The 144179-nt window shown below is 44.8% G+C and overlaps 1 protein-coding gene across 1 annotated transcript; it reads right to left on the reverse strand.

Moving 5' to 3' along the window:
• Positions 1–19799: 19799 nt before the first annotated feature.
• C9H14orf132 (chromosome 9 C14orf132 homolog) lies at positions 19800–65561 on the reverse strand. The gene is made up of 2 exons (XM_030215506.1): positions 65504–65561; positions 19800–20035 (listed from the first exon to the last, which is right to left on the reverse strand). Exons 1-2 carry the CDS (start codon positions 65528–65530, stop codon positions 19814–19816), a joined length of 249 nt encoding a protein of 82 aa, XP_030071366.1. The 5' UTR covers positions 65531–65561; the 3' UTR covers positions 19800–19813.
• Between the last annotated feature and the right edge of the window lie 78618 nt (positions 65562–144179).

A 144179-nucleotide genomic window follows, 5' to 3' on the forward strand; every position in this document is an offset into this window, starting at 1 on the left:
CTGTATTAAGTTTCAAATGGAATGCATCTGCCCATGAATTCATTATTTGGAAGCTATGGTTGATTTTATTTGTAACTAGTAAAAAAGCCCCGTTTCTGATGCAAATGAAACGGGGGCTAGCAATGTTTTCTTCTGTGTGCATGTGGGAGTGTGTGTGTCCCTGCCCTCTGGCCTCTCTCCCCTCCCCCCTCTGAGTCCTTCACTGTTACAGAGCCAGCGATTTGATTTCGTGCTCTAAAAAGCCCCGTTTCTGATGCAAATGAAACGGGGGGCTAGCAATGTTTTCTTCTGTGTGCATGTGGGAGTGTGTGTGTCCCTGCCCTCTGGCCTCTCTCCCCTCCCCCCTCTGAGTCCTTCACTGTTACAGAGCCAGCGATTTGATTTCGTGCTCTGCTGTTTTCCTTCACTGACTGTGTTACAGAGAGGGCGGGGCAGACACTCATAGGGAAACCGGATATCTCGCCCCCTTCACACTTCCGGCTGGAGGCTTCATAGAACGTTGGTGTTGCCTTTTATATAGAGAGATTTCTGATAAGTCATTTTTAAACGGGATGTATATCGTAACATCATCAGCATAAATGTATGGGTTTAAGCCTTGGTCGGACAGTGATTTGGCCAATGGTAACATCATCAAATTAAAGAGGATTGGTGAAAGCGGCGATCCCTGAGGCACTCCACATTCAGGTTTCCATGGTGATGATATAATCAATTTTGACATTACTTGGTAAGTTCTTGCAGTTAGGAAGCAACGGAACCAATTCAAAACATTTCCTCCGATTCCGAAGTATTCCAGAATGTTCAGCAGAATATCATGGCTAACCATATCGAACGCGCTAGACATGTCGAATTGTAGGAGAAGAACATTACAGCCAACTGCAATTGTTTGTTTAAATTTAGTTAGAAGTGTTATAAGTACTGTTTCAGTACTGTGGTTAGCACGGAATCCAGATTGAGATGCATGTAAAACTGAAAATTCGTTTAAATAATCGGTAAGTTGCTTAGTAACTAGGCTTTCCATTAGCTTGACTACAAGAGGGATAGAAGCAACTGGGCGGTAATTAGTTATATCGTTTAATTTTTTTCTTCAGGTCTTTGGGGATAGGTTTTAGTATATATTACCTTTGTCCATAGGAAAAAATCCATGTTGAAGCATGTAATTTAGGTAGGAAGTAAGGTCCCTGAATTGCATAAATCACAGATAAGAATAATGACACAAGTAAATAATTACATGATAAATCAATTCATAAATAGATACAATAAATAACTGTAAAACTGAATACAAAAATGGAAATTAAAAGAATACCGGCAGGTCCATTTCCATATTCAATCCCCCAGGGGTGATTGTCTGATTCTTGAAGATGAGTTTTTGTTCTGTCCTTAGCAGACATTTGTCTACATTATCTCCTGTCCGTGATATCTGTGGGACAGCTAGAACACAGAGGGTCCCTTCTACTAAGCCGCGTTAGGTTCTACATGCGCCCAACGCACGCCAAAATGAACTTACCGCCCGACTACCGTGTGCCTCTTGCGGTCATTTCATTTTTGGCGCACGTCCGCTACGTACGTCTGGAAAATATGTTTTTATTTTCGGGCTCATGTAGCGGATGCGCGCCAAGTAGCATCTGACGTGCGTAGGTCTTTATCATGCAGATTCCTTACCGCTAGATCTATGGCTGGCGGTAAGGTCAGACACCCAAAATGGGCACGTGGCAATTTTGACTTTGCCGCACGTCCATTTTTGGTGCGTGCTCTGAAAAATATTTCTGCGCACGCCCAAAACCTGCGCCTACACTATCGCAAGCCACTTTTTACCGCGGCTTAGTAAAAGGACCCCAGAATTTGTACTCCTCAAAGATATGGCTGGCATGAACGGAATGCTCTGCCAGTGGTGTCTCCTTAATCTATCTCTTGATGGCACGTTTGCGTTCCATAAGCCTCGCGTTAAATTTCTTTTCGTTCTACCAACATAAATCAGATTGCAGGGACATATTGCAGCACGGACAGTTCCTACAGTCTTACAATTACAGAACTGTCTCAGTTTAAATTATTCTCCAGTAGTGGGATGAATGAATGTTTTAATCTCCATATTAACCATGCAAATAGTGCAGGAGCCGCATTTGAAATGTCCAAAAGGTAATTTGTTCCTTATTGTAGTGACAGATGGGCAATGCAGCAGGCACAAGCTTGTCCCTTGAGTTTCTCTCTCTCTCTCTCTTGTAAGCAATCATCAAACCTTTTTCTGAAAAACAATCTATGCTTTGAATCACAATCCAGTGTTTTCTCACCTACTAAATCACTAGACATATATTTAAAATGTAATGAACACACAGTTCTGTCTTCTTTCTCTTTGGACTACACCTTCTAGGTAGGTCAGCTTTTTATTTCACCTCCTCTTAACTATATATATGTCTTATATTAGGTGCACTTTTTACAGTTGCTTATTATGATTTTGTAATTTTTTTTAGTAGTTGGTTTTATGATTTTGTAATTTTTTTTAGTAGTTGGTTTTATGATTTTTTTTTAACACTGTCTTTTATATATGTGGTTTTGGCTAAGTACATAAGAACATAAGCATTGCTATTCTGGGACAGACTGATGGTCCATCAAGCCCAGCACCCTGTTTCCAACAGTGGCCAATCCAGGTCACAAATACCTGGCAAGGTCCCAAAAAAGTACAATACATTTTATGCTGCTTATCCTAGAAATAAATACAAAATAGCAGAGAATATTAAACGGGATAGCTTAATTGACTACGTGAGGTAGAGTCTCATATAGCTAACACGGCTGTTTTCATTTCACTCAACGGTGAATCGATGCTCGTGTGTATATTTCAATCATTGACTCTTCCCCCACCTGCCTATATCTTTTTCAAATTTCTCATGGACATGCATATACTTAAATACTTTCTAATAACACAGCACTTATCTAATATAATAATTTGTTTCTCCAACGTTCCAATGTGTGTCACTGGGATCGTAACCACCTGCTGACGTCACTCCTCCAACGTTCTCCGTCCCCCCTCCCTCCCAGTTCCATGGGACCCTGGAACTGGTAGGGAGGGACGAAGGGACAGAGGGAGGGGGACCCTGGAAATGGGAAGGAGGGAGGGGGACACTGGAACTCAGAGGGGGGAGGGAGGGAGGGAGGGGGCCTGGAACTCGGAGGGAGGTGGAGGGGGCAGGGGAAAGATGCTGCACATGGATGGATGGAGGGGGCAGGGCACCGATGACGTTGCCTGTATATGGATGAATGCAGGGGAGAGAGCATAATGCAGGGTTGGGAAGGGACCCTGAAACTCAGAGGGAGGCAGGGAGGGGACGACCCTGGAACTCGGAGGGAGGGAGGGGGACAACAACCCTGGAACTGGGGGGGGGGGGGGGAGGGGGGACGACCCTGGAACTCAGAGGGAGGGAGGGGGGACCCTGGAACTGGGAGGGAGGGGGGACCCTGGCACACACTCTCATGCTCACACACACACTCTCTCTCTCACAGACACACTCGCACCCAGTCTCACTCTCTCTCTGTCACACACACACACACTGGTGAAGTATGATGTCAATGAAGTTGGTCTTTAAAAAGAACTTTGGGTGAAAATAGAGACTTGATTGTCAATGGGTTACGTTACCAGCATGCTTCACCAGTTCTTTTTCTTCAACATCTACGCATCAGATGCTCTTCGTTCATTGTGACTCCTGATGCAGGCCTAGTGTCGAGTCTTTTTACCTAATAAACATTTTGCTTTTAGAAGAATTTATTTCTGCAGTCTTTGGTTTCCGTGGTCAAACATCCCACTTTTTCCCATAACTAAATCTGTGGGGGCCATGCCCCCTTGGCCCCACCTAGCTACGCCCCTGCTATAATGGCATGTGAACACTAGTGTAAACTGGTATCGGCATACCTAACATTTATGGTCCACCCATGTGCACACCCCCTTGCAATTTAAATGCTACATCACTCACCGTTCCCTCTAAGCTGAGCAGGAGTCCTCCAACTGTGTTGTTGCCAGTAGGGGGTGCTGTTTCAATATTGTGTTTTCAATCACTAGGGACAGGCAGGTTCCCTGGAGTCCTGCAGAGGCTGCCTATTCTCTTCACTGTTGAAAATGTGATAGTGTGAAACAGCGCCCCCCGCTGGCAGGAATGTAGGTGGAGGACTCCTGCTCAGCTTAGAGGAAATAGTAACTCCACTTACACATGCTCTTCTAGAATAGTGCTTAGGTGCCCTGCTGGCACTTTCACAGGTACATATTCACTTATGTGCTTAAGTGCTAGTATTCTGTGAATTTGCATGTACAAGGAGTGTGGAAATGCAGGCGCCCAGTTGTAGAACTGCCCTTTTATCTCTTGGTCTTTGCATCTGATCCTCTATTGATTTTCCCTTTTGTCTGCTGGAAGATGTGACTTCCCTTCACCTTGTCACATTACTGGTGTCCTTGATAAACGCTCTGCATTTTAATGCTATTTCTGCTCTAAATGTTACAGAGACAAGCTGATTGGGCTCTGCTTTGAAATGCTCGTCCAGCTCTCTGCATTTTCACGTCCCCTGATCTTTATATAGCATGAAATTGTGACGATGCTCTGATATAGTCTGATAGCATCCTAGCATTGCTCAGATCATGAGAATCACCGTGGGGGCAATTCGTGATTTCACTGCCCCAATGCCATGCACTTGGGGGTAAATTCTAAAAGTAGTACCTAAAAATCGGTTCCAACGTGACACACTTAGCGTGACTCTATAATGAATATGCTTCCGTTTTAAATTCTCGTTTAGCACTAAATTAGTTGCACTTGGCCGTGATTCTCCATCAATGTGCGTAAGATCTGGGAGCGCTCCCTCAGGAACGCCGCTAACCACATCCCCAAATTGCTATTTGCAATAGATTTAGGCGCAATCCGTTATAGAATCGGATATGTGCCTAAATCCTAATTATTGCCAATTAGTGCTGATAATTAATTATCTCCCAGTTATCAGCACTGATTAGCTTGTTGTTCAGTTACATTGTACTCACTCATTATAGAATCAGGCTAAGCGCGTCTTTAATCAGCGCCGATTTTTTGTGCTCAATATATAGAACTAGTAAAAAAGGCCCGTTTCTGTTAGAAATGAAACGGGCGCTAGCAAGGTTTTCCTTGGAGTGTATGTTTCAGAAAGAGCGTGTGTGAGAGATGGAGCGGTGTGTCAGAGAGAGAATGTGTGAGAGAGAGAGAGACAGAGTGTATGTGTTTGTGCGAGAGAGAGAGAGAGTGTGTGAGAGACAGTGTTTGTGTTTCTGTGTGACACTGTGTGAGAGAGAGGACAAAGACAGTGAGTGTGTGAGTGAGAGTGTATGTGGCAGACAGAGAATGAGTGACTGCATGTGTGGTGTGAGGAACCCCCTCACCCCCTCCCTCTCCCCTGCCCCCCTGCAGCCACCCATGCCCATCAACCCTCCTCTCCCCATGCTGCGTCCTTCCTGTCTCCCCTGTCCCCCCCTGCAGCCAGCCATATCCAGCGACCCTTCTGTCCCCCTGCCCCCCCTGCAGCTACCCATGTCCAGCGACCCTCCTCTCCTGTGCAGCCACCCATGTCTCAGGACACTCCTCTCCTTTTTCCCTGTTCCTCCCCTGTGGCCAGCCATGTCCACTGACCCATCTGTCCCCTCTGATGACCACCAACCCTTCTGTCCCCCCTACCCGCCCTGCAGTGTCCGTCCTGTATCCCCTGCCCCCCTTGCAGGCACCCATGTGGTGTGTGGAGCCCCATCCCTATCTCCCTGTTCCCTGCCCCCCCTGCAGCCACCCATGTGCAGCAACCCTCCCCTCCCCCTACTTCCTTCCAGCCACCCATGTCCAGCGAGACCCCCCTTCCCCCCCCAGCCGGCGCAGCACCCAAAGAAAGCCCCTTGTCCCCCCCCTTCGTGCATCACCCGACCCCCCCACCGTAGCACATCACCAAGCCCCTCCCCCCCTCATCAACCCCCCTCGCCACCCGCAACCGCTAATACAAACTGTCTCCGGCGGCTGCTGCTTCTGCTATTCAGCAGCAGCAGCCCGTACATAAAGAAAACCAAAAAAAAAAATCCTCCTAAAACGCACCTCCGTTGAGAAGCATCTCACATTGGCTGAAGTCTCAGCATGCGCTCCTCCTCTCCCCTCTGACGTCTCGGCATTTCTCCAGGGTCTTCCGGCAGGGGCACTGATGTTGAGGGGAGAGGAGGAGCGGCTGCAGAGACGTCAGCCAATGTGAGATGGTTCTCCACGGAGGTGCATTTTAGGAGGTTGTTTTTTGTTTGTTTGTTTTCTTTATGTACGGGCTGCTGCTGCTGAATAGAAGTAGCAGCAGCCGTCGGACAGAGTTTGTATTAGCGGTCGCGGGTGGCGAGGCAGTCGATGTGGGGGGGAGGAGCTTGGTAAAGCAGCAGGGGAGGGGTTGGGTGATGCGGCGAGGAGGGAAGGGGGGTAAGGGCTTTCTGATGCCCCGTTGCATGGGTTGTTGTGGCAATGCGGCGGGGGCCACTTAGAGGTGCACCGTCGAGGCTGTTTGTGTGTGTGTTTGTATGTGTTTGTGTTTGTGTGTTTGTATGTATGTGTGTGTGTGTGTTTGTTTGTGTGTGATTGTGTGTTTGTTTGTGTGTGTTTGTTTGTGTGTGTGTGTGTGTGTTTGTATGTGTTTGTGTTTGTGTGTTTGTATGTATGTGTGTGTGTGTTTGTTTGTGTGTGATTGTGTGTTTGTTTGTGTGTGTTTGTTTGTGTGTGTGTTTGTGTGTGTGTGTGTGTGTGTTTGATTGTGTGTGTGTGTGCGTGTGTTTGTTTGTGTGTGTGTGCGTGTGTTTGTTTGTGTGTTTGTGTGTTTGTTTGTGTCTGTGTGTGTGTGTGTGTTTGTGTGTGTGTTTTTGTGTGTATGTGTGTGTGTTTGTGTATATGTTTGTGTGTGTGTGTTTGTGTGTACGTTTGCGTGTGTGTTTATGTGTGTGTGTGTGTTTGCGTTTGTGTGTGTGTGTTTGTGTGCATTTGTGAGCATTTGTGTGTGTTTGTGTGTGTGTTTGCGTTTGTTTGTGTGTTTGTGTGTGTGTGCATTTGTTTGTGTGTTTGTGTGTGTGTTTGTGTGTTTATGTGTGTGTGTTTGCGTTTGTGTGTGTGTATGTGTTTGTTTGTGTGTGTATGTGTGTTTGTGTGTGTGTCTGTGTGTTTATGTGTGTGTGTGCATTTGTTTGTGTGTTTGCGTGTGTGTGTGTTTGTGTGTGTGCATTTGTGTGTGTTTGCGTTTGTGTGTGTGTTTATGTGTGTGTGTGTTTGTGTGTGTGTTTGTGTGTGTGTGTTTGTGTGTGTTTATGTGTGTGTTTGCGTTTGCGTTTGTGTGTGTGTTTATGTGTGTGTATGTGTGTGTGTGTGTTTATGTGTGTGTATGTGTTTGTGTGTGTTTGTGTGTGTGTGTGTGGGGGGGGGGGGGGGTTGCGGGTGGCTTTTGTGGTCGTGTGGTTGGGGAGTTTGCCAGCAGTCTGTAGCGATTCCTAGGCAGGGGGAGGAGTACGGAAACACTCCCACTGCCTGGGTCGTTGTTTGTTGGAGGGGGTTGCCAGTTGGCAGGGGTGCCTTTATGGATCCCTTTACTCTCTGTGTTCCGCCCTCGAGGGCGGGGCAGAGAGACATGGTGAGTTGGATGGCTTCACCACCATGAACTTACGAACTGTTTAGGGATTTTGCAGATGGATTCAGCAGGTTGTCTTCAGAATGTTGAGGTAGCGTTTTATGTACAGATGGGGCGTGGCTGAGGGCGGGTCTATGAGTGAGGGTGAGTGGTCCTAGCCTATGAAGACTACAGGATTTTTGTGCTTCTCTGCCTTAGAGTGAGCTTCAGAACGTTCAAGGTGGGATTTATTAATATAGATTTGGTCCTCAATGTCGCTTCTATAACAGCATCTTGGCACCAAGATTCCATTACAAAATACTAACACAAGTTAGTATTGGAGCATCTAAAATTAGGCGCCAACAGTTATGCCAAGTCAATGGCAGTTGTAGCTGTTGGCGCCTAATTGTGCCCTGAAGTGCACGTAAATTGTAGCATTCTATATTATGCATGTATCTCAGAGGCATGCCCATGGCTGGCCCAGTGGCGTAGCTACGTGGGGCCAGAGGGGGCCTGGGCCCCCGTAGATTTGGCCCTGGGCCCCCTGCCGACGACCCTCTCGACCTCCCCTCCCGCCACCAACCCTCCCCCGCCGTCGCCATGGGCTACCTTTGCTGGCGGGGGACCCCAATCCCCGCCAGCCGAGGAGGTCCTCTTCTTCCTCCAAAGGCTTCGTTCTGTTTCTGATGTCCTGCACGTTGTACGTGCAGGACGTCAGACTCACAGAAACAGAACGAAGCCTTGCAGGTCAGCCAGACCTTCCTTTCAATTGAGAGTTGCCTCCTGTGAATTTATGCTGCGTAGATAATTAAGGGTCTCTATCATATCCCCCCTCTCCCGCCTTTCTTCCAAAGTATACTTATTGAGATCTTTAAGTTTGTCCCCATATGCTTTATAATGAAGACCACTGACCATTTATATGCATATGTGGAAACATAGGTGTGGAAATGACCATTCTTTTGGTTACAAACCTGTAAGTACACTCCATTATTCGATGGCATATACTTTGTAGGTGGCTGTTTACATAGGCTGAATTTGGGTGGGGCATGGGAGGGACATACATTTACTTACACTCCCCGGATTCTCTATATGGTGCCCAGATTTCTGCATTCAACTGAGATCTGCAGACAAATTAATTGAGTAATGAGCCCTTAACTACCAATAATCGGGTGCTAACAACCAATTATTGATGATAACTAACACTCATTAAAATTTGCATGCAGATTTTGCTGTGCACTATTCTATAAGGCATGGTTCCTAACTCTACTCAAAAGGGGGTGTAGCCAAGGGCGTGTCGGGGTATTCCGAAAAGTTACTCACGTAGCTACAGAATACTGCCTCAGCAAGCCTAACTTGGGTGCACTGTTCCCTCTAAGCTGAGCGGGAGTCCTCCAGCTATAGTCCTGCCAATGGATGGCGCTGTTTCACTATCACATTTTCAATAGTGAGGGACAGGCAAGCTCTGCAAGACTCCAGAGAACCTGCCTGTCCCTAGAGATTGAAAACACAGTATTGAAGAACCACCCCCTACTGGTTGCAATGCCGTTGGAGGACTTCCACTCAGCTTAGAGGGAACAGAGCTTGGGCACCAGCATTTACACCAGCAGGCGTAAGTCCGGCACCTAAAGTTAAGCACGGAAATCGGCACTACACACCATTTTACAAAGGCCATTATTTTTGATGCACAATTTTGAGCACCATTCATAGAATTTCTCCCATAGATTATAAAATATGATCTGGCTGATATTCAGTGATTTTTAACTGGCCAGAAACAGCTTCTGGCTGGTTACATAGCACTTAGCCAGCTAAGCACTAATATCCAGCGTGAGATAGCCGGTTATCTCTGCTTCATATTAGCACTTAGCGCATAGTGGCTAACTTGCTATATCGCATGATAGCTGTGAATATTCAAATGCTGGCCGGTTAAGTTTAGCAGCCAAATCGGACCACCTAAATAGCAGTCCTATCTTTGGCCGATATAAACATAACCAGCCAGCATTGAATATTGACTTAGCCAGTTAAGTTTGAGCTCGCCAACTCCCCCCCCCCCCCCCCCCCCAAAAAAAAAAAAAAAAAACAACTCCGGATATTTAATGCTGGTCACTGGAAATGGCCCAGCATTGAATATCCAGGGTTAGTTCCCATCACGGCACTTAGTCAGGCTGCCTCCAGGGCTGGATATCGGTCTCCATAATCCAGAACTGGGGTAAGTAGGCCGCATAGGAGCCAGTTCTGTGGGTACCAGTGAGTACCAAGCATACAATCTTGAGCCAGCTCCTTCATTATGTCCTGGGAGAGATAGTTTGTATTTTTAGCACTTCCAACGATGGGTTCGGTTTCGGAAGGAACCTTGGTGAATATGAGATGGACAACTGTCATAAGAAAGTCATAGCTGTGTATTTTTCTGCAGATGGCGTTTATAGACTCATAGACCACAGCACAGGACAACAGATAAAGGCTTCCAAGTCTCAGAAATGTTCATTTTGACCTCATCTCTACAAATAACATGCCCCCTCACCCCTTTAGATTGAGATGGGGTTCATAATGAGTTTACTGAATTCTGGGTCAACTTTATGCTGCTTCATCCAGAAGTCCTCTACTGCTGTCCAAATTCCTAGATGAAATAATAATATTTTTTTTGTTACATTTGTACCCCGCACTTTCCCACTCGTAGCAGGTTCAATGAGGCTTACATGGGGCAATGGAGGGTTAAGTGACTTGCCCAGAGTCACAAGGAGCTGTCTGTGACTGAAGTGGGAATTGAACTCAGTTCCTCAGGACCAATGTCCACCACCCTAACCACTAGGCCACTCCTCCACTGTTGCTACTATTTGAGATTCTACATGGAATGTTGCTATTCCACTAGCAACATTCCATGTAGAAGTCGGCCCTTGCAGATCACCAATGTGGCCGTGCAGGCTTCTGCTTCTGTGAGTCTGACTCACAGAAACAGAAGCCTGCGCAGCCTTCTACATGGAATGTTGCTAGTGGAATAGCAACATTCCATGTAGAATCTCCAATAGTATCTATTTTATTTTTGTTACATTTGTACCCTGCGCTTTCCCACTCATGGCAGGCTCAATGCGGCTTACATGGGGCAATGGAGGATTAAGTGACTTGCCCAGAGACACAAGGAGCTGCCTGTGCCTGAAGAGGGAATCAAACTCAGTTCCTCAGTTCCCCAGGACTAGGGTTACCATATGGCTCCAGAAAAAGGACGGATTGAGCCAGCCGGGTTTTACTTCCATTGCTTTCAAGTAAAACCCGGCTGGCTCAATTACTTCCATTTGAAAGCAATGGAAGTAAAACCCGGCTGGCTCAATCCGTCCTCCTTTTTCTGGAGCCATATGGTAACCCTACCCAGGACCAAAGTCCACCACCCTAACCACTAGGCCACTCCTCCACTGTTTCATAGTATAATATATAATATGATACAATATAATAATAATAATATGAAACAGCAAGCTTGTTAACTCACATTTATTAAAAAAACACCATGCGCAGAATGAGTTTGAGATTCACCACATTTTAATGCTAAACACGGCAGAAGAATAAAGCAGAAGAACATTTAGAAAGAAGATACTAGATCACAAATAGAACAACGAGAAGAAATCTCTCTTAGTGTCTTTGAACAAAAACTGGAAATTAGAGAATCACAGATAACAAACCCTAACACAGAAAAATTCCTTCAATGTTTAACAGCTCCAGGATGCACATCCTTTGCACAAAACGTCCATGAGCAATTCATTAGAAGAATAGAGTTTTTCTTTCTGCAAAACAGTCCATCTGATATAAAAGAGGGACGTCTGAAGCCCTTGAAAAGCGCTACTTTGGGAGTAAGAAATTCCAGGAATGTATTTCTCAGGTTTTTACATCAACATTAGGCAGGAGTTCCCCTTGAAGGGCCCTTTGCCCTTTGAAACACTGCGTGCCCTGAAGAAGCCCTAGTGCAGAGCTTCTCAGCCCTGTCCTGAGGACCTCTCAGCCCATGGAGGTTTCAGGAAATCCATCACGAATGTGCACGAGAGAAATCTCCATGAAGTGGAGCTTGGCATATGCAAATGTTTCTCATGCATATGCATTGTGGATATCCTGAAAACCTGACTAGCTGTAGGGTTCCTAAGACAGAATTGGAAAGCCCTGACCTAGCGTTTAGCAAAAGAAAGCAACAACCACTTCAGTGACGCAGCAGGCACCATTGTACAAAACTTACAGAAGCAACACAGAGATTAAAAAACCTACAAACATTAGGAAAATCACATACCTGTAAGATTTTACTTGCTTATTCATAAAAAAAAGCTGATGGGTCTTACTGGTTAATGGGTTAGAGATCTTATAGGCCTCTTCTTCATGGAGGTCATACATTGTAAGTTAGTATGAAAGCTAAGGCAGAGTTTCTTACTTATCTCATCCAGTCTTCCCTCTCCCCCTTTCTATTTAATATCTTTTCATAGCCCTTGGGTCGCATTGCTTGAGCTTTTGGCTGTTCTTGCTTTTTTATATTGGTGGTGACACCTGCAGTAGACTACTTGGAGATCTCAATTGCCAAGTTAAACTCTTGCATTGAAGTTGTGGTATCAAGTGTTAAATAAACTTGAACTTGAACTAGGTCACCTGGTTAAGATTTATTGAATTGGTGATTAGTAGTACTCAACAAAACTGAATTGCTATGCCTTGGGGAGGTTGGTTGGTCCTGGGTTTCTGGAAGGCCTTTGGTTGAAGAGATCTCAGACTCTGTCAGAAGTCTGGGAATGAACTTGGATGCACGAGTCTCCTTTGAGCCTCAGATATTTGCTACTTGTCAAAACATCTATTTCAACCTATTTTTGATGAGACAGTTAAAATCTTTGGTAGAACCAGCAGTTCTGTGAACTGTGATGGAGGCTTTAGTGCTGAGCACAATGGACTATAGTAAATGTTTTATACATAGATCTTCCAGGAAAGTCTTTTTGAATATTTCAGATAGCCTGGAATACTGTAGCCTGGGTCGTCGCTGGCTGTAGTAAAAGGGAAAGTGCTCCCCCTTCCTTATTCGGTCTATACTGGCTGCCAGTAAAAGAACAGATCATGGTGTTGGCGTTCAAAGTCCTCCTGATGAGTATTTAAACGATAGCGTTAGATAAAGCTTTTAGATCAAGCCAAAGATGTCGGCTACTGGTGCCTTCTAGACTGTTGATTTGTAGGGTATAATGAAGGTCCCAGAGTTTTTGACAGTTTCTCTGCAGTTGTGAATGGAAACCAACTTGCTGCCCTTTAGGAAAAAACGGAAGGCTTCTTAATGATTTTCTATTCACTTATATCTGGAATTAGGTATGAATATTTAGTTTTACATTTTTATGTTTTTTGTACATTGTTAAGCTTTTATTTTAATGTTAGTTTTTATATTATTACATTATTTTGTGTGATTTATTTATTTTTGGTGTATACTGCTTTGAATTAGCTTTGGTTATAAATTTTCTTACTATTGCCATGCCAACTGACTTTGTTTGTTATGGGTGGGCTGATGTAGTCCTGTGCGCATGAATTTGAAATACCAGCTTTCTGAATAAAAGCAGAGCTACTCATCTCTCCATCTAGTGTGGTAAAACCAATACTGGGGTTAGCTTACCCTGAAAGACAGAGCTAGTTGTAGTCCATAGCCTTCCTCTTTCTCCTCCTCCTCTCCCCTCTCCACCCTCACCCACTCCAGCCTCCTGGTTTGCACCTCACTGTAGTCTTTAATAGGATTACCAGGAAAAACACAATTACAGGTCCCAGAATATGCTGGGGATGGGAATTTAAAAAGTCAGGCTAGCTTAGCAGGTCAAGAATAGCTTGGGTCACTTGAGCATCTTATAATTTTCTTCTGTTATTTCATGGAAAAATAATCTTTTCTAAACATTGCAGGTCTGCTCTAATTACCTCCTGATACAACAGGAAATCTGACTTCCTACTTGCTGTATCGACTACAAAATATAATGAGGCTTTAATGAAGGGACGTTAGCTCATGCCTAGCGCAGTCTTGATTGTGCTGCTGCTTCTATGTGTTATACTTTGTCTTTACCATGTTTCTGCCCTTCCTTAAATCGTTTATTTCCATCTTCTGTGGGCTTCAATATATCCTGATGTGTGTACGAGGGGAAAAGGTATTTTTTTTATTTTGAATAACTTGTTTCTCAGGAGGTCCTTAGGTAAGGGAAGCAATCTCCTTTGCAGGCCTGCTTCTTCTTCTTCTTTCCCAGTTCTTTTTTTGACCTAACAGTTTCCTTGCACTTCTTTGTATTTTGAGCTCAATTGCAACCAGAACTTCCAGCCTTCATTCAGAATCACACCCCTTTCCCTCGCCATACCTAGTGTGACCATTGCAGTGTCAGTCTTTCAGTTTGGAGCCGTGTATCAGGAATCCCTCCAGCGTACTACATTCTTGGGTCCTGGATCTGGTCACTAGGTAACACCCTTAAGCAATGGCCACAACTCTCCTCTCCTGTGAACGCAACATCCCCAGCCTCATTCGACCTGGCTAGTGGAAAACCCAACTCACAGATCAAACCAGGGTCTTAACACTGAGCCACCAGGTCAATCCTGCAGTTCTGTTTCTGTCAAATGACTGTACGTTTTGCCAGTACCCTACTAGTCCTTCTGGCCCTGGCTAGATGTAGAGGGTCTGTATCAAGATTCTGTGATTTGGGGGGGGGGGGGGATTCCCTAACCAAAAGAGAAACATGTGGGTACAGGTCTGCGCACTATGGGAAAAGTTACATACTTTTCATAGGAGCCGGCTCTGGGGATGCCAGTGAGTGCCGAGCACCCCAATACTGAGCAAGCTCCTTCACTGTGTCCAGGAAGGGGTAACTTGTATTGTGTTAGGCACCCAAATGATTTTGAAATATTAGCTCCTATGCATATTTTTTATCTACCTACAGGATGAACAATTTTCACAAAGCCCTTCTACTTGGGTACATAGACATTGATTTCTCCAAATGGCTTTTGAAAACTGCCCTCTTTATATGGAGGTCCTGCCTCTGCTGTAAGGAACAGGATGTCTTGGAGGTCATATCTCATTAAAGACATAAAACTATGAAGCAGTTCGGAGGAAGGTGATGAAAATGGTAAAAGATTTGTGCCAAAAGATGTATGAGAAGAGACTTCAAAACCTGAATACATATACCCTAGAGAAAAGGAAGGGCAGGGAAGACACAATACAGACGTTTAAATACTTGAAAGGTATTAATATAGAAACAAACATTTTCAGTAGAATAAGAGGATATGGAATGAGGTTGCAGGGTGGTAGACTAACAATGGGAATTCGATCAGGAAATCCTTTTTAACAGAGATGTCTGGAATACCCTCCTGGGGGAGGAGGTGGGGACGAAAATAGTCATGGAATTCAAAATGCGTGGGATAAACAAAAAGGATCCCTATTTAGGAAGAGGTGGGAATCAAAGCAAACCTTAAATGACCACACTTTAAACAGGGTATAGAGAGGTGTAACCTGCAAAGAGCAGCAGTTACAACCCTGGTTGTCTTGTTGGGCAGACTGATGGATCATGCAGGTCTTTATCCGCCATCATTTATGATGTCACTATGGGAGTCTTTTACTAAGCCATGGTAGCATTTTTAGCTCGCGGTAGAAATCAGCTGGCGGTAAATGCCGAGATGCCCATACCGCGGTTTATTATTTATTTATTAGTTACATTTGTATCCCGCATTTTCCCACCTAATTGCAGGCTCAATGTGGCTTACATGGTACCGTAAAGGCGATCGCCAATTCCGGTATGATATTATTTATTTATTAGTTACATTTGTATCCCGCATTTTCCCACCTAATTGCAGGCTCAATGTGGCTTACATGGTACCGTAAAGGCGATCGCCAATTCCGGTATGAACAAATACAGTGATGTAATGGTAGAATAAAGTTCATGTGTGACAGACACATTAGGGATTCAGAAAGGGGAAGAGTTAATTTATGTCCAGTACTAGCTTTGGTTTCGTTGTGTTGTTCAAGCATTTAAATTGGGTCGGTGGGGTATGCCTTTTTGAAAAGGTTGGTTTTTAGTAATTTCCGGAAGTTTAGGTGGTCATACGTTGTTTTCACAGCTTTTGGTAGTGTGTTCCATAGTTGAGTGCTTATGTAGGAGAAGCTGGATGCATACGTTGATTTGTATTTGAGTCCTTTCAAGCTTGGGTAGAGGAGATTTAGGTATTTTCGTGTTGATCCTATTGTGTTTCTAGGTGGTAGGTCTATGAGGTCTGTCATGTATCCCAGGGCTGCGCCGTAGATAATTTTATGAACCATAGTGCAGATTTTGAACGCGATTCGTTCTTTGATTGGGAGCCAGTGCAGTTGTTCTCGGAGGGGTTTGGCACTTTCGAACCGCGTTTTTCCAAATATAAGCCTAGCTGCCGTATTTTGGGCGGTTTGAAGTTTCTTTATGGTTTGTTCTTTGCATCCCGCATAGATTCCAGTGCAGTAGTCTACATGGCTTAGTACCATAGTTTGTACCAGGTTACGAAATGTTTCCCTCCGGAAGAAAGGTTTCACACGTTTGAGTTTCCACATTGAGTGGAACATTTTCTTTCTTGTAGATTTCACTTGGCTCTCTAGTAAATGACCCCCTACGTTACTATGATCTGCTCTACCATACCATAAGTTACAGGCTTTCTCAATCTACATGAGTTCAGCTCATAACTTGTAGACTGGTTTCTCTACATGTTGTACGATGGCTGCCATCAGCTTTCTCAAAAGTGCTTTTTTTCTTGGTCACTGCAGAATTAGCCAACAAAAAGTCAACTATTTTCTGGCCTCCTTTATTTTACATGTCATATGCTGGGAAACCTATTATGGCTGTGAAAATATATTCTTCCTAAACTGACAAGCAAGGAAAGATACACATAAAGTAGAGATACGTAGAAATGGCTTTTGCAGGCTTCATGTAGATTTTTTTTTTAAAGAAGGGCATTACTTTGCAAGGCACAATAATAACCAACAAACACGGGCCCCTAACTTTTTCATTTGGTCAACAAAATTGGTTATCTTAGCACCTTTATTCTTTCAAAAATTGTCCTCTTCTTTCATTCCCTCTCACCTGTCCTTCTACTGGAGGTTCAAACGCTGCCAGGGGTGCAAACCCACTACAAAACTGGAATCATAATTCAGTTGACTCACCAAACCAATCTATTCTGATTGAAAACATTTGTACATACAACGAGAGTAAAGCATTCTACCTTGAAACCTTTTGAAAATAGGCGCCTAAGGGATTAAGAGCCTTTGAAGGAATGATTGTCCACTGCAGTAAGAACACCAGCAACAGAACATCAAAAAAAGAAAGCATCAAACGTTTTCAGCAGTTCATCTGCTTCTTTTCTGGTAGTAGTTGGACCACGTAAATATTCAGTGTGAAAGGTGTCTGTCCATAAACATAAATATTTAAGGACCCCATAGAAACTGAACATAAAGATACGATCCTGTATTTTCCTCCATCTCAAGAAGCAACTCATGCCTGCAAATCCTTGTTTCTCCTAATTAATCCATCACCGATTGATTATATTACTTTGGACAAATTGAATTATTGTGTATTTCCCACAAAAAGGCTTGCTTTGACATTGTGTCTGGTAACATGGCTGCTGTTATTAACATGTGAATTAACTGGATGAGCAACAATACCCTAGGTCAGGGGCAGGGCCGTGCCTAGGGTCTCCGGCGCCCCCCTGCAGTTGGCCCTGCCCCGCCCCCCGAAAACGATCGCTACACTACCCGCCCTCTTCTCCCAAGATCCTTTTCCTTTTTTTTTGTTTAAATTTACCTCTGTCCGGTGGCAGCGTAGCGTTAGCGAGAAGGAGGCGGCGCTCCCCCGCCCCAACGTGTCAGTCTTCCCTTCGCTCAGTGTCCCGCCTTCTTCTGACGTTATTTCTGATGTCAGAAGAAGGCGGAACTGAGCGAAGGGAAGACTGACACGTCGGGGCGGGGGAGCGCCGCCTCCTTCTCACTAACGCTACGCTGCCACCGGACAGAGGTAAATTTAAACAAAAAAAAAGGAAAAGGATCTGGGGAGAAGAGGGCGAGGTAAGCATGGTGCAGCGGGGCGCCCCCCAGAGGATGGCGCCCTCCTGCCATGCTTACCTCGCTTACCGTGTTGGCACGGCCCTGGTCAGGGGAATCCAACCTCAGCCCTCGTCCAGACCGGTATTCAGGATTTCCACAATGAATATACATGAGATTGATTTGCATACAACAGAGGCAGCGCTTGCAAATACATCTCAGGCATATTCATTAGGAAAATCCTGAAAAAACCAGCTGGACGACGACTGAGGTTTGAGACCCCTGTCCTAGGTAGATTGCTCTTCATCTCATTCTGGAGGACAGATTTTGTTCTCATGCAACCACTAATTAAAACAGTCACAGAGAGGACAATTCTTTATCAGGGCGTCTAGTAGGATCCTATTCCATAAAAGGAGGCGGAAAGGGCTTTCCCAGGAAATAGCCGCACGGAAAATGTTTAACTTACCGCATGTGAGTGTATTATGGCCATCTTTGTTAAGAAAAACCCTTGATTGAACTAATCAATACTAATCAATACTGGTATACCAGTTCTGTTTCCTGTTTGTATAAATAGGTCAGCGTTCTCGAGCTACCGAACGCCATCTTTGAAAGGAATGCAGTCATCGAGATGAGTGAGTGAAACTTTTCATGGTGTGATGATGAATCTCTTTGTTTGAACTGAGTTTAAAAAGGTTTGGACGGCTTTCTAAAGGAAGAGTCCATAGACCACTATTAAATTGGACTTGGGGAAAATCCACTGTTTCTGGGATAAGCAGCATAAAATGTTTTGTACTTTTTTGGGATCTTGCCAGGTACTTGTGACCTGGATTGGCCACTGTTGGAAACAGGATGCTGGGCTTGATGGACCTTTGGTCTTTCCCAGTATGGCAATGCTTATGTACTTATGAGTGATTATACAACTTTTCGTTACAGGCTACAGAAGCACTTAGTCCCCGAGGAGCTCTTGAATGAGTGAAACGGAGAGCCCCGTTGGTTGAAATACTGAGCTAAGTACCTCCAGTACTTTGTTGTTAATCACAGAATATTAGAATTAAGAACATACGACAAAGTGCAAGGATACGCATATATTAAAAATCACAAAAAAAATCGAATCACAGATAGAAAATTCACGGAGGTTTTTGGACCAATGATATTACCGGAGTCTGCCGAATGCCGGCATTGAAATGAGATATTTGCTGCCGTGCCCAGACTTATGAGGTCTTTTCCTCCATTCCAAAGACGCGGTGTTGTTCTGCATAAATATACAGACATCACGGCATGTAAGATAATACACTCACATTAGGACTTCAGCTTTATATATCATAAACTGAATTACTTTTGCTGAAATGTTGTCAAATTTAATTTGAACGTAACTTACCGCATGGCCATTTCCTTCCTTTAAAAAAAACAAACAAAAACCCTTTTACAAGTGGTGGTAAAAGAGGGCTTCAGCGTGCGCAATGACCCCATCTCAGGGCAAAAAGGGTGTCTTAACTTGAGTTAGCGGTCCGAATATCACCAATAATTGACCAGCACTGCCAGTCAGAGCAGCTGATTCCCAGTTATTCAGAGGCAGCAGTAGTTGGTGTTTAAAAAAAAAATAAAAAACCACTGACTGCAATGGGCTTAAAATTTGCCCCAAAAACACTATAATAAAAAAAATATCGATTCTTTTTTAATGACCAGGGCAAAGACTCATAAATTTTCTGGGTGTCCTGATTGTGTCAAACACATTTCCAGCAAGTCTGAAAGATCTGCTAATTACAAGTGGGAAATTTTTTCTAGTTTGTACAGATGGATTCGTCAGCTTTCTGGGGGTTGTAACAAGTCTAACAAGTCAACATTTTCAAAATATTCATCCACAAATAAACAGATAGAGAGGAACGCTAATCCTAAGCAAAGGTGGGAGAAACTAAGAACTGTACTTTCCTGGTAGGCTTTATTTTTCTATATATGAGTTTTTAGATATCTAAAATTTGTGGATAGAAAACATTATCTAAAACTTTCACTTCTTTTTGTTAAATTTTTAAATTTTAGAAATTATAGTTAACTAGTTATCAGGTTATTAATAACTGACACCTTTAAACATTTTTGCATTATCAGCAAACTAAACAGGCACGAAGTATATACAGAAATACAGAACACAGGCTCATCTTTTCACATGTGCAGTTCCTAAAGCTTCTGAACCTCTTAGAATGTAAAGGCATATACAACTCCGACCACCACGATGTTTCCGATTGTTGCTATAATGGCAATCCATAGCAATATGGCATCGTTTGAGGAACGGGGTGGTTCTTCGGGTGGACTCTGAGTAGAGGCTGCGTGCACATTGCCGGAAGAGTTAAATAAGGAGTATTCTGCACCAAAGTCCTCACTGGGTGAATCCATAAAGGCCCCTCCCATAACAGGAAGCTGCAAGGAAGGATAGGAGACTATTAGGAAACCAAGACTTTTGTATAAATTGATTTGCAAACATTTATTTGCTCATTATTCATTTTTGATATCCCACATTGTCTTAAAATCCGAGGTGAGTAATACATAAAACATACATAATTTAAAACATAAAATTAAAGCATACATAGTTTAAAACACTCACAAATACAACAATTACCATGACCTGCTTAAAACAAACCAAACCAAACATTACTAAAAACAGTTCACATAGGACATCTTAACTGGCAGCATAACAACTCTTATTCTGTGTCTAGGGTTACCATATGGCTCCAGGAAAAAGAGGACGGATTGAGCCAGCCGGGTTTTACTTCCATTGCTTTCAGTGGAAGTAATTGAGCAAGCCGGGTTTTACTTCCATTGCTTTCAATGGAAAGCAATGGAAGTAAAACCCGGCTGGCTCAATCCGTCCTCCTTTTTCTGGAGCCATATGGTAACCCTATCTGTGTCAGACTGCAGAATTGCAAATACTTCAACTGGATAATAGACCATCATAAGCCTTCCTAAACAGGTAGGCCTTTAAAGATTTCCGGGCAAATATATGTCTGGGCATTAACCACAAATCAGCTGGTAGAGAAGTCCATAAGATAAGGCCAACGACATAAAATACAGATGAGCAATATCCATCGAGACACATCTTTAAATGAAACATTGGCTAGCATTTAAGTAGACTGCTGCTTATTGATGCCGAGAGACACAGCTGGGCCCGGGGTAGAACTGGCAGACTGCCGTGTGCTGCCCCCCCCCCCCCCCCCCTTACCTTTCTGTCTCTGCCTCCAAGGAAGGCCTGGACCCCGGCAAGCCTCTTCCTGCCTGCCTGCTCCCATGGTCTGTCCTCTCCTGCTCCTATCCATGTTGGGAGTTGAGACTTGGATGATTGCATTAACCTGAGATTGCGCTAATGCAATCATCAGGTCCTGGGCGGCACACACGAGCAGGAGAGGACGGACCCGGAAGCAGGCAGGCAGGAAGAAGCTTGTTGGCGCCAGGCCTGTGGAAGTTTGCCCCTCCCCTCCTGGCGATTCCATTTAGATAGATTATGGTACTGTACTAAGCAATACCACTCAAGGAGTGGAGGAGTGGCCTAGTGATTAGAGCACCAGTCTTGCAATCCAGAGGTGGCCAGTTCAAATCCCACTGCTGCTCTTTGTGATCTTGGGCAAGTCACTTAACCCTCCATTGCCTCAGGTACAAGATTGTGAGCCCTCCTGGGACAGAGAAATATCCAGTGTGCCTGAATGTAACTCACCTTGAGGTACTACTGAAAAAGGTGTGAGCAAGATCTAAATAAATAAGGTAGCAATTAATCTCAGATGAATGGGATCTCTCAGTAAAGTAGATATCATTTTTGGAAGACCATCTTGACAACAGCGGTTAGCTTGGCAGAGTTTAAAAAGGGGTTAGACGGTTTCCTAAAGGACAAGTCCATAAACCACTACTAAATGGACTTGGGAAAAATCCACAATTCCAGGAATAACATGTATAGAATGTTTGTACGTTTGGGAAGCTTGCCAGGTGCCCTTGACCTGGATTGGCCGTTGTCGTGGACAGGATGCTGGGCTCGATGGACCCTTGGTCTTTTCTCAGTGTGGCATTCCTTATGTACTTATGTAACACAATGAGACCTTCCAAAGTGTCAACTAAGATTCAACTAAGTTGAATGCACCATGAATGTACAGGCGATGCTATTAATATTCACATTTCACAGACACAGTGTGGTAAAGATTTGGTCGTCTACTTGGTGAACTTAGTAGCCAGGTGCCCATACTTTACCTATAGTGCTACATATTTCAAACAACACATGCCAAGTTTAGCATTGACATTTGCCCCCTCAATCTATAACTTCAGGGGCCCTTTTACTTAGGGTTACCATATTTTGTCCCCCCCAAAAAAGGACACATGCCCCGCCCCTGTCACGCCCCACCCTGTTCTCTTTCATGCCCTTGCTCCGCCCCCTGTCACATTTTCCCAGTGCATTTTTTGTAGAAAAAAAGGTGCCAGTACTCATTATGGGCGGGGTCACTACATATGGCCCCACCCCTATGATAGCCACACCCACATTAGCCACACCCCTTATACCAGCTATGGCACATATAAACAGACATCATCTCTCTACCCTTTTCTGTTCAGTGTCCCTTCTCTCTCCACATCCTTCCAGTCTCTCCCCTTTCTCTCTGCATCCATTCATCATCTCCCCCTTTCTCTCCCCAACCTTCCATCCAGTGTCTTTCTCTCCCCATCCTTCCATCTGTATTCCGTTTCTCTCCCCATCCTTCCATCTGTTTTCCCTCTCTCTCCCCCCATCCTTCCATCTGTTTTCCCTCTCTCTCTCTCCCCGTCCTTCCATCTGTTTTCCCTCTCTCTCTCTCTCTCCCCATCCTTCCATCTGTTTTCCCTCTCTCTCCCCCCATCCTTCCATCTGTTTCCCTCTCTCTCCTCCCATCCTTCCATCTGTTTTCCCTCTTTCTCTCCCCATCCTTCCATCTGTTTTTCCCTCTTTCTCTCCCCATCCTTCCATCTGTTTTTCCTCTCTCTCTCCCCGTCCTTCCATCTGTTTCCCTCTCTCTCTCTCTCCCCCCATCCTTCCATCTGTTTTCCCTCTCTCTCTCTCCCCGTCCTTCCATCTGTTTTCCCTCTCTCTCTCTCTCCCCCATCCTTCCATCTGTTTTCCCTCTCTCTCCCCCCATCCTTCCATCTGTATTCCGTTTCTCTCCCCATCCTTCCATCTGTTTTCCCTCTTTCTCTCCCTCCATCCTTCCATCTGTTTTCCCTCTTTCTCTCCCCATCCTTCCATCTGTTTTTCCCTCTTTCTCTCCCCATCCTTCCATCTGTTTTTCCCTCTTTCTCTCCCCATCCTTCCATCTGTTTTCCCTCTCTCTCTCTCCCCGTCCTTCCATCTGTTTTCCCTCTCTCTCTCTCTCCCCATCCTTCCATCTGTTTTTCCCTCTCTCTCCCCCATCCTTCCATCTGTTTTCCCTCTCTCTCTCCCCGTCCTTCCATCTGTTTTCCCTCTCTCTCTCTCTCTCTCTCCCCCCACCCTTCCATCTGTTTTCCCTCTTTCTCTCCCCCCCATCCTTCCATCTGTTTTCCCTCTTTCTCTCCCCATCCTTCCATCTGTTTTTCCCTCTCTCTCCCCCCATCCTTCCATCTGTTTTCCCTCTCTCTCTCCCCCCGTCCTTCCATCTGTTTTCTCTCTCTCTCTCCCCATCCTTCCATCTGTTTTTCCCTCTCTCTCCCCCCATCCTTCCATCTGTTTTCCCTCTCTCTCTCCCCCCATCCTTCCATCTGTTTTCCCTCTCTCCCCCCCCATCCTTCCATCTGTTTCCCTCTTTCTCTCCCCCCATCCTTCCATCTGTTTTCCCTCTCTCTCTCCCCCCATCCTTCCATCTGTTTTCCCTCTCTCCCCCCCATCCTTCCATCTGTTTCCCTCTTTCTCTCCCCCCATCCTTCCATCTGTTTTCCCTCTTTCTCTCCCCATCCTTCCATCTGTTTTTCCCTCTTTCTCTCCCCATCCTTCCATCTGTTTTCCCTCTCTCTCTCTCCCCGTCCTTCCATCTGTTTTCCCTCTCTCTCTCTCTCTCCCCATCCTTCCATCTGTTTTTCCCTCTCTCTCCCCCCATCCTTCCATCTGTTTTCCCTCTTTCTCTCCCCCCATCCTTCCATCTGTTTTCCCTCTTTCTCTCCCCATCCTTCCATCTGTTTTTCCCTCTCTCTCCCCCCATCCTTCCATCTGTTTTCCCTCTCTCTCTCTCCCCGTCCTTCCATCTGTTTTCTCTCTCTCTCTCTCTCCCCATCCTTCCATCTGTTTTTCCCTCTCTCTCCTCCCATCCTTCCATCTGTTTTCCCTCTCTCTCTCTCTCCCCATCCTTCCATCTGTTTTCCCTCTCTCTCCCCCCATCCTTCCATCTGTTTTCCCTCTCTCTCTCCCCCCATCCTTCCATCTGTTTTCCCTCTCTCCCCCCCCATCCTTCCATCTGTTTCCCTCTTTCTCTCCCCCCATCCTTCCATCTGTTTTCCCTCTTTCTCTCCCCATCCTTCCATCTGTTTTTCTCTCCCCATCCTTCCATCTGTTTTCCCCCTCTCTCTCTCCCCGTCCTTCCATCTGTTTTCCCTCTCTCTCTCTCCCCATCCTTCCATCTGTTTTTCCCTCTCTCTCCCCCCATCCTTCCATCTGTTTTCCCTCTTTCTCTCCCCCATCCTTCCATCTGTTTTCCCTCTTTCTCTCCCCATCCTTCCATCTGTTTTTCCTCTCTCTCCCCCCATCCTTCCATCTGTTTTCCCTCTCTCTCTCTCCCCGTCCTTCCATCTGTTTTCTCTCTCTCTCTCTCCCCATCCTTCCATCTGTTTTTCCCTCTCTCTCCTCCCATCCTTCCATCTGTTTTCCCTCTCTCTCTCTCTCCCCCATCCTTCCATCTGTTTTCCCTCTCTCTCCCCCCATCCTTCCATCTGTTTTCCCTCTCTCTCCCCCCATCCTTCCATCTGTTTTTCCCTCTTTCTCTCCCCATCCTTCTGCCTACCCCCCTCTCCCGATTCTTCCATCAGTGTTTTTCTCTCTATCTCCTTCTTTCCATCCAGGCCCGCCCGCTTGCCCACCTACCTACATGCCTGCCTGTCTGCCTGCCTGCCAAGTCTCCCGCGGAGCACACAGCGCCAGGTCCAATTTCCGGCCGCTGCTGCTTCTCCTGTTGAGCAGCAGTGGCCGCTACAACAAGAAAAAGATCAAAAATATTTTTAAACCTGAAACGCGGCACCGTAGACAGCCATCAGGCATTGGCTGTCGGCTCTGCAGCCGCTCCTCCTCTCGCCTCTTACGTCGCTGCGCTCCTCCGGGGTCTTACTCCAGGGGCAGTGACGTGGAGGCGAGAGGAGGAGCGGCTGCAGAGCCGACAGCCAATGCCTGATGGCTGTCTATGGTGCTGTGTTAACTGGGCGGTAATCATCAGCGTGCGTACAATGCTGATTATTGCCCGATTAGCGCCAAGCGCCAGAACTTTTTCCAGGGCGTGTGCGTAGAAAAGGAAATTACCGCCCAGGGAATACGGTAGCCGGGCGGCAGTTCAAAACTGATGAGCATAAGATGCGTGTATGCAGCTTAGTAAAAGGGCCCCTGAGACTCTCTCCCTAGGTCCTCAACATCCTCAGATGAAAGCCTGATTAATGGCTTATGTGCTGACATTTTATTTGACACCACAAGAATTTTAGCTGACAGCTCATGACAAATCAACTTTCTTGACAGCCAGTTTAACAGCTTGCTTGGGTTTATTCAATACCGATTTTTATTAAAATGATTAGAGACGCCCCTAATGGCATAGGATAATATTGTGAGGTAATATGCATATTTTATTTTTCTGGTAACAACCTATTGGACTTGCCAGTAAACTGTGGATCAATCATAGAACGCTGTGCCTGTCCAGACCTAATGAAAGACTTAATGCTGCATATTGTTTCTGATTTATTGCCGAGGACAACCAAATTGAAGGGCTGGAATGAAAGATTCAGCCTCTTTGTTGGTTTCCTTGTAGCCTAATTGTAACAAATCCCTCTTATTAAGCGGAGCGTGCGTCAAAAAAAAGCCAGCCGACATGATTACATCAGAAAACAAAAAAAAAAAAATATGAACAGTTCAATCTGTGCAGCAAAACAGCAGCCAGCTTCTTACAATGAGGCTGCAAATCTCCTCCATTAAGACAATGACGCACTAGTTTCTAAAGGTCTAATTTGCACAGTAATTTCGAAGAAATATTTGAATATTACTAACTTTACTTGGATTTCTAACACTGCAGCATGCAAACAGGGTAGGTAGTGACTTTGGCGTTTTCTTAGCCTCTTTTTCCTCCCTTCCCTCCCATCCCCCTTCCTATTCCTGGTGAAATATGTACTCCTTAACACTGACTTCATTTCTTTTGAGAAAAGTGTAAGTTGATTACTAAAAGTCATGCACTGTACTTGCAGAACAACCAGATGCATCAGAGAAGTCCAAAGTGTGGCAATAGGGACGTCTTTCTCATAGAACCGCCGAAGGACGTTGATATGACAAATGTTTATTTATTTATTTATTTATTTATTACATTTGTATCCCGTACTTTCCCACTAAAAGCAGGCTCAATGCGACTTACATAGTAATAGGTAACACAGAATTTTGTTATGTAAAGTAGGAAATTAAGTATAAACATAGTAATAGGATGGATGGGTAGGTAGAGATAGGTGATAGAGAGGAAGGTAAGGTGGGAGATAGAATCTGGGTCAATGTCATTTTCTCTTCGGTATATGTAAGGTATATATTGAGGACATCCTTTGGCGGTTCTGGAAGATGGGCTCCTTTTTTGCTGTACTTTGGGCGTCCCTGATTTGGGCGTTTTGCACTGCGATAATGGAATGTCTAAGGACGTCCATACTATTTTTCCGATTATACCTACCTGATGTTGGACGACTTCGCGAGGGCGTCCTAATTCATACTTGGACGACCTTTCGAAAATGCCCCTCCATATCACCCTCCTGCAATAATCAGCTTATTGGATCCCCATTTCACATCACATCACCTTCAAACTGCTTCTGTTCGTGTTCAAAATAACGGCTGCTGGCAAACCCTCCTATATTTTGGGCCATTTAATTCAGTATTCTCTCTCTTGTACCCTCAGATCCCTCACTCGGCACCAGTTATCCATACCCAGAACAGGATCATACTTGGTCCTTTAGTTTCAGCTCTAGGAGACCAAGGGAAAGAAATACACCCATACACATCACCAATAAAAAATTATATGCAAAGGCCTTCGGGAGAGAGAACAGAGGGTCTCACATAATGGCAGTGATGCCACCCAGAACTGTCTCGCAATTCCTCAGGTCCTCTGCTCTTCTATTAAGAATGCATTAAGTCATAAATTAACTGGTTACTTCACAAATCTTTGGACACAAACTTTGAAAAAAAAATCATTGGCTAGATTATATTCTGCTTACATCTGCAAGTTCAGGGGTTCAGGGTACTTTCCAAAACTGCTAGTGCTTCCAGTAAAGTCTAACATTTATAGAAATGCGGAACTATCATACGTTATTCCATATTACATCTGCATGCTCAGACGTCTGCATATTTCCTTCTTCCTTACTCCCTTCCAAACATGCGGGTTCTTAGTGACTTCCCAGAATCTGGACAAAACATTCATTACTTAAGGTTGTTGAAACTGTTTATTCAGCAAGTGTCAGCAATCTGTAACTAGGTTGTTATTATTATTATTATTAGCATTTGTATAGCGCTACCAGACGCAAGCAGCGCTGAACACCTGGTACAAAGAGACAGTCCCTGCTCAAAAGAGCTTGCAATGTAAAAAAATGCATCTGTCTTGCTCTGTCTTAAAGTTATCTCAGTTTCACATTTTTAATGCTTAACTCTTGATATTCCCTTCTGAACTGGGGGTGCTATCATTTTCATAGTGCATCCTTAATATCATCATTACAAAGATGTCATCCGCGAACACACCAAAGCATCCATGTTCTCTGTCCAGGGGCCTTGCTTTTGAAATTCACTGCCCCAACAACTTCACTTACAAACTTCTCTCGCTCGAGTCAAGGTTGATCTTAAAACTTTTCTTTTTAATGATGCTTTTTGCTATTTTTGCCAATTCCTTATGTCCAAGCATGGTCCTTACTGATTTCTAGTGCAAGGCAGTTGAGCTCCCCTACTTCTCATTCTCCCCCCCTTTCTATCACCAAAGGAGTTTTGCCCCCTCTTTCCTCGCTACTATCTGTCTTAAGTGGATTCTCTCTTTCTACCCTCCCTTTTTACGTAGGTTGTAAGCCGCCTAGATGGTTCGTCCGTAAGGTGGGATTGTAAAAAAAAAAAAAACTAATTAAAACTTGAAACGGTGCTACTTTCTTATGATAGATTTTTGTCTGTAAGTTTGGAATGTGTTTATGTTTTGCAGGGTTTCGTTACTGGAGCTCTAACGGTATTATAGGGGAATTTCCCTCCCCCCAGTGGTATTATAGGGGAATTTCCCTGCCTGTGACCCATTCAGTCCTGGCTCTGCCACTGCTCCTGTTCCAGTACAAGCCTCTGTGGTACCCTGCAGTTCACCTTCCTCTACTGAGAGAACTGCCCTTTTAACCCTATTCTGTTTCTGTCTTTTAAAAAAAAAAAAAAAATTTATTTATAACCATTTAAATTTTTACAAGCAATAAAACAACTTGCTGGAAATACAGAGAAAGTAATATATAGGAATTATTTCAGTCAGGTAATTCTATTCTCTTCCTTAGACCACTAAATAGGGAGAGTGAAACAAGACAAGGAGATCAATTAAACAGTAAACAGAAAAAAGAAAACGTGGTATTAACCTGATTATCCCCAGATATTACTCGTCTAATTCATTATTCCACATTGATCATCTGGTTGGCTTCTTCAAGGCCAATACGGTGTATAGTCAAATCATTTCATTGAAAACATACTTATTGTCCAATATTAGTTAGAAATAATACATCTGATTACATTCTCTCTCTTTTAAAAACCAAAAGTAATACATATACTTAAGTCTCTAATTCAAATCCCACTGATTAAAGTAATCCCAGTTTTCACAGGCTTCACTCCTTTTAAAGTAATAATTGAGGAAATATTTCTGAGGAAACTGTTTCTATCTTTTAACTACTTCCTGTGGGAACAAATTGCATCTTACCAAATCCCAGATGAGAGTTGGCAGTGAGTGAGAAGTATAATTTATTTTAGCACTCTGAATATCTCACAAACCTCTCTTTCTCGTGATCCTTATGCCTAACTGTCCAAAAGTCTACTTATATTTACACTTATACTGAGAGTAACAGACAAGGCTCAGGTGTTATTATAAAAAGGTAAAACTGCTTATTGTATAGCAATGACAGCAAATAATAACAAATGTAATCAGAGATAGTATGTATTTATTTATTCCTGACATTTATATCCCACATTATCCCAGACACGTTTGAGTTCAATGTGGCTTACGATAAACAGTATAGGATACATAACAAAGAATAATGCATAAGAAAGTAATTTGTTATAAGAATCCAATTTTACAATACAGTATCATAAACTTACTGGGATAACTATGGATGCAAAGGTAGTCGGTCCAGGGGGCGGCTACAAAATTACTAAGCGGTCTTGAACACAAAAATTCCCTTGATTCACAGAATTCACTTTCAAGAGACACGCAACTGCTGTTTATTGATCAGTGGCCCGGAACAGGGGAAACTCTCTAATTCAAATCCCACTGATTAAAGTAATCCCAGTTTTCACAGGCTTCACTCCTTTTAAAGTAATAATTTGAGGAAATATTTCTGAGGAAAATGTTTCTGTCTTTTAACTAGTTCCTGTGGGAACAAATTGCATCTTACCAAATGTAGTCTGTTTCTAACAGAAATTTATATTATACTAGTAAAAAAGGGCCCGTTTCGGAAAAAAATAAAACGGACGCTAGCCAGGTGCTTACCGAGGGGGGCTGTTTTGGTGCCGCTGTCTGTACCGGCCCGCCCTCGACGTCATAACGTTTTGACGCGAGGGCGGAGCTACAGTTCCCTCTCGGTGTTTTATTTTTGTTTTGGGCTCGCCGCTACTCCGCCGTGTCAGCGGAAATACCGAGGGGGACTCCGGGATCTTCCTCCAAGTCCTGTATCAGTGCCGCTCTGTGTACCGCCCCGCCCTTCATGTCATCGCGTTGTGACGCGTGGGTGGGGCATACAGACATGGGGAGTTGGATGGGCTTTAGCAGCACGAATCCACGATCCCTTTCCTGCGGAGGCGCATGTGTGTTGTCGGCTGCGGGGCGTTCCTGGTTTAATTGGCACTTGTGTTCTGTGGCGCGGGGCGTCGTGACGTAGCGTCAACATCATGACGTTCGACGCGAGGGCGTGACAGACAGGCATGGGCAGTGGAGAGGCTTCACCACCATGAATCCACGAACCCTTCACGAAAGTGGGTGGAGCTTGGGTGGCTTCATTCGAACGTTGGGGTTGCGAATTATGTCCAGATGGGGCGTGGCTGAGGGGGGGTGTATGAGTGAGAGTGAGAATGAGTGGTGTGAGAGGCTGCAACAGTACAGGTCTTCAGTGTTTCCCTGCCACACAGTGAGCTTCAGAATTGGAGGTGAGAATTATTTATATAGTTATTGTGTATTAGGGATCGGCTGTTATTTTCGATAACTTGGGAACTATCAATGGCATTTATTTATTTACTTTATTTGTAGTGCGCCTTTGCCCAAAGTGGGTAACAAAAAAACAAAAAAAAAATATACATACAATCATTAAAAAACATAACAAGCAATAAGAAACAACAGCTATTAATATACCAGTCCAGGGCTAATATGCGGTAGTTCCGGCTCCAACACCGCACCATTTCCTGGGCCTTTTTAAAAATTATTTTTGTGCTGTGGGCGCAAGCCTGGTTACCGCCAGGCTCCCCCGGGAAATGGCCTCACGGCAAGCGATCAACATACTGCATGGCCATTTCCTTCCTGAAAAAAACCTTTTACTGGGCGGTAGTAAAAGGGGGCCTTGGCGCATGGCAAACTCACATGTTGACGCCACCGCAGGGCCCCTTTTACTGCCGCTTGGTAAAAGGGGCCCTAAATGAGCACAAAATGCACTTTTGGGGGGAAATTGTATAAATGGCACTCAAAATTCAGCATCAGAAAAAAATCGGCACTAAGCGAGACTCTATAAAGGGCATGCCCCTTAGCACCAATTCCCACATCTAACTTTAGGCACCAGACTTACGCCCTGCTGAAACCTGGTGTAAATGCTGGTGCCCAAGTTAGACACACTGAGGCCATATTCTATAACTACACGTGCAACTTTGTGGAATGCTCCTGACACGCCCATGGTCACACCCCCTTTTAAGTTACCTGCTAGTAGAGTTAGGCGTCATGCCTTATAGAATGGCGGCTGCCTGCTTGTGCTTCTCCTCTCCTCTCCGACAGCTCCAGAGCAGCCGTAAAATTTGCTCATTAAATTAGGGCTGCTCTGGAGCTGTGCATCCCCTGGAATATACATTAGAATACTAATGAGCTTATTGTAATACATTTGCATGGGATTCTCGGTGGCTGCTAACGGCAAACGTTAGAGCCACGGAAAACCCCTTTGTGCATTACTAAGTACCTAAACATTCGCTTTGGACTGAATAGAACCAGTCTAAAGCAAACGTTAATAGCACTGTAAGCTTTGTGCATCTGGTCATCAGTCACTTGCCTTTCCACCATTAATAGCCTGCCATTCACTCACACACTTAGCCTCCATGCCACTCATAACCCTATCCCTTCACTCATTCACTCAGAGAAGTAGGCCGTGAACCATTGAGATTAGGGTTCTAACCAGAGACATAGCTAGACGGGGTGCAAGGGGAGCAGCTGGTCCCCCAAATGGATTTAGAATGAAATCAAATCTATACATATTGACCCTTCAGCCTCTCTCTGATGCCTATTTTACAAAAGGTCTGTTCCCCCTGACGTCAAAACTTGGCTACGCTTCTGGTTTTAATCCCACTGATGCTCCTTGTGGTCTTTGTTCTTTAACCCTCCATTGCCTCAAGTACAATCTTAGGGGCCCTTTTACTAAGCCGCGTAAGCATCTACGTACGCCAAAATGGAGTTACCACCCAGCTACCGCATGGCTCTTGCGGTAATTTCATTTTTGGCACGTGTCTGATACGCCTGTCCAAAAATTTTTTCTTTATTTTCGGATGCAAGTATCGGACGCACGCCAAGTAGCATTTGACGCGCGCAGGTCATTACCGCCCGGTTACAGCGTGAGACTTTACCGCTAGGTCAGTGGCTGGCGGTAAGGTCTAAGACCCAAAATGGACGCGGGGCTATTTTCATTTTGCTGCACGTCCATTTTTGGAAAAAATGTTAAAAAGGCAATTTTTTTTTTACAGGTGTGCTGAAAACTGATTCTGCGTGCAGCCAAAAGATGCGTCTACACTACCACAGGCCATTTTTCAGCGCGCCTTGTAAAGAGTATGTAGGAAAGGTCCCAAAGGAACCCGGGGATAGGCCAGAATACCCCCGTTATAGGCAGGCATTCCCCAGGAAAAAACTAGAAATAAAGAACTACAGCTCCCAGCATGCCCCAAGGGAGCCTGGGGATAAGAGAAACTATGTGCATTCCCAGGAGTCACCAGAGGAGGGCCGCAGGGGAAGGAGTAAGACTGATTCTCCAACCTGGTGGAAGAGGTGGTGGAACAAGTGGGTGGAGAAAGAAGGGACTCCAAAGAACTTTAATGAAGAAAAGGGTGAGCAGTTGGGAGAAGGGCGGGGTGAAGAGAATATGGATTGGGCTCCTGAGGGGAGAGAGGAGGAGAGTGAGCCTTGCCCTATGGAGTTGACTGAACCGGAGAACACCCTGGAAGAGCCGATGGACTTTTCAGCTCTGGCTCAGCGAAAGCCAAGAAAGTAGCGGGGCCAAGCCGGGTCATGCGGGAGGAGGTCAGGTAGGAGTATGACTGACCAAGAGGGTGGGACCCTAGGCTTTGAGCCTGCGCAAAGCCATTACTGGGTGTTTTGAAAGCCTGGCTAAATTGAGCTGTGTTTTGCAAGCTTGGCTAGAACTGAGCTGTGTTTTGCAAGCTTGGCTAGAACTGAACTGTATTTTAAAAGCCTGGCTAAATTGAGCTGTGTTTTGCAAGCTTGGCTAGAACTGAACTGTGTTTTGAAAGCCTGGCTAAACTGCGCTGTGTTTTGCAAGCTTGGCTAGAACTGAACGGTGTTTTTTTGAAAGCCTGGCTAAACTGAGCAGTGGGGTAAAGCTTGGATAAAAGTGAACTGTGTTTTGGTTTTGTGTTTTGGTGCCACGACCGAGGGAAGGAGGGAAGCCCCTCCTAGGCCATAAAAGAAAAAGTCATTGTTTCTGAGGGGGAAAAAGGAGCCGTACTGGAAGGTGTTCTTCAGGCTGTGGAGAGCTGCAACCGCTGAGAAAAGAGGATCCGCTTTACAATTGGTGTCAGAAGTGGGATATTGTAAAGCGGATCCTCTTTTCTCAGCGGTTGCAGCTCTCCACAGCCTGAAGAACACCTTCCAGTACGGCTCCTTTTTCCCCCTCAGAAACAATGACTTTTTCTTTTATGGCCTAGGAGGGGCTTCCCTCCTTCCCTCGGTCGTGGCACCAAAACACAAAACCAAAACACAGTTCACTTTTATCCAAGCTTTACCCCACTGCTCAGTTTAGCCAGGCTTTCAAAAAAACACCGTTCAGTTCTAGCCAAGCTTGCAAAACACAGCGCAGTTTAGCCAGGCTTTCAAAACACAGTTCAGTTCTAGCCAAGCTTGCAAAACACAGCTCAATTTAGCCAGGCTTTTAAAATACAGTTCAGTTCTAGCCAAGCTTGCAAAACACAGCTCAGTTCTAGCCAGGCTTTTAAAATACAGTTCAGTTCTAGCCAAGCTTGCAAAACACAGCTCAGTTCTAGCCAGGCTTTTAAAATACAGTTCAGTTCTAGCCAAGCTTGCAAAACACAGCGCAGTTTAGCCAGGCTTTCAAAACACAGTTCAGTTCTAGCCAAGCTTGCAAAACACAGCTCAATTTAGCCAGGCTTTTAAAATACAGTTCAGTTCTAGCCAAGCTTGCAAAACACAGCTCAATTTAGCCAGGCTTTTAAAATACAGTTCAGTTCTAGCCAAGCTTGCAAAACACAGCGCAGTTTAGCCAGGCTTTCAAAACACAGTTCAGTTCTAGCCAAGCTTGCAAAACACAGCTCAATTTAGCCAGGCTTTTAAAATACAGTTCAGTTCTAGCCAAGCTTGCAAAACACAGCTCAGTTCTAGCCAGGCTTTTAAAATACAGTTCAGTTCTAGCCAAGCTTGCAAAACACAGCTCAGTTCTAGCCAAGCTTGCAAAACACAGCTCAATTTAGCCAGGCTTTCAAAACACCCAGTAATGGCTTTGCGCAGGCTCAAAGCCTAGGGTCCCACCCTCTTGGTCAGTCATACTCCTACCTGACCTCCTCCCGCATGACCCGGCTTGGCCCCGCTACTTTCTTGGCTTTCGCTGAGCCAGAGCTGAAAAGTCCATCGGCTCTTCCAGGGTGTTCTCCGGTTCAGTCAACTCCATAGGGCAAGGCTCACTCTCCTCCTCTCTCCCCTCAGGAGCCCAATCCATATTCTCTTCACCCCGCCCTTCTCCCAGCTGCTCACCCTTTTCTTCATTAAAGTTCTTTGGAGTCCCTTCTTTCTCCACCCACTTGTTCCACCACCTCTTCCACCAGGTTGGAGAATCAGCCTTACTCCTTCCCCTGCGGCCCTCCTCTGGTGACTCCTGGGAATGCACATAGTTTCTCTTATCCCCAGGCTCCCTTGGGGCATGCTGGGAGTTGTAGTTCTTTATTTCTAGTTTTTTCCTGGGGAATGCCTGCCTATAACGGGGGTATTCTGGCCTATCCCCGGGTTCCTTTGGGACCTTTCCTACATACTCTTTACAGCCTTTGTAAAAGGGACCCTTAGATTGATAGGAAAATATCTGCTGCATTTGAATGCAGCTTGTCATGAACTATCGCTGTGAGTACATAAGAACATAAATATTGCCATACTGGGACAAACCGAAAGTCCATCAAGCCCAGCATCCTGTATCCAACAGTGGCCAATCCAGGTCACAAGTACCTGGCAAGATCCCAAAAAAGTACAATACATTTTATGCTGCTTATCCTAGAAATAAGCAGAGGAATTTCCCCAAGTCCATTTTAATAATGGTCTATGGACTTTTCCTTTAGGAAGCATTCCAAACCTTTTTTAAACCCCGCTAAGCTAACTGCTTTTACTACATTCTCTGGCAACAAATTTCAGCGTTTAATTACACGTTGAGTGAAGAAAATTTTTCTCTGATTCGTTTTAAATTTACTACTTTCTTTATTTCTGTGATTTTACGTATGTATATTTTGTAAGCCACTGAGAACATTTGAATTGTGCAATATAAAAAATTTTAAATAAATAAATAACAAGTCTGATCAGATATTCTGGAGTGGACCCATATAAGATAAGACTGTACTACATAATTTAAAAATGATTCGCAACTTAACAGGAAGCCAGTAAAGATTCATTAGCAGCGATAAGGCAGATTCATATGAAAAAAGTAACTTCCTCAGCTGTTCAGTGAGCCACCTGCAAATCTAAATCCCTCTGCGCACACACACTGATCCACAATGCGGCCACACGCTGGATGTCTGCTTTGTGCAAAGCTTAGACAACGTAGTTCTCCATTTGCTTCTAGTAAACATCATTAAACAAAATCAAACCTGGTTCACTTCTGTGCTTCCATTTTCATTTCATTTCATTTATTGTAATTTGTATTCCACTCTTATCCAAAGTGGAGTACAAACAAATACACATAATAATAAAAACACATACTAGACATGGTAAAGCAGACAATAACTACGGGGGTCCTTTGCTAAGGCACGCTCACGTTTTTGGCGCACGCTAAAATCGGGCACGCACTAAACGTTAGAGACGCCAATGCATTCCTATGGGCGTCTCTAACGTTTAGCATGCGCCAAAAATGTGAGCACGTCTTAGTAAAAGACCCCCTACCCTGCTTATAATCGAACGAGAAAAACGCCCAAGTTCCGACCTAAATCGGGAGATGGACGTTTATCTCACAAAAACGAATAACACGGTATAATCGAAAGCCGAACTTGGACGTTCTCAACTGCACTTCATCGCGGAAGCGTACAAAGTTGACGGGGGCGTGTCGGAGGCGTGGTGAAGGTGGGACTGGGGCATGGTTATCACCCGAACAGAGATGGGCGTCTTTCGCCGATAATGGGAAAAAAGTATGCGTTTGTAGCTAGAATTTAGGGCACTTTTCCTGGACCCTGCTTTTTCACGAATAAGGCCCCAAAAAGTGCCCTAAATGACCAGATTACCACCAGAGGGAATCGGGGATGACCTCCCCTGACTCCCCCAGTGGTCACTAACCCCCTCCCACCACAAAAAATGAAGTTTCACAACTTTTTATTTTCACCCTCAAATGTCATACCCAGCTCCCTGACAGCAGTATGCAAGTCACTGGAGCAGTTGTTAGGGGGTACAGTGGACTTCAGGCAGGTGGACCCAGGCCCATCCCCCCCTACCTGTTACAATTGTGCTGCTTAATGCTTAGTCGTCCAACCCCCCCAAACCCACTGTACCCACATGTAGGTGCCCCCCTTCACCCCTTAGGGCTATAGTAATGGTGTAGACTTGTGGGCAGTGGGTTTTGAGGGGGATTTGGGGGGCTCAATACACAAGGGAAGGGTGCTATGCACCTGGGAGCTCTTTTACCATTTTTTTTGTTTTTCTAAAAGTGCCCCCTAGGGTGCCCGGTTGGTGTCCTGGCATGTGAGGGGGACCAGTGCACTACGAATCCTGGCCCCTCCCACGAACAACTGCCTTGGATTTATTCGTTTTTGAGCCGGGCACTTTCATTTTCCATTATCGTTGAAAAGCAAAAACGCCCAGCTCACAAATTGTCGAATAAAACATGGACGTCTATTTTTTGCGAAAATACGGTTCGGTCTGCCCCTTCACGGACCCGTTCTCGGAGATAAACGCCCACGGAGATAGACGTTTTCGTTCGATTATGCCCAACATATGTACCATGATATATGTACCAACAAAACACCTTTTGTTGTTTGTACCTTTCTCTCATCTCGTACACTGTCCCTGAGCCAGGGGCGTAGCCAGACAACAGATTTTGGGTGGGCCTAGGCAAGAATTGGGTGGGCACCAAGTGTTCTACCCCCCTCCCCCCCCCAAAAAAATGATCTCAGCTGGTGGGGAAACGCTTCTTTCCACCTTGGCAGCAGGCATGCACCGAAAACTGAGCATGCGCAGGTGCCAAGAAGAGTAGCGTTTTTGTTACCATCAGGGGAAAATCTTCAGCTGGCGGAGCTTGGGATTCCCACCAGTTACCACTAAACATGTGCTACTGTTGGGTGGGCCTGAGCCATAAATGGGTGGGCCCTGGCCCACCTAAGCCCACCTGTGGCTATGCCACTGCCCTGAGCTGGTCTGAATGAACTAATTTCCCACAGGAAGAGCAAATGCTCTGATGATATTGATCTGCATTTCCGTATAAGTATATCAAGGGTGAACAACTTCAAGTAATACCAACAGAACCAGAGCTACATTCCCACCACAGGGAACAAACCTTGTCATAGACAGCAAACCTTCACCCTCCTATAGAGCTGAAACATTGCCTACTCCAAAAGCAGTAGTCGGGGCTGACGTTAGAGGGTGGCAAATAGGGCAACTACCCTGGGCCCCATTACTACAGGGAGCCCCCCAAACCTGCCTCAAGCTGAAGAAGGCATAGGCTGAAGACCAGCTTTGGGGCCCCCTCCCCAGTTTCTGCTCTGGGCCCCTGAATGCGGGATGTAAAGAACAAACCTTAAAGAAACTTCAGACCGCTCAAAACACAGCAGCTAGGCTTATAGTTGGTAAAACGCGATTTGAAAGCGCAAAACCCCTCCGCGAAAAACTACACTGGCTCCCAATCAAAGAACGCATCGCCTTCAAAATCTGCACCCTGGTTCACAAAATCATCTACGGAGAAGCCCCAAGTTACATGACAGACCACCTCGCATTCCTTTCTCAACAGAGACAACCACCCAGGAACAAATGCAGGACACACCTATGCGGCTTACGAAATTACAAAACACACTTTCTGAAGTGGTCTGGCAATCCTGGACTTGCTAACTCATCAACATTCCACACAAGATGTAGAGTTTTAGGAGACACTAGTAAAAAAGCCCCGTTTCTGATGCAAATGAAACGGGGGGCTAGCAATGTTTTCTTCTGTGTGCATGTGGGAGTGTGTGTGTCCCTGCCCTCTGGCCTCTCTCCCCTCCCCCCTCTGAGTCCTTCACTGTTACAGAGCCAGCGATTTGATTTCGTGCTCTGCTGTTTTCCTTCACTGACTGTGTTACAGAGAGGGCGGGGCAGACACTCATAGGGAAACCGGATATCTCGCCCCCTTCACACTTCCGGCTGGAGGCTTCATAGAACGTTGGTGTTGCCTTTTATATAGAGAGATTTCTTATTTGGGGAGGCCACACGCCCCTCTAGAACATGAGGTGGCAGCAAGCGTAACGGGCAAGGATGTGAGCAGAAAAGACAGTGGAATAGTTCCCGTCTCTAGACCTTCGCATCATCTTTGGGTGAGGAGTGCCACTGAACACATGCACACACAGGGCGTACTGCTTATGTCATAGCTCCAGGATGAATCAATCGAGTTTTACTCGTATCACCATCTGTGCACTTCGGCACGGCATGCCAGATTAGATGATGCAGCTGCTCTGCAGCTGTGGAAAGGTTACGCTTTGGAACACCTTTGTCAAAGATCAATTTACATGGCGGCAGGTAATCTATCAATCACTTAGGGAGAGCTGTCTGTATTGCGCTGCCAAGTGGCAAAGCCTCTCTTCAGCTGCATTTCAAGGCATGAATGAATAACAACATTAAGATTATTGCCCTGTCAATAGAGGATACTTGCCTGAAGGGAATGCTAACATTTTTGGAGAGATTTTGAGGGCTCTGGATGCAGTAATACAGGTAAAGACACAAGTGGTGACATTGGCATTGAGTCTCTGCATCTCTAAATGCAAATCGTGAAGCAGATTTACAGCGTTGGTTCTGAACTTTGAATGTTAAATATTCTATCATCTCCGTATTTAGTAACACCGGCTGGTTCACTGGCGCCCGGACCAGACACATAAGTGACCTTGAGTTGCCTTCCTTACTTGCAGGATTGCACTGGGATGCGAAGGTACACGCGGTGGGATCGATGACCTGACAGTAGCAGCTACCGATGTTTCTACTACTACTACTACTTATCACTTCCATAGTGCTACAAGGCATACGCAGCGCTGTACAGCAAACAAGAAAAAGACAGTCCCTGCTCAAAGAGCTTACAACCTAAATAGGACAGACAAAACAATTCAGAGGTAAGGGAATTAAAGAGGTGGGGATAAAAGGGTACAGGGCAAGTGAGTAGTGGTTAGGAGTCAAAAGCAGCGATAAAGAGGTGGGCTTTTAGCCTGGATTTGAAAACGGCCAAGGACGGGGCTAGACGTACAAGCTCGGGAATTCTATTCCAGGCGTGAGGTGCAGCGAGATAAAAGGAACGGAGTCTGGAATTAGCAGTAGAGGAGAAGGGGACAGACGAGAGATTTATCCACAGAATGGAGTACCCGAGGGGGGGGGGCATAGGGAGAGACAAGAGTAGAGAGGTACTGGGGAGCGGTAGAGTGAATGCACTTACAGGTTTCCTGCTTCGTGGCTCCACTGCCGCCTTTTCGTCTTTTATTTTTGGTCCCTGTATGCTTTATGTTTCATATTTTTGCCTTCACGTTCGTTTCATGTTTCACCTTTTTTGTAGAAAAAGATACTACTCGAAGCAGCTAACAATTAAATCAACAAATACAATGCAATGCATAATAAATAAGCAAATACTGAATATACTCAAGTACAGGGGGTTCTCAACCCAGTCCTCGGGACACACCCAGCCATGAATATGCATGAGATAGGTTTGTGCAGAATGGAAGAGTGCATGCAAATCGATCTCATGCATATTCATTATTTATTTATTCAGAACATTTATACCCCGCTTTATACCACTTAAAGCAGCCTCAAAGCGGCTTACAATGAACTGATGAGCCAATTACAATGACAATGGAAGGGGAGGGAAAATGTATTGCAAAGCCTTGTTGGCCAGAGCTGAGAATTCAATGACAAATTGATCTGAATTTGAGCAGAGAGAAGAAGCAAGGAACCAGAGAAAAATAAACAGGAATGGTGAAATTGAAGTCCAGGATGGTCCATAGATAGGATGGTAGGAAGGACTTCAGTTGATTGAACTCAATCCGAGGCAGGATGAGATGAGCGCCCAGACAGGCCAGATCGAGGAGGCCGGCTGTAGAAGAAGTGGAAAGCAGCTTTCCAACCATCTTCTCCTGCTCCCTAGACGATGGATGTGGCAACCAGGCGATGCAGTTCCACGAGGCCCAACGGCCCAGCCACAGCAGCCAACGGATGATGAACGTGCCCAGGGCCAATGGGCGGCAGGCGAAGTTATGGCTATCCTGTAAACCTAAGAGGGAGGGTCCAAGGAAACAAAGGGGCAGACGATCTGCAAGCTCCAAGATGGAAAATATACAAAGCAGATCGTTGATGGTTTTTTTAATGTGATATTTTACTGTATATATATGTATGTTTTGATTTATCTGTTCTTTTATATACATGTAAATTCTGTGGGATTTAGATTGAATTTTTTTAATTCTAATTTCAATTTTAACTTTATATTTGATTATTTATTATATATTATTTTGTTTTGTAGCCCCTGAAGCAGCCCAGTAGGGCGAAACACGGCCTGTGTTGGGCTATTGTATGCATATTTTAATTTATTATTAAAATCATTTTTATCCATCAACGATCTGCTTTGTATATTTTCTATCCTGTAAACCTGACTGGCAGAGTGTGTCCTGAGGACTGAGTTGAGAACCACTGCTCTAATACAGGGGCACAGCCAGACCTCACTGTGGGACGGAGCCAGAGCCCGAGGTTGGGAGCACATTTTGAGTGTTGCCCCCCGCCACCCCCACCACCGCCACGCCTCACCTCGCCTCCTCGTCCCCCCCCCCCCCCACCGCCTCACCTCCTCATCGCTCCCCCTCACCTCCTTGCCACTTCCCCTCACCGCCTTGTCACTCCCCCCCCCAAAAACAAATACCTTTGCTGGCGGGGGTCCCCAACCCCCACCATCCGAAGCCTTCTTCAGCACCGGTCTCTTGCGCAGCCACGTTCACTGCCCTGCTCTTCTTTCTTCTTGCTCCTCCTGTGCATGCTGATGCTCCCCGACAGCCCTGCTTTCTGTTCCTGCCGCCCCGTGTTTCAATCTTTTATTTTTTTACCTGAAGTCGCAGCGCCGGCGTTAGCGAAAGCAGCAGGGCTCGCCTCCTCCAGCCTTCCCCGCCCTGTCAGTGTCCCGCCCTTGTGGAAACAAGAAACTACATCAGAAGAAGGCGGGACACTGAGAGGGAAGGGAAGGCTGGAGGAGGCGAGCCCTGCTGCTTTCGCTAACGCCGGCGCTGTGACTTCCGGTAAAAAAATAAAAGATTGAAATGCCACTAGACCACCAGGATGTACTCAGATAGGCTCAGGAGAATGGCGGGAGAGCCAGCCAACCTCGGAGCGCAGATTCTGCACAACAATGCAGAACTCAGCACAAATTCTGCGCTTTGCAGTCGCACAGAATTCCGGCCGAAGGAATGGATCCTCAGGAGCTTAGTCAAGATCGGGAGGCGGGGCTGGTGGTTGGGAGGTGGGGATAGTGCTGGGCAGACTTATACGGTCTGTGCCTGTGCCAGAGCCGGTGGTTGGGAAGCGGGGCTGGTGGTTGGGAGGCGGGGATAGTGCGGGGCAGACTTATACGGTCTGTGCCCTGAAGAGCACAGGTACAAATCAAAGTAGGGTATACACAAAAAGCTGCAAATATGAATTATCTTGTTGGGCAGACTGGATGGACCGTGCAGGTCTTTTTCTGCCGTCATCTACTATGTTACTACGTTACTGATGGTCCCAATGTAATATCCTACCCTACAGAATACAGCCTGCTGATCAGAATTGTTCCTGTTCACTAAACCCCCAAATTCTACAAATGATGCCTTAAGTTGTGCGTGTTAATTTGGTCACATGGCCACATTGCGCACACGTACTTAACTGATGAACAAGCCGCTCGGCAATGATAATTGGTACTTAACAACCAATTGGTGGCACTAATTGGCTTTAATTAGAATTTACGCACACAACTTTCTAGGTGTATTCTACAACGAGGTGTGCGTAAATTCTAAAGCACTGTTCAAAATGGGGTGTGGCCATGGGTGTGGAGTGGGCAGGTTGTGGGCATTTCACTAAACTATTCACTCTATTATGTATTACCTAATTTAGGTACAGGTATTTAGGACTGGTTTTAGGTGGCCTAAATGGGTGTGTGTAAATTTTAGTCGCAAGAATGGTGCGTAAGCATATTCTATAAACTACGCCTAACTTTAGGCTTAGTTTATAGAATCACACTTACCGCTGTTTTTTAAAGGCACCATTTATAGAATTTGGCTCTAACTGAATTAGTGGGTGTGTCTTGGTAAGGTTATGAGCAATGTAAAGCACTTCTCTACTGATAGGAGTGGCCTAGTGGTTAGGGTGGTGGACTTTGGTCCTGAGGAACTGAGTTCAATTCCCACTTTAGGCACAGGCAGCTCCTTGTGACTCTGGGCAAGTCACTTAACCCTCCATTGCCCCATGTAAGCTGCATTGAGTCTGCCATGAGTGGGAAAGTGCAGGGTACAAATGTAACAAAAAAAAAAAAAAAGCCACCAGACTAGAGGGTTCCACATTTGAACTCTCTCAATGATTTTTACTGCGTATTTGTTTTGTTTAGTGGCTACCATCATATTTATTGCTTATGGTTTAATTTTCTGAACAGGGGAAATGGCTTACGGAACTCAAGCTGTACTCTTACAATGACACAACATGTGTTTCAAAAGTCATATTTAATGCATAGCGAAACAGGTCACTTTGATCCTTTTACACAACAAATAAAGCCTGTAAATCACACAGTTTTAATGAAAGAGATATTTGTGATTCCAACTACACTGACTCCAAACACTGCAAAATTCTTCCTGCTGTCTCAGCCTCAATTTATTTATTTATATTTTGCTCACACCTTTTTCAGTAGTAGCTCAAGGTGAGCTCAATTCAACTATACTGGATATTTCTCTGTCCCAGGAGGACTCACAATCTAAGTTTGCATGTGAGGCAATGTAGGGTTAAATGACTTGCTCAAGATCACAAGGAGCAGTAATGGGATTTGAACTGGCCACCTCTGGGTTGCAAGACTGGTGCTCTAACCACTAGGCCACTCCTCCACTCCTCTAACCACTAGGCCACTCCTCCACTCCAATGCTACATGTTTCAACCCTATTACCCCCCCCCCCCCCTTATGATGAAAGCTCAACTTTTTCATTCCGCATCCCATTCAAGTCCTTCTCCTTGCACATAAAGCCCTCCACTTGGACAGTCCCTTAAACATGCCAGTTTTAGTTGTCCCATACCATCCATTGCATCCCCCCCCCTCGTTCTCTTCTCTAACCATCTCATCCTGCCCTCTCCTAAGTAGGCCTTTTACAAAGCCACCCGCAATTCCACTTTTTTCTTCCTTTCCCGGATAACTCCCACTGTCGGCAGTGATGCCGGATATTCAATGCCGGGCCATTTCCAGTGACTGGCATTGAATATCTGGTTTATTTTTGGCCACAAGAACATAGCCAGCCAAGTCGATATTCAGCGTTGGCCGGCTCAGGTCATAGCGACCAAAGATAGACCAGATTTGGCCACCAAACATAGGAGCCCATCAAAGGCGCGTAGGTGCCTACACACGTCCAATGCGAGTCAATATGGAACTACTGCCCAGCTACCCCTTTTTCTGAGCACGCTCAGGAAATGGACCAGCACAAGTCCATCACATGCACCTACACGAGTGAAGGCCCTTAGTCAGCACCTATTTCAGCGCTGATTTTTTTAGGCGCCCTACATAGAATCTCTTCCTTAGTGCCAATAATTGGCTTTTTTACGTTACTATTGGCGCTAATTGGATAAACACATGTAAATTTTGGTGCTTGATTCCTACCTAAATTTTATGCAAGCCCAAAAAAGGGGGCAGAGAAATGGGAGGGTCACGGGTGGTTTAGGGACCCCTACCAGCAAAACCAGGGGCCCAGAGGAAATTTGAGGGCCCCCATGGCCCCACGTAGCTACACCACTGGTTATATCTTTGCTTATACCCTTCACTGTCAATTAAAAAGTTCTATTACATATTGTGTTGACATTGTAAGTAGTATACTATGCCATACTTTGTATTGTTATTTGAATATTTTTACTGCAATCATTGCTCGTTTGATTTTTTCTTACTGTACACCGCCTTGATTGAATTCCTTCAAAAAGGCAGTAAATAAATCCTAATGAATAAATAAATAACATTCCAGTTTAAATAAAGTGCACTGTATAAATCTAAATGATTAGTAGTATGTTGAAGTACAATGTGACAGATTTATACAGTTGCACTGTTCTTGCTTAAGCTGTTCCTGATCGTTATTTGAGCAGAAATAGAAAGGTTCCGTTGGAGCTGTCTACCTAGAGTCCTTGTTCCTGCTCAGCTTCAAAACCCAGTGGGGATATATCAAAAGACAGTTCCTAGCACACTGCATGATTGTGACTGCCCTGCAACATGCTGAAAATCACCAGAGAGAGGAAAACATCTGGATGCATGGAACGGGAAAGACGAACATGGTTCTAAAAGTTCTCTTTGCTTTCAACAGTGTGTCGCCTGTTTGTGAGCTGCAGCTGGGTTTAATGAAGACCTGGAACTCCCTAGCTCTGTTGAAATTATGTTTTCATTAGTGCTTACTTTGGCGCATCTGCGCACTCGTACATTTTTAAAATTGAAAACCAAAATATTCTATTCTACATCTATACCCTCGGGACACACCTAGCCAATTAGGTTTTCAGGATATCCACGATAAACATGGATGAGATAAATTTTACATACAATGGAGGCAGCACATGCAAATTTCTCTCATGCATATCACAGCTATGAATTATTCCAACATTTTATTACATACTTCAAAAATTATGTTAATAAAATCCTATATAATAATTTGCACCTCCAACATTCTACGTGTGGATGCCTGGGTTCGTAACATCCATTCCCACTCATTGCCCCGCCCTCGCGTCAAAACGTAATGACATCAGAGGGTGGAACAATGAGAGGGAAGGGAACGCTGGAAGCGAGCTGACGTCAGGAGGGATGTTATGAATGGAACGGAAGCCAGCGCCAGCCAGCCAGAGAACGTTCAGGTACAAATCGAGGGGAGGAGAGAATCGCGGGACATCGAGGGGAGGGAGGAAGGAAGGGGAGGGCAGGGCAGAGGAAAATTGATGGACATGGATGGGATGGGAGGACAGTAGAGGAGAGAATCGCGGGACATGGATGGGAGGGCAGGGAAGAGAAGAATCGCTGGACATGGAGGGGAGGGCAGGGGAGAGAGAAAACAAAGCTTACAGGACAGCCTACCTAGGGCCCGTTTCATTGTTCAGGAAACGGGCACGGTTCCACTAGTGTTAGAATAATTCATAGTTGTGGTAATATATTAGATGCATATTCCTGGTGGATATCCTGAAACCTGACTGGCTAGTGTGTGCCGAGGACTGGGTTGAGAATCACTGGTCTATATTGACAAAACCAGTCATTTCAGACCAGCTATTCACATTTGAGACATGCATAGACCAGCACTTAAACCTTACATACATCTTGTATAAACATTTAAGTCCACGTTTAACAAAGCCAAGCTCATGTTTCAGCATCAAGGAGATCTCGTTGAATTAATAATCACCTAATTTTACATTTCCCATCTGTAAAATCTTTACAGTCCAAACCAGTACTTAATTCTTCCTTTCTTTATCAAGCTGCTCTGCTTTGGAACTAGTTCCCCAGTGATCTTAGACTTACTGATCCCTATCACACTTTTTATATGAAACATAAAAGGTTTTTTTTTTTTAATTATTATTATTTCAGGAGTTTTTTTTTTATTATGACTGTATTATGGCATTTAAGTCAATTAAAACGTATTTATTAATGTATGTTTTAATGGCTATTCTCTTCCAGATATTGCATCCACTTTGAATCTAGATAGGGATTTGGCAAAATATAAATGAATGAATTAGATTAGCTCTTGGTATACTGCAAAGCATTTAAAAATTAAAATGTGTCCAGAAGGGGAAAGAACTACAATTACAGACAGGAAAGAGAAGGAGAAAGGACCCAGAGGAAGGGAAGACAAATAAAGGGGTCGATATTCAGCTAGTGGCAATGAACATTTCATTAGCCACCATTGGTATTATTCGCGGATATTCAATGCACTTGTTCGCTGCGGTAAGCATGCGTTAGTGCGTACTGCAGCTTAGCAATGTAAGAGTATCTTTACTTGGGCTGCTTCATTCTGCCATAGAGTCTCTAGCCAGGGTGTGGGCAGCTAGCTAGACAGAGACTCCCAAGGTTTGTATGCTAGGCAAGAACTAGGATTACTCAAGGTAAGTTTTAATGTCACTGTACCTCCAAGAAATGCAACCAACAGAAAAGGCAAACAAGGATTACTGGAAACAAGGTGCTTGGCAAGAAGCTGGAATCCTGAGGCATCAGGAAGCAAAGCAAAAACTACTCCAGGGGGAATCCTGCACAAAAAATGTGAAAATTCTGTGCAAAACAAAAAAAATGTTGAAAATTCTGGGCAAAACTATACTACTACTACTATTTAGCATTTCTATAGCGCTACAAGGCGTACGCAGCGCTGCACAAACATAGAAGAAAGACAGTCCCTGCTCAAAGAGCTATGTAATAAAAGTAAGCCAAGTATAGGACAATCAAGCCATTGTGACATCACTGATGAGGTTGGCTCTTATTGGTGGCCTGAGGCATTATGACATCATAATATTAGCTCTGGTTACAAGAGACTACTAACCTACTATTTATCACTTCTATAGCACTACAAGGCATACGCAGCGCTGCACAAACATAGAAGAAAGACAGTCCCTGCTCAAAGAGCTTACAATCTAATACAAAAAATGTGAAAATTCTGCGCACTTTATTTGCAATTTTCTTGTGCAGAATTCCCCCATTATAAGGACTGGCATCTCCTTCTAGGCATGAAATACCTCCCCCCTACCACCATCACCACCACCATCAGAACCACAGCAGTTCCCCATGCACCTTCCTACAGACCCCCACCCCGTTCCCATGGCACAGGCACACATATACACACCTCATCTACCTTTTCCAGCCCCCCCAACTCACTCCATCCATCTTGATCCCAGCTTCCCTCCATCCACACGCACATACTCACACATACATGCCACCTTTTTTCCAACCCCCCCCCCCACATGCCTCATCCACCTTTTCACAGCCCCTCCTCCCTTGGGTTACCATATTTTGTCACTCAAAAAGGAGGACACATGCCCCGCCCCTTTCACACCCCATCCCGCCCCTGACACATTCTCCCCTCCCCCGTCACGCACCCCGTCACTCCCCCTCCCTGTCACCCCCCCTCCCCTTACCTTACTACTGCCCTGGTGGTCTAGTGACTTCTTTGGGGCAGGAAAGAGCCCCCTCTTTCCTGCCCGGGGCGCTGCCCTGCATGCATCCTTTCTGTTCGTGATCTCGGCGCCGATTCAAAATGGCCGCCGAGAGTTGAAGCGGCCATTTTGAATCGGCGCCGGGACCGTTAGCAATGCATTGCAAGCAACAGTATGCAGGGCACCACTCCAGGCAGGAAAGAGGGGGCTCTTTCCTGCCCCAAAGAGGTCACTAGACCACCAGGGCAGTACAGTAAGGTAAGGAGAGGGGAGGATAGAACACCCTTAGGGGGGTGTGAAAGGGGCAGGGCGGTATGTGACAGGGGGTGGGTGGGGGTGTGACAGGGGCTGGGCAGGGGTGTGGTGGGGGGCGGGGCATGTGTCCTCTTTTTGGAGGGAGCAAATATGGTAACCCTAGATTCAACCAGCAGGGGAACAGAGGGGATCAGCAATGCCTTTCTCTCTCTTTAGCACCCCCATTAACTAATAGGCCACAGATGGTTTCTCTCATTATGTGGGTAGGTGTGTTGGTTGTAGGCACATAAAAAAAGAGGCCATTTCCCTAAAAATTAAAAATCCTGGAGGACATATCTGAAGATGTCCAAAACGAAGACATATGGTAACCCTAACAAGGAGGAGAGGAAGGCAGCCAGAAAGCCATCTGTGCTGTGCGGTAGGGCAAAAGAGCAGACTGCACAGAATCCTGCGAGGGAAAGTCAGCATTCTGTACCGTCTGCGGAGGTGGAGAATTCTGCATTGTACAGTAGCGCAGAATTGCTGCAGGAGTAAAAAAAAACAAAACAAAACAGGAACCAAATACACAGCCAAATACACAGCTGGACAAGAAAAGAAGACTGAAGCAGCCGGGAAGTGAACAAGCCCGAGGTGAGGCAGAAATATCCAAACCTGCTCTGGGCTGGTCCCTGCAGGGCCAATCAGAAAACAGAAACTAAGAGTAATGGAAGTACAAGAAACAGCTCAAATTTCAAGAGGCAGAATAGCTCCTCTTGGAAGACAGGTGTGGTCCAACCCAAGGGTCAGTGGTTTAAGCCTAGCTCAGGCCTGGTAGCCATTAACAATAGTGGGGAAGACAAACAAAAATATAAAGAAGCTGTGGAACCCCCACCCCTGAAATTTCAGGTAGGTTTTTTCTGAAAGGACATAGTAGAGAACATAATTTACATTTCCCATGACATTTCAAGCAAATGCACATCCCTAATTTCTAGTTCCATACCCTCTTTATTTCCTTCTACTCTGAGCCATTAACAGTGCTTGAAAGAGATGGAAACAGCAGCTCTTGAGTGATAATCTCTCAGAAACTCTAGGAAGTTTATTTCTCTCTTCTATTAATAATTTTAGCTTTCTGTTGTCACGGTAACTAAGGGAAGATGCTGGGATGGTTTCTAAGCAGTAAAATCTTTTGTGATTTGTTTAGTAGGAGAAAAAGAAGATAAGAAAATTTCACTCCGTGAAAAAGTGCCTTTGGGGAAAATCCCCCATGCTATTGTGAGAACAAAAAAAGCATTTTATTTAATAGGACTCTCTGCTACTCTGCAAGCAAGCCAAGTTTACTGTTCTTGTTTCTTATGAGAGGATAAATCAGCACCCTCAGGGGAAGTGAGAATGTCACAGAGAGATAGGGACCCCCCGGCTATAGCTATATCAGATGGTTAGCAATGAAAGCGGCTTCAGTTTCATCCCTTGGATGGAGAGTTGGCCATGGGAAAAAAAGATGGAAAAAATGATTTCATTGTCTACATGCCAGTAATATTCAATCTGTTCAGATAATGTTTTCAGATAAAAAAAGAATGTCATATATTTTTTTTTGTTACATTTGTACCCCACGCTTTCCCACTCATGGCAGGCTCAATGCGGCAATAGAGGGTTAAATGACTTGCTCAGAGTCACAAGGAGCTGCCTGTGCCTGAAGTGGGAATCAAACTCAGTTCCTCAGGACCAAAGTCCACCACCCTAACCACTAGGCCACTCCTCCACTGTTGCTACTATTTGAGATTCTACATGGAATGTTGCTATTCCACTAGCAACATTCCATGTAGAAGTCGGCCCTTGCAGATCACCAATGTGGTCACGCAGGCTTCTGCTTCTGTGAGTCTGACATCCTGCACATACGTGCAGGACGTCAGACTCACAGAAACAGAAGCCTGCGCAGCCTTCTACATGGAATGTTGCTAGTGGAATAGCAACATTCCATGTAGAATGTCCAATAGTAGCAACATTCCATGTAGATTCTCCAATAGTATCTATTTTATTTTTGTTACATTTGTACCCCACGCTTTCCCACTCATGGCAGGCTCAATGTGGCTTACATGGGGCAACGGAGGGTTAAGTGACTTGCCCAAGTCACAAGGAGGTGCCTGTGCCTGTAGTGGGAATCCAACTCAGTTCCTCAGTTCCACAGGACCAAAGTCCACCACCCTAACCACTAGGCCACCACTCCTCCACTGTTGCTACTATTTGAGATTCTACATGGAATGTAGAAGTCGGCCCTTGCAGATCACCAATGTGGCCACGCAGGCTTCTGCTTCTGTAAGTCTGACGTCCTGCACGTATGTGCAGGACATCAGACTCACAGAAGCAGAAGCCTGCGCAGCCTTCTACATGGAATGTTGCTAGTGGAATAGCAACATTCCATGTAGAATCTCCAATAGTATCTATTTTATTTTTGTTACATTTGTACCCTGCGCTTTCCCACTCATGGCAGGCTCAATGCGGCTTACATGGGGCAATGGAGGGTTAAGTGACTTGCCCAGAGTCTCAAGGAGCTGCTGTGCCTGAAGTGGGAATCAAACTCAGCTCCTCAGTTCCCCAGGACCAAGGTCCACCACCCTAACCACTAGGCCACTCCTCAATTCTCCAACATATTGTTTCTCGCAGAACTGCAAACGGTTACATTTCAGATCTCCAAGTCCTAGAGGTGTGCTTTCAGCTGTGGGTATGAATTATTATTTTGAAACAGACTTGCTTCAGTACCTTAGACTAGGGCTGCACTTTTAACATGTTTTTAACGTGTTAAATGTTTTACTCATGTTAATAATTTTAACACGTTAATCACATTATATGCTCCTTGCTCCGCTACCTGTGTCTCTCTCTGTTTCTCCCTTTTGTCCTCTTCTTTCAGCTTCCTCCTTCTGGTATCTTTCTCTCCTGCTTCCGCCTCCACCCCTGCCCCGCCTCCCCCCCCCCCCCCACACAGCCATGCACGTACACACGCACATGCTCTGGCATCTCTCCCTCCTCTTGGCGGCCCTCCCAGCTTGCTTTTACTGTCTGAAGCACTATATGCGTGCTGCTTCTCTTGAGCCAGGAGTCTTCCCTCTGCAGCGTCGCACCAACAGGAAACAGGAAGTTTCATCAGAAGAGGCTGGAGCTACAGAGGGCGGGCTCCCAGCTTGAGGAAGCAGTATGCATCTAGTGCTGCAGATAGAAAAGGCAAAGTTAGGGGCGATTCCCAGGCGTAAGGGCTATTCTGTAAACCGCACCTAACTTTAAGCGCGGCTTACAGAATAGCACTTTTTCAGCACTGATTTTCTTTGGCTCCGTATATAAAAGGTAGCCTTTACTGCCTGTTTCTTTTTTATTATTATTATTTTCCATTTTCAGTCATTTACAAAGATAAATCTTTGACAAGATATTCTAGCACATAATATAAGAATATACTATTAAAAAAAACAACTTAACAAGAAATAATAAACATTGCTGGTTATATAGTCCACTAATATAATATGGATTCAAGATAGATTCTATTATGCCAAAGGAAGTTGGCTGAACAAAATTAAGAGTTTAAGAAAGCAAACAGGAGGTTCCCCTTTTATTAACGGACCACAAATACGGATTAAACCCTAGGTACTCTTCATGTTAAGGAATGTACGTAATTGTTCAGGTTCAAAGAATATATATTTCTTATCTTTAAAGGTCAAAATATACACTTGCATGGAAATCTTAATTGAAATCCAGCCCCTATTTTTAAAGAATCCTGTTTCATATCCAGGAACTTCTTCCGTCTCTGCTGAGTCCATCGAGCAATGTCCGGAAAAACTGAAACTTTACCTCCTTTAAATTCTGGGTGAATTTTGTTTTTTAAATAAAGTCTCAACAAGGATTCTTTATCTTGTTTCTTCTTTTTGCTGCAAGCGTTCCAGTGCCCACAAATTTTTGAGACAATATGGGAGGTAATACTCTGCACGCAGTTCCGAGCAGGAAAAATGTTATCTGTGCATGTGCTGGAACATTGCTCTGCGCATTAGTATCGGCATTGCAAAAATTTCATGCACGTGAAAGTTGGTGATGCTGCTATTTACCCTCAGAAGAACATTCTAGCACTTGCGCAGAGGTTTGCCAGCACTTTCATTTTGACGTGAGCACATTATCTGCTGCCCTCGGAACAGAAACGTGCGGGTCTGCGTCTGCTGTGCTTGCCCTGATTAGCGAACAGGTTTTGCATGCTTTAAGACATGGAGGGGCATAATCGAAAGGGGCGCCCAAGTTTTCCTGAGGGACGTCCTCGCAGGACGTCCCAGCGAAGGGGTGGGGAAACCCGTATTTATTGAAACAAGATGGGCGTCCATCTTTCGTTACAGATACACTCACCAATTAGCCAATTTGAATTAGATAGAAGTGCTTGGTATTGGTTGCAAGGAGTTAGATAGGTCAATTTTGAGTTACCTGTTGAAAGAGTTCAAGGCATTATATTTCAGGGAGGGGGGGGGGGATTTGATGAGTAATAGCTTTTGAAATCTTTCACATATTAGATTTTACATTAGATTTCACACCTCAGACACATATAACACATTTTTGAAGTTTAAAGGTTAAGATAAACTGCTGTATATCCCAATAGCAGGTGAGCAAGACAGAAGAGATACATGAAGGGAACTGGAACAGAGGTGTTAGATCTCAGATCTAAAAAAAAAACACTAATTGCTTCTTTGAAATAATGAGACAGCTCAGGAAAAGGTAAGGACTTGGTAGGCCTTTTTCTCTTTTTCTTTCAACAGGCTCAATATCAGCCGGGACTCGCATAACTGTCTTACATAAGTACATAAGTAATGCCACACTGGGAAAAGACCAAGGGTCCATCGAGCCCAGCATCCTGTCCACGACAGCGGCCAATCCAGGCCAAGGGCACCTGGCGAGCTTCCCAAACGTACAAACATTCTATACATGTTATTCCTGGAATTGTGGATTTTTCCCAAGTCCATTTAGTAGTGGTTTATGGACTTATCATTTAGGAAACCGTCTAACCCCTTTTTAAACTCTGCCAAGCTAACCGCCTTCACCACGTTCTCCGGCAACGAATTCCAGAGTTTAATTACGCGTTGGGTGAAGAAAAATTTTCTACAATTTGTTTTAAATTTAATACACTGTAGTTTCATCGCATGCCCCCTAGTCCTAGTATTTTTGGAAAGCGTGAACAGACGCTTCACATCCACCTGTTCCACTTCACTCATTATTTTATATACCTCTATCATGTCTCCCCTCAGCCGTCTCTTCTCCAAGCTAAAAAGCCCTAGCCTCCTTAGTCTTTCTTCATAGGGAAGTCGTCCCATCCCCGCTATCATTTTAGTCGCCCTTCGCTGCACCTTTTCCAATTCTACTATATCTTTCTTGAGATGCGGCGACCAGAATTGAACACAATACTCAAGTTGCGGTCGCACCATGGAGCGATACAATGGCATTATGACATCCTCACACCTGTTTTCCATACCTTTCCTAATAATACCCGACATTTTATTCGCTTTCCTAGCCTCAGCAGCACACTGAGCAAAAGGTTTCAGTGTATTATCGACGACGACACCTAGATCCCTTTCTTGGTCCGTAACTCCTAACATTTAAAACCCCCCCACAATTCCCTCCCAGGCCTCTGAAATAGCCCCCTCCCCCAGCACACAGACATCAAAGGCTCTCATCTCCCCCCCCCCCCAAATAAGCCTCCTCATCCCTAACCCCCTGAGGCCTAGGTAGGCCCTCCCAGGCCTTACTGATGTCCCTAGTGGTCTGTGGGGCTCATTGAGGGTAAGAGCAAAGCATCCTCTCTCCTTCCCCTTGCGGCTGGCCTTTGCAAATGGCTGCCACAACCTCTTGAGGCAGCTTGTGGTACTTTGCGTAGTATCCGGAAAAGCTAAAAGAATCTGAAAAAGTATTCAAGAAAGCAAAGAAGCAAATGGGGAAAAATAACCTATATAGTTAAAAGAAGGGACAAGATTTTTTTGTGTGTATGTTGGTGATAGGAGGTAGAACAAAAGTGATATTGTCAGATTCTAGGATGAAGGGGAAGAATATGTAAAAGCTGATGAAGATATAACAGAATTGTTTAACAAATATTTCTATCATGTGTTCATAGAGGAAGGGCAACATTCCATGTAGAACTCCAAAGAATAGCAAGATTTCAGAATCCTAAAGAGTGACAAGATTCCATGCAGAATCTCAAAGAGTAGCAACATTCCATGTAGAACCCCAAAGAATAGCAAGATTCTGGAATCCTAAAGAGTGACAAGATTCCATGCAGAATCTCAGAGTAACAACATTCCATGTAGAACTCCAAAGAATAGCAAGATTCTGGAATCCTAAAGAGTGACAAGATTCCATGCAAAAACTCAGAGTAGCAACATTCCATGTAGAACCCCCCAAAATAGCAAGATTCCGGAATCCTAAAGAGTGAAAAGAGTCCATGCAGAATCTCAAAGAGTAGCAACATTCCATGTAGAACCCCAAAGAATAGCAAGATTCCAGAATCCTAAAGAGTGACAAGATTCCATGCAGAATCTCAGAGTAACAACATTCCATGTAGAACCTGAAAGAATGGCAAGATTCTGGAATCTTAAAGAGTGACAAGATTCCATGCAGAATCTCAGAGAAGCAAAATTCCATGTAGAACCCCCAAAAATAGCAAGATTCCGGAATCCTAAAGAGTGACAAGATTCCATGCAGAATCTCAGAGTAGCAACATTCCATGTAGAACCCCAAAGAATAGAAAGATTCCGGAATCCTAACGAGTGACAAGATTCCATGCAGAATCTTAAAGAGTAGCAACATTCAATGTAGAACCCCAAAGAATAGCAAGATTCTGGAATCCTAAAGAGTGACAAGATTCCATGCAGAATCTCAGAGAGTAGCAACATTCCATGTAGAACCCCAAAGAATAGCAAGATTCTGGAATCCTAAATAATGACAAGATTCCATGCAGAATCTCAGAGTAGCAACACTCCATACTACAAATCCCAGAGCAAGCAGTTGCTTCCCATGTCTGTCTCAATAGCAGACTATGGATGTTTCCTCCAGGAGTTTGTCCAAACCTTTTTTAAACCCAGATACGCTAATCACTGTTACCACATCCTCCAGCAAAGAGTTCCAGAGCTTAACTATTCGTTGAGTGAAAAAATATTTCCTCCTATTTGTTTTAAAAGTATTTCCATATAACTTCCTCAAACACAAAATTAGCAATACTAAACAGGAAAAGGCATAAATTGCATTTTAAACCTCCTACACACGTGCTACTTAGACCACAAGTGGGGAGAACCAAGGTTAAAGAATTAATACCCTTGAAGCAACAGGAACCAATTAAAGGAAAGAAAATACTGAAGTAAAGATGAGAGGATAAGTCGAAACTACATATCTACCAAATATGGGTTATTAACCTCTACACAGTGTGAGCACTCTGGAGGGCTGGTACGAGGGAAAGGGGATAGTGGTTCTTTCAGCCGGCATCATCCCCGGTCATTCAGCCCAGCTAGGAGAGCAGGGCGCCCTCTAGGGATCAAACTGCCAGGGAAAGCTGTAATGCAGGAAAAAAACTACACTCCCCAGAAGCCAGTGCAGGGTCAGCTGAACTCTCAGGAGGGGGAGGGTGGAATGACTGATTGGGAGATGAGGTCTGATCCTGGAGATGGGGAACAGCTGGTGGAGCTTGGGGAGGAGGAGGAGATGGAGTGGAATAATGAAGAGGTAGAAGGAGAAGGTAAGGAGGAATGTATGGAGGTGGGTGGTTTGGCTCTAACCCGTGCAGACAGGGTGAGAGCTTTTGTGGCCTCAGCATTGCCCCGGTTGTGAAGTTGGGGGAAGCTGGGAGCAAAGCAGTGGGGGAGCAACTGGAAAGCACAACTTGCTACCATATTGGCTGTTCCCAAGAGGTAGAGTTGGGGAAGGGGGGGAAGGGTTTTAAGACAGAAAGGCATGTGCATTGTGGGAACTTAAAACTGTAGGAGGTGAGAGAGGAGGTGGTTCCAGCTAAATCTCCAAAACTATCTGCGGTGAAGATAGTGTGGCTGGAGGTTTGGGAGGGAGAATTTAAAACAAAAGCCTGTAATTGAAAATGGATTAAAGTTTGCTGATAGTTGGAGGTGTTTAAACAAGGCTGACATCTGTAACAATAAAGAACTTGGATTGCTCTTACTGCTGGAGTGGGACTGATTTTCTCAGCAGCTGGTAAGGTGGAGAGAGAGAGAGCGAGTGAAAGTGCGGTGACTGGCTAGGGAAGCAGACGGGAGCCGGTGAAAGCTAAGCAGGGTCAACCCCAGCTCCCACCTGGAAGGGAGACCTGGTTACAACAGAGAAAAAATATCTACTAAGAAACAAATACATTCAGTTATGTAGTTTCCACCAAAATCTCACATGGTCTGGATCAAAAAACATATATCTAATAGTTGCTACCACAATCACTCATTTACATGGATATCGAAGTCAAAGAGTGCCCTCCATGGACTGGATACATTGTCTAAATGCCAAAATTTTCTTTCTTCGCTCTTGAGTTGATTTAGTAAGATCTGGAAAAACCCAGACCTTATGTCCCATAAAGTTATCACTTTTAAACTTGAAGAACAGTCTCAAAACATGATCATGGTCTCGAGGAAATACAAAAGTGGCTATGAGAGTAGCACGGCTGACTGCTTCAGGATCAGAACTTTCCAAAAATCCTGTTAAATCTAAACTATCTTGAGTTAAATAAACCGCACCCACAGAAATGTCCCTTTTCTTCTGAGGTAGTTTTAGAGAAAATGAAATAAACTTTAGCTAAAGGGGGCAACGCTTCCTTTGGAATAAGTGATATCTCTTCCCTATATTTTTTAAGAACTTCTCCAGGTGATAACATGGGGTGTTTTGGAAAGTTTAAAAAACGCAAATTCAAATATCGAAAGGAATTTTCCAAAATCTCCAAATGTCTATCAGTAAGCATTGTCTTTTATAACAACTGATTGAACCTTCTGCAAGTCAACAACCTGGTTCTCAACTTTTTCCAATGTCACTTGAGCATCTTTCACATTTTCAATAACAGTTTTAGAAGTGTCTTGTTCTGTCAGAACCACAGAAGTTAAGGTAGCTATCAAGTTATGCATCATCATTATAGCTTCCCAAAGCGACCCCAGTGTAACAGTCTCCAAAGAAGACTCCAAAGGAGGACTAACTACCTTGGGTCTTTGAGCTTTGACTACTAAGGCCAAAGAAGGTCAACCTACAATTGCAGTTGGAAGTAGCGTCTCAAAGGCCCTCTCTCCAACCGCTGATTTTCTAGATAGCATCTTCACAATTGGCGAGGAACTCCCCTCCGCTGTCGATACACCATTCTGTGGTGCTTCCGTCCATCGTGCCTGTGTATAAGTCTCTGCTGAGACACAATTTAGAGTACTTTGTGCTGTTCCAGAGAACATACCTTCAAAAAGAAATGAACAGGATGGAGTCGGTCCACAGGGTGTCTACTAAAATGGTCAGTGGTCTTCATCCTATAGCATTTAGGGACAGACATAAGGTTCTCAATATGTATACTCTGGAAGAAAGATGGGAGAAGGGAGATATGATAAAGATAGATGCACAGGAAGCAAGTCTCTTTCACCTGAAAGGAAACTCTGGAATGAGGAGGCATAGGATGAAGGTGAAAGGAGACAGACTCGGGAGCGACCTGAGGAAATACTTCTTGACAGAAAAGGTGGTGGATACATTGAAGCGGAGATGAGGACTCTAGCTGAATTCAAGAAAGCATGGGAGAAGCACAGAAGATCTGTCAAGGAGAGGAAGCGCTTGTGGAGCTTAGTAGCTTGTATGGATGAGCAGACTAGACAAAATTTATAGTCGTTATCAACCGTCATTTTCCACGGTTCTCTGTTTCTGTGTTTACATGTGGTTTTAGAATGGGGGCGTCTGTGACATTTATAAGGCTATAAAGTGATATTACATTTCAGCCATGTTCAGTTTTAAATTTGTTTTCATTCATAGATTATGTACACACAGTACCTCTCATTGATGAGACATCCATATGGCAACTGCTATTCAAGCCTTGGAAGCCCTATTAATAGATGAAAATGAATTGGATAAAAGCCAGTAATGCTTCTCAGTAACGAACAGTGCTATGATGTGAACTTTCATTCCAGACCTACAGAATTGTTCTCCTGTCCATTCCTTTTTCCCCTCTAAATCAAAAGGAAGCGGAAGTGTTTGCATGATTAAAGCTAAATTATATTATAGAAGAAATAAAGGGCCCGATTTTCAAAGCTCGTTTTTTGGATAGCAGGTGCTGCTATCTAAGTAAGTAGAGCTAACCAGGGCCAGTCAGTAATCCTCAATGGAATTATCCACAATATGGGCCTTATGCTGCAAAGTTTAAGCTCCTAAATTTACGCTCCTAAAATTTACATTTTTTAATTTATGAGCATAATTTATGCTCCTAAATGTATGTAGGTGCATATATTATGCTCGTAATTTAGGAGCGTAAATTTAGGAGCATAAACTTTGTAGATTAAGGCCCTGGGTGCGATTCAGTAAATGGAACCCAAAGACAGATGACAGGATGATCCATGCTAAGGTAGTATTCTGTAAAGAATGTTCCGTGCCAAAGACACTAGCTTAGCCCGCATTTCACGCCTAACCTTGGCACCAGCATTTACACCTGCTGAAAGCTGATATAAATCCTGGTGCCCAACTTATGACAGTATTCTATAACATGATAACTAAATTCTGGGAATACTCTTGACCCACCCAAGCGCCTTCCGTGGCCTTGGGTGGGTCAAAAGTTACACGCTATGAAAATTAGGCATGCAAATTACAGAATAGGGTGCAGGGCAGATTTGCATATAAATCCTAATTAATGTCAATCAAACACCAATAATCGATTGTGATCACCTGATTAGCTAATTCGTTTACATGCAAATCTGGCATCCGTGCCCAGCTTTGGGTGACCTAGGTAGAATCCAGCGGTATGCTGCTGGAAATTACTACGGACCGCCCTTGTGTTACCCAGATAGCACCAGGTTGTCTGGGGTGGGGAAGGGCACAGCCAGGAATTGTCCATAGATAGGATAGCTTTAAAACTGTCCCACATGATCCAGATACTGCGCTGAATAATCAATATTACCCAGATAATAGCCGCAGTCTGATATCCGGATAGTGGCTGGCCCTGAATATCCAGGTATAAGTTTAAATGCTACGGCTGGTGTTTAAAAACAACGACCCAGTCTACTGTGGGATTCCTCCCTCTTTGCATATGTATCAGAAACATGAAAAGTGCACGGTGAAAAAAATCTACAAAGGACATTCATTGTGGGTACTAAGTTAATACCTTTCCCTGACTGCTGCATTTTTTCTGTTTACCTATCATACAATGACATTTTTTGTTACTCCCTTCATACCTCCAGAGTTGCTATCTTCCCCTGCTTAAAAACAAGAGAGCTTTCCCCTTTTTCTCTCTTCCTTCTATGGGAGATTAAAGATGTACAAGGGATTTCAGCCCCATCTGTCCTAAAATACATAAGTACGTAAGTATTGCCATACTAGGTCAGACCAAAGGTCCATCATAATCAGTATCCTGTTTCCTATCCAGGTCACAAGCATCTGGAAATATCTCAAAACACAGTAAGACTCCACGCTGTTACCCCAGGGATAAGTCTACCAAAACGGCAGCTTATGGATTACCACATCCTTGGGCAACAAATTCCAGAGCTTAATTGTGCACGGAGTAAAAAATATATTTTCTCTGATTTAAAAAAAAAATTAACTACTTAGTAACTTCATAGCATGTGTCCAAAAAGCAAACAATTGATTCACATTCACCTATGCTAATCCACTCACAAATGATAGAGAATGACACGGGAACAAAGATTGTACCCATCCCTGCCCCATCCCCGTGGGTTCTGTCTCTGTCCTCGCCCTGTCCCCGTGGGATCTGTCCCCATCCCTGTGTCATTCTCTAGGACCTCTATCGTATCTCTCCTCAGCAGTCTCTTCTCTAAGCAGAAGACCACTAATCTGTTTACCCTTTATTGATAAGGGAGTCATTCTATCCCTTTTATCACTTGGTCACCTTTCCCTGTACCTTTTCCAGTTTCTCTATGGCCTCCATTGTACAAGCCCGACTCAAGTCTTTTGATTCATACATAAACTGGCACTTAAACACTTATCGTGCATAAACGTCTACGTCCCCATTTTTAAAAGCCTGGGATATGCATGCATTAGACCCAATTGTGTGCAAATAGTGACGTGGCGTGACCTGGGCATGTTTTGGATAGGGCAAGATCATAGACAATTAGTCCCCATTTCAAACAGGGACTAAACATCTATGACCTAAAATACTGATGCTGCTCCCATGCAAGATAGGATTTAGTAAACGGCTTCTGTTGAGCTCAATAGCATTTTGGGGGACAAAAAACACTGAGGGATTATGGGGGCAACCTCCCTAATCCTTTCAGTGAAGGTTGCCCCTTTAATCCCTCAGTGTTTTTGCCCCCTCCCCCAAATGCCAAACTGGCAAGGTAAACAGGTCAGTGTGACAGGTCAGGAACAACTGGTTATGCTTCTAAGATCGCAGAGTTAACCAGTTATGTGCCAGCGTTCTATATTATAATATGTATTTTTAAAAATAAAATAGATGTGTTATGCTGAAGGTACCCAGTGCAAAAATGTCCATTTCTTTGTATTTAGAACAGGCTCTACGTCCACAGATTCTGTTCAAAAATATAGGTGAAAAATGAGTGGCACTGACCTGTACTTCTCAATTCCTACGTTTTTGACCTATATTTTGGTGCACCAATGCCATCTCACGCCTGTGCACAGTTATAGGATTGGCACTAGGTCTGGCTTTTTTGTGGCACCAATTTATAGAATTGACACCCTAGTGTACTTGAAGGTACCTCACCTTAAGCTTAACTGGAAAAGGTGTGAACTAAAGCCAGATAAGTAAATAAGCAAGCCAGAGCAAAAACCCAGGTTACCTGCTAAGCAACAGATCACTGACCACAGGAACACTGAGTGCACCATTCTAAAGCTAAACTTATCTTTGGTGAAGCTGTATCAAGCATCTTTATTAATACCATCTACTGTAGATGCCCTAAGCACATAAAACATAAGGATTGCCATACTGGGACAGATTGAAGGTGCATCAAGCCAAGAATCCCATTTCCAACAGTGGCCAATCCAATACACAAGTGCCTGGACAAAAGAGTAAAACAGATTTTATGTTGCTTATCCTAGAGTATGTAGTGGATTTTCCCAAACCCATCTTAATAATGGCTTGTGGACTTTTCTTTTAGGAAATTATCCAAAAAAAAATTTAAACCCTGCTAAGCTAATTGCTTTTACCACATTTTCTGACAACGAATTCCAGAGTTTAATTACACATTGAGAGAAGAAATATTTTCTCTAGTTTGTTTTAAATTTATAACTTAGTAACTTCATTGCATGCCCCCTAGTCCTAGTATTTTTGGAAAGAGTAAACAAGCAATTCACGTCTACCTGTTCCACTCCAGTCAGTATAGACCTCTGTCATATTTCTTCTCCAAGCTGAAGAGCCCTAACTATTTTAGTCTTTCCTCAAAGGGAAGTCGTCCCATCCCCTTTATCATTTTCGTCGCCTTTCTCTGTACCTTTTCTAATTCTGATGTATCTTTCTTGAGATGTAGTGACCAAAATTGCATACAGTATTCAAGGTATGTTTGCACCTTGGAGCAATAAAAAGACATTATAACAATCTCATTTTTGCTTTCCATTCTTTTCCTAATACTTCCTAACCTTTTATTTGCTTTCTTAGCCACCGCTGCACACTGAGCAGAAGGTTTCAACGTATCATTAACGATGATACCTAGATCCTTTTCCTAGGCGGTGACTCCTAATGTTCAACCTTGCGTCATATAGCTATAGTTTGGGTTCCTCTTTACCACATGCATCATTTTGCACTTGCTCACACTAAACGTCATCTGCCATTTGGATGCCCAGTCTCCCAGTCTCATAAGGTCCTCTTGCAATTTTTCACAACTTTGAATAGCTTTGTGTCATCAGCAAATTTAATTACCTCACTATTTATTCACATCTCTAGATCATTTATAAACTAGTAAAAGAGGCCCGTTTCTGGAGCAAATGAAACGGGCGCTAGCAAGGTTTTTCTCCCCAACACCCCCCCTCCCTCCCTCCCTACCGACCCCTTCGTCGTTCTGACGCCATTGCTCCGCACCTCCTGAATGCACCATACGCCATTGCTCCGCCCTCAGTGTGTGATGCCATTGCTCCGCCCTCGACATCATCACATTTGATGCGAGGGCGGGGCTCCGAGACGGCGATTTCGGTGGCTTCACCACCACGAACCCTTCGAACCCGTTTTGATGACGGAATTGACGTCAGTGTCCTCAGAACATTGAGGGTGAGTTTTATTATATAAGATATGTTAAAAAGCAGCAGTCCCAGCAAAGACCCCTGTGGAACCCCACTATCTACCCTTCTCCATTTAACCCCATCTATGTTTTCTATCTTTTAACCAGCTTTTAATCCGCAATAGGACATTACCTACTTTCTAATTTCCTCAGGAATCTTTCACAAGTTACTTACTCAAATGCCTTTTGAAAATCCAGATACACAATATCAATCAGCTCACCTTTATCCACATGTTTATTCGCCCCTTCAAAGAATTGAGGTAGATTGGTGAGGCAAGATTTCCCTTAACTAAATCCACGTTGGCGTGGAGGGGCATTTTCGATAAGACGTCTAAGTCCAACTTTGGACGTTTTGCTAAGAATGTCCAAAATTCATGTGAGGAATATAGCCATTTTCAAAACAGAAAAATATCTTTTTTTTTAAAAATGGCTATTTGCTAGATGTTTTTGTGCTATATGCATTTATCTTTTTTGGTCCATTTTCGAAAAAAAAGAAAAAAGTCCAAGTGAAAAACACACAAAATCAAGCCACTGGGATGTAGAAGAAGCCAGCTTTTTTAGTAGATTGGCCACACAGATATCTCAGAAGAGCAATGAGATACCCTAGGGGGCACTGCAGTAGCCTTCAAATAAATTCTCCCAGATACACATCTCACCATTGCTCCCTTATCTTGTCTGCTGAGCCCCCCCCCCAAAAAAAAAATAACCCCACTACCCCCAACTGTACACCACTACAATAGTCCTGATGGGTGAAGGGGGCACCTATATGTGGGTTTTGGAGAGCTCACAGTTTCCACCACAAGTGGAACAGGTAGGGGGGGGGGGGAGGTATGGGCCTGGGTCCACATGTCTGCAGTACACAGCACCCAACACTAGACTATTCCAGGGATCTGCTGTAATAGCCCTGAGTATAACATCTGAGGCTGGCATAAAGGCTGGTAAGTAATGTTTTTAATCACATTTTGGGGGTGGGAGGGACCACAGGGGAGTAAGGGAAGGTCATCCCTGATTCCCTCCAGTGGTCATGTGGTCATTTAGGGCACTTTTTGTGGCTTATTTCTTAATAAACCAGGTCTAGACCAAAACGTCCAACTTATAGCTTGGATGTTTTTGTTTTGTTCCATTATGGTAGAAAAACATTCAAGTGTTAGGAACGCCCAAAGCCCGCCCTTAACACACCCCCTTGTGATTTGATCGCAAATCTGATAGATTTCATAGAAAAACATCTAAAAATTGGTTTTGAAAATACTGTTTTGGACATTTTTGTGAGATTTATGCCACTTTTTGGAGGTTTTTCTATTTTGAAAATGAGCCCCTTTGTCTCATTAATCCTTGTTTATCTATATGCTCTTTACCATTTTGCCAGGCACCAGCCTCAGGCTCACCCAGTGGTGTAGCAAGGGTGGGGTGGGGGGCAGTCCACCCCGGGTGTCAACGGGTGGGGGGGTGCTCCGCTCCGTCCATCCACACCCCCCATGGCATGGAACCGCCTCCCCCACACCCTCCCCCTTGGCATGAAACACACCCCCCCGACGCAGTCCTCACCTGTCAACCAGGTTCCAGCTCCATCCACCCCAGCGTGGCGCCTCGAATCTGCAGCGCTGCTGTAAAAAGAAGAAAATCGCCTCCTCGTCGGCCCTTCCCTCTGTGTCCCACCCTTGAGGAAATAGGAAGTTATGTCAGAGGGTGGGCCACAGTGAGGGAAGGGCCGACGAGGAGGCGATTTTCTTCTTTTTACAGCAGCGCTGCAGATGCGAGGCGCCACGCTGGGGTAGACGGAGCTGGAACCTGGTTGGCAGGTGGGGACTGTGTCGGGGGGGGGGAGGCGGCGCAATGCTGGGGTGGACAGAGCTGGAACCTGGAAGGCAGGTGGGGACTGCGTCGGGGGGGGGGTGCACCGTGTTGCCCTGCACCCAGGGGGGGTGCGTAGTGGCGATCCGCCCTGGGTGTCAGGCAACCACGGAACGCCACTGGGCTCACCAGTCTATAATTTCCTGGATCATCTCTGGAACCCTTTTAAAAAATTGGTGGTACATTGGCCACCCTCCAATCTTCCTGTACCATGCTTGAATTCAAAGGTAAATTACATATTACCATCAATTAATTTTTTTTTATTTATTATTACATTTGTACCCTGCGCTTTCCCACTCAAAGCAGGTTCGATGCGGCTTACATAGTAACAGGGATTACAAAGTATTGATAGAGAATATATGTTAAGTATAACAGAATAATAACAGAGATAGGTAGGTAGAGATGGGCAAGGGTGAAGGGAGTAGGAGAGGTATGAGCAAGGGTAGGTGAGCATTGGAGGAGGGGTAGAGGAGGCAGGAGGGGGATGGGAAAACGGGATAAGCAAATGAAAGTTTGGTAGGAGATGTAGTCAAGGTCATATTGTGGATATTGAATTTAAAGTGGTTCATTATAGTAGTGAAGCACATTGTTAACACTTTTATTTAGATTATGAACCCAGATAATGAACAAGAATGACTGTTCATTGTGGATATCCTGAAAACTGACTGACTGGGGTGCCTCCAGGACCAGGTTTGGGAATGGAAGTTCATTTTTCAGTTCTATCAGTACTCTGGGACTGACTACCATCCAGTCCAGGCGATTTGTTTTAGTTTCTCTGACCCTTGTTTATGTCTGCATTGGGTAACTTCATATCAAATCATGGTTCTACTGCATTAACTTTATCCTTCACTAATCCTTGTTAGTGATGGATATTTTAATTTGCCCTTAAAAATCCCATGTATTTTAAAAAACGAGGATGTCTATAAATAAGGAGCTGTTTTACATTGCATTGTAAAAAAAAGTTCAGTTTGTTATTTAAAATCACCCAGGACCACGGATCTTTAGGTAATACAACGTTTATCTGCCCCCGATCCATATGTCTCTGTACTTTTCCCCCTATTTTTTGATGTGACACCTGAGGTCTACTATGACCCTTAACAGGACCTGATACAGCAGGAAGAATGTAAACCGATGGAGCTTCTGTTTTTAATAAGAAGTCAATTGGGAAGCATGCTGAGACAATCCAGATGATTCACTTTTATGTTAGCTGCCTGCAGCCCGGCTGTGTCAAGATGAGCCCAGGAAAAGGGAAAGCGCTGGAGACAGCAAAAGCGGAACTTTGAGAGGAGGTGACAGATTTTCTGAAAAGCCCTTTTCACTTTACCTGGAGCCGAAAAACAGCCAGCTTTACTGGTGCACAATGGACAGGATATGCTGGGAGCTAGTGGGTGTGCTGGGGGGGGGGGGGGGGGAGAGGGGTTCGCTACCTTTTCTCGAAGTGACTGAAGATTAAGGGACTTCAGACGAGAAATCTCGGGAGCATTTCACACAAACAGAAAATCATGCTAATCCAAAATAAGGCCGCACCTTGCATGCCACCCGGGCTCGTCCTCTCTCTCGCTCTCGGCAGCTTTTTAATAGCTCCCCCAGGGGCTTCCACCACTCTCCCTTCCTCCACCCTGAACAGTGCATCACCCGCAAATAATGAAACATCACCCGCAAATAATGAAATCCCCAGGACGCTGATGCTCTCTCGCCCCACTGTCTGCCAGCAGCAACTCCCTGAACTGTGCCTTTTGGTTGCTCAGATAATAACAATCCCCTCCTGTCTGATCTCTCCTTACCTGCGCTGCCATGAAGGACAGATCCATGATGCTGGGATCCCGGCTGGCTGCTGCTGCTGCTGACGGGTGGGGCAGAGAGAGTGTGGCACAAACTCGGCTTAATCCGCTGCTGTCCGGTGGATGCGAGAAGGGCTCGGTCCTCCCACGTCTCTCATCCTCCGTGGGGAGCAGATCCAGGGCGGTGAGATGATGGCTGGAAGAGGAGGGAGGGAGAGGAGTGGGGGAGGCGGTTCCGGCTCAATCTCAGCAGCAGCACAGCCCCAGTGCCAGATCCTGGGTCAAGAAGATCAGCCTATCTGAAATCCTCCTTCCTGCATACAAAGCCTGCAATTTACTCTCGGTGCTGGGGAGAGGGTAGGCGCTGTCCGCCTCAGTGCTTAGTGCAGTGGTTTCCCCAGCCTGGTGCTTGAGGGACCCCAGCCAGTCAGGTTTTCAGGATATCCACAATGAATATTCATGAGCTGCCTCCACTGCATGCAAATCTCTCTCATCATGAATATTCATTGTGGATATCCTGAAAACGTGACTGGCAGGGGTGCCTCCAGGACCAGGTTTGGGAACCTCTGGCTTAGTAATATCTTGCATAGAAGCCCACAAGCTTGGCTCTCATCCCATGGCTTTTCCTACCATCTCTATGCTGATGACTCCCAAATCTACCTTTCTACCCCTGATATCTCACCTTGCATCCAAACCAAAGTTTCAGCGTGCTTGTCTGACATTGCTGTCTGGATGTCTCAATGCCACCTGAAATTAAATATGACCAAAACCGAGCTTCTCATTTCCCCCCCCCCAAACCCACCTCCCCGCTCCCCCCATTTTCTATTTCTGTTGATGGCTCTCTCATTCTCCCTGTCTCCTCAGCTCGAAACCTTGGGGTCATCTTTGACTCTTCTCTCTCCTTCTCTGCTCATATCCAGCAGATCGCCAAGACCTGTGTTTCTTTCTTTACAACATCTGTAAAATCCGCCCCTTTCTTTCCAAGCACTCTACCAAAACCTTCATCCACACCCTTGTCACCTCTCGTTTAGACTACTGCAATCTGCTTCTTGCTGGCCTCCCACTTAGTCACCTCTCCCCTCTCCAATCGGTTCACAACTCTGCTGCCCGTCTCGTCTTCCGCCAGGGTCGCTTTACTCATACTACCCCTCTCCTCAAGTCGCTTCACTGGCTCCCTATCCGTTTTCACATCCTGTTCAAACTTCTTCTACTAACCTATAAATGTACTCACTCTGCTGCTCCCCAGTATCTCTCCACACTCGTCCTTCCCTACACCCCTTCCCATGCACTCCGCTCCATTGATAAACCCTTCTTATCTGTTCCCTTCTCCACTACTGCCAACTCCAGACTTCGTGCCTTCTGTCTTGCTGCAGCCTACGCCTGGAATAAACTTCCTGAGCCCCTACGTCTTGCCCCATCCTTGGCCACCTTTAAATCTAGACTGAAAGCCCACCTCTTTAACATTGCTTTTGACTCATAACCACTCGCCTCCACCTACCCTCCTCTCTTCCTTCCCGTCCACATTAATTGATTTGATTTGCTTACTTTATTTATTTTTTATCTATTAGATTGTAAGCTCTTTGAGCAGGGACTGTCTTTCTTCTATGTTTATGCAGCGCTGCGTATGCCTTGTAGCGCTATAGAAGTGATAAATAGTAGTAGTAGTAGTCTCTTGTAACCAGAGCTAATATTGTGATGTCATAATGCCTCAGGCCACCAATAAGAGCCAACCTCATCAGTGATGTCACAATGGCTTGATTGTCCTATACTTGGCTTACTTGGGATCTTCGCTGTCTCCTGAGTGCGATTTGTTTTTGCGAAGTCCATGTTCTTCATTATTTTTATCGAACAACCTTCCTGAGCCCTTACGCCAAGCCCCCTCCCTTCAAGTCTTTGCTTAAAGCCCACCTCTTCAATGCTGCGTTCGGCACCTAACCCTTACCGTTCAGCGAATCCAGACTACCCCAATTTGACTGCCCCTATCGGACCGACCGTTCACTTGTCTATTAGATTGTAAGCTCTTTGAGCAGGGACTGTCTCTCTTTGTTAGATTGTACAGCGCTGCGTAACCCTGGTAGCGCTCTGGAAATGTTAAGTAGTAGTAGTAGTAGTAGCTTTGCGAAGTCCGTGTTCTTCATTATTTTTATCGGTATCCCTTGCGAGTCAGGTTTTCAGGATATCCACCATGAATATGCATGAAAGAGATTTGCATATAATAGAGGCAGTGTATGCAAATCAACTTCAGGCATATTCATGGTGGATTTCCTGAAAACCTGACTGGCAAGGGGCACTCCAGATCTGGACTTGGGAAACACTGCTTTAGATTGCAAGCCCCCTGGGATCAGGAAAATACCTGTATGTAACTCGCTTTGAGCTACAGCTGGAAAAAAAGCATGAGCTAAATCCATAATCCTTTTTCCTTCCGAGTTTCCAGCTTCTCATGTCATAGTTATAATTATATAACATAGCATGTGTTCGCTCACTAGATATAAAGATCAATAAAAACAATTTAAGCAATGCCTTTTTTTTTTTGACTAACCTAGAGGCCCTTTCGCTGAGCTGCGGTAGGTGCTAAAGTCTTCTAAATGCAGCGATAAATGAAACACCAGGAGACATGCTCTGGTTTCCTGCTGCAACTCTTGAGTAGAGAGATGTGGTGGCCGTGTTAGTCCACTTTTAAAGGTAGTCAATAGAAATAGAATAACATAAAAAATGGAAAAGAAAATAAGATGATACCTTTTTATGATTTTATGGTGAGAATACTTAAAAGGGAACTTTAAAACAATACAGGAACGTAAGACCTTTGAATTCAGAATGATTAAATATTTTGACTCCCACCAGACAGGACTTAACAAAGATCTGGGTCTTCTAGCCCATTATAAACCATGAAATTTCACTGCTTTGTCACCCAGTGGCGTTCCTGGGGGGGCTGGCACCCGGGGCGGATCGCCGATGCGCCCCGCCCCCCCAGGTGCAGCGCCCCCCCCCCCGATGCAGCGCGGACCCCCCGGCGAAAGGATACTCCCGCGAAGGAACCCCCCGCCGGGTGCACGCCGCCAGGGGGAGGTGCCGCGCGCGCCTGTCCTCCGTTGTTCCATGCTTCTTCTCTGCCCCGGAACAGGAACCTGTTCCGGGGCAGAGAAGAAGCATGGAACAACGGAGGACAGGCGCGCGCGGCACCCCCCCAGCGGCGTGCACCCGGGGTGGACTGCACCCACCACCCCCCCTAGGAACACCACTGTTGTCACCCTCTGATCTCCATGCATATCTCCCTGTCCCTCATCCACCCAGCCCTCCCTGTCTCTCACCTAACCCACCCTCATCCTGTTAGGCTGTCACTGAAATGCTTTGATGTTTCACTTATATATACTGTCATCTATCAACATTTGCTTATTTCCGATCTGAGGAAGAAGGGCAACCTTCGAAAGTTAATCAAGAAATGTATTCAGTTATGTCCAATAAAAAAGGTATCATCTTATTTTCTTTTCCATGTTTCATTTTATTCTATTGCTATTGATTACCTGCTGCAACTCTGAAATCTGCTCATGCTAACTGCATGCTAAAAAAATCAGGAACGAAGAATGGACCTTCCTGCACTAACCAGTTGGCACATCATATTACCACCCGCTAACTGGTGAGTGCACCGATAATACAGGAACCCTTACCAGCTACAAAACAGGTGACACTCAGTATACCTGCAGTAAGTTTGAAAAATGGCCACATGCTAAAGGCAACGATATCCCCTTTTCTGTGCAGGTTATTTAAAGGGAGTTTCAGCTGTCAGTTGCTGGGTTCACATTTTGGGTTCACTCTATTCCCCATTAGCTTGAAGGCTGTCGTTTTCAATTCTGCTCACATAATCTAGCTCTTGACTTCCTGTGTAACATCAAGGTTCAGCTACCAGGCATGAATAGCAACAGTGGGAATCTGTCAGAACAGCTCTGCTTCACGGTATGTTTATTCCAGACAAAAATCTGACTTGACCTACATCTGGCTCCTGCTCCACCGAGCACATGGTTGTGGTACCTTTAACTAGAGAATGACACGGGTCCCTGCCCCATCCCCATGGGTTCTGTCTGCGTACCCGCCCCATCCCCGCAGGTCCTGTCTTTGTCCCTGCCCTGTCCTCACAGGTTCTGGCCCTGTCCCCGCTCCGTCCCCATGGGCTCTGTCCTCAGCTGCAGAAGCTTCGAACAATTATGATTTTATATTTAAATCTTTTTATTGAAGTATAATAAGGAACAATATGCTGTGCAACTATTGTGTATAAATTACAAATAGAAAACAATAATAACGAGCAGCTATAATAACCCTCCTCACCACCACCCTCTACCCTTCCAACCCCAACTATAGCTGATTTCTACTACCCCAAGGAATCCTAATCCACCCTGTTAAAATGTCCAGGGGTACAAAATACAACCTGTTCTGTATGCCCTAGAGGGGAGAAAAATGCCCTATGAAGCACTGTTATGATTTTTTAATCTGTGGATGAATAAGAAGTCATCAGCAATCTCAGGATTCAGTCTAGCTCTCCTGTCTTCCACAGTCCTTCCTGCAATAGAAGATGTCTTCTTAAAAGGGCAGACTTATACGGTCTGTGCCAGAGCCGGAGATAGGAGGCGGGATTGGTGGTTGGGAGGCGGGAAATACTGCTGGGCAGACTTGTACGGTCTGTGCCCTGAAAAGACAGGTACAAATCAAGGTAAGGTATACATATATGAGTTTATCTTGTTGGGCAGACTGGATGGACCATGCAGGTCTTTTTCTGCCGTCATCTACTATGTTATGTTACTATCCTGCTTATAATCGAAAGAGAAAAATGCCTATATTGCGACCCAAATTGGGAGATAGACGTTTATCTCCCAAAAACGAATAAATCGGTATAAGCGAAAGCCGATTTTGGACGTTTTCAACTGCACTCCGTCGCGGATGCGGACAAAGTTGATGGGGGCGTGTCAGAGGTGTGGCGAAGGCGGAACTGGGGCGTGGTTATCGGCTGAACAGAGATGGGCGCATTTCACCGATAATGGAACAAAAGTATGTGTTTGCAGCTAGAATTTAGGGCACTTTTCCTGGACCCTGTTTTTTCACGAATAAGGCCCCAAAAAGTGCCCTAAATGACCAGATGACCACCGGAAGGAATCGGGGATGACCTCCCCTGACTCCCCCAGTGGTCACTAACCCCCTCCCACCACAAAAAAATGATATTTCACAACTTTTTATTTTCACCCTCAAATGTCCCTGGCAGCAGTATGCAGGTCCCTGGAGCAGTTGTTAGGGGGTGCAGTGGACTTCAGGCAGGTGGACCCAGTCCCATCCCCCCCTACCTGTTACAATTGTGCTGCTTAATGCTTAGTCGTCCAACTCCCCCAAACCCACTGTACCCACATGTAGGTGCCCCCCTTCACCCCTTATGGCTATAGTAATGGTGTAGACTTGTGGGCAGTGGGTTTTGAGGGGGATTTGGGGGGGCTCAACACACAAGGGAAGGGTGCTATGCACCTGGGAGCTCTTTTACCTTTTTTTTTGTTTTTGTAAAAGTGCCCCCTAGGGTGCCCGGTTGGTGTCCTGGCATGTGAGGGGGACCAGTGCACTACGAATCCTGGCCCCTCCCACGAACAAATGCCTTGGATTTATTCGTTTTTGAGCTGGGCGCTTTCATTTTCCATTATCTCTGAAAAACAAAAACGCCCAGCTCACACATTGCCGAATAAAACATGGACGTCTATTTTTTTGCGAAAATACGGTTCGGTCCGCCCCTTCACGGACCCGTTCTCGGAGATAAACGCCCATGGAGATAGACGTTTTTGTTCGATTATGCCCCTCTATGTAATGTTAAAAGATGTACTGGTAACAGGATATACAAGATCCCCTATGCAAATTTTGCTACTTGTGGCTAGCATAGGGGCATAGAGGTATGCTTCCCCTAGACAGGAGTCCAGAATAATTGCTATTTAGTAGTGTTCTGTCAGCTAAGTTCCTCTACTACTACTTAACATTTCTAGAGCGCTACTAGGGTTACGCAGCACTGTACAATTTAACAAAGAGAGACAGTCCCTGCTCAAAGAGCTTACAATCTAATAGATAAGAGTGAGACAAATATAGGACAATCAAGCCATTGTGACATCACTGATGAGGCTGGCTCTTAGGCATTGGTGGAATGAGGCATTATGACATCACAATCTCAGCTCTGGTTAAATCACTGCTCTATGTAATACTACTACTACTACTTAACATTTCTAGAGCGCTACTAGGGTTACGCAGCGCTGTACAATTTAACATAGAAGGACAATCCCTGCTCAAAGAGCTTACAATCTAAAAGACGCGTGATATAAGTTCCTCTGGATATATATTAGGAGTTGTCCTCCTGAATATACTCCTACAGTCCACTTTCTTCATCGGCATAAAAAAAACCCCTTAGCTCAAATCTCGACTTGCTAAAAACTTCTTAGGAATGCTGGATCCAAAGAAAAAATAATAGAGCAAACACTTAGCTTGAAATTCTACACCGCTAGTGAAGACAAACGTGCAGGAAAAGTCAGCTAAGGGTTTGCCGATGAAGAAAGTGGACCCAGGTGTTTTCCTCATTATCCCGTGATTTATAATATTGGCTGGAGGTTGGGTACAGAGGCTTTTTCCCGTTCTCATCATCAAGATCTTGTACTTCATAGGAGTTTAGTAAGAGAGATTATTTTGTTGTATTGTTGAGATACTCTCTTGTCCTCGTTTTCATCTATTGTTGCAACCAAGCTAGCTTCTCCACTGGAGCGGTGTCTTGCAGAATGTAAACTCAACTGTTCCTTCATATGCCTGTCTCTTTTTATGCAGGAGTGCAACTGAAGCAGTGGTTGTTGAAGGATGTGGGGTGCCTGGTCTGGCCTGTCTCTACTGGTCTGGTGTGGGTTCCAGCTAGCTGTGGCTGACTCCAACTTCCTGGGGCTTTGGCTCTGCTGCATCTGAGCCGTGAGACCTCCTTTCTTCTGTGGGGATCACTTCTCCACTGATGGACCTTCCTCTGTCTAGAAGGGTGGTTGATCCATAGCCGGACCTTCCTCTACCTGCCTGAGAGGGAGTGACAGAATACTGAGGATGGGTCAGGGGGAGCCTAAAGTTCAATCACATATTGATAAGGTTAGTCAATGGGAAGAAACGCTGATTGATTGATACATTGAATTTTGTGGAGGAAAAGATATAGGACAGAAGAGGTTGGGGGGGGGGGGGGGGTTGGAGGGTGGAATGAGAAATGTTCCATGATTTACAGATCAGCTTATATTGGAAAAGCACCAACATAGGAGTGAGGAAGGCCGATGGCACAAGTTAAAAATTGATGCCCAGAAAACAAGTTATATGGAATGCATGAAGGTTAATCATTTAAAAGTATCACACTAGGAGAACATAAGAATAGCCATACTGGAAATAGATACTGTGTCAGACCAATGGTCCATCTAGCCCAGTATCCTATTGTTTCCAACAATGGCGAATCCAGGTCACAAGTACTTGGCAGAAACCCAAATAGATAAGCAGCACAAAATGTATTCTACTGTTTTAGGATCTTGCCAGGTACTTGTGACCTGGATTGGCCACTGCTGGAAACCGGATGCAAGGCGTGATGGAGGACCTTCAGTCTGTCCCAGCACTTATGTGTGTCTGGGGGCTTTTTACCCACTGCGGTAAAAAGAGCCTTGGCAGGTGGGAAAAACGGTCCCCGCTGCAAGCGCAGGGCCATTCCCCCCCACCCCAGCTTGGTAATAGGACCCCTTTATGAGGGTGTCTATTTAAAGTACTTGAAGCACGTGTATGTTAAGCCTGTTTTATAAGGGAAAGGGAAATGGGACTTGATATACCACCTTTCTGAGGTTTTGGCAACTACATTCAGAGTGGTTTACATATATTCAGGTACTTATTTTGTAGCAGGAGCAATGGAGGGTTAAGTGACTTACCCAGAGTCACAAGGAGCTATAGTGGGAATTGAACTCAGTTCCCCAGGATCAAAGTCCACTGCACTAACCACTAGGCTACTCCTCCACTAGCAACATTCCATGTAGAAGCCTGCCTTTGCAGATCAGCAGTGCGGCCATGCAGGCTTCTGTTTCTGTGAGTCTGATGTCCTGCACGTGCAGGATGTCAGACTCACAGAAACAGAAGCCTGCGCGGCCGCATTGCTGATCTGCAAGGGCAGGCTTCTACATGGAATGTTGCTAGTGGAATAGCAACATTCCATGTAGAATCTCAAATAGTAGTAACAGAATCTCACGCGGTAACTGGGCGGTAATGACCTACGTGGGCCAAATGCCACTTGGCGCGCCTCCGTTCCGCATGTCCAAAAATAAGAAATATTTTTCAGACACGTGTATCGGACATGCACCAAAAATGAAATTACCACAAGAGCCACGCGGTAGCCATGCAGTAACTCCATTTTGGCGTGCATTGGGCATGCGTAGACGCTGATGCAGCTTAGTAAAAGGGCCACTGTGGTTTTAAAATGTTAACATTTGAGGGAAAGATAAATATCTCCCAATATTTGACCTCTAGAGGTCACAATGAATTTGAGTGCATGGAGCACGTGGCTTTTTCTTTTCAAGGGATGCTACATAATGAAACCATATTAGCTGTTTATAGCAGAAATCCATCTGTATTCACTAAGCGTTAATTCAATTTGGCCAAGTCACATTCTGCTGCTCTTTGTTCAATGTAGGGATCGCATCTTCCAACTATTATTATTCAATTTATCAAAAGCATTGAACCAAAATGGAAATATGCTATTAACATTTATTAAGAAGGTTTATTGCAGCAATCACAATTAATTTAAGCTTTGAGCTACATGTAATATTATCAGTTCATACTATAAATTAATGTAGTTAATGCTTTGGTGAAATATAGTAAGCCAATTAACACTCTCCAGTTCAAAGCCAGGACTATAAACTATAAAAGATAAAAGATGCATTGTCGTTGATGGATGGCTTTTAATAATATGGCCATCAATGGTGACTGTTCATGGGAAATAGTAAATCTAATTTTCATCCAAGACAAAAAATGAAAAAATGCTTCACATGTAACATATAGTAACCTAGTAAATGATGGCAGATAAAGACCTGAACGGTTTGATTTGTCCTTGCCTTTCTCAGGGCACAGACCGTAAAAGTCTGCCCAGAACTGTTCTTATACTAAAAGTTTTGAAGATTCTAGAATCCTAAAGAGTTACAAGATTCCAGAATCCCAATTAGTAGCAACATTCCATGTAGAACCCCAAAGAGTAACACAGTAACATACTAAATGACGGCCGATAAAGACCTGAACGGTCCATCCAGTCTGCCCAACAAGATAAACTCATTTTACATGGTATGTGATACTTTATATGTATACCCGAGTTTGATTTGTCTTTGCCTTTCTCAGGGCACAGACCGTAGAAGTCTGTCCAGTACTGTTCTTATACTAAGATCTGAAGCTAATGTCGAAGTCCCTTAAAATTTACACTCCAGCCCATCCCTATCTATTCAGTCACGATCAGGGTGTAGACCGTAGAAGTCTGCCCAGCTCCCGTTTTGTTTCCCAATTACCAGTGTCACCACCCAGTCACTAAGATTCCATGGAACCATTCCTTCTAAACAGGATTCCTTTGTGTTCATCCCACGCATGCTTGAATTCCATTACCGTTTTCATCTCCACCACCTCCCGCGGGAGGGCACCCTCTACGTGAAAAAATACTTCCTGACATTAGTCCTGAGTCTGCCCCCCCTTTCAGCCTCAATTCATGTCCTCTAGCTCTACCGCCTTCCCATCTCCGGAAAAGGTTCATTTGCGGATTAATACCTTTCAAATATTTGAACGTCTGTATCATGTCACCCCTGTTTCTCCTTTCCTCCAAGGTATACATGTTCAGGTCAGCAAGTCTCTCCTCGTACGGTTTGCAACGGAAATCCCATACCATTTTTGTAGCTTTTCTTTGCCCTGCTTCTAGTCTTTTTACATCTTTAGCAAGATATGGCCTCCAAAACTGAACAAAATACTCCAAGTGGGACCTCACCAACGACTTGTAGAGGGGCATCAACACCTCCTTTCTCTGCTGGTTATGCCCCTCTCTATGCAGCCTAGCATCCTTCTGGCCACGGCCATCGCCTTGTCGCATTGTTTCTTCACCTTTAGATCCTCAGACACCAACACCCTAAGGTCTTTCTCCTGAGTCGAGCTTACTAATCTGTCCCCTCCTATTCGGTATCTCTCTTTTGGTGCATCACTCTACACTTCTTGCCATTAAATTTTAACTGTGACGATCTCTGGGGTATATACTCTCATCCGGTTTTTCTTATATTTGTTAATTATAACTCATGAAAACCAGACACTCGTTCGTTAACCTACAATTTTCAAGTGATACTACTGTGTTACATTTTTTTCTTTTTTAAAGATGCAGTAGTGCTCAGTGAAAGGGCCTGTCCTACAGGACTATTACACAGTATAGACTGTATTAGATTGCCGAATATAGCATCATAGCACTCCAACCTCTCTCTCTGTATACCGTTATTTAAGTTTGCTAATTACAATTTCCTGTTTCATTAGCACTTTTCAATTCCCCTTCCCTACATGCGGGCATGTTTCGCTCAAAGGCGTCTTCAGGGGAACGATCTGCTGAATCTGAAGCAGAAAGATATATATATACATATATATGTTGTAATCCTCTCGAGCAGCTTAAATAGTCTCTAATCTCTCAACCCTGATTTATTCACTATCCTTGACATTCATTATTAAAAAAGACAAACATATATCTCAATTTTTAGGCAAACTTGTGGCGGGAACTGCACAGCCTCAGCTTACCACCGACCGAACGCCGGTGCATGCGGATAAACCATTTCTGTCAACCACTTCACTCATTATATAAGCGGGGGAAAGTCCTACACCCACCAATCAATTTCTCTATTCAAACCACGTGGGATCACCGTCTACCATTGGTAGATTAGACATTGTTCTTTACTAAGTAGCATGGACATGATGTCACCCGTGGCATTTAAAGGTATCTGGTATAGCACAACAAATAAGAGATCCACTTCTCTACGATTCATCTCTGTCCAATGCGATACTAATGGTGCTTCCTTCTAATGGGTGCGGAGGTTACTTAGGTGTTCTGCTATTCAGTCTTTGATCCTTCGTTTAGTCTGTCCAATGTATCATTTGGAGCATGGGCATGTAATGCCATAGACAACCCTCATGGATTCACAATTTGTTACATTCCTCAATACGTAATCCTTACCAGTGACCGGATGCTTGATCACCGATGTTTCCCAGTCCAAATCATAAAAATGTCTTCAATGTACCGGTAGTATTTTAGGGGTTTGGTCTGGTATGTATTCAGAAATGTCTCTTCCAGCTCAGCCATAAAGAGGTTGGCATATTGGGGTGCTATCCTGGCGCCCATCGCAGTGCCCATTATTTGTAGATAGATATCATTGTTAAAGCGGAAGTAGTTGTGAGTTAAAATGAATTTGATTAATTTTATAATAGTTTCTGGTGAGTACTGATGGTCCAGTGTGGTTGTTTTTAGGAGTTTCTCACATGCAGCTATGCCATCCGCATGGGGAATGTTGCTGTATAGTGATTCTACAACCATCGTGTTCAGAAGGGTACTTGGTAGTAATTGCTTGATATTTTTCAATTTATTCAGAAAGTCTGTGGTGTCTTGTATGAAGCTGTTTGTTTAGTGCACGAGAGGTTTCAGAATTCCCTCTATGTCCAGATATTTCCTCTGTGAGTGTGCCAATACCCGATATGATTGGTCTGCCAGGGTTTCCAGGTTTGTGGATTTTGGGTAGCATGTAGAATGTGCCCACAGATGGCTGGTTTGGCATGAGTTTCTTCAGATGTGGCTGTACTTGTTTAGGAAATGTTCTGATCAGGTCTTTCAGCTGCTTTGTATAATCCTGTGTGGGATCCTCGGTTAGTTTCCTGTAGTATGCATTGTCTGAGAACTGTCTGTGCCCTTCTTCAATGTATTTTTTTGTGTCCATAATCACCACTGAGCCTCCTTTGTCTGCGGGTTTGATGATAATGCGTGGGTTAGTTTGTAGAGTTCTTATGGCCGCTCTTTCTGGTGGAGTAAGATTGTACAGAATTCTCTTTTGTTTGTTGGAAAGTTGTGATTTTACCCTATGTCTGAAGCTTTCTATGTAGTCGTCCAGCTTGTTGTTTTGTCCATCCTGTGGGGTGAAATAAGTCTTTTGTTTAAAACTGTATTCCAGTCTGTTTTATGATATTCCCCTCTCAATTGTCTTTTCTCCAAGTTAAAGAGATTGAAGTTGTTTAACCTCTCTTCAAAAGGGAGGTGTTCCATGCCCATTATGATTTTGATTGCCCTTCTCTGAACCTTTTTTTTTACTTGTACTATCGTCCTTTTTGAGATGGGGTGACCAGAACGATACAAAATAATCCAGATGTGGTTGCACCAGGGACCTGTACAGAGGCATAATGATATTCTAAGTGCTCCATCTCTCTCTAAATAATCTCTAACATTCTGTTCGCTTTTTTAGGCACCATGGCACACTGAATAATTGCTAAGGCATAAATTAATCAATAAAGTATTGTCACCTAGAAATATTGCATGGAGCCCATTTTAAAGCAATACAGTTTGTATATATACATAACTGTGCTTTTGCTGTTCCATCAGCAGTCACAGGTTTCTCCTGCAGAAGAAAAGATATTGAAGTTACATATTTCAATCAACATGTAACCAAAAATATCTCTGGTCAGTTTACAATGTCTGATCATAGGAGCCAGCTCTGGAGGTGCCCATGGGTACTGAGCATCCCCAATATTGAGCAAAATTCAGGGAGGGGTCATTTGTATTTGGTTTGACCTTTTGAAATGTTGGTACCTATGCATGTGATGACAGGAGAGATGAGGGTGTGAACCGGGACAAAGAACAGACCAACCCTGGGATCTTTTAGGACTCAGCATGCTTGTAGCAGTGGGGTTCCTATGTTGTCAGTTGCCAACCAGAGTGGATCACCACTCTGCGCCCCTCCCCGGCACATCATCCTCCAGCACATCACCTCTACCCTCCAGCGCATCACCTCCACAACTCCCCCCCCCCCACCCCCCGATGCATCAGCTCTGCTGGTTCCCAACCTCTGGCAGCTGAGGCGTTTGTCCCGCGCTGGTCTCGCATTGCCTGTCCTGTTCTCAGTCGCACCGTGCACGCTTGTTTTAATGAAACTGAGCACATGCGTGAAGTGTCGCGCATGCTGAGTTTCACTAAAACGAGTGTGCATGGCGTGACTGAGAAGAGCAGAATAGACAATGCAGCGAGACCAGCACGGGACAAAACACTTCAGCTGGCGGAGGTTGGGGACTCCATCCAGCCCCCCCTGTAGCTATGCCACTGCTAGCATTATGTCCAGAAATTCAACGATGGGCCATGTCCGCCACCCAATTTGCACTTAAATTCAGGCACAACCGTTTGCACCAACAAAAACATGGTGCAAAGTCATGGCCGCCCAACCGCTGATATTCAACGGCAATTAACCAGGCAGCGCCACTGAATATCGGCTCTGACTGACCAATAAAAAAAGTGGGCAGGTCAGGGCCGGTAGGAGGAATCAGCAGTTATGCAGGTGCTTCTTCTACTAACCTATAAATGTACTCACTCTGCTGCTCCCCAGTATCTCTCCACACTCGTCCTTCCCTACACCCCTTCCCGTGCACTCCGCTCCATGGATAAATCTTTCTTATCTGTTCCCTTCTCCACTACTGCCAACTCCAGACTTCGCGCCTTCTGTCTCGCTGCACCCTACGCCTGGAATAAACTTCCTGAGCCCCTACGTCTTGCCCCATCCTTGGCCACCTTTAAATCTAGACTGAAAGCCCACCTCTTTAACATTGCTTTTGACTCATAACCACTTGCAACCACTTGCCTCCACCTACCCTCCTCTCTTCCTTCCCGTTCACATTAATTGATTTGATTTGCTTACTTTATTTATTTTTTGTCTATTAGATTGTAAGCTCTTTGAGCAGGGACTGTCTTTTTTCTATGTTTGTGCAGCACTGCGTACGCCTTGTAGCGCTATAGAAATGCTAAATAGTAGTAGTAGTAGTAGTGCTGACACCCGCACAACCAAGCAGGTGAATTTAGGACCGCTTTTGAGTGCGGATGCTGGCAATGAATATTGGCTGATACTCGCGTAACTTTTAAAATATTCTCCAGCCCCTCTGTTCCTCTCCTTCCCCCTGACCAAGCAAGACTGTCCCTCCCCCTGGTCCTACCTAATATCTCTTGTGCTCCACTGGAGGCAGAACTGTTGTAGTTCTTCATTAAATTTACGATAGCTTCCACCGAAGTAAAAACACTGTTGGAATGCAGTTCCAGTTCTCAATGATAATATTTACTTCCAGCTTCAAATATGTGGGGGACAAAGACACTTACCATACACTCATGTCACAGGTCTTCTCTCTAATAACTTGTTTTGGGTATTTGACAAGAAGTGGTAGGACATGGTCCGTATATTTTCTTGCCTCTCGTTTCTGCCTTCTCCTACTCCTCTGTCACAATAGTCTCCTGCTCCCCCCACCTCCTCTACGGTCTGTGCCCTGAGAAAGGCAAGGATAAATCAAACTCGGGTATACATATAAAGTATCACATACCATGTAAAATGAGTTTATCCTGTTGGGCAGACTGGATGGACCGTTCAGGTCTTTATCGGCCGTCATGTTACTGTGTTACTCTTTGGGATTCTACATGGAATGTTGCTACTAATTGGGATTCTGGAATCTTGTAACTCTTTAGGATTCCAGAATCTTCAGAACTTTTAGTACAAGAACAGTGCTGGGCAGACTTCTCGGTCTGTGCCCTGAGAATGGCAAGGACAAACCAAACTCAGGTATACATATAAAGTATCGCATACCATGAAAAATGAGTTTATCGTGTTGGGCAGACTGGATGGATCGTAAGGTCTTTATCTGCCATCATTTACTATGTTACTGTGTTACTCTCTGGGGTTCTACATGGAATGTTGCTACTAATTGGGATTCCAGAATCTTGTAACTCTTTAGGATTCCAGAATCTTCAGAACTTTTAGTATAAGAACAGTTCTGGGCAGACTTCTACGGTCTGTGCCCTGAGAAAGGCAAGGACAGATCAAACTCTGGTATACATATAAAGCAACACATACCATGTAAAATGAGTTTATCCTGTTGGGCAGACTGGATGGACCGTTCAGGTCTTTATCTGCTATCATTTACTATGTATTTACACGCAGAATTCCCCTATTCTGTAATTGCTTGCAAAACCAAAATCCACACCCACTATCCACCCTGAACTCCCAGTTCTGTATCCCTTAATTTATTAGAATTGGGAGAATTAATGATGTATAGAGCTTTCAAGTGAGCCGTTCTCGGCTAAACTCGATGAAATTAAGCTCGGCCGTGGTTACAGCCTATACTGAATTCTGCTTTGTTCCCTTTTTAAATAAAGATTTACAGGATTGTGAAATTCTCTAGGTATCTGATATATATTTGCATGTTTTGGGATTGACTTTTGTAAAAAAAAATTTATGCATAGTTTTGAGCAGCAGATGGTGCTAGTGTGTAAGAAAAGACCAATGCGCTTATGGTCTGCAGACATTGCAGAATGCCGTGGCTTGTCTTATATTAGGTGTGGTAGCCATGTTAGTGCACTTTTAAAGGTAATCAATAGAAATAAAAGAAAATAAAACATGGAAAAGAAAATAAGATGATACCTTTTTTATTGGACATAACTTAATACATTTCTTGATTAGCTTTCGAAGGTTGCCCTTCTTAGTCAGATCGTTAATAAGTAGTTTAAAAAAGGTTTGGCCGGCTTCTTAAAGGAAAAGTCCATAGACCATTACTAAATGGACATGGGGAAAATCCACTATTTCTGGGATAAGCAGTATAGAATGTTTTGTACTTTTGGGGATCTTGCCAGGTATTAAGGATGTAAAAAGAATTGAAGAATCCCATACGAGAATGGTATGGGATTTGCGTTACAAGACGTATGAGGAGAGACTTGCTGACCTGAACATGTATACTCTGGAGGAAAGGAGAAACAGGGGTGATATGATACAGACGTTCAAATATTTGAAAGGTATTAATCCGCCTACCCATCTCCTTTTCCGGAGATGGGTAGGCGGTAGAACGAGAGGACATGAAATGAGATTGAAGGGGGGCAGACTCAAGAAAAATGTCAGGAAGCATTTTTTCACGGAGAGAGTAGTGGATGCTTGGAATGCCCTCCCGCGGGAGGTGGTGGAAACAAAAACAGTAACGGAATTCAAACATGCGTGGGATAAACATAAAGGAATCCTGTTCAGAAGGAATGGATCCTAAGGAGCTTAGCCGAGATTGGGTGGCAGAGCCAGTGGCGGGAGGTGGAGATGGTGCTGGGCAGACTTATACGGTCTGTGCCAGAGCTGGTGGTGGGAGGCGGGGCTGGTGGTTGGAAGGCGGGGATAGTGCTGAGCAGACTTGTACGGTCTGTGCCAGAATTGGTGGTGGGAGGCGGGGCTGGTGGTTTGGAGGCGGGGATAGTGCTGGGCAGACTTATACGGTCTGTGCCAGAGTCGGTGGTGGGAGGCAGGGATGGTGGTTGCGAGGCGGGGATAGTGCTGGGCAGACTTATACGGTCTGTGCCAGAGTCGGTGGTGGGAAGCAGGGCTGGTGGTTGGGAGGCGGGGAAAATGCTGGGCAGACTGGTGGTGGGAGGCGGGGCTGGTGGTTGGAAGGCGGGGATAGTGCTGAGCAGACTTGTACGGTCTGTGCCAGAACCGGTGGTGGGAGGCGGGGCTGGTGGTTGGGAGGCGGGGATAGTGCTGGGCAGACTTATACCGTCTGTGCCCTGAAAAGGACAGGTACAAATCAAGGTAAGGTATACACAAAAAGTAGCACATATGAGTTTATCTTGTTGGGCAGACTGGATGGACCGTGCAGATCTTTTTCTGCCGTCATCTACTATGTTACTATGTTACTATATTTGTGACCTGGATTGGCCACTGTTGGAAACAGGATGCTGGGCTCGATGGACCTTTGGTCTGTCTTATATACTAACTAATAAAAAAGGCCCGTTTCTGACACAAATGAAACGGGCGCTAGCAAGGTTTTCCTTGGAGTGTGTATGTTTGGGAGAGTGTATGTGAGAGTGACTGTTTGAGAGTCAGAGTGAAAGTGTGAGTGTGTGAGAGAGAGAGTGACTCTGGGTGTGAGTGTGTTTGTGAGAGAGTGTGTGTGTGTGGGCGAGAGAGAGAGTGTGTGTGAGACACAGATTCTCTGTGAGAGTGAGTGTATGAGACCAAGCGAGTGTGTGAGTGACTGTGTGGCACATAGAGAGTGAATGTGATACAGTGTGAGACAGAGTGTGTGAGAGTGAGAGTCAGAAAGACATTGTATATGAGAGAGAGAGTGTGAGCCGTGCCCTCCCAATCCATGGCCATCTGTCCCCTGCCCCCTCCATTCATCCTTTTCCAGCAATTCCCCTCTGTCCCTGAGCCCTGCCCTCCCAATCCATGGCCATCCATGTTTGTCTGTCACCTGCCCCCTCCATTCATCCCTATCCAGCATTTCCCCTCTCTGCCTGAGGCCTGCCCTGCAATCCATATCCATCCATGCCCATCTGTCCCCTCCATTCATCCCTATGCAGCAATTCCCCTCTCCCTGAGTCCTGCCCTTCCAATCCATGCTCCTCTGTCACCTGGCCCCTCCATTTTTCCCTATCCAGCATTTCCCCTCTCTGCCTGAGGCCTGCTCTGCAATCCATATCCATCCATGCCCATCTGTCCCCTCCATTCATCCCTATCCAGCAATTCCCCTCTCCCTGAGTCCTGCCCTTCCAATCCATGCTCATCTGTCACCTGGCCCCTCCATTTTTCCCTATCCAGCAATTTCCCTCTCTCCCTGAGTCCTGCCCTCCCAATCCATGCTCCTCTGTCCCCTGCCCCCTCCATTCATCCATTTCCAGTAATTCCCCTCTCTCCCTGTGCCCTGTCCTCCTAATCCATACCCATCCATGCTCCTCTGTCCCCTGCCGCCTCCATTCATCCTTTTCCAGCAAGTCCCCTCTCGCCCTTCCATGACCCCCCCCCCCTCGCATCCATGCTACTCTCTCTCCCATGTCCCAGCCTGGCCCGCCCTCTTCTCCCCCCCTCCCCCCCCTTCGCATCCATGCCTCGCATCCATGCATCCCTTTTTTTTTTATTATTCTTTTTAACTTTACCTCCGTGGCGGTTCGTGCAGCGAAGCGTCAGGGAAGGAGGCGGCGCTCCCGACGTCTAGCTTTCCCTTCGCTGTGTTCCGCCTTATTTTGAAGGCGGAACACAGCGAAGGGAAGGCTAGACGTCGGGAGCGCCGCCTCCTTCCCTGACGCTTCGCTTCCCGATTTGTTTGTTTTTTTCGCGAGGGCGGGGCAGAGACGGCTGGCTGGCTTGAAGGCTTCACACCACGAATCCACGAACCCTACAGCTTCAGTGACGTCAGATGGCTTCAGGGCTTCACAGAACGTTGTCCTCATTAGAACGTTCACGGTGCGTTTTATTATATTAGATGTACACTAAAACGCTTACCCTCCTGTTTACTAAGCCACGCTAGTGGCTGCCTTGCGCTAATGCCAACACAGTTTATTCACTTTGAATGGGCTGTGTCGGCATCGCTACGCAGCAGCCCCGAGGGTTTAGTTTGCACACTTGCTCTTAAGGGAGACCTGTGATGCATACGCAATTACATATTTGACAAGAGATCCAGTGTTTGCTGGATATATTTGTCATGACACAGGACACTGCTGTGTCAGTGCAGATGTGATTATCATACTGAGGGGTCCTTTTACTAAAGTATGCTTAAAAAATGGCCTGCACTGGTGTAGATGTGTGCATTGGATGCGCAGGTCCATTTTTCAGCGCACCTGCAAAAAAAGGCCTTTTTTGGCCAAAAAATGGACATGCGGCACAATAAAAATTGATGTGTGAGACCTTACCACCACTCATTGACTTAGCAGGAAGGTCTCACGCATTAACCAGGCGGTAATGGTCTACGCGCGTAGAATGATGATTACTGTCCGGTTTCCAGCGTGTGAGGGAAAAAAATTATTACTTTCCGGCACGCGTAGTGGATGTGCGTAAAAAACAAAATTACCACCCGGGCCACACACGGTAGCTGGGCGGTAACACACGTTGGGGGAATATAGGCGCCTACATGGCTTAGTAAAAGGGCCCCCCGAGGGTCTCCCTCATTCACAAGTATTAATGAATTAATGATTATTATTTGTGGCATATTGAACTGAGTGCAGTTTAGTCAAATTTGCAAGTTCACTGAAGGCATCACAATTTTGTGACAGTTTTCCTGTGCTGCAGCCTAAGGCTAAAACATGGCCATGTCAGGTTTTACTTCAGACGAAATTAATTTAAGACCTTCACATTGGCGTGGCAAGTTTTTTTTTTGTTTCTCTTGTGGACGCCATCATCCTGGGGTCACTCTTCGTCAGCTCCAGGGCCTTGCAGGGCTTCTTGGAGCAGGCGCAGCAGTTGCAAATGACCCTGGAGACATTTTCTTCTTTGACCTACATACAGAGCACATTTGATACTCTCCTTTCTCTAAAACAAAGAACAATGGATCAGTGACGATCCTAGGTCGGCTGCCACCCGGGGCGGATCGCCGATGCGCACCCCCCCCCCAGTGCAGCACGACACCCCCCCTGACGCAATGACACCCCCCCCCAGCGCATCACCCCCCCCCCCCCCCCGGGTGCAATCTTGGTTGCTAGGAGCAGCCGCGCGGCTCTCGGCTCCGCTGGCTCCCTGCTCCCTCTGCCCCAGAACAAGAAGTAACCTGTTCTGGGGCAGAGGGAGCAGGGAAACAGCGGAGCCAACAGGGGTGCGTCTGCTCTCTGCACCCTTCCAGCGGTGTGCACCCGGGGCGGACCGCCCCCCACCGCCCCACCCTTGCTACGCCGCTGCAATGGATAGAAAATGACAAGCTCCTGTCACTGGTAGATTGTTCATGGGATGTTATATAACCATAATCTCAGGAAATAAAGTTCTCTGCAGGTCAGGTGATGGTAATGGCGTGAGCGGACGTCTTTAGCTCAGCTCCCCTCTCCCTTACTTATTTAAACTGGTTTTTTTGTCAGTGTGAGACAGGGGCGTAGCTACTTACTACTACTACTATTTAACATTTCTAGAGCACTACAAAGTGTACGCAGCGCTGTACAAACACAGAAGAAAGACAGTCCCTGCTCAAAGAGCTTACAATCTAATAGACAAAAAGTAAAGCATTTAAATTTAAAATATTTAAGCAGTCAAGCACAAGAGAACAGTCACAGAAGGACAGAAGATGTTGAAGGGTGGTCAGTGTGATTAGCTACTTGGGGCCACGGGGGCATGGGCCCCCACAGATTACGCCCTGGCCCTTCTACATTTGACCCCCCCCCCCCCCCCCCCCCGCCGCTGCATCAGGTACCTTGTTTGCTGACGGGGGTCCCCAAACCCCGCCAGCCAAAGAGTCTTCTTCAGCACTGGTCGACTCCGGCGCCTTCGTTATGTGATCATCTGTTTCTGACGCCTTACGTCCTGCATCGTACATGTAGCCCCATGCAGGACATAAGGCGTCAGAAACAGATGATCACACAACGAAGGCGCCGGAGTCGACTGATGCTGAAGAAGACCTTGGGCCCACCTTGGGCTCTGGCCCCCCCCCCCCCCTCCCGCCGAGGTCTGGCTACGCCCCTGGTGTGAGAGCACGAGATAGCAGAGAGGCAGTGCTGATTATTGTGTGGAGAAGAGAACGACTCTTTTGGCTGGAGATTCCCGAATATCTCGGGCATGCTAACGAAATCTGTGAAGCCAGGCAGAGAGAAGGCAGCGCTTGCTCTGAAAAAAAATGGCGTCGCCCGCCCCGCATGCTTGCTCGCAGCAAGAACTCTCAGAAGACACAGTTCATGTATCTATGCGGAATCTGTCTCAACTCCTCAATGACAAGTTGGCAACGCTTAATGCTGGTATGGAGGAGGTCAAAGACTGTGTCGCTAGTCAAGCGGTAAGAATTCAGCATGTTGAAGAACGTATATCTGGGCTAGGGTTACCATATTTTGTCCCCCAAAAAGGAGGACACATGCCCCGCCTCCTTTCATATCCTGCTCCGCCCCCTTTCACACCCCATCCCCTTTGAAGCCCTCGCTTCGCCCCTCTCACATTTTCCTCTCCCCCCATCACACACCTCGTCACTCCCCCTCCCCGTCACCCCCCTCCCCTTACCTTACTACTGCCCTGGTGGTTTAGTGACCTCTTCGGGGCAGGAAGGAGCCCCCTCTTTCCTGCCCGGAGAGCTGCCCTGCATGCATCCTTCCTGTTCGTGATCTCAGCGCCGATTCAAAATGGCCGCCGAGAGTTGAAGTCTCGCGAGGTCATGTCAACTCTCGGTGGCCATTTTGAATCGGCGCTGAGATCACGAATAGGAAGGATGCATGCAGGGCAGCGCTCCGGGCAGGAAAGAGGGGGCTCTTTCCTGCCCCGAAGGCGGAAGAGGTCGCTAGACCACCAGGGCAGTAGTAAGTAAGGGGAGGGGAGGCTAGCAATCTGCCCGTTTGTCCAGATTTCTGGACAAACAGGCAGGCTGGTGGGTGGGTGGGCCGTCTATAGGATGGCCCGCCCACATGCCTGCCCGTTTGTCCAGAAATCCGGACAAACGGGCAGATTGGCAAAACCCGCCCGGTTGCCCGGACATGTCCTCAAAAAGAGGACATGTCTGGGTAAATCCGGACATATGGTAACTCTAATCTGGGCAAGAGGATCTGGTGGCATCGATGGAAGGCCGACTTGGCGCACTGGAGGAGCAGACACGTTCCCTGTCAGATAAGGTGAAGGACCAAGAAAGCAGGGGACCAAGAAAGAATCTGCGAATTATTGGTATCCCAGAGGATGTCCCTGATTCTGCTCTAATGGACCTGACTGAGAAATGGCTGCCTCAAACTTTGGGTTTACCATCTGATATGGGCCCTGTGCAAGTGAAACGCGTCCACAGAACTGGAGTCCGTAAGGAAAATGCTAATAAACCGAGACCAGTTATAGCGCGTTTCCTTAATTATGCAATCAAGGCCCGGCCTTTAGCTATTTTCAAAAAGCAGCGGTCTCTGGAATATAAGGGAACTCGCTTGTTATTGTTTCAGGACTTTTCAACTCGTGTGGCGGAACAACGCAAGCTGCTGGCGTCATGCTGTTCTCAGCTATACTCCACAGGTGTCAGGTTTGCGTTTCAGTTTCCTGCCAAAGTTCGAATTACCCACGATAACCGAATTGTAAATCTAACTAAGGCAGATCAGTTAAGAGTTTTTTTGGACAAACTGCCTCACTCGTAACAGACCTAAGCTTTTCCGGCATGATTCCTGGCTGTGGTAACAGGGCTGAGCGCAATCGAGTTCTTGCATAGTTATATACCGAAGGAGTTTGGTTTGAAAGCGGAACAGATGCTGATCCTGAACACACAGACGTTTGGGGCCTGTATGGTCTCTCAGAAGAGGCGCAGGGAGGTTGCCAGACCCTTGCAGGTTACATCGGTGGTCTAAGTAACTGTGTGCACCGCTGAGGAAAAGGATCTACCGTGTTTCCCCGAAAATAAGACACTGTCTTATATTAATTTTTGCCCCCCAAAATGAGCTAGGTCTTATTTTCAGGGGCTGTCTTATTTTTCGGGGAAACATCGGGGTTGGATCGGGGTTGGCCTGCCCCCCCCCCCCTCCGTCGCTCCCGGAACTAAGCTTAAACGCCTCCTTTCACCTTTGCAGCAAGCAGCAGCAGGGCAGGCCACTCCTTCCTTCCGTGTCCCGGCCTCGCCTGACGTAACGTCCGCGAGGGCGGGGCACGGAAGGAAGGAGAGGTCTGCCCTGCTGCTGCTTGCTGCGAAGGTGAAAGGAGGCGTTTAAGCTTAGTTCCGGGAGCGACAGAGGGTGGGTGGAGGGTGGGGGGCCCGGCGACCTCGGGTGGGGGGGGGCGGCCTTGTCCAACTCTCGGCGGCCCTGCTTTCAAACAAAAATTTGCTAGGTCTTACTTTCGGGGAAACAGGGTAGGTGTCATCATTGATGATACATTGAAACCCTCTGCTCTGTGTGCAGCGGCATCTAAGAAAGTAAACAGAATGTTAGGAATTATTGGAAAAGGAATGGAAAACAAAAACTAGAATGTTACAATGCCTTTGCATCGCTCCATGGTGCGACAGCACCTCGAATACTGTGTGCAGTTCTCGTCACCGCATCTTAAAAAAGATGTAGCTGAATTAGTAAAGGTACAGAAAAGGGTGACAAAAGTGATAAAGAGGATGGGCCTACTTCCTTATGAGGAAAGGCTAATGTGGCTAGGACTCTTCAGCTTGGAGAAGAGATGGCTAAGGGGAACTTTGATAGAAGTCTGTAAGAGGTCTGAGTGGACTGGAACAGGTAGGAGTGAATCACATGTTTAATCTTTCCAAAAATTCTAGGACAAGAGGGCACGCAATGAAGTTACTAAGTAGTAAATTTAAAACAAACCGAAGAAAATATTTCTTCACACAGAGAATTGCCAGAGAATGTGGTAAAAGCAGTTAGCTTAGCAGGGTATATAAAAAAAACTTTGGCTAATTTCCTAAAAGAAAAATCTATAAGCCATTATTAAGATGGACTTGGGGAAATCCACTGCTTATTTCTAGGATAAGCAGCATAAAATGTATTGTACTGTTTTGAGATCTTGCCAGGTACTTGTAGCCTGGATTGGCCACAGTTGGAAACAGGATGCTGGGCTTGATGGACCTTTCGTCTGTCCCAGTATGGCAATACTTATGTACTTGGGATTCTGAATGGAATCTTGTTACTCTTTGGGGTTCTGCATGGAATCTTGTTATTCTTTAGAATTCTAGAATCTTGCTACTCTTTGGGGTTCTACGTGGAATGTTGCTATTCTTTGTTTTTCTGCCAGGTACTTGTGACCTGGATTGGCCACAGTTGGAAACAGGATGCTGGGCTTGATGGACCTTCGGTCTGTCCCAGTATGGCAAGGCTTATGTTCTGATGTTCTAACCTCAATGCCCCCCCCCCCCCCCCAACAGAGAACCCAGAGAAGGTTTTTGAGAAGGAAGGGAAAAAGTCTCATCCCTGTTACTGAGTGTAGCCCTGCACAGTAAGGACAGCCGGGCCCATAGCAAGGCTTATTATTCACCAAAAGAATAATTGCATACATATATTTAAATCTAGTAAAATGTCCAGATCAGTGACATATAGGAGGCAGAGAATATACTATTTTCTTTAAGCTTTCTTTTTTTTTTTTTTCTTTCAGCATTTTTGGTTTACCCTAGAGAGACTGAAATTTCATTGTTCAGAATCCAAATTCCTTTCTTCTTCCCTTCTCTTTGTCCCTTAAAAACACCAAGGTTGATTAACAAACAAAGCCAGTAAGACAAATGCAAACAAAGCAGAAATCTGAACAGCAATGTTCAGCAGGAGAAAGTAAACAGCCCCCTTGTTCAGCAAAAGAACCGGATGCTGGGAGGTTTAGCATTTAAAAAGTCTGTTTGATGTGCAGAATCGCTGAGAAACCTTGCTGACAGGATAAGAAAGTGTCCTTATCTGTGTCCCTAAGCAGGATGATTAGCTCTGCTCACTTTCCTCTGGGGAGAGAGCCCAGCCGATTGAAAATGGATTCAAAGCCTTCCGAAAAGCATGCTTAAATTTACAACACAGTTCACAAAATAACATTATAAATAAATGCATAAAAACAATTAATGACAAAGATTAATACAAAATATAATACACATATAAATCAAAAATTAAATAAAAACTACAGTGAGAAAACAAGCAATAAGACATATACCACCAGATTGTATATATCATGCGTAGCATTCCATGCCGAAATCCAAGCTTAATCTGGAACAACGCGCTTAACAAGCCAATTGGAGTTTTTAACAGCATTTAACAAGCAATAATGAGCACTAATTGGCAATAATTAGAATTTATGCACATAATTTGCTAAACTGCGGATGCTGTATATGGCAGTGGCGTTCCTGGGGGGGGGGGGCGGTGGGTGCGGTCCACCCCGGGTGCACGCTGCTGGGGGGGGTGCCGCGCGCGCCTGTCCTCCGTTTGTTCCATGCTTCTTCTCTGCCCCGGAACAGGTTACTTCCTGTTCCGGGGCAGAGAAGAAGCATGGAACGAACAGAGGACAGGCGCGCGCGGCACCCCCCCAGCGGCGTGCACCCGGGGGGTTCTTTCATGGGGGGTGTCGTTTCGCCGGGGGGGTCCGCACTGCATCTGGGGGGGGAGCTGCACACGGGGGGCGGGGCGCATCGGCGATCCGCCCCAGGTGTCAGCCCCCCTAGGAACGCCACTGGTATATGGTGCCTAGATTTGCATGCCAAAATCCAGGTGCATTCTAAAACTACTCATGTAACTTAATGGGCTTAACAAGCCAATCAGTGTTTTTAACAGCACTTAACAAGCAATAGTGAGCACTAATTGATAATAATGCAAGTTACACGCAGAACGCGGTAAGCGCATTCTATAATGAATTACACCTAAATGGTGATGCGCACAGTTCGAAAGTGGCATGTTTCTGGATGTGTTTATGGGCATTTTGTGGGCGTTCCAAAATGTACACACATAGTTATAGAATACGACCCAGTAGATGCCGAGGCAAGATGGCGTCCGTTTAGGAAGCGTTGGAAGCCAACTGATAGTCTGCAGGGGGGCGCCAACTGATAGTCTGCAGGGGGGCGCCAGAGACCCTAGGCACGGCCCTGTCCCTCTGCTAGTCCCGTGGTGGGACCGATGGATCGCTTCACAACCTCTGGCGATCTTGCTAGGCTGACTTCTTCGCTGCAGGGTGTCGCGGCGGGAGGTGAACCGCTTTCCCCGCTTGAAGATGACATCTCTTTGAGCCCAGACGTGTGGAGCCCTCCGGTGATGCCGGCAGCCTTGCAGAATGGGCGTCCTGGACCGTCGAAACCTATGGAGGGGTCGTCTGACCTGGGAGCAGGGGCAGCCCTATGCAATGGTTTGCCAAGGGCCCCCCCCCCAGTTAGCGCCCCCCCCCCCAGTCTAGCATCTCCTTTCTCTCTTCTCCCTCCCTCTTCTCCCATCCTGCCCCCTTTTTCAGCCCAGTGCTTTAAAAGGTGAAGAACTGAACAAATAGAGGGTTTACAACCACTTAGCTTTTCGTGCTTTCATGTTCACGAAATTAGCAGATAGGGTAGGGACTGCCTAGGCTGGCCATGCCGCCCACACGCACAGGTCACAAATACCTAGCAAGATCCCAAAACAGTACAATGCATTTTATGCTGCTTATCCCAGAAATAAGCAGTAGATTTTCCCCCAAGTCCATTTTAATAATGGTCTATGGACTTTTCCTTTAGGAAGCCATCCAAACCTTTTTTAAACCCCGCTAAGCTAACTGCTTTTACTACATTCTCTGGCAACGAATTCCAGAGTTTAATTACATGTTGAGTAATTAGTGAGTGGAGGAGTGGCCTAGTGGTTAGGGTGGTGGACTTTGGTCCTGGGGAACTGAGTTCAATTCCTGGCACAGGCAACTCCTTGTGACTCTGGGCAAGTCACTTAACCCTCCATTGCCTGCCACATTGAGCCTGCCATGAATGGGAAAGCGCAGGGTACAAATGTAACAAAAAATATATATATTTTCTCCGATTCGTTTTAAAATTTACTACTTTGCAGCTTCATTCCATGCTCTCTAGTCCTAGTATTTTTGGAAAGAGTAAACAAACGATTCACGTCTACCCGTTCCACTCCACTCAGTATTTTATAGACCTCTATCATAGGGCTGTACCTACTGCTTGGCCAGGTTAATCCCTCCAAGGAGTCACTCCATACAATCATAAATACAAAATAAATTACTAAAAGTAACAATGAAGCAAGTATATCAATTCTTTAGGCCATCTATAAAACAACTGAAGAGATTTTAAAGTATAAATAATGAATTTTTAAAATACATTTTTAAATATAGAGACGGCCTATATAATATCATAACTTCTTACACCTGTCTCCACTCTTCCTTTCCGAAAAATGCTGGTACTTCATTTGTAATTCAGAAAAATACGTAGCATATTCAACAAGGTTCACTGGTGTACAGAAGTTCTCTCCTTAGTCAGTTCATTGAGTTTATGGTGAAGTTTGTGACGCAATGGCATAGCTATGTGGGGCCAAGGGGGCCTGGGCCCCCCCAAATTTCCTCTGGGCCCCTGGTTTTGCTGGCGGGGGTCCTCAACCCTGCCATTTGAAGCCTTCGTCCAGAGCCGGTCTCCAGCGCCACTGCACCGGAGACTGGCCCTGGACAAGGCTTCAGCTGGTGGAAGTTGGGGACCCCTGCCAGCCAAAGTATTTGCGGAGGCAGTGGGTGGGAGCGGCAGGGCAGCAAAGCAGCAGGGAAGGGTGGCGAGGCAGCAAGGTGGTGAGGCGTGGGGGGGCGGCGGCAACTGAAGACCAAAATGTGCCCCCCACCTTAGGCTCTGGACCCCTCTCACAGCGACGTCTGGCTACACCCCAGAGTTTGTGTATTCATGTTCAGGGCCACCAAGAGACTGGGCAGGGCCCAGGGAAAGCTGCCCCCAGGGCCCCCCTTCGCTGCCCACCCCCCCCCAAGGCCACCGCGTTGCAGTCTCCAGTCTCCACCCACCCACCCCCAGCCCATCGACAGCCCCCCTCCATCCGCCACCAGGCCTGGCCCCCTGCATTCAAATCACAGCGCCTCACCTCCATGTGAAAGCGCAGCAGCAGCAGATTGCCTCCCTTCGAGCCTTCCCTTCCTGTGTCCCGCCCCTATGGAAGTTACATCAGACAAGGGCAGGACACAGGAAGGGAAGGCCCAAAGGGAGGTGATCTGCCGCTGCTGTGCTTTCACACAAAGGTGAGGCACTGTGATTTGAATGCAGGGGGCCCAGCCCGGTGGCGGACAGTCGACGGAGCCAAGGGCAGGTGGGTGAGACCGAGGACTGCGGCGCCGGGCCCCCCTGGGAGGCTGGGGCCCATGGAATTTTGTCCCCCCCTGTTCCCCCTCTCGGCAGCCCTGTTCATGTTCAGGGCACACACTGAAGATCACCCATCCTTAATAATCAGTCCTCCGTCTCCATATCCTCTGACACACTACCTGTTTCGGTCTGCCTCCGGGAGTAAAGATGTCAAACCTAGTTGACAGTTGCAAAGGCTACAAACAGAAATATTTTGCTTCTCCGTTCTTTTCGGCAGTGGCGTTCCTAGGGGGGTTGACACCCGGGGCGGATCGCCGATGCGCCCCCACCCCGGCGAAAGGACACCCCCCCCGGCAAAAGAACCCCCCCTGGGTGCACGCCACTGGGGGGGGGTGCCGCGCGCCTGTCCACTTCGTTCGTTTCCATGCTCCCTCTGCCCCGGAACAGGAAGTAACCTGTTCCGGGGCAGATGGAGCACAGAAAGAACGTAGCGGACAGGCGCGCAACACCCCCCCCCCCCCAGCGGCGTGCACCCGGGGCAGACTGCCCCCACCGCCCCCCCCCCCCCCCCTTGGTACGCTACTGCTTTTTGGAGTTCACTACTTGCAACACGTTTGCATTGTGTACAGCTCAGGCGTTAAAATAGCTCTAACAAGGATAACTGTAGGGATTCCAAGGAAAGTCATTCATCAGCCAATTACTGGAGGTTATGCAAAGGTTACACAGTAAATGCTCAACTGAATTAGCAAAACAGGGCTTCCTTCATTGATAATGTCTGTGAAAAAAAAGTCCTAAAGAAGCCTTCCAACCCATTTAAGGAGCTCTTCCAGGATTCAATGCGCGACCTTGAAAGCAACAGAACTTAGCCGCACTCCTGCATGTTTGTAGAATTGATTACACCAGCTTTTTCAGGTGACTGACACGTTGACAGTGATTAATAAAGTTAATATTCGCTCAGTGTTCAGAGACTCTCCCAAGTGGTTAAATGGCACTTTTAGACATGGTGACTTTGTTTGCTTTTCATCTTCTTACTGTTTGATGAACAATTTGCCTTGACAGTGCCTTTAACTCCCAAATCCCCCCCCCCCCCCCCCGAGTCAAAATGTACATACTGTGACTAATCACAAAACAAGCCAAAACCAAATATCCCCAAGGATTCAGCAGAGGTTGGAGTGAAGGCCGTTATGGGATGTCAATAATCAAATGCAAATGAAATCATTTTTATTTGAAGCAGAAAACCCAGCAAATATTTAACGGTGGTTTACGGAAGATTATAAAATGAGGGGGTTATGGAATTCCTTATCATCTCATTTTTTGACAACGTACCTCACTCTTTTCAATGAAGAGGTAAAGACTTCCTTCTTTCAGGAAGCTTATACCTAGTTTTCTGTTGATGAAGTCACTTGTACCTGGCCTACAGACTTCCTTACCATATTGATTTCTCCTGGGCTTTTCTTGAGGGGGTACTTGGGGGTACTGAGTACCGGCACCTTTTCCCTTGCCTGCTAACATTGACCCATGGTCCCCAAGTTTTAATGAAAGAGCTCAGGCTCAACACACCAATTCTGCCTTGTCATAGGTTCCGTGACTGGTTGCAGGGGGCCTGGCTATTGTGGGGTGGATCCCTCAGAGACCAACCACCCCTAAAAGGGTGGCCTGGCATTTGAGTACCGGCACCTTTTTCACTAGAAAAAATACACTGGTTTTCTCCCATACTTCCCTCTTTCCTATTTATATTGCAGTTCTACCATTGTTCCTCTTGTTTCATGTTAGTATTGTATGTCAGTTCCTCCTTTCGTCATTTTAGATTTTTATGCTGCCCAGATGATTTCTGTTGGACGGGCTAGAAAGTCTTTAATAAACTTGAAACTTCCCAGTGGAAATGTTAAAAGTGCCTCCTTCAGTGCATAACCTGAAGGCGGTTAGCTTGACAGAGTTTTAAAAGGGGTTAGACGGTTTCCTAAAGGACAAGTCCATAAATCGCTACTAAATGGATTTGGGAAAAATCCACAATTCCAGGAATAACATGTATAGAATGTTTGTACGTTTGGGAAGCTCGCCAGGTGCCCTTGGCCTGGATTGGCCGCTGTCGTGGACAGGATGCTGGGCTCGATGAACCCTTGGTCTTTTCCCAGTGTGGCATTACTTATAACCTGCTGTTCTATGTGCTCAAGTCACTTCTCCCCCATGTGAACTCCATTAAGAAATGACCGATCAATGAACACCTTTCAAGTCTTGCACAATTCCTTGGAACTCACTACAAAATTTCCATGTTCTTCTCACAAAGAACCAAGCAGCAGAGAATTTAATATTAAATAACTTTATTCCTGCAGGTAAGGAGATATAGTTCAAATCTCATTGTCCTTTGCAAAAAAGCTGATACAATGCAGTCACACGTTTATACTCATAGAGTGTCAAAGTTGGCATTATTTCAAGTGTGCTTTTTTCTTAAGATTGTTCGTAATATGGATCTAAATTAAATCAATGCCTCTGGTAAAAGTTACTATACAATTGTTAGGGTAAAATGTTATACAATATTTGTACTACTTGTATCCACCACAGTTATAATAACCATCCATTAATAAAAATATTACAATCTAGAAATCTTAACACTTTGCTGTTCTAATCTATATAAAATACAAACTCACACTAAACACCTTCATTTAAACCCCCCTCAAATCAGTCCATTGTAAATATGGGACCACAAAATGGAGTATTCATGTGCGGGCGTCTGTTTTGGACTCACCCACTGTGGTATGGTGCCATGATCGAGGTCTCGACGGCTCATAGTAGCCGATATACTGACCCCTGATGACGCTCGGGAGAGCGAAACACGGACCGTGTTGGGTCATATTGGAAGTGACATGATATAAAGTTTAACGCCATTCAAACAAGGCTTTTCTGTATGTGGTGACAAAAGAGAGAGGAACATTTTTGGAGAATAGTTATATGCTTATCATCTATCGTCTATGCTGAAGGATTACCACTTAAGTTTCACTGTGTGGCTCCGACTATATTGGAGTGAAGAGAATGTGAGAAAACAAAGTCTCCGTTTTGAGGCCCCTTACGGGGGATGTGGTAATTGGAAGGTTTTGTACTAGGCTGCGCATGTGGTTTGCTATTCTCTAAACATCTTACAAAATATTATAGAAAAATTGTACAGGAATTAGAGAGAAAAGTCTTTTATTCTTACTCACCAGCACAGCATCAGACATCAGTTTCAAGTTATAACAAACTTACAAAATCTAACATCAGTACCTCTGGTAATTATAAGTAATCAGACTAATTATATAAAGAAGAGAAAAAAGAAGGAAGGAAGTTTATTCCTCATACAAATGTCACAGAACAGAGAGAAAGAAGAGAAAGAAAGGAAGAAAGAAAGAATGAATGAATGAAAGAATGAATGAAAGAAAGATTCTTAGATATAGAGAATTAGCTTTTACGGAGGGGGGGAGAGCCCCCCCTTCGGGAAAAAATAGGCCATTGGACGGATCTGAAACTCTCTTTCCAAGCATGGCCAGTTTTTCAGAGTTTCTTTGTCTGCAGCGTGGTTTTATAGGCTGTGGTGAGCATCCACCTCTCCTCTACCCTGGACCAATCATAGGTGCTGCATATGTGCTGGAGACTTGCAATTGGTGTCCTTGCCATACCTCTTCTCAGTAAATTACATTTGTAACAAGTTATACCAGGTAGCTGAGTTGCCCTAGCAACGGGAGGTACCAACAGAGTTTGTGACCAGCCAGAAATTCCTGCATGTGGCTGACAGCAAAGAATGATGGGGGATGGGAAATAGTGCAGCATACCTGAAGTAGAACTTTATAGCTAAAAATTTTTAGACAAAGGCGCAGTGTTAAAAAAGTTGTGATGAGAAATTGTGGATATATACTCATCAGTGGTGCTGATATTTGAACTATTCTCAAAAGAAAGGTAAAGATGAATACTCCATTTTGTGTTCCCATATTTAAAATGGACTCATTTGAAGGGGGGTTAAATGAGGGTGTTTATGTGAGTTTGTATTTTATATAGATTAGAACAGCAAAGTGTTAAGATTTCTAGATTGTAATATTTTTATTAATGGATGGTTTTGATATAATAAAGATTGATATTCTGAAATAGTTGTTATTATAACGGTGGTGGTACAAGTTACTAAGATAGAACTCTTTGGACCAGTGTTTTTACTTGTCCAGACTACCTAGTAGATTAGCCTTCTTTTCCTTGCTAAACTAGGATCCAGTGACTTTCTAAAGATTTATACAGCACATTTAACACCTGAGTTACAGGGCCTAGCAGACCATCTTCTTGATTCTAAATAAGTCGTCCAAAGTTGGACTCCCAAATTTGGGTACAGAGCCCAGATGTGCACGTAAAGCTATTGAAGGGCTTATTTCCGAAATCCGCTACGTCCATATTAGTTGCATTGGACTTAGAGGGTTTTGCAAATAAGCCCTCTAATTAGTCAATTGGGTGTTAACAACCAATTATTGGCGTTAATTGGAGTTAATTGGCACTAATTTGGACTTATACGCACAACTACCTAAGCGCTCTTCTATGACATTGCATATCCAAGGTGTCTCGCTCACAACCCAAAAGGGGGCATGGCCATGGGAGTGGCATGAGCAGGTCAGGGACATTCCAATTATTTAGGCAAAAGGTTCTAGAATACCGGGGTTGCGCACCTAACTAGTGCGCCAGCATTTACACTAAGCTTCATAGAAACATAGAAACATGACGGCAGATAAAGGCCATATGACCCATCCAGTCTACCCATCCTCTGTAACCCCCAATTCCACCTGTTTCTAAGCGATTCCACATGCTTATCCCATGCCTTTTTAAATTCTGGAACAGTGGGGGCGGTCCGCCCTGGGTGCACGCTGTAGGGGAGGGTGCAGGGAGCAGCCACGCAGCTGTTGGCTTCACCGGTCCCTCTGATGTTACTTCCTTTTCAGGGAACTGGCGGAGCTGACAGCCACACGGCTGCTCCAAGCACCCCAGGAGGTAAGAGCAATGCACTCCGTGGGGGGGGGGGGGGGGGTGTACAGCGGCAATCCACCCCAGGTGGCAGCCGACCAAGGAATACCACTACTCACGCTACCCTGGCGGTAGTGTGGATTTGGCGCTCGCTACCCGCGTGTTAGCCCTATAGTAAAGGGGCCCTGAGTTTGTTGTCTGTCTGTGAAAAAGTGCTTTTTTTCCAGTTGCTGTAGATTGTGATCAGTTACTCCAAACCTGGTAGGTCACCAAAAAGGCAAAGCACTACATAACCAATTTAAGGACATGTTAGTCCATTTTTTAAAATTAGATCTAGATCAGAGAGGCAAATGTGGCAATGAATCCTTACAGAAATGGACAATAAATTACCAACTGCTATGTCCTTTAAATAACCAGAGAAAAAAGCACAGCTGGGCCTTCAAGACTGAGACAACAGGAGTCCTTTATTTCTGAAAGACCTGACACGGGCTGTGTTTCGGCGTAAAAACGCCTGCCAGGAGTCCAAATCGTATTAAAAAGCATAAAAAAGGAACACTGTCGAAGCAGGCTCCTTGTTGTATATATGTCTCCCAAAGTAGATATGAATGCAAACTTGTACACTGATGGCGTTTCACTATGTCCATCAGGCCCAGAATCCTGTTTCCAATAGTAGCTAATCCAGGTTACAAGTACCTGGCAAGATCCCAAAACAGTACAATACATTTTGTGCTACTTATCCAAGAAATAAGCAGTGGATTTTCCCCAAGTCCATCTTAATAATGGCTTATGGACTTTTCTTTTAGGAAGCTAGCTAAACCTTTTTTAAACCCTGCTAAGCTAACTGCTTTTACAACATTCTTTGGCAATGAATTCCAGGGCTTTAATTACAAGTTGAGTGAAGAAATATTTTCTCTGATTGGTTTTAAATGTACTAGTTTGTAGCTTCATGGCGTGCCCCTAGTATTTTTGGAAAGAGTAAACATGCAATTCACATCCACTCATTTCATTCCACTCATTATTTTATAGACCTCTATCTCATCTCCCTTCAACTGTCTCTTCCCCTAGCTGCTTTAGCCTTTCCTCATAGGGAAGTCGTCCCATCCCCTTTATCATTTTCGTTGCCCTTCTCTGCACCTTTTCTAATTCCACTGTATCTTTTTTTAGATGCGGTGACCAGGATTGCATACAGTATTTGAGGAGCGGTTGCACCATGGTGTGATACAAAGGCATTATAACAATCACATTTTTGCTTTCCATTCCTTTCATAATAATACCTAACATTCTATTTGCTTTCTTAGTTGCCGCTGCACACTGGGCAGAGGGTTTAAAAATATAATCAATGATGACCCCTAGATCCTTTTCCTGGTTGGTGACTCCTAATGTGGAACCTTGCATCACATAACTATAATTTGGGTTCCTCTTTCCCACATGCATAACTTTGCACTTGCTCACAATAAATGTCATCTGCCACTTGGATATTAGTCTCATAAAGTCCTCTTGCAATTTTTCTCAATCAACTTGTGATTTAACAACTTTGAATAACTTTGTGTCATTAGCAAATTTAATTACTTCACTAGTTATTCCCATTTCTAGATTATTTATAAATATGTTAAAAGGCAAAGGTCCCAGCACAGACCCCTGCAGAACCCCACTATCTACCCTTCTCCATTGAGAATACTGACCATTTAACCCTACTCTCTGTTTTCTATTTTTTAAACAATACTTAATCCACAATAGGACATTAAGTCTTATCCCATGACTCTCAATTTCCTCAGGAGACTTTCATGATCCAGATATACAATATCAACTGACCCACCTTTATCCACATGTTTGTTCACCTCTTCAAAGAAATATAGTAGATTAGTGAGGCAAGATTCTCCTTCACTAAATCTGGGTGGTGGCAGCATTGCATCCCTGATAAAAGGGATGGAACTCCTCTAGTATAAGAAAGGCTAAATAGGTTAGGGTTCTTCAGCTTGGAAAAGAGACAGCTGAGGGGAGATATGATTGAGATCTACAAAATCCTGAGTGGTGTAGAACGAGTAAAAGTACATCAATTTTTTACTTGTTCCAAAAGTACAAAGACTAGGGGACACTCAAGGAAGTTACATGGAAATACTTTTAAAACAAATAGAAGGAAATATTTGTTCACTCAACGAATAGTTAAGCTCTAGAGCTCTTTGCCGGAGGAGGTGGTAACAGCGGTTAGCGCATCTGGGTTTAAATAAGGTTTGGACAAATTCCTGGAGGAAAAGTCCATAGTCTGCTATTGAGACACAAATGAGAACCAACTGCTTGTCCTGGGATTTGTAGTGTGGAATGTTGTTACTCTGAGATTCTGCATGGAATCTTGTCATTCTTTAGGGTTCCAGAATCTTGCTATTCTTTGGGGTTCTACATGGAATGTTGCTACTGAGATTCTGCATGGAATCTTGTCACTCTTTAGGATTCCAGAATCTTGCTATTCTTTGGGATTCTACATGGAATGTTGCCACAATTTGGGTTTCTGCCAGGTACTTGTGACCTGGCTTGGCCACTGTTTGGAAATCAGGTTACTGGGCTAGATGGACCATTGGTCTGACCCAGTATGGCTACTCTTCTGTTCTTCTGTTCTCTTCTGTTTATTATTATTGCTCTCTCGTGCACTCTGTTGTTCAAAATCACATACTGTTAAGAATACTATTCTTCAACGGTTCAAATTATTGAGCAAAAATGCACGCCAGTGAGTGATACTGGAAGTTATTAACAACATGAGAAACCATCTCAAATTTCAATGCTTTTCCTGTTGTTTCGTTCAGGAAATTTCATATCATTTCCTAAATGAAACAATAGGAAAAACATTGAAATTTGAGATTGTTTCTCTTGTTCTTCGTTAAATGACTTTTGAAAAGTTGTTTCAATCGAAGGTCCATCTCTAAAAATGTAGGCTTTTAGTTGCTGCCCACAGGCACCTAGTGGGATCCTAATGCATTGTCACACTTGAGATTTTCTTATGAGGCTCCGATCAAACATGCAAAATAATTTCACTGTGTGCTATGGCCATGTTGTGTTATAGTAAATCCCACATTAGTGTACTCACAAATCATTTCTTATAATGTTAGTGGATAAAATACATATTAAGTAGTCAAGATTAAGTTGTAGAAAATATTTTATATGAAACTGTAAATTGCTCACATGATGATCCTGCTTGAAGTCTCCAATTCACCATATTAATGTCACCTTATAAGTGTTTCTCATTGCTACAGTTTTCAGTCAAAACAGTGACCTTCACAGCAAAACTTTGTCAGAAAGGTTCTCCAAATATTTGGCTCATGCTTAAAGTATAGCACATTTAAATAAAAATATATATTTCTCAGTATTATGGTATGACCAATATCTAGATGCACATGGATGGGAAAGGAAAAAAAAAACCATTGAGTAGTTGACATTCAGCAGGTAGCACTCAGAGTTTTGCAGGGCCCTGTCTGGCCTTCAGCATTGAATACTTGGTTTTGTGGAGCTGCCAAGAGTGACATTCAGCACTTGACTGGCTATGGGTTACTGTGAGTGTTTTATGTGGTCCCATTTATGCAGTTCATTTATTTATTGTTACATTTGTACCCTGTGCTTTTCCACTCATGGCAGGCTCAATGTGGCTTACATGGGGCAATGGAGGGTTAAGTGACTTGCCCAGAGTCACAAGGAGCTGCCTGTGCCTGAAGTGGGAATTGAACTCAGTTCCTCAAGACCAAAGTCCACCACCCTAACCACTAGGCCACTCCTCCGCTCTGCTCACACCTTTTTCAGTAGCTCAAGGTGAGTTACATTCAGGTACTCTGGATATTTCTCTGTCCCAGGAGGGCTCACAATCTAAGTTTGTACCTGAGGCAATGGAGGGTTAAGTGACTTGCCCAAGATCACAAGGAGCAGCAGCAGGATTTGAACTGGTCACCTCTGAATTGCAAGACTGGTGCTCTAACCGCTAGGCTACTCCTCCACTAGCAATATTCCATGTAGAAGCCTGCCCTTGCAGATCAGCAATGCAGCCATGCAGGCTTCTGTTTCTGTGAGTCTGACATCCTGCACGTACGTGCAGCACGTCAGACTCACAGAAGCAGAAGCCTGCGCAGCCGCGTTGCTGATCTGCAAGGGCAGGCTTCTACATGGAATATTGCTAGTGGAACAGCAACATTCCATGTAGAATCTCAAATAGTAGTAACATTCAATGTAGAATCTTAAATAGTAGCAACATTCCATGTAGAATCTCAAATATTTATTTATTTAATTAGATTTTGCTCATACCTTTTTTAGTGGTAGCTCAAGGTGAGTTACATTCAGGTACACTGGATATTTCTCTGTCCCTGGAGGGCTCACAATCTAAGTTTGTACCTGAGGCAATGAAGGATTAAGTGACTTGCCCAAGATCACAGGGAGTAGCAGTGGAATTTGAACCGGGCACTTCTGGATTGCAAGACTGGTGCTCTAGCCATTGGGCTACTCCTCCACTTTACTCGGCCACTCCTCCACTTGACTGGCCAAAGGCTGACTAATCAGTTAAGTGCTGCTGAAAATTAGTGGCTAGCCCCATACAGGAGATTTAACTGGTCAGGAGCCATTTCTGGCCAGTTAAATTGCTTTGAATATCGACCCGTGAATTCATTTCTATAGTACCATGTCACATCAGTCATATCTGTACAGGGAATTGTATATAAATGCATGGCTGAGTAGTTTTGTCGAGTAGGGTTCCAGTCTGTATGACTTCACACGAAGCTGGTCTAGTGAACAGCATTTGAAAAGCTGCGTAAATAGTACTGAGTCTAGACTCTGAGGGTCTAGATACAGCTTTCGGTACAGTTGCTTCTGCCTTGCACTTTTTTGTTGAATGGTCACTCTCCATTCTGCCAGCAACGTCTAATCTTCCAGGTAGAAGTCTTCAGTTCAACTGCGTACATGAGGTGCAGTCAGTTTAAGAGACAAAATAAAACTGAACATGAGCATGTTACCATGAGAAAAATCCTTGTTTAGCTTGTCAACTGCCTAGACGTAGTGTCCTACCATACAGTAACAGAGTGCAGTCTGTTCGAGATACATGAACGCCAATTGCTAGAGTTTTTTGCTTGGTGATTGTATGATTGATACTTCCCCATATCCGAATACTTGTTGTTCAAATGGTTGTGTAAATGTACACAAAGATGATAACAAGAAGGTTCAGAATTGTTCCGATGATCCCGAGCATGGCCAGAATGCTTTCTTCTTTGCTTTCTTTCTCCTGGTTGTCTTCTTCATGTTCAATGATTACCATCTTGATTGCAAATGTCGGAATCTGCCTCCTCAGGCAAACCTATAATGAGAAAGATGAATGTCACAATGTTCTACCGAAGCTGTTCACCATTCATAAGTACATAAGTATATAAGTACATAAGTATTGCCATACTGGGAAAGACCAAAGGTCCATCAAGCCCAGCACCCTGTTTCCAACAGTGGCCAATCCAGGTTACAAATACCTGGCAAGATCCCAAAAAAGTACAAAACATTTTATACTGCTTATCCCAGAAATAGTGGATTTTCCCCAACTCCATTTAATAATGGTCTATGGACTTTTCCTTTAGGAAGCCGTCCAAACCTTTTTTAAACTCCGCTAAGCTAACCGCCTTTACCACATTCTCTGGCAACGAATTCCAGAGTTTAATTACACATTGAGTGAAGAAATATTTTCTATGATTCGTTTTAAATTTACTACATTGTAGCTTCATGCCAGGACACCAACCGGGCACCCTAGGGGGCACTGCAATGGACTTTAGAAAAAGCTCCCTGGTGCATAGCTCCCTTACCTTGTGTGCTGAGCACCCTAACCCCCCCAAAACTCACTCCCCACAACTGTACACCACTATCATAGCCCTTAGGGATGAAGGGGGGCACCTAGATGTGGGTACAGTGGGTTTGTGGTGGGTTTTGGAGGGCTCACATTTACCACCACAAATATAAAAGTTAGGGGGGGGATGGGTCTAGGTCCGCCTGCCTGAAGTGCACTGCAGTACCCACTAAACCTTCTCCATGGACCTGCATACTGCTGCCATGGAGCTGGGTATGATATTTGAGGCTGGCAAAAAATATTTTTTAAAGTTTTTTTTTAGGGTGGGAGGGGGTTAGTGACCACTGGGGGAGTAGGGGGAGGCCATCCTCAATTCCCTCCAGTGGTCATCTGGTTCTTTAGGGCACATTTTTGTGGCTTGGTCGCAAGAAAAAATGGACCAAGTAAAGTCGGCCAAGTGTTCATCAGGAACGCCCTCCTTTTTTCCATTATCGGCCGAGGACGGCCATGTGTTAAGGACGCCCCAGTCCCGCCTTCGCTATGCTTCCGACATGCCCCCATGAATTTTGGTCGTCCCCGTGATGGAAAGCAGTTGAGGATGCCCAAAATCGGCTTTCGATTAAGCCGATTTGGGCGACCCTGAGAGAAGAACGCCCATCTCCCGATTTGTGTCGAAAGATGGGCGCCCTTCTCTTTCGAAAATTAGCCCAATAGGCACCTAAGCGCGTCCAAAGCGTGTCAAATTGGCACTACCATCCAGCTACTGCGTGCCCCAGGCAGTAATTCCATTTTTGGCGCACGCCCAAAACATGCAGTAGAAAACATTTTCTATTTTCTACCGCAGGGCCCTTACCCAGCAGTAATTGGCAGTTGGTGCACGCTACACGCTTACCGCCCAGTTAGCATGTGAGACCTTACCACTAAGTCAATGGGTAGCATTAAGGTCTCAGGCTGAAAATGGATGCGCACTGGTTTTCATTTTGCCACATGTCCGTTTTCCAGCACATTTTTAAAAATCCCCCTTTTTTCCAGGTGTGCTCAGGAAAAGGACTAGTGCGCATCCAAAACACACGCTCACACCAGCGCAGGCCACTTTTGGGCATGTCTTAGTAAAAGAGCCCCTCAGTGACTTGCTCGAGGTCACAAGGAGTTAAAGTGAGAATTGAGCCCAGGTTGGCTGGATCAAGGTCTGCTGCACTAACCATTAGGCCACTCCTCCCCTCTGGGCAAGTCATGTAACCCTCCATTGCCCCAGGTACAAATAACCTTAGATTGTAATGTGGAAACTCAAACGCGTGAAACCATTCTTCCCGAGGGAAACATTTCGCAGCTTGATACAATCAATGGTACTAAGCCATGTAGACTACTGCAATGGAATTTATGCGGGATGCAAAGAACAAACCTTAAAGAAACTTCAGACCGTTCAAAACACAGCAGCTAGGCTTATACTTGAAAAAACGCGATTCGAAAGCACAAAACCCCTCTGAGAAAAACTGTACTGGCTCCCAATCAAAGAATGTATTGCTTTCAAAATCTGCACCCTGGTTCATAAAATTATCCACGGTGAAACCCCAGGATACGTGACAGACCTCATAGACCTACCAACCAGAAACACAACAGGATCAACACACATATACCTAAATCTCCACTACCCAAGCTCCAAAGGACTCAAGTACAAATCAACTTATGCATCCAGGTTTTCCTACATAAGCACACAACTATGGAACGCATTACCAAAAGCCGTGAAAACAACGTATGACCACCTAAACTTCCGGAAATCACTAAAAACTAACCTGTTCAAAAAGGCATACCCTACCGACCCAACTTAAATGCCTGAACCCTGCAACGCAACGAACCCATAGCTCGTAATGGACATAAAATAACTCTTCCTCTCTATGATTCCCTAATGTGTCTGTCACACATGAACCTTATTCTGCCACAATATCACTTTGTATTTGTTCATACCGGAATTGGCGAACGCCTTTACGGTACTATGTAAGCCACATTGAGCCTGCAAATAGGTGGGAAAATGTGGGATACAAATGTAACAAATAAATAAATAAATAAACTTAGGGCCAGAAATACCTGCAAAAATAGTATATGTAAACCGTTTTGACTGTATTTACAGAAAGGCATTATATCAAGTGTGAAATAAGCAGAAACCTAGGTTACAGAAGTGCTCTATACCTGGATAATATCAGGGAAGTGCACGGGCAGAGTGAGGGCAGACCTGGCAGTTACCCAGAGAGTGACAAAGCTTAGACCACTGTCCGGATAACTAGAGGGATAAAGTGAGAAAAGAAAAATTGCTAAGCTAACTTTATCCAGATAGCTGTCCGGAGAGCATTGGCACTCGTTGTTCTGCCAGGATATTCAGCACCGCTTGCTATTCAGGTCGTGGTGCTGAATATTCATGAATAATTTAAGCAGCAAACGCCAACCACGGAGTTTAAATGTTGTCCTGGTAATTTTTCAGCATTGAGCAAATTTAATTTCTGCTTTCACTGACTAAATAGAACGTGGGTTCGGCGGTGTATCACATTTGTACGGGGGGGAGCCGGTTTAAAGTTCAACAGCAACAGTGATACTGAGGCAGATAGGCTGACAGATTTTTTTGAGACATGAGCATCCAAAGAGATGCATGCAACGAAGTGGACTCTTGCCCTCAAAAGTTCATTCTTTCGTAAATTAGTTAGACTATGAGGTGACATCAGACTGTCAAGCACAGGTAGAACAAGAGTTTTCCCTCCGCATCTCTTTTACTCCTCTCCTTCGGCTCTCATCAGGAAGTCAGACAGGTTAAAATATGAAGGTGTCAATATTCGGTGTGGTTTAACAGGCCAGAGAGGCTCTTCCCCAGTTAAACAATGCTGACTAGGCCAGGAGCAAATACTCTGCAGCACTTAACGAGAGAGTGCTGCTCAATATCTGCCTTGTCCGGTGTGGCACTATCTCATTACAGAGCAAGCAAAAGTAGAGGCCGATCAAAGACGAGTCAACACCGGAGGTATGAATCCACCAGTCTTAAGACTGGTGGATTCATACTTCCGGTGTTGACTGGTCTTTGATCGGCCTCTACTTTTGCTTGCTCTGGTTTGTCGTCGTAGAGGATTTTTTCCTGTTGTGTATCTTGACTCTCTCATTACAGGCAGGCAAACGCAGCGGAGGTGATACCAAAGACTCAAAGAGTTCGCGTCGGAAGCTTTATTCAAAGTATAATGGACTCGACACAGATCGTGTTTCGGCCACAAAGGCCTGTTTCAGGAGTCCCCAAGAGTAACCAAGAGCTATGCAAAGGGGGTCTAGAATGCTATGTGAGACCGCAAAGAGCTGTACCTGTGAGTTGCAACAAGATGGCTACTCAGCACTCTATAGGGGACTCCTGAAGCAGGCCTTTGCGGCCGTAAAAAAATAATTTTCTATTTTCTACCGTGGGGTGCATTCCTGGCGGTAATTGGCAGCGTGGCCACTTTGCCACATGCTCTCTGATTACCGCAGGAGTAGCACGTGAGCCCTTACCACCAAATGGAATCTATGCAGGATGCAAGGATCAAATCATAAAGAAATTTCAAACCGCCCAAAACACAGCAGCCAGGCTTATATTTGGAAAAACACGTTTTGACAGCACCAAACCACTCAGAGAAAAACTGCACTGGCTACCAATCAAAAAACATATCACTTTCAAAATCGGCACGACTGTTCATAAAATTATTTATGGCGAGTCACCGGGATACATGACAGACCTCATCGACCTGCCAACCAGAAACACTACAAAATCTGCACGATCATACCTAAACCTTCACTACCCAAGCAGCAAAGGACTCAAATACAAATCCACTTATGCAACAGCTTTTCCTACCTAAGCGCACAACTATGGAAACACCTAAATTTTCGGAAAGCACTAAAGACAAACTGTTCAGAAGAGCATACCCCACGACCCAACATAAAAATGCCTGTTCACCTGCGACACAATACAACCAAAGACCGTAACAAACATTACCTGACTTTTCTTCCCCCTTTTCCTCTATAAGTTCCCCTAACTGTACCTACCAAACATGTACCCCATTCTACTACAATATCACTTTGTATTCATTCATACCATGTATGTGTTCAGACCGTAATTGGTAACGCTGTTAACGGTTATATGTAAGCCACATTGAGCCTGCAAAAGGTGGGAAAATGTGGGATACAAATGTAACAAATAATAATAATAAATAGATGGCATTAAGGACTCAGGCAGTAAATAGCCTTGCATTACTCTTAATATTAGTGCATAGCCGTGTACCGCCCCATTAAAAAAGAACTTTTTACCCACTGCGGTAAAACAATGGCCCAGCGTGTGCTAATCTCACATGTCCAGCTTAGTAAAAGGGCTTCTTAGTCTTTTGTGAACCACCTAGAACTAGTTTGGTAATGGCGGACTATAAATGCAATTTGTAATGTCATGTAACATGGCAAGAGTGACAGTCCCTAATGCTGGCATGCAAATGCCAACTTATATGTTCTATTCTACAGTGGAATCTGGGCACACGGATGCCATTATAAAATTCATGCTTCCCACTCGCATTTTGGGCTCTTACTTAGGTGACCTTTCTTTGCCATACTGAGGTGCACTTGAAGTGGCAACTTTTTCATCAATGGATTTCACTGTTTATCCAAGTCAGTATTTGGTTGTCTTCTTCTTTGGATTTTGTGCTTGAGGCTTCCCCGTAACCACCTTCCGGACCTACATATGCTGTGCTTCTTTCTGATTCCCAATAAAGGCTTAAAGTACAAGCAAGGAGATTGCCCAGCACATGCCAGTTAATCAAACATGGGCAAACACAATTTGAATAGACCGGACACTTCGTGTACTATTTATTCATTCATTCATTCTTATATCCCACCATAGGAGCCAACTTTTCAAAATTATTGGGGGTGCTAAGCCCAGTGAAAATAACCCTTCCTTGGACACAAACAAGGAATTTTCTCATTATTGGGGGTGCTCAAGCACCCACAGCACCCACAGAGTTGGCTCCTATGTATCCCACAATTATGTAAAACAAGGTTCGGTTCAATGTGGTGTCAATCAATTGAATTGCATGGGTTATGTTGTTAGTCAACCATTTACAATCAACTTGAAACATTTGTTACCGAGTGGATGTGTTGGTGGTTGTCCTCTGAACTGAAGATCGTTCTTGGTGTTTCTTGTGCCAGGCATATACTGAAATTGTTTTTATGTGCTTTCAATGTTTTATGCATTTATAATCCTTTGGTAGATTTTGGTTACTGTGTTTAGTGTTTCTCATGGTTGCCAGGGATTAGAGTTGTGTGCGCATTTAGTATCGGTAGCCATGAAACCTTCTGAAAAGGTACGTTTTTAGTTCTCTTCTGAATTGTAGATAGTTGTGTATGCTTCTTATGACTTTGGGAATTGTGTTCCACCATTTGGAACCCAGATAGTCAAATCCTGCTGTATAGATTGACCTGTAGGTTATGTTTCTGCATTTGGGTAGGTGGAGCAATAGGTAGTCTCTGGTTCCTGGCCATGTGTTTCTTGGTGATAATTCTATCAGGTCTAACGTGTATTCAGGAGATAAGCTGAACGATATTTTGAAATTTAGTGTGCCAGTTGTGAAAATTAGTCTGCCCTTTATTGGGAGCCAGTGTAGCATGATTAGCAGTGGTGTTGCTTTTTTGTATTTATGAATATCAGTCTTGTGGACGTGTTTTGAATAGTCTGCAGTGATTTCAGCATGCTTTCTTTGCATCCTACGTATGCTCATTGCAGTAGTCAAGTTGGGGTAATATGAAGGATTATACTATTAAGCGGAATGTCTGTCTAGCAAAGTAGTCTCTGATCCTTCTCAGTTTCCGTAGCATTTTGAAGCTCTTTGCTGTTACTGCTGATACCTGATCTTTGAGTGATAGATGTCTATTAGGGTTTGTTGTTTGGTCTGTTGTGAATTTTTGGTAGGTAGTATTGTTGTGTGAGCTGGATAGTACCAGGAATTTGGTTTTATCTCTGTTTAGTTTCACTTTGTAGGTTTTGGTCCAGTGTTCCATGAGGTCTAGGCCTTCTCTTATCTTGCCCGATATCTCCGTGATGTTGTCCCTAAAAGGTACATATATGGTGACGTCGCAAGCATATATGAATGGGTTGAATCCCATGTTTTCTAATTTCTTTCTGAGTGGTGTAAATGGAGGCACGTAGTTTTAAGCACTGGGATATCGAGTACGCGTGTTCTTTATACCACACCCAGATGCTGAGGCTTTTATGTGATTTTTGATAAGACAGTTATGAGTAGTATTACAATAGTTTGTTGAGGTCTTTTTGTAACCTTGATTATGACTGTTCTGAGCAGCAATGCATCAATTTAATGTTTTGTCAGCAGATTTGGGGCCCTGTTTACTAAGGTGCTGCTAGAGACACCCATAGGAATATATGGGTGTCTCTAGCATTAGTGTGTGCTCATTTTTAGTGCACACTAAAGACGCTAGCATGCCTACAATGCGGCTTAGTAAACAGGGCCCTTGGTGTTTTTACATTTTTATGTATTTTATTATTTATTATTATTTGTTACATTTGTATCCCACATTTTCCCACCTATTTGCAGGCTCAATGTGGCTTACATAGTACCGTAAAGGCGTTCGCCAAGTCCGGTTGAGAAACAAATACAAGGTTATGTTGTGGTCGAATGAGGAAGATGTGTATCAGATAGCGTGAGGGTCAAGGGGAGTGGAGATTATATATTATCTAGTACGATCATTGGTATTGCTGTGTTGCCTGGTGTAGGGGTTTACGTTGGATCGTTGGGGTAGGCCTTTTTGAAGAGGTTGGTTTTTAGTGATTTCCTGAAAATTAGGTGGTCATGGATTGTTTTCACAGTTTTTGGGAGTGCATTGCATAGTTTTGCGCTTATGTAGGAGAAGGGAGATGAGTAAGTTGTTTTGTATTTGAGTCCTTTGCAATTTGGGTAATGTAGATTTAAATATGTTCTTGATGATTCGGTTTTGTTTCTGGTTGGTAGGTCTATGAGGTCTATCATGTATTCTAGGACTACGCCGTAGATAATTTTGTGGATCAGGGTGCAGATTTTGAAGATGATCCATTCTTTGATTGGGAGCCAATGCAGCTTTTCTCAGAGGGGTTTTGCACTTTTGAATCGTGTTTTGCCAAATATCAGCCTGGCTGCTGTGTTTTGGGCTGTTTGGAGTTTTTTTGTGAGTTGTTCTTTACATCCCACATAGATGCAATAATCTGCATGGCTTAGGATCATTGATTGTATTAGGTTTCAAAAAATTTCCCTTGGGAAGAAATGTATGTTTACTTTGTTTGTTTTGTGTAAACTGCTTGGATTTAACCCCCCTCCCCCCACATGTAAATTAGGCATCAGCATTTGCACCAGTCTTTAGTTGTCCTTAATTGCCTACTACTACTACTATTTAGCATTTCTATAGCGCTACAAGGCGTACGCAGCGCTGCACAAACATAGAAGAAAGACAGTCCCTGCTCAAAGAGCTATGTAATAAAAGTAAGCCAAGTATAGGACAATCAAGCCATTGTGACATCACTGATGAGGTTGGCTCTTATTGGTGGACTGAGGCATTATGACATCACAATATTAGCTTTGGTTACAAGAGACTACTACTACTACTATTTAGCACTTCTATAGCGCTACAAGGCATACGCAGCGCTGCACAAACATAGAAGAAAGACAGTCCCTGCTCAAAGAGCTTACAATCTAATAGACAAAAAATAAATAAAGTAAGCAAATCAAATCAATTAATGTGAACGGGAAGGAAGAGAGGAGGGTAGGTGGAGGCGAGTGGTTACAAGTGGTTACGAGTCAAAAGCAATGTTAAAGAGGTGGGCTTTCAGTGCCCTCAACTAAATATAGTCACAGGAAACAGGTGCCGGGCATATTCTTATTATTTATTGCATTTGTACCCCACATTTTCCCACCTATTTGCAGGCTCAATGTGGCTTACAGAGTATTGTTATGACAAAGTCATGACAGGATATTGGATACAATCAAAAGTAAGCAGAAGATGGATGAGGAGTTAGAGAAGATGGTGTTAGATTGGATAGTTTAGGAGGTGAATTGTGTCTTTATGGGTTCTTTTTGTAGGCTCTATTGAAGAGATGTGTCTTCAGAGATTTGCGAAAGTTGCTTAGATTGTCTATAGTTTTTAGGGCTGGGGGTAACCCATTCCATACCTGTGTACTTCTGTAGGAGAAGGTAGTGGCGTATGCCTGCTTATATTTAAGTCCTTTGCAGCTGGGGAAGTTCAGATTGAGGAATTTACGTACTGATCTCTTGGCATTTCTGGGCGGTAGGTCCACAAGATTAGACATGTACAGTGGGGCATTTGCGTGAATGATCTTGTGTACGATCGTGTAGATCTTGAATTCGATACGTTCCTTGAGTGGAAGCCAGTGAAGTTTCTCTCTTAAGGGTTTCGCACTTTCGCATTTGGACTTTCCAAATATGAGTCTGGCTGCGGTATTTTGGGTTGTTTGGACTTTCTTAATAGTCTGTTCTTTGCAGCCAGCGTACAGAGTGTTACAGTAATCCAGGTGACTAATTACCACAGATTGTACCAAGGTACGGAAAATGTTTCTCGGGAAGCAAGGCTTAACTCTTTTGAGTTTCCACATTGAGTAGAACATTTTTTTGTTATGTTCTTCACGTGGGTATCGAGAGTGAGGTTTCGGTCGATGGTAACTCCAAGAATCTTCAGGTTTTCTGCTATAGGAAGGGTGCAGTATGGTGTGGTTATAGTGGAGTAATTGTTTGTGTTGTATTGAGAAGTGAGTACTAGGCATTGAGTTTTTTCTGTGTTGAGTTTTAGTTGGAATGAATCTGCCCAGCTATGCATGGTTCTATACACTGTGCCTAAATTTAGGTATATTCTATAAACTGTGCCTAAATTTAAGTATATTCTATAAACTGTGCCTAAATTTAAGTATAGTTTATAGAATATACCTAGCAGGGACTTAGCTACGTGGGGCCACTGGGGCATGGGCTCCCATAGATTTGGCCCTGCCCCCCCTGCTGCCAACCCCTTCAACCCCCCCCCTCCTGCCGCCAACCCTCCCCCGCCGCCGCTGTCGGGTACCTTTGCTGGCGGGGGTCCCCAACCCCCGCCAGCCGAAGTCCTCTTCTCTGGCGCAGCCGCGTTGCTGATCTGCAAGGGCAGGCTTCTGTTTCCGTGAGTCTGACATCCTCATGCAGGACGTCAGACTCATGGAAACAGAAGCCTGCCCTTGCACATCAGCAACATGGCCATGCCAGAGAAGAGGACTTTGGCTGGTGGGGGTTGGGGACCCCCGCCAGCAAAGGTACCCCGCGGCGGGAAGAGGGGGTCGAAAGGGTTGGTGCTGGGGGGGGTCAAAGGTGGTGGTGGCGGTGGGGAGGTCAAAAATGGGGGGCAGGGGGGTTAAAAATGGGGGGGTCAGCTGCGCCAGGGGGGGTTAAAATGTGCCCCCTCACCTCGGGCTCTGGACCCCCCTCCCACCAAAGTCTGGCTACGCCCCTCATATCTAGGAGTATTTTTTGGCACTGATTTTTTAGGTGTGACATACAGAATCTAGCTCATAATGCACAGACTATAGAATTCAATAAGAAGACTGACATTACAACAATCAGTACAATACAAATTAAAAATAATTCATTCGAATTGAATCCCACATTAAGAATACTAAACCAATTCCAACATATGTATGGGTAGAATGAATGATTTGTGCATTACCTCCCAAATTCTATAAAAAGTGCTAAAAATGGCAAGCACAAATTTGGGCGCACAATTTAATTGAATAATGAGCCAATTAACACCAGTAATTGACATTCTATAAACAGCACTATTTTTTATCAGCAGTAATTTTTTAGGCTCCATTTATAAAATCCTCCCTAACCAGCTAAATCTATAGATGGCCACTAAAGTCATGTGCACAATTCTGACTGTGCGGCCAAATTGCGCACGCAACTTAATTGATTAATGAACCAATCAGCGCTGATAATTGGGTCCTAACCAGCAATCAATGGCACTAATTGACAATAATTAGAATTTAAGTGCACAACTAGCTAAGCTTATTTTATAAAGTGGTGCATGTAAATTCTACCGTGTGGCTCTCAAAAGGGGGTGTGGCAATGGGAGGAGCATGGGTGGGTCACCTGCATTCCTAATTTTTCTGTGCAGTGTTATAGAAGACATCCGCTCTCCACCTAACTTAGGTGTGGGCATTTATACCAAGTTTTACTTTGAATTAATGGCCACGACTACATTTATTCGCAGGGACAGGTGTTAAAGCATATTTTATAAACCGCACCTAACTTTAGGCATAGTTTATAGAATACACCTAGGCGTATTTTTTTCAGCGCCAATTTTTTTTAGATGTGATATATAGAATCTACCCTATATGTGTAGCATTTTTAAAATGATGTTATTTATTTACTAATTATTATACATATTTGTTTCTAACAATATTTTCAGCCCCTGAGGCAACCCTTCACAGGGCAAAATTTGATTGGGTTGGGTGTCAGTTTATCCCTCAAGTTTGGTTGTCTATAAAGAAACTCGATTTTATGTATTTATTTATTTATTTATTTATTACATTTATATCCCACATTTTCCCACCTATTTGTAGGCTCAATGTGGCTTACATAGTACCGGAGAGGCGTTACAAACTCTGGTGTAAACAAATACAAAGTGATGTTGTGGTAAGATCAAGTTCATGTGGCCCAGCCACACTAGGGAATTGTACAACGGAAGAGTTGTGTTATGTCCATTACGTTCTTTAGTTTTGTTGTGTTGCAGAGATCAGGCATTTATGTTGGATTGGTAGGGTATGCCTTTTTAAACAGGTTAGTTTTTAGTGTTTTCCAGAAGTTTAGGTGGTCGTTCATAGTTTTCAAGGCTTTTGATAATGCGTTCCACAGTTGTGTGCTTATGTAGGAAAACCTGGATGCGTACGTTGATTTGTATTTGAGTCCTTTGCAGCTTGGTTAGTGCAGATTTAGGTACGTGCGTTTGTGTTGATTCGGATGTGTTTCTAGTTGGTTTTGGACTTATCCAGTCTATATTCTGTTTTCTTTACCTGGTCTCAGCAAATATTCCCAGCCAGTTCATCCACTCTGCCTAGTTATTTGTGAGCATAGTGCAAGGATAAAGCCATTTGCTAGTCACACACCATGACTATTTCTAAGATATCGCACCTTAACCAAAACAGATTTTGAGTGGAGGAGTAGCCTAGTGGTTAGTGCAGCGGACTTTGATCCTGGGAACTGGGTTCAATTCCCAGTGCAGTTCCTTGTGACTCTGGGCAAGTCACTTAACCCTCCATTGCCCCAGGCACAAATAAGTAGGTGCATTGAATGTAGTTCCAACCCCCCCCCCCCCCAAAAAAAAGGTGGTATATCAAGTGCCATTTCTCTTTCTCACCCACACCACAGCTTAGAGGGAACACTGGGGATCTACTATTTGGATTTGGGAACTTTCATGGAGAGAAAAGTCAAAGGGAGTGTATTGTACTGTATGTTGAAGGTTTGGGAGTGCTGAATCGCTTTTGTGAATTCGGAATTCTGTTCTTTCCCCATGGGAGGAGGGAGAGTGATTCTTACCATGGACTTCTTTTAATCTGTTGATGTCATGTTTCTACTAAAGTTGCTCTTTAAAATATGTATTTTCCCTGAACATCATTTCTTTCTTGTATATCTACTTCATAAATTACAATCTAGCATTTTCTGTACAGCTTTAGAGCATAACTCCAAACATTTTCCTTCCACTTTAAACAAAAAGGGTGGGTGAATAATTATATAAATAGATAAAGGAGGAATGAATAATTATAAGTATATAAAGGATGAGTGGGCATATACTTACTTCTTTATTCATACTAACACTTTTTAAAAAATATATATCAGAAAGTATTTAATGCCAGAGAAATGCTCTTATTATAATGATCATTAAAAAAATATTGAATCACTAACAGATTCTAGGACACAATCAAGTATTCTTCTTTCTCTGGCATTAAATTCTGCCGCATGCCCAAAACATAAGGTGATCAAGCCTCTTTCTACAGTAAAACTTCAATAAGGAGAGATACTTAAAAAATAATGTTCATATCAAATCTCTAGTGTTTGTTAAAGAATCCCAGTACAGATAACCCTTGTGCATAGGACTAGAAGCCCTCTTAGAGCTATTGGGTTGGTACTTCTTGAAGACATAACTAGCTCTAGACGTCAGAACCGTTCTACACAAGTAGACATTCTCAGAAGCGTTCTCAAAACAGAAGTGCTGAAGCTTCTGTGTTGAAGTAGTAATAATAACTAAGAAAAGTGCTAAATAGCCCTTACCAGGCAGAGCATCAGGAAAGGAAGAGGAGCAGACAGCATGCTGCCAGGACAAAGCTTAACATGGCTCCCCCAAACACTTTGGAATGAAATGACAAGGTTGCCCACTCTTTCTCCTGAAAAGAGCACTCCAGCCCTCTATCGACTTGAATTTTGCCTTGGCGATCACATCCTCGGAAAGCATTATGTTTCCTTCCCTGGGAAATGTGTCTCTTCCAGTTAACTTTCAGTTCGTGCACCGATCAGACGATCTCGGAAGAGAAACAGAGAAGGAACGACATGGACGGCTGAAAGGATGAGCCTTGGAGAAGTCACCACGGTGCTCAGCGGTAGGGGCACCATCGGCTGAATCCCTGTAGGGGCTGCTGGCCACCTGCTCACTTTTCACACCATGGCAAGCTCCAACTTTCCCACCTGGTGCACTGTGAGCATGGGCTGCCGAAATAGCCCCAATAATTCAGATCAAAATCGGGACGAGCACAGCTGCTCTGCTGATTTCCTCGGACACTGAAGCCATTCAGGATGTTTTGAAGGGAACGGGAGCTAAAGCCCCCCCCCCCCCCCCAAGAGCAATTCAAGTCCTCCTCGCTTCACTGCTGGTGGGTTGGAGGTAGCCAAGTGCAGAGCCTCCGCCGCCTGGCTGTAGGTGTGGGAGGGCGTGAGGAGGGGGGGCGGAGGGAGTCACTGCTTGCCCCGCATTCTGCCTCCCTGAGTCCTCATCTTAGGTTGCCTAGCAACTAGTTCTGGAGACCCCCCTCCCTCACTGATGAAGGCAGATGCGCAGAGAGGTAGGGTTACTCTAGTAAAAGAAAAGCTCCCCGCCCCACCACCCAAACTTGACTCGGTTCTTGGTGCCGGTTGGGAGCGGGGAGTCCCCGGTTCAGATTATCCTTCTTTTCCCCCTGGTCCTCCCAGCATGGAGGGAGCTACCTGAGCGCTGACATCATCTACTGATATTGAAGATATTATCCGCAGTTCAAATATTATGCACCCTACCCCAGTACTGGAACTGATATATTACTATCGATGCTAAATATGTTATTTATCTGCAGCTCAGGTAATATCTTCCGTGTACTAAAAATAGGATAGGGGTTGCTCAGATCTTATCTATGAATGTGAGCCTAAAACTCAGCATTCATCTTCCTACCGCTCAGATAGTATGACAAACAAATATATACGGAGGCAGATATGGCCCACGGGATGAACTCGTTATACTCTGCCCGATTGATATTCCTTTGTCCTCGATTTGCTGCTCAAACCTGTCTGCCCGAAGTTTAGTGATTCGCTCTGTGCGATTCATTTGTGGCTGGGAGGTGGGGTAAAACAATGGTTCAGGAAAATAAGGTCTTGTAGTACGTTCCTCTGACTTTGTAGAATTGAATACTATATAGTAACCGATCATCAGAAACTGCTGGTTTCGTTCTTGGGTTGTAGTGCTTTTAACAGCACATTCGGTGCCTTTCGACAATACTTTATGAAATAGATTACGGTAGTTCCTTGTTAGCCTCTCTATAGGTTAGCAGTTTATTTTGTAATGTAGCTCGGTGTAATAAAGATTAGTCCGTCACCTCCCTACTTTACGTATGACAGACGCTGGCCATGGTGCTGACCTTCCTTACAGCGCCTGGGGTTTTTTCCCCCCCATATGTGTGTATTGATAACCACCAGATAGGAAACTATTTCCACCAAATTAGCCAAAATATCTTCTGCTCTGCCTGCCTTTCTTCAGAGGGTCCTATAGCAGTAATAGTTTTTTTTATTTTTTTCCTATACCGAATGTATCCTGGATTCAAGCGCAATGGAAAACAATAGTTTATATATTCTGGGAAGGTAAAAGAATAACATGGAAAAAGTCAAGTGTACAAATGCTCTCACTTGATCCAATAAACTCATTGGCCAGAAAGCTACAGTGTAGAGTAGGGTAGGGTAAGAAACCAGTTATAATTAAGACTGGCAAGTAAATATATTATTATTATTATTATTATTTATTATTTGATACATTTGTATCCCACATTTTCCCACCTATTTGCAGGCTTAATGTGGCTTACATAGTACCGTAAAGGCGTTCGCCAAGTCCGGTAGAGAAACAAATACAAGATGATGTTGTGGTTGAATAAGGTACATATGTTTCAGGCACAATGGGGATCGAAGAGAGGAAAGGTTATATACTGTCCATTACGAGCTTTGGTTTTGCTGTGTTGCAGAGTTCAGGCATTTATGTTGGGTCGGTAGGGTATGCCTTTTTGAACAGGTTGGTTTTTAGTGATTTCCTGAAGTTTAGATGTTCGTAGGCTGTTTTCACAGCTCTTCACATGTTTTCAGAAAGGAAAGGATAGGTAGAAAAGGGGGAGGAGCAGCTTTATATGACAGGAACATAAGAAAGGTCATTGATATACCAAGGACCATTTTATCAATGGGCGGTAAGGCTACCACCAGGATAGCGCAGGGTGAATCAGTGGTAGTTCCGATTTCACCATGCACTGTTTCCCGGCCCTAGAAAATAGTTTTTATTTTCTAGTGTTGGCAGCAGTGGCGTAGCCACAGGTGGGCCCGGCCCACCCAATTAGGGATCAGGCCCACCCAACAGTAGCACACATATTAGCGGTAGCAGGTGGGGATCCCAAGCTCTGCCAGCAGAAGACTTCCCCCTGATGGTAATAAAAACGCTATTCTCCAGGATACCAGCACCTGCGCATGCTCAGTTTTCAGCGCATGCCTGCTGCAGACTGCTAAGGTGGAAAGAAGCGTTTTCCCGCCAGCTGAGATTTTTTTTTGGTGGTAGGTGAAGGGGAGAACACTTGATGCCCACCCACTTCTTGTCTAGTCCCACCCAAAATCTGTTGTCTGGCTATGCCCCTGGTTGGCAGGCAGGGAGTAGGCATGCCCAGAGATCATTGGGCAGTGCTATATGTTGCCCGATTACCACCAGGTTACCGGAAGACCCTCACCACCTCCTAAATAGGAAGTGGTAAGGGCTCCGGCAGTAAATGGCCATGTGTCAATTTTTTAAGTAGCATATGACCATTTAGTGCCCCAACTGAGAAATTGCCATTTTAACCACTGCGGTAAAAGGTGGCCTTGGCGCATGGCAATTCCATGCACTGATGCCACTGCAAGCCACCTTTAACCGCCACTTGATAAAAGGGCCCCCATGGGAGCAAGGAATTACTGAATTGCTGTGGGTTGTCTTAAAAAGACATAGGGAATTGAGCTCAATGTAGGTGTAATCTATAGGCCACCATCAAAAGAAAGTAGATAGAAACATGACAGAAAACCATTCAAAACATAGCATACAAAAAGTAAGGTGCTATTAATGAGGAACATAGATGAACAGAGAAAAAAGCACCGAAAAATTAAGGCAGATAAAGACCATATAGCCTATCTAGTCTGCCCATCCGTGCCATTTACTATTCCTTCCTCTCCCTTAGAGATCCCATGTACATGGTCCAAGCTGTCTTGAAATGAGATACAGTCCTCGTCTTCTCCACCTCTACTAGGAGACCATTTCATGAATTCACCACCCTTTCTGTGAATGTCAGGCTTCTACAGGTTCAGTCTTTGAGGCTGGCAAACAAGCCAAATTTTCAAGATATTCCTAACGCATACGCATGAGAAACATTTGCATGTCCACTACTTCCACTGCTTGCAAATCTCTCTCATGCATTTGCAATACTGTATAATTGGATATTATCTTTGTTGCAATAGGCGCTAAAAATTTGATTTTTTTTAGCACTGGGCCATGTCTGGGGCAGAGAGTAGGTGTGTTCTGCACTAATCAGTTAGCACAGCTGCATTGCTGCACGTTAACTGATTAGTGCATAGTTAGTGTGTAAGCCATTACTATCTACCAACTAGGGGCCCTGTTTACTGAGTTGCACTGTAGGAACACTAACTTTTTAGTGCATGCTAAAAATTAGCGCACGTTAACGATAGAGACACCCATTATATGGACTTTTTGACCAATTTTTGACAAGTAAGGTTCCTATTACCGATTCTTGGCAATAGAGGGCCTTCGAAGTCTTTTTCCTCTCTCCTGCAAGTATTTATTTATTGTGATAGTGAAGTGTTACTATTATTTGGCTTACAATTTTGATTTCTGTAGCAATACATTTTTAGTGAGTTACTATTCCATCAACTTGTATTGCCCAGTAAAAAAATGCCACTCAAGTGTATTCTGTTTAAGGACATTGACAATGCTAACCGCTGATAACTTTTAAAGACGAACTTGCCACTCAGTCTCCCTATTTAAACTCTTTGAGTTCGATGTTTGCCAATAAAAATATATATTCTTGTTCATGTTAAAGCCAAAAAATTGGTTAGCTTTCCTCCCCCGCCTCTGCCCCTGGTACAATCTACATTGTTCAATAACAAAATGTTGCAAATCATCAACAGTATAGGATTCTAGTTGCCAATGTAACACTAATGGACGTACAGCCTTATGTAACCGGGATCTCACACTCCAACTGGCTCAACTCAGTCCAACCCAGGTCACAGGGAAAGCTTATTTCTCTCAAATGCTCTATTCGCTTCTCCACTCAGCTCGCCACTTATTCAGTCACGGGTTCCACCATTCAAGCTTGGGAGCGTGCCAAAGTTCCAGAATAAAGATCCAGGGATTTGGAAGTACCAAAGAGAGAACTTTGGGGTACTGCTTCTCTCAATCCAGGAGCGCCTGCTCTCCTTTCTTACCAAATAAACATTCTGTACTTGAGTAGTTTTATCAAAGCCCATATCAGGTTTACCAGAACTTCTGCAACTAGCAGTCAACACTCCATTTCTTTATATACAGTTTTATTCAAGATCAGTTATAGCAATCTTGACCTCTCTTCTTCCTTCTCCAGGTGACTCGCAGTGGTACATATTTATTTATTTAGATTTGTTCACACCTTTTTCAGTAGTAGCTCAAGGTGAGTTACATTCAGGTACTCTGGATATTTCTCTGTCCCAAGAGGGCTCACAATCTAAGTTTGTACCTGAGGCAATGGAGGGTTACGTGACTTGCCCAAGATCACAAGGAGCAGCAGTGGGATTTGAACCGGCCACCTCTGGATTGCAAGACTGGTGCTCTAACCACTAGGCCACTCCTCCACTCCACATATCTGCATCTCTTCTGTCTTTTACCCATCCTTTCGTGACAGGAATAAATTCAAGGCTGTTTCCAATAATCCTGATTTCCACTCCAAGACCCTTTAGGCTGTCCTCCTTCAGCAATGCATCTCTCAGGGCTACACTCCGGCCTTGGGCAGGCTTCCCCTGTCCTAATCCTGTTTCCAGGCTGGACTCCCCTTGTCCACCTGAGGCTCAACTTCCTTCTCTATTGCCACATATTGTGGCAGGAATGACTCTTATATCCAGTCTGTATTTATTTCTTGCACTCCAGGATCCCCCAGTAGTCCCAGTGGCCCTGGCAGGGTGGGGGGGGGGGGGGGGTACAAGCAACCAAAGACTTTGCATTCCTCACCATAACTCCTTTTATTAAACCCACACTCCACCGGGTCACACTTTCTCTCTGCTACTTACTTCAACACCATTCCCTTGGGCTGGGCTTCCTCTCACCCAGGGACATCCCAACTCTTCAACCCTCTGGCAGGGACCTCACTCCCCCCAGGTCCTCTGAAACCTCTAACAATATGAATTTTAGTAATGTCCATATCATGAGGTATTACAAACAACTGAACAATGATCAATAATCTATGAATTTACAGTATGCTTTTTCTGACCGATGTATAATTTTTTTATACAGTCACATAATCCCATATATGTCTCTAGACTCTCAGAGAACAAAAGAACCTGTATTTTGGATGAGTGAATATACTGCTCTCCAATGTATGTGAGTTAACTACACATTATGAATAAGAATATGCTTTTTCTGTTGGCAAGTACCAAACCCAAAGGGTTTAAGAAGGGAGACTCAGTGGTCCAAACATCCATGTTCTGCCCCCACTGCTGTGCGTTCATATTTATATTTGTTTGTATTATACTTATATTTTGTAGTTATGTAAGATGTTACCTGCTTGGTCTATAACCTGCAATCTGATAGGTTAGCTTTCTGCTTGCCTTGTGACCCTTTCCCTCCAATTACAGCAGTCCCGACCATCTGAACCCTGAAAGATTAGCTTCCTACATGCGTCCTATTGCCTCCAGTTACTGAGGAATGGCAGGGACTTCTTTCAGTTGGCTTCAATGACATCACTGTGTCCTTTGTAATATGCATGATCCTATTGGCCTGCCGCAGTTCCCTGTCACATATGCCTTTTTCTTATTGGTCTGGCCTCTGCCCCTTGGTGCAATGAGAATGCCTACTCCCTCTCCATTAGTGTACTGTAAGAAAAGAAAAGGCATCTTTTCTTCTTAGCCCTGTAATCAAATTTGCTTTCTCCTCCTCTCTTCTCTTAGAGATTGCATTGATTTTCACCATATAGACATTCACACAGACTTACATACTATCCACCTACATTTACCAATGTTTCAGCAGCTGATTGCAGTCTTGTTGATTTGAGGGCTGAGCTGAATCAATTGAGAGAGACTTTGCCTGCTTGGTAGAATCCTGGGTTTAACTACATCTTCAATTCTATGTCTGTTTTGTTAATTTGTTCCAACTGTCTCCTCCTGATGAATGTTGACAAATGGGTTTAACTTGCAGCAGAATAATCTGTTTTCAGACCTAGATGATCTATGCAAAGTTTATTATCACATAATTAAAATAAAACAATGTGACATCTTTGTACCCTGATCTCAGATGAGAAATGTATAATGATGGGTATCTGCTGGACTGTCTTATAGGCCATTCCGAAGGGGCACCTTTATGGAGCTGACTCCAGAAATGTTTCACTTACTTTAATGAGATATACATGGAATTGCACATTGTCCTGGATACCTTCTTTAATAATTTTATAATTTATAACATCTCTGCCTATAAAATTATTTCCTTTCAATTGCATTAACAAGAGGGTCTCAAAAAAGCAATAATATCCAGTTTCCTATCAAAATATGTCCACCCCCTGTGTAAATTAGCACTGCCCCCAGTTTAGAGGAACAGTTTAAAGGAGTTTAAAGGAGTAGAGGAGTAGCCTAGTGGTTAGTGCAGTGGACTTTGATCCTGGGGAACTGAGTTTGATTCCCACTGCAGCTCCTTGTGACTCTGGGAAAGTCACTTAACCCTCCATTGCCCCTTTGACAAAATAAGTACCTGAATATATATGTAAACTGCTTTGAATGTAGTTGCAAAAACCTCAGAAAGGCAGTATATGAAGTCCTATTTCCCTTTCCTTTTGCTAATGCCAGTCCTACTGCCTGCTGGGAAATGAAGTCAAATAATGGTTCTAATGGGGAGAAATAACAGACATCCTTGATGTTAATTCCATAAGTGTTAGGGGCCCTTTTATAAAACTGCATTATGCACTTAACCTGGGGTTCTATATATCGCGCCTTAATTTCCACGCAGAAATCAAAGCACATTCTATAGCAATGTGCATAACTTAATTGTTTAACTAGCTAATCGGCACTGTTAATTGGATGTTAACAAGCAATTAACAGCGCTAAACAGCATTAAGTTAAGATTTACGCACACAACTTGCTAAGCGTGTTCTGTAACATGATGCACATAAATTCTAAGTCGCATAATTGAAAAGGGGGCATGGCCATGGGTGGGTCATGGGCGTTTCTAAAATCTGTGCATGTTGATATAGAATACACCCGCTCGCCCTCGGATTCTATATAGTGCGCTTAGATTTAGGTGCTGAAATTGGAATTGATTTTATAGCACCGCATGTAACGTAATTGGCTTAATAAGCTAATGAGCGCTGAAAACAGCGCTTAAGCAATAATGAGCACTAATTGGCACTGATTAGAATTTAGGTGCACAACTCACTAAGTGTATTCTGTAATGATGTGCACCAAACTTCTAACACACAGAGGCAAGAAAGGGTGTGGTTATGGGTGGGGAAATGGGTGGTTCAAGGGCGTTCCAAAATTTAGGCACCTAGTTATAGAATGTGGCCCAGTGCACCTAAATCTAGACGCTGAGATTTGCACCAGGTTTTCCTTGACATAAATGGATGTGCACAGATATTGGCGCTGAAATATCAACTAAGCATATTCTATAAATCAGCACCTAAATCTAGATGCCGATTATAGAATATGTTTAGTCGACACTGATTTCAGCACCGATTTTTTAGGCACCATATATTAAATCTCCACCTCTGTGCCTAATTTAGGTGTTGGGATTTATGCCAAGTAAAACATGACATAAATGGCTGCAATCAGGGGCGTAGCCAGACTTCAGCGAGGGAGGGGGGTCCAGAGCCCGAGGTTAGGGGGCACATTTTAGCCCCCCACCACCACCACCGCCGCCGCCTCCACCACCACCACCAACAACTTTCACCACCCCCCTGCCAACGACCCTCTCAACCCCCGTTCCTGCCGCCAACCCGCCGTTGCCTATCTTTCCTGGCGGAGGACCCCAACCCTCGCCAGCCGAGGTCCTCTTCTTCTGGCGCAAGGCTTTGTTCTGTTTCTGAATCCGCTGACTGATCTGCAAGGCTTCGTTCTGTTTCTGTGAATCTGACATCCTGCACGTTGTACGTGCAGGACATCAGACTCAACGAAACAGAACAAAGCCTTGCACCAGAAGAAGAGGACCTTGGCTGGCGGGGGTTGGGGTCCCCCGCCAGCAAAGGTAGCCGACAGTGACGGTGGGGGAGGGTTGGCGGTGGGAGGGGGTTGACAGGTTTGTCAGCGGGGGGTTCCAGGGCCAAATCTATGGGGGCCCAGGCCCCCGTGGCCCCATGTAGCTACGCCACTGTAAGGAACTGTACTCTTTTAATGTGCAAATTAGATTTCACACATGAACAGCAATAGGAATTAAAATGAAGGTGTATTTCATCCAAGCTAGTCTTATAGGCTGATCTGCAAGGCTTCGTTCTGTTTCTGTGAGTCTGACGTCCTGCACGTACAATGTGCAGGACATCGGACTCACAGAAACAGAACGAAGCCTTGCGCCGGAAGAAGGGTCCCCCACCAGCAAAGGTAGGTTACGGCAGGTTGGCGGCGGGAGGGGGGTCGAGAGAGTCGTCAGCAGGGGGGTCCAGGGCCAAATCTATGGGGGTCCAGGCCCCCGTGGCCCCACGTAGCTACACCACTGGCTGCAACTAACTTTGGTTGCATGGAAAGGCGCTTGGCATAATTCTATATTCTGCGTGGAAAGTTAAGCGTATTCTATAAAATTGATTTACTTATTTATTTATTTATTGCATTTGTATCCCACATTTTCCCACCGTATGGCAGGTTCAATGTGGCGACTTACATATTGCTAAAAAGGTGGTTACAAAATTTAGATTTGTAGAAGTCTAGTACATAATACAGAAGTACAATAAACACTTAGGTTGATCTGTTAGCATATTGTGAGAGAGATTAATATTATTGCTTTCCATTTCTGAACTTTTCGTGAAGTATGGTGGTGTGGGATTAGGCAGATCCAGGGGGGAAGGACTTCTTGAAAAGATGTCTTTTCAGGCTTTTTCTGAACTGTAGGTAGTTTAGGCATACTATACTGCGCTACAGCAAAAACATATAATGGGAATTGCTCAAAACTATTCGAGCCCCTTCGGAGCTAATGAATTATGCTGCCATTCTGGTCACTGACATCACTTCCTGCTACTATAAAGAATACACCAGTGCACTACAAATGCTGGCTCCTCCCACGACCAAAGGGCTTGCATTTGGTCGTTTTTGAGATGGGCTTCCTCGGTTTCCATTATCGGCGAAAACTGAGGTTGTCCATCTCTAAGGTCGACCATCTCAACATTTAGGTCGACCATCTCTTAGGTTGACCTAAATGTTGAGATTTGGGCATCCCTGACCATATCGAAACGAAAGATGGACACCCATCTTGTTTCGATAATACAGGATGCCCCGCCCCTTCGCGGGGACGTCCTCAGAGATGGGCACACTTAGAGATGGGCGTCCCCGTTCGAAAATGCCCCTCATTATATGCAGGTACTTTCTCTGTCCCTATCATGCAAAACTAAATAATTATACGCCCAGTTAACGCGTGAGACTTTACCGCTAAGTCAATGGCTGGCGGTAAGGTCACACCGGAATCGGTAAACGCCTTTCCGGTACCATGTAAGCCACATTGAGCCTGCAACTAGGTGGGAAAATGTGGGATACAAATGTAACAAAATAATAATAAAAAAGGTAGACTGATAGAAAACATTAACACATGAAATAATTTATTGGTATGAGTCAAAAAACAAACCCGACGTGGCCACGTTTCACCCTCAGGCTGCGTCAGGGGTCAAAACTAAATAAACAAGGGGTGATGGAATTCCGCTTCTTAAATACTTTAATTTAAAAACAGTACTTGGCTCTCTGTTCCGCATTTCAAGTACTGTTTTTAAATAAAAGTATTTAAGAAGGGGAATTCCATCACCCCTTGTTTTTTAATGTTTTCTATCAGTCTACCTTTTTTATTATTATTCTACCATAGTAAGGAGACTGTTGCCTTTTCTGTTTGTTTTTTTACAAATGTAACAAATAAATAAAATGGATGTGAGCCAATTTTCATTTTGCTGCACGGCCATTTTCAGCCCCGAAAAAAAGGCATTTTTTTTGCAGGTGCGCTAAAAAATGTACTTGCGCACGCCCAATACACGCATCTACACCAGCACAGGCCATTGTTTGGTGCACCTTAGCAAAAGAACCCCTGGATTTTATGAGAGGACATGCGTAAAAAAAAAAAAAACACAGAAAGCATTAGCTATGAGTTATTTTTACTCTGTTTGGAACACTGCAGTAAATACTTTGAAGTTTACTGTGGATTTATACTTTACTGTAACTTGCATTTACTGCCGTTTTGGAGATTATTTTTGATTTGTGGGTGTGGAGCTCATTTGCATAGCATTAGCTTAGTACATATGGTAGTAAGTCAAATTTTTTCCGTTCTTAGATGCTAAAAAAAATAAATTGTAGCTCATTTCTGAGCTCAGATTTTTAAAGCAGCCTTATTACATAATGCCCTGTGAGAAAACAGATCCTCTCTCTTCCGAAAAAGTTTTCCACAGAAGAAACTTGTGGTTGTTTAAAGTTGAAACCTGGAAACTGGATGATTATGGTGGAGAATCAAAGGGCTGCCACACTGCAAAGCATCCCAAAACATATTCTTGTCCATAAATGGCTAATATTCCTCTGGTTTGTAGTACCTCTGTCTTGTGTTACTGTAGAGCTTTACTGACAAACACACTGTTACTTTTCGCTTCTTGCGGAAAAACAAAATGCTTAGCAATAATTACTCCCAGGAAAGGGTAAGGCTCCTGTGCACAGATGATATATGGTCATTGCATCTGATAATGTATCTGCCCTATGTGATTACGAACCAGCTTTAGTAGAGCTTTTAAAGATTATCACCCTCTGTTCTCTTCTTTACACTGTGCCTTTCTCTCGATTAACTCCTAGTAAGCGTTTAATTGCTATGTGTGTTGGATGTTAATAAATATATTCTCCAAAGACGTTGATACTGAAGGCACAGCTTTCTTGATATCCGAATAATTAAAAACAAAGACTCGCATGAGGGAGTCAAATCCTCCCTTTCGAATGTGTTTTTAATAATAGGCTTATTTGATTCATGCACATGATTTATGTTTTAGACACCAAGCTTCTGAATTTTCCTCTGAAGTGTGCAACGTTCTATGCCTTTTGGTTGGGACGCACTGAGGAGGATGTTGCGCAATGTTGCCAGGGCTGTGGGTTTCTCGCCCAATTGGGCTCCTTTCCGTGAGCCGCTGCGGATTTTTCACGTCGCGTGCAGGTTGCGGGATTTTGGGCGGCTTTTTAAAGCCCCGCCGGTGTTTTTTTTCGCCCACCGCATTTTTGTTCCCCGCGGCCACCAGCCGCGGGTTGGCTGGTTTTCACACAGCCGCGGCCGGTAGAAGCCCCACTGAGCCAGGCTTAATGGCGCCATTTGTATGCAAATGGCCTCATTAATATTTATTAATGATGACATTCATATGCAAATTGACTCATTAATATTTATTAATGCTGTCATTCACATGCAAATTGACTTTTTGCAGGTTTTGGGCTGGCTTTGGGCGTGACAAATCTTTTCCATCTGGCAACACTGGATGTTGGCTTTCGTTTTTTGGAGGTTGTCTATATGTAATATATTTCCTTGGTACTTTCTTTTACTTCTGTGCCCAGAAGGCTGTTTAAATGAGGAGTAAAGCTTTCTTCTGACTTTCAAGCTCGTATGGGAAGCGGAATGACATTTTTCAATTTCAGGGCCCTACACTGAGTAGACACTTTCTCCTTGTAGGAGAAAGTCTTACACCTATATCCAGGGGGGTTTTTGAGGGGGTACTTGGGGGTACTGAGTACCGGCACCTTTTCCATTGTCTGCTAAAATTAACCCATGGACTTCAAGTTTTAATGAAAGAGCTTAGGCTCTACATGCCAATTCTGCCTTGTCATAGATTCTGTGACTGGTTGCAGGGGGCCTGACTATTATGGGGTGGGTCCCTCAGTGATCACCCCACCCATGAAGGGTGGCTTGGCATTTGAGTACCGGCACCTTTTTCACTAGAAATACTAACTGCACTGCCTATATCATACTATAAATATCTAGATAAAATTATTTGCTAGAGAAAGTAACCTTTACAGAGAACTTTTTGTAAGAGTTTTCCTTTTAGGAAGTAAGATAATCACTGTGTTCAGTTATCTGTCAATCAAACCACAGTGACTGATTTAAAACAACAACACCAATAAAAAGGTTATAAGGGCCCTACTGGCACGCTGATTACAATGTGAATCCTCATGGAAGCAGGAGCACATAAGTAAGCCAGGGCTGAGCTGTTTTCAGTCCAGAAGAGGTGCTGTTTTGGAATCGGTGTGCGCTACCCACACACTAAAAAAAAAAATACTTTTTATTTTTTAGCGTGGGTGCATGTTTGGAGGCAGAGAGTAGACGTGTCCTGCGCTAATTGGGTAGCACAGGTAAATCACTGTGCACTGCCAGATTAGCATGGGGTTAGGGCAGGAGCCCTTTCCGCCTAGTAAATAGGTTGCGGTAAGGGCTCAAGCGCTAATTGGGAAATTAGTGCGTAACCATTAAGGGAAAAATGGAAAGTGCAGCCACTTTACTGCTGCACTAAATGTCGCCTTAGCACATGAGAAACTCACATGTTAAAAAAATGCATGTCACTGTTTAGTGCAGCTTAGTAAAAGGGTCCCACAATTAACAATCCTGCTTATTTTCGAAGGAGAAGGGCGGCCATCTTCCGACACAAATCAGGAGATGGCTATGGTAGTGGTGTACAGTTGTGGGGAGTGGGTTTTGGGGGGGGATTTGGGGGGCTCAGCACCCAAGGGAAGGGTGCTATGTACCTGGGAGCAATTAATGAAGTCCACTGCAGTGCCCCCTAGGGTGCCCGGTTGGTGTTCTGGCATATGAGGGGGACCAGTGCGCTACAAATGCTGGCTCCTCCCATGACCAAATGGCTTGGATTTGGCCAGGTTTGAGATGTCCGCCATTAGTTTCCATTATCAGCGAAAACCAATGGCGGCCATCTCTAAGGGTGGCCCAAATATTGAGATTTGGTCGGCCCCGACCGTATTATCGAAACGAAAGATGGCCAGCCATCTTGTTTCGATAATACGGTCGGGTACGCCGCTTTACAGGGCTGTCATTAGAGATGGCTGCCCTTATAGATGGGCGCCCCCGTTCGATTATGCCCCTCAATGTGTCTTAATTTCACAGTCACTGTGAATGTTGAAAGTATCCACCCCCAGCTTAAACACAGGCCTTCAGTTGCATTGGGAAGTTCTTAATAGCGTTGTCGATCCATCCCTATGGCAAGCTGTCCCATATTATCTACAGTGCTTCCTTGAGTTTGGCGATTGCTTGTGGCTTTGGGTGGAGCCTGTGATAGGCCTCCAACATAGTTTCCCAGACAGAAAAATCTGCGCCTTTACACATAAGATCATTTACGGAGAAGCACCAGTTTACATGTGTGATTTGATAGATTTACCTCACAGAAAATTATCGGTGTCATCTCGTACTTATCTTCTTCTGCGTTATCCTTCCTGCAGGAATCTAAAGTACAAGTCAATCTACGCTTCTTCCTTTTTGTTCATCATCCCGCACTCCTGGAATGCTTTGCCGGGACTACTGAAAGAGACAACGGATCACCCGACATTTAAAAAATTACTCAAAACTTATTTCTTTAGTAAAGCCTATCCCAAAGACCTCCATACTCTTTAAACCCCTATTTCCGTTTTGTTTGATTTCCCGCTTTTTGCCTTATGTCTGCTTCCCTTTTGTTGCTCCTGTTTTCCCATCCATATTCTCTTATCTAGTTGCCTTCGTTATTGTATTTGTTAATTTTTATACAACTACTAGTATAAAAGGCCCGTTTCGGTAGGCAATGAAACGGGCGCTAGCAAGGTAATCCCCCCTTCCCTCCCTTCAGACCCCCCCTCCATCCCTCCCGAGTGCCAGACCCCCCTCCCTCCAATTTCAACACCCCCCTCTGCGTTACTGACCCCTGGACCCCCGTGCCGCGACCCTCTCGACCCCCCCTTCCCGCAGAAAACCCTCCCCCGCCGCCATCGCGTACCTGTGCTGAAGACAGCCAAAGTTCTCTTCTTGTCTGCGCCAGCGATGCTTGTTGAATGATCACCTGTTGAAGTTTCTGTGCGTGAGTCTGATGTCAGATGCACGCACAGAAACTTAACCAGTTGATCATTCATCAAGCAACGCCCCGGCGCAGCCGAGAAGAGAAGTTTAGTTGTCGTCAACACAGGAACGTGACGGTGGCGGGGGAGGGTTTTCGGCGGAAAGGGGGGTTTGAGAGGGGCGCGGCAGGGGGGTCCAGGGGTCAGTTACGTGGAGGAGGGTGTTGAAATCGGTGGGAGGGGCGTGAGGGGGTCTTGAACGGGATGGGAGGGAGGGAGTGACGTGTGGGGGGGGGGCGGGGGTGTTGATGTTCTTCGGGTGTGGGAGGGTGCTTTGGTGATGTGCCGGGAAGGTTCTGTGTTGCCCCGCTCCCTGTCACTTGCTCAGAAGTGGCAGGGAGCGGCGCACTGACAGCTGATGCCTTGGAATCAGCTGTCAGTGACATTACTGACGTCAGTGTGTTCTTAGCTGTCTAGCAGACCACCTCCGAGGGATCCACGGTCCCAGGCAGGCTAGAACGTTGGAGGTGAGTATTATTATATAGGATTATATCCTGCTGTATTATGTAATTCTCCTGTAACTTTGTTAGCCACATTGAGCTCGCACAAGCTGGGAAAATGAGGGATACAAGTGAATCAAATAAATAAATAAATCATTGTGACATCATTAGCAGTAATCTGGTACCCAATTTTGTTGTGAAATAATGGTGGTTCTACAGTGGTGTAGAACAGGTAAAAAGTGAATCAATTTTTCACTCTTTCAAAAAGTACAAAGACCAGGGGACACTCAATGAAATTACACGGAAATACTTTTAAAACAAAGAGGAGGAAATAGTTTTTTACTCAAAGGATAGTTAAGCTTTGGAACTCATTGCCGGAGGATGTGGTAATAGCGGTTAGCGTATCTGGGTTTAAAAAAAGGTTTGGACAAGTTCCCGGATGAAAAGTCCATAGTCTGTTATTGAGATAGATATGGGGGAAGCCACTGCTTGCCCTGGGATTGGTAGCATGGAATGTTGCTGCTCTTTGGGATTCCGGAATGTTGCTACTAATTGGGTTTCTGCCAGGTACTTGTGACCTGGATTGGCCACTGCTGGAAGCAGGATACTGGGCTAGATGGACCATTGGTCTGACCCGGCATGGCTTCTCTTATGTTCTTATGTACAGTGCAAGAAACAAAAACAAAAAGTACCAGAGGCCCTCAAAAAAAGGTCAAAAAAACTTTTAATCATGTACTTAGATAAAACAATCCTTAAATGGACCCGAACGGTTCCGTGTTTCGGCGCACACATTATGACACCGATTGTATGATTATATCATGATCAATATCTTAATTACAGTTTATCTTTGACAATATGTTTTAAGGTAATATAACTTTCACCCAAACATCTTTGGCTTTAAATGTCATATAGATGTTATGCTTTAAAAGTTGTTTTTTAACATTTATGGTTCCAATTGTTTTTAATAGATTGGTATATGTGTATTTACAGTTAGATGTGTATCTATACATACATATATATATATATTTTTTGTTACATTTGTACCCCGCACTTTCCCACTCATGACAAGCTCAATGTGGCTTACATGGGGCAATGGAGGGTTAAGTGACTTGCCCAGAGTCACAAGGAGCTGCCTGTTCGTGAAGTGGGAATCGAACTCAGTTTGCCAGGACCAAAGTCCACCACCCTAACCACTAGGCCACTCCTCCACTGCTGCTACTATTGGAGATTCTACATGGAATGTTGCTATTCCACTAGCAACTAGCAACATTCCATGTAGAAGAAGTCAGCCCTTGCAGATCACCAATGTGGCCGCGCAGGCTTCTGCTTCTGTGAGTCTGACGTCCTGCACGTACGTGCAGGACGTCAGACTCACAGAAACAGAAGCCTGCGCGGCTGCAAGGGCAGGCTTCTACATGGAATATTGCTAGTGGAGTAGCAACATTCCATGTAGAATCTCCAATAGTTGCAACATTCCATGTAGAATCTCCAATAGTATCTATTTTATTTTTGTTACATTTGTACCCTGCACTTTCCCACTCATGGCAGGCTCAATGCGGCTTACATGGGGCAATGGAGGGTTAAGTGACTTGCCCAGAGACACAAGGATCTGCCTGTGCCTGAAGAGGGAATCGAACTTAGTTCCTCAGTTCCCCAGGACCAAAGTCCACCACCCTAACCACTAGGCCACTCCTCCACTTATTATTAAATTGTTTGTGGTTATGTTTCATGTAGACCCCTGACGCAGGCGCTGTGCGCCGAAACACAGACCGTGTCGGGTCCATTTAAGGATTGTTTTATCTAAGTACATGATTAAAAGTTTTTGGACCTTTTTTTGAGGGCCTCTGGTACTTTTTGTTTCTTGGACTTTTGTTTGTACTCTGTTCCCTCTCTTTGCTATACTTATGTACAGTGCAAACATTTTTGAATGCGTGAAAATCGCTGGGTGGTCACGCTAAAAGAAGTCCGTAAAATGTACCGTGTTGAAAGATAATCTCATTCCACTCAGCGCATAAATGTAGATAGTTAACAACAAGTAAAGCTGTAAAATTTACTTTGAAATTCTAAGCAATGGCTGAGAAAACAGCAAAACCTCTAGGCCGTTTTGCCTCGCCCTGTACATTTATATCAGCTATGATCAATACAGACCTAAGTTAAATGATAATTTATCCAGAATACTTCCACTATTTTGCTAATTTTCTAGCCTACCCTCACTCCTCCCTTTATCCCTTTGCTGTACAAATAGTATCAAGCCACTTGGACAGATTTTCAGTTTGATATGATCTCTGGATAACAGTTATCACATGTTCCCCGGTTGAAGGGAACATATACCATTCAATTTTAGTCTCTGTGGTATCAATCGCTGCTCCTCCTCCTGCAAGCTCCAATTATCTTATTTTCTGACCATAAGCAATGTTTCCTTACCTTTTCTTTTCCCTTTTTGCTGACTTTAGTGTCTCTTTTTATAACAGCTGGGATTTGGGGTTTTTCTTGATATTCATCTCCCAGAAGCCAAACACATTTTGCATGAGTCAGGTTCCATATGCTGGGATGTGCAGTGGATGTGTTAATTTCACCTACCACTTAATTATATCATTACCCACACTGATTTTTGTAAAGCTTTAAAGACCTGGCTTTTTGAGAGCAGTTTTGGCATTTTTGTCATTTAATAGGTTTTTAACACGATTAATATGAGTTTACATTATATTGTATTGTAATTTATGATTTCTATTCCATGAATGTTTTACTTGCATTTCTTACATTATTAGTATATTGTATTTTGTTTATCATTGTAAACCACTTTAAAATCTTGCTGAATTAAATGGTATATCAAGTTAATAAAACAAATTGAATCAAATATACAGGTATATAAGTAAATAAGTACATAAGTATTGCCATACTGGGAAAGACCAAAGGTCCATCAAGCCCAGCATCCTGTTTCCAACAGTGGCCAATCCAGGTCACAAATACCTGGCAAGATCCCAAAAAAGTACAAAACATTCTATACTGCTTATCCCAGAAATAGTGGGTTTCCTCCAAGTCCATTTAATAATGGTCTATGGACTTTTTCTTTAGGAAGCTGTCCAAACCTTTTTAAAACTCTGCTAAGCTAACCACCTTTACCACATTCTCTGACAACGAATTCCAGAGTTTAATTACACGTTGAGTGAAGAAACATTTTCTCCAATTTGTTTTAAATTTACTACAGTGTAGCTTCATCGCATGCCCCCAAGCCCTAGTATTTTTGGAAAGCGTGAACAGACGCTTCACATCTACCCGTTCAACTCCACTCATTATTTTATAGACCTCTATCATATCTCCCCTCAGCCGCCTTTTCTCCAATCTGAAGAGCCCTAGCCGCTTTAGCCTTTCCTCATAGGGAAGTTGTCCCCTTTATCATTTTCGTTGCCCTTCTCTGCACCTTTTCTAATTCCACTATATCTTTTTTGAGATGTGGCAACCAGAATTGAACACAATATTCGAGGTGCGGTCGCAGCAGCACACTGAGCAGAAGGTTTCAACGTATCATCAACGATGACACCCACTGCACTTTGAAAAAGCATTTCTTCTTAAGGTCTCCTTGTTATACTGGTTTGTAATATATATTGCTCGGTTATTCAGTAAAGAATATTGCAAAAACAAAACAAAAAAAGTATTTCACCTCTTGTCTATCTACCGTGGTCTCTCTCACTCTGTGGTACAAAGGTGGGGAATTTCCATTCATGACCACAACCTGCCCTTTACAATTTCCCCTTTTTGTTCAATAAAACCATGTAAACAGAGAAAGATAGACTCAGAGAGACTTGAGAAAGAGAAAAATGCAACCTGTTATCGTTAGGACTCAAGATTGTTTCCTGGTCGTCCTTTAAGGCGTTTGTAGAATATTGTGTCATGTTTGATAGAATAACACGAATTGTTATATGAGAAGCATAATAAAAGGCATTAAAAATGGACTAAAATATATTTGTATCTTTGTTTTGTGTAAAATATTCTTTGGAGGGCATTATAATTGCAGGTAAAGACATGTATTTCTTAATGAAAAAAAAAGATGAAATGGAAGTTTGGGAAGGTAAAACAATTTTTCTGCCGCTAGCAAATTACTTGACTGAAGTTAATGCATTTCCTTTGATGAAAAGTTTGTTCAGATTTCCCAGTGGTAAAATGTGGAATAATAGAAAAATGTTTCATACACTAGGGCACTTAATTTGCATACTTATGAGCATTGCCAGCTTTTTCTGCCCTGTGCGTCTCAGTCTCATTCGTAACTAATTACACCCAGTTGAAAGAGACACCTGTTGCCTCAAAGATGGATTTTGTCTTTTGCCAACCCATGTGGCACTACCCCGTAGCAAACCTCTGAATCTACCCTCCTTTCCGACTCCTTCATTAGAGACCTCCAACCTCCTCTCATGGCCCTCCTCCCCAGCAGAACTTCATTTTACCACATTGGATTGCATTTGACTGGACTGGATTTATTTATTTATTTTATATACCATCTTATACCTTAGTGACAAAGTGATTTACAAATACAATCCCATAAAATAAAATTACAATTACAATAATTAAAAAAAAAAAAAAGTTAAGTCAACATTAGCAGGGAAACAGTATCTGTGTAATCTGGGTCTCAACCATGCACTATCTTTGGTCCCGGTTCACAAAGCACATCCATCATATTCAGAGCCGCTCTCCCCTCACTCATCGATTACAGTTCACATGCAGTTGAGCTTGGGAGTGGGTCAATGGTCCGGAATAGAGATCTGGGGGTTTGGGAGACACGTACGTTCTTGGAGATCAGTTCACTCTTGCCTCTCGGTCCCCAAAGACACACTGTAATCCACAGTCAATGCAAGCACTCAATTAATTTTCCAGCTTAGCAATGGCAGCAACATCAAACAGTCTTTTGTGGTCATCCAACTCCAGGTAAACACAAACTCTGCTCCAATTCTTCTATTGTTCCTCAGGGGATCTCCTTCACCACTTCTCTCCTCAGGTTTATATACAAGGGCAAGTTCTCAATATGTACATATATACAGTTCTCCTGTTCATGCCTATCCCTTAGGCAGTGTTCTTCCCCCTGGCTGCTTTTCCTCCTTTCCCGTACAGACTCAAAACTCTGTGGGTTCAGACCCTCCTCTGGTCTGACCCTCTGCCAGCAGTGACCCCTCTCTGGATCCACCCTGCTCTCGAGACCGAGCTCTCCCTGGCTCCAATCATGCTCCTGGGCTGGGTCTCTCCTCTGCCCACCCATAGAAGCAATCTCCCAGTTGCCACTTTCAGGAGCCACAACCCTCCTTTACAGCCAATGATCGCACTCCTCACTTAGGATTCCCATTTTCTCCTCCTGGTGTCTTGGCAGGGGACCATCAGGCAACTGAAGAGGACCCATCTGTGGGCATAGCTCCAACTTTTATCCCCTTTGTCACTCCCCCTCCCTTGTCATTCACTACAAGGGGAACTTTTTTCTCCTGCATTCTATTTCAAAACCATTGGGCTGGGCCTCCTCCTGCCCAGGGACATCCTACCACTCCAGCCCTCTAGCAGGGATCTCCCTCCTGCTAGGGCTTTGGAAAAAAATACACCACTCTAGTAATACATAATATTGATGAAACATCAAAATCAATTCTATTTGCGCCCACTCCTTCCAACATGGCCTTCAAGTTTAAACTTTACCCTTTTACCCCACAGACCTCACGGCTTTCTCTTATAATAGAAACTACTAATTCACCAAATGGGGGAAAACCCAGCACTGCCCACATTTATCAATTCAGGGTCCTTGTCCTTGCTCTCGCACTCCACCAGAATGCATCTTACCCCATCCACAGGGTCTCCAAAGTTCAAATGGGGCAGGAATGAGCTCCATTTGTGCATACCCTACTGGATGTATTTGAGAAATGGTGCTGGCAGTCCCTGACCCTAAAAAAAAATGCATTTGCCCTCCAGGCCAGCCAATATCATTTTGAAATAGCACCCTATTTGAACTTTAGAGACCACACATAGGGGGGGGGGGTGGGTGGGATGGTGCTGTTTTTTCAGCCAGGACAGGGCAGGGCAGGGCTGGGCTTGAACTGGTGGCTGTTTGCAATGAAAATTAAATGAAAAATGACCAAATTCTAATTGTTTCTTCATTTTCAAAATGGACTGGAGGAGTGGCCTAGTGGTTAGGTGCAGTGGGTTACAGACCTGGGGAACTGGATTTGATTCCCACTGCTGCTCCTTGGGACTCTGGGCAAGCCACTTACATAGTAACATAGTAGATGACGGCAGAAAAAGACCTGCATGGTCCATCCAGTCTGCCCAAGACAAACTCATATGTGTATACCTTACCTTGAATTTGTACCTGTCCTTTTCAGGGCACAGACCATATAAGTCTGCCCAGCAGTATTTCCCGCCTCCCAACCACCAGTCCCGCCTCCCATCACCGGCTCTGGTACAGACCGTATAAGTCTGCCCTCCCCTATCCTAGCCTCCCAACCACCACCCCCTCTCCCATCAGCGGCTCTGGTACAGACCGTATAAGTCTGCCCTCCCCTATCCTAGCCTCCCAACCACCACCCCCTCTCCCATCACCGGCTCTGGTACAGACCGTATAAGTCTGCCCTCCCCTATCCTCGACTCCCAACCACCACCCCCTCTCCCATCACCGGCTCTGGTACAGACCGTATAAGTCTGCCCTCCCCTATCCTCGCCTCCCAACCACCACCCCCTCTCCCATCAGCGGCTCTGGTACAGACCGTATAAGTTTGCCCTCCCCTATCCTCGCCTCCCAACCACCACCCCCTCTCCCATCAGCGGCTCTGGTACAGACCGTATAAGTCTGCCCTCCCCTATCCTCGCCTCCCAACCACCACCCCCTCTCCCATCAGCGGCTCTGGTACAGACCGTATAAGTCTGCCCTCCCCTATCCTCGCCTCCCAACCACCACCCCATCAGCGGATCTGGTACAGACCGTATAAGTCTGCCCTCCCCTATCCTCGCCTCCCAACCACCACCCCCTCTCCCATCAGCGGCTCTGGTACAGACCGTATAAGTCTGCCCTCCTCTATCCTTGCTTCCCAACCACCACCCCCTCTTCCCCCCACCTGCTCCGCCACCCAATTTCAGCTAAGCTTCTGAGGATCCATTCCTTCTGTGCAGGATTCCTCTATGCATATCCCACGCATGTTTGAACTCCGTTACTTAATCCTCCATTGCCCCTGGTACAATTAGCACTTAGGCTGAGAACCCACCTGGGACAGAAAATACCTGTGTGTGAACCACTTAGGTGTAGGCAGTATAAGTTGTGAAAATAAATAAATAAAGAAAGCATACCCAGCGAGTTAGAAACAATTTCTTAGCTGAACAATTCAAAATCATACTTCAAGCTTACATAGAGGGGCATAATCGAACGGGGCGCCCAAGTTTTCCTGAGGGCGTCCTCACAGGACGTCCTCGCGAAGGGGCAGGGAAACCTGTATTATAGAAACAAGATGGGTGTCCATCTTTCATTTTGATAATACAGTCGGGGACGCCCAAATCTTAACATTTAGGTCGACCTTAGAGATGGTCATCCATAGAGATGGTTGTCCCCAGTTTTCGCTGATAATGGAAACCGAGGACACCCATCTCAGAAACGACCAAATCCAAGCCATTTGGTTGTGGGAGGAGCCAGCATTCGTAGTGCACTGGTCCCCCTCACATGCCAGGACACCAACCGGGCACCCTAGGGGGCACTGCAGTGGACTTCACAAATTGCTCCAAGGTGCATAGCTCCCTTACCTTGGTTGCTGAGCCCTCCAAGCCCCCCCCAAAACCCACTCCCCACAACTGTACACCACTACCATAGCCCTAAGGGGAGAAGGGGGGCACCTACATGTGGGCACAGTGGGTTTCTGGTGGGTTTTGAAGGGCTCACATTTACCATCACAAGTGTAACAGGTAGGGGGGGGATGGGCCTGGGTCCGCCTGCCTGAAGTGCACTGCACCCACTAAAACTGCTCCAGGGACCTGCATACTGCTGTCATGGAGCTGGGTATGACATTTGAGGCTGGCATAGAGGCTGGCAAAAAATATTTTTTAAAGGTTTTTTTTTAGCGTGGGAGGGGGTCAGTGACCACTGGGGGAGTCAGGGGAGGTCATCCCCAATTCCCTCCAATGGTCATCTGGTCAGTTCAGGCACCTTTTTGAGGCTTGGTCGTACGAAAAAATGGACCAAGTAAAGTCGGCCAAGTGCTCGTCAGGGACGCCCTTCTTTTTTCCATTATCGGCCGAGGACGCCCATGTGTTAAGCACGCCCCAGTCTCGCCTTCTCTACGCTTCCGAGACGCCACCGTGAACTTTGGTCGTCCCCGCGACGGAAAGCAGTTGAGGATGCCCAAAATCGGCTTTCGATTATGCCAATTTGGCCGACCCTGGGAGAAGGACGCCCATCTCCCGATTTGTGTCGAAAGATGGGCGCCCTTCTCTTTCGAAAATAAGCCTGAGAGTGTCTCATAAATTTACAAGCACTTCAGAACACAGCTGCCCGATTGATTTGTGGTGTAACTAAGGTGATCTTTTGCAAAAGGTTAGTGCAAGTTATCTGTCACAGAATCCATTTTATTCCTATGGATCCTGCTGCAGATAACTTGTGCTAATCTTTAGTAAAAGACCCCCTAAGTTTCATAAAATAACACCGCTATTATAAAAATTTGACTACCAACCAAGGCCCCTATAAAATTTAAAATGCCTAGCTTAATATTTAGAACCTTACAAGGACAAGCTCTTGTTTATATGTCCTCATTAATAATACTTCCAACTCAATTTAGAATGTTGTGATGGGCCCCTTATGGCCAACAGCCCGAACCACTGACTCTCCTCCAGTGCCAACCAGAATTTTGTCTCTAAGAAATGGCTCAGAGACCAATTATAGCAGCTAGGACTCTGTGAGGGATAGGGGTCCTCCTTACTCTCAGGGTGACTTTTCCGCACCCCAACTTTTCAGTCCAAACCCCTCCGTGAAGCTTCTCTTTAGCTCAAACCACAGTTCTGGTACAACTTATGTGCCCCCTGGTGCCTCATATAGGAATAAACATACTTGGTTAGTAGGCTTCAGATGCTATGCAAATTAGGCAACAGATATGCAAATCAGTTCTTCCTAGCCTTCACCAACCACTTTGTGTGTGTGAGGGTGGGGGGGAGTGTAGAATTCTTCTTCCAGCTGACAGTTCATAAAGTAAATCTTCCACTGAGCCCTCCTTCAGGAGACTTGGGGTCACAGTCTGCACCCCATGGACAGGATTTTTAACTTCCCCCATAGTCTTACAGTCCTGTCCTTCGTCCCCAGCTGTTTAGTCCAATTGTTAGTTCAAAAAGGCCCAGTGTTTTCTCAAACTGGGATCCCTAGCATAGTTGCAATACTTATACAGCATAACTTCAAGGTAAGTACCTTTTCCTTGAGTACCTTTCCTGGTCCAGGATGTGGCTTCCTTCCTCAAGCATCCCCAGGCCTTCAGTGGAAATCCTTCGCACCGGTCACCAGTTCAGCCTCCATAGGAGTCCATGCCCCGGGGTTCGCAACCCATTCCAGCAAGCATCTTAGGTTACCTCCAGGGACTCCAGGGTCCCCTTCCTTTCTGGATACCTCCTCACAGGAAGGGCCTTTTATAGGGCTGCTAATAGCCCACCCCAACCCCTTCTGGGCCCCTCCTCCTACTTCTAGAAGGGTCCAGAATGTTTTCCATGGTGCTTCCTTCTTAAAGGGGAACTATACTCTTCCCTCTAGGGGGCCTCCCCAGCCTATAGATGCCTGGCTCTTGATGGAACTCACTTTTTATATCATTTTATAGGCTTTTCACCATGAGAGCTCCCCTAGTGGCCTCTTCTTGGTGGGGTAATACCCATACTTATCACAATCTTTAGATTAAAAAGTCATTTGATATCACACTTCCCAGATATAAAAAATATATGATACAAGAAAATGTTGGAACTTTTTTTTTTACATTCTAAGTAGCTTTATTTTCGAATACTCTTCATGCACTTCATGATGGCCATCTTTTTGTTCCTCCAGTTTCACAAGCTCAACTTGAATCTACATTCGAGTCAGCTTTTTACAGTATTTTACAATCCCCTTACTCTGGAACTCAGCTTTTTACAGTATTTTGCAATCCCCTTCCTCTGGAACTCACTCCAGACATCTCCGTACTGAATTGTCCTTCCCAAAGTTTAAGGCAGAACTCAAAACCCACCTTTTCAAGCTGTATCGAGTCTCGATATTTGTGTTTATTGAATAAACCTTACCTGTTGAACCAGTGGTTTGTCCAGCCCTCCCTCATTTCCCAATTCTTGCCTGGTTGTTCTACAGTTCACATGACACCATTAGCACATCTCCCAAATTCCTCAGTGGATACTCTCCTCTCAGTGGTACCAAGCCATGGGACTATTATCAGCACATATTCGGATCACTCCGCCACTCTCTGCAGTGGAGGATGATATCTGAAAATCTCATCGGGTCTTCCATCCCAGTCCCTTCTACAATACAAATTTCTCACCACAGATGCCTCCTTGATAGGGTAGGGAGCACATCTCGATGGTCTCCACACAGGTTTTTGATCGCCATGAAAGAGAAGACATCATATTAACCTCCTGGAATTGTGAGCTGTTTGGAATGCTCTCAAAACCTTCCAGAACCATATTCTCAGTCAGGTAATACACATTTGCATGGACAACCAGGTAGCAATGTACTACCTGAACAAACAGGGAGGTACAGGTTCTTGCCATCTCTGTTGACAAGCAATCCAGATATGGACTTAGGCAGCTTCTCAAAACATCTTCTTAAGAGCTGTTTACTTAGCTGGCAAGCAGAATGCTATAGCAGACAAACTGAGCAGAATCCTTCAGCCTCATGAATGATCCCTCAGTGCCTCTGTAGTTCATCAAATATTCCAGCGGTAGAGAACCTCAGCATTAGACCTCCACAGAACATCATTCTTTCCTGCTTTTCTTCCAAGATATATGCTCCCCACCAAATAGCCCGAGATGCCTTCCTACTTCACTGAGGAACAGACCTTCTCTATGCTTTTCCCCCATTACCTCTCATAGGGTCATAGGGAAAACGCTTCTCAAACTGCGTCGAGACCAGGGGACCATGATTCTAGTAGCTCCCTACTGGCCATGTCAAATATGGTTCCCTCTTCTCCTAGAGTTATTGTCCAGGGAACCATGGATGTTAAATCCTTTTCCAACCCTGGTAACACAGAAGGGTCCCTCATTCATCCAGACCTTCATTCTCTAGCCCTGACATCTTGGTTCCTGTTGACATAGATTTGCATCCCTTAAACCTTCCTGATGCAGTCTCTAGAATACTTTTAACCTCTAGGAAACCTTCTACAAGGAAATGTTACTGTTTAAAGTAGAAAAGATTTTCACTCTGTTGTACAGCCAAACAATTTGATACTACTGCTTGGCCTCAAAACTAACTCAGAATACATTTGAGTTCCCTCAGCGCTTATCATTCCCAAATTGATAAGCCAGTTTCAGTTTATCCCTTAATAGCTAGATTCATGAAAGGTTTGTTTCACACCAAACCTCCTTTCAAACCACCTCCAGTGGTGTGGGATCTCAATGTTCTTCTAACAGCTCTCATGAAACCTGCATTTGAGCCATTTCACTCCTGTTCTCTGAAGTTCCTCACATACAAGGCAATCTTCTTAATAGCTCTTACTTCTGCTAGAAGAGTCAGCGAGCTTCAAGCCCTTGTGGCAGACCCTCCTTACACTAGATTCTACCACGACAGTGTTGTACTTCGAACGTACCCCAAATTCCTTCCTAAAGTGGTATCAGAGTTCCATCTCAATCAATCCATCAAGCCATGTTCTAATCCTGGAGAAGCAGTACTGCACACTTTAGACTTTGAGGGTGCTCTACTATACTAGCCGTTAAGCCCGTTAAAACGGGCAAGATTTCCAGCTACCCTCCTCGCCGCTGCTCCCTCCCCCCTCCGTGCCGGGCCCCCTGCACTGACCTGACAGCGCCTCTCACCTCCGTGTGAAAGCGCTGCAGGCAGGGGGGTGGGAGCGGCGGCGGGGATGGGGGGAGGGTGGAGGTTGGTGCGCGCAATGATCATTTCCAGGCTCCAGCGGCAGCGGCCGACAGTACGACTCCATTTCCCTCTCTGTTCCGCCCTCTGACGTCATCACGTCTTGACGCGAGGGCAGGACAGAGAGGAAAGTCTCTACTGCGCATTTGCAGGTGAGTCGGTCACTTGCCATTTATATGTTTGATTACCTAGAGCATACAAAACTTCATAGGAAATCCTCCCAGCTTTTTGTGTCCTTTGACCCTAATAGGTTAGGTATTCCCATCACCAAACATACAAGCTCAGCTTGGCTGGCTGACTGTAAGGCATATTTTCAAAGCACTTTGGGAGGCTAAGTTCCATATGTTTCTATGGAACTTTGGGAGGCTAAGTGCTTTGAAAATAAGCCTCTGTATCTCCTACACGTACATTCAGGATGGGCTGACCCTTCTTGGCTGGGTCACTGCTC

This window comes from Microcaecilia unicolor, chromosome 9 (assembly GCF_901765095.1).
Source record: "Microcaecilia unicolor chromosome 9, aMicUni1.1, whole genome shotgun sequence".
NCBI lineage: Eukaryota > Metazoa > Chordata > Amphibia > Gymnophiona > Siphonopidae > Microcaecilia > Microcaecilia unicolor.

Bases quoted from the DNA above. Each gene is read 5' to 3' on its own strand.
- C9H14orf132 (XM_030215506.1), bottom strand. From the start codon at position 65,530: ATGGATCTGTCCTTCATGGCAGCGCAG. The intron at 20,036-65,503 runs GTAAGGAGAGAT...CCTTCCTTGCAG, and splicing joins TGTCCTTCATGGCAGCGCAG to CTTCCTGTTATGGGAGGGGC.